The 144179-nt window shown below is 45.6% G+C and overlaps 1 protein-coding gene across 1 annotated transcript; it reads left to right on the forward strand.

Annotated features, from left to right (window-relative positions):
* Positions 1-6216: 6216 nt before the first annotated feature.
* On the forward strand, positions 6217-78023 carry MRM1 (mitochondrial rRNA methyltransferase 1). Its single transcript, XM_085649467.1, has 6 exons — positions 6217-6401; positions 48627-49985; positions 52483-52576; positions 73876-73996; positions 76766-76885; positions 76988-78023. The coding sequence occupies exons 2-6, from the start codon at positions 48661-48663 to the stop codon at positions 77023-77025; spliced, it is 1698 nt and encodes a 565-aa protein (XP_085505593.1). The 5' UTR covers positions 6217-6401; positions 48627-48660; the 3' UTR covers positions 77026-78023.
* The last annotated feature ends 66156 nt before the right edge of the window (positions 78024-144179 follow it).

Here is a 144179-nt window from a genome sequence, read left to right on the forward strand (position 1 = left end):
TGTATTTTACAAGAACAAACGCTACTGTGGAAGGTTATAGCGGTCCTTTGAGTACAAAAGTGAGAGACCCCTCAAACCTCTCCCCAAGACCATGTGATTCATTAAATAATGAATGCAGAGATTGTAGATTAGATATGTATTTGTCAGGAAAACTGTAGGCATCGTCTCCCTGTGTCTGACGTGAAGTTGGATTGTCCTTTAAAAACAAGCCTATGACAGGGAGATACACACATTCTATTGAGAAACAGGACATTTTTAGTAAAATGACAAGAAATTATAGAGGTCGGAGTATGATAATAACAACACTGGAAACAGTAGGGTCCCGAGAAGAATGTGAAGTGCATCGAAGGAGCCCACAGGGCAGCGTGATGAGCGCTGCTGGGGATGATGTCACACTGAAAAACCAAGCTTGGATTTAATCAGATCAAACTTGACTAGGTTACGAGTAGATTAACTGAAGCCTCGTTGACCCAAGGCACTGGTGTTTCTCGTGTGGCCTTAGGCCTAGTCACTGGCTCGCTCAAGCGGAGAAGCTTGTGGAATCCATGGTCACATATTGCCTAGCAGAGGCTTGGTGGGGAGTGAAGCGAGGAGAGGCTCCCCAAACCGCAATGGCGAGGGTGCTGAACTACCAGGATCTCTGAGAAGCGGCAAGCCATAAAAAACAAGTACATAAATTGAAAAAAATGTGGGCGGCTGCCATGTAATACCCCAAATAAAAAGGCCGGCAGCTGCCATGTTTATTAAATCTAAAGCCAGTAATGATATCAAGGCGGCCGCCTGCCTTTCTTTTCTATTTATTTATTTTTGTAGCACTCACGGTACGCCACGCTTTAGCTTCACGTTTAAAGCTAAAGCCCAGGGTGCCACGAATGCTACAAAAGTAAATAAATAGGAAAGAAAGGCAGGCAGCCACCATGTTTAAAACGCAATGGAACCTTCAGATCAAACAAAAAACATACAAGTTGCAACCAAAAAAAGAGTGTGCAAACACAAAGGAAAAAACCTTTAGATAAAGGATACCTGTAATAGGCCAATACTCCAGGGGACGAGTAAGACACGAGATGGTGGGAAATATAACCACAAGAAACCATAGAGAAGAAAGCTTTTCGTAATGACACACACTTTAACCTATGGGCAGCGAGGGCGTGGCCAAAGCCCGTAGAAGAGATTAAAGCATGTCTCGAAGACAGCGCATGTGTTGTCAAGAATCGACCTAAAAATTGGCCGAAAAGGAGAGTGGAGCCCAACACCTACAAGGGCCGAGTTTCCACAGTGTTCTTGGCACTGATTTTGCCACCTCTGAGGCCACGGATTGCAAAAGGAGTGCCAGGGGTCACAGTTGCTGCCCTTGGTAACTCCTAAATGATGTCCATGTGTGGGTGTACAAAGCCCATCACTATTCTTCAGAATGGGAACTACATTCCCTTGAGCCCCAGCACTTAATCTGCTTCCATTTGGAAACTGCTTGTGTGTAATCTCGCCTCAGAATGTTTGTAACCCCCAGTCTTACCTGCAGCCATGGGCGTAGGAAGTGTGGGGGACGCGGGGGATATATCCCCCCCAGATTTTGGAGTGGGGGGGACACGGGGGACAAGGGTGGGGGGGATGAGGGGACAAAGGAATTTCCCCTCTCCCTTCTGTTATCGCAGGGCCATTAGCACGCGAAAGCGCTACCTAATGGCCCTGCACTTGACCTGCCTGCAGTCAGAGGCCACCCACCCTCTGCCTTTTGTTATGCTGCAGGAAGGCTCAGCCGTTCTGGGAAGGGCAGAGAACGGAGAAAAAATAAACGCTGTCTCTTTTCCTTCATGGCAAGGACCGTGTCCACTACTCCTGATCTGCCTCTGGCGGCTGCCCTCCTCTCTTTATTCCTCCATCTCTTTCTGTCTCGCTCCTGCTTACCTGCTGATTTCAAGAGGCAGCTCTTAAGGTACTCTCTCTTGCCTCTCCTTTTCTTTATTTGTTCCCCTGTGAAATTGATCCAAAAAAGGCTGAACACTTTGGCTGTAAATGTTCTCATTTTCTGACCGTTTTCTATTGACAAGAAAAACCTCGGAATTGAGAGAAAAAATAGTTAAATACCTAAATAAAGCAATACAGAGTGGACAGCAGACAGGCCAGACTGTTATTTACACCCACACACATTAGCGCCACTTTACAGAGTTTGCCAGTGAAAGCGCTACTTTCTTTTTATCTTCTTTCTTTGAACAACATTGTTTTCCCAGGGTGGGTAAGTGCGCCATTCCTAAAGGGACTGCAATACCTGGTTGATGGGTAGAGTGGAAACGTTTAATATGATCGTTTTCAACTTTTTAATTATTTTAGCTTATAAAATGCGGCTCAGTGTTTGGGGATGTGGTCTTTTTTAAACCAAACTGCATACATTTTGAAAGGATATAAGCAATGGACATTGAAAGGGGTCCCTTCCTGGTCCTGTAGCCATGTCTTGAACTTTGCAGGCAAAATCACTTACTGATTTCTGAATAATGAGTTTAAAACTGTTAAGGTAAACATGTTTTTTTCTGATTACAGTTCACATGCTTTGCTTATTCTTGCATTCCCTATGAGTGTTTGCTTTTTCCAGGGTGTTATTAATTTTTTTTCAGGCAGCATTTTACTGTTGTCTAGTGCATAATTTGAATTTAGTCGCAGCACAATTGAGTTGTGCTGAAGGCAGTGCGAGTTTCTCTCAGTGGGGCAGTATGGTGTTCAGTGTGGGAGAGAATGTGGCACTCTGGCCAGAGCTGCTGAATTTGGAACTGGAGAACCATGTTCAGACCTTCATGACCAGTTCAGCATACCACACTCCTGACAGAGCTTATTCCGATGCTACACCTTAGAAGGCCCGATAGACCTTAGAATGCCAGGTGTCTTAGCACCCGCAGGTGGACCTGTCCACCACAGTCCATACTGCAGTTCACTTCCAGTCTTACGGGCAGGCATATGAAGAAGCACATCCTAGATCGACAGTGAATCTGTCACTGAGGTCACAATACCCTTGAGGCCTGTCCACCTCACCCATTGGTACCTCCATTGGCCTTTTTCCAGCACTAGCAGTGCAACTTGCCAGGGGTTGGCAATGTAGGATTTACATGCACACCAAACTTAGGGGGTTATTATAATGGCAGGGTGACCACCACGTCACCCCGTCGGTGGCGGTCCCACCGCCATTGGTTGGTCATATTACAATGGCGGGTGGTTACCTGGCGGTCGGAAAGACCAACCACCACGCACCCGACGGGCTTCTTGAGCCCGCCGGTGTGGTGGAGGGGCTCGTGGTTCCTACAATGCTGGTGGTGCCTACCATGCACCGCAGCAGGGATTACGATGTCCCTTACCCGCCAGCTTATCAATGGCGGTTCACCTGCCATGGAAATGCTGGCGAAAGGGACATTGGGGGTCCGTAGCAGGCCCCTTTACCCCTGGCCCTCAGACATGGGTCCTGGGGGGCATCTATGATGCCCCACAACATATCACTGCACCATGTGGCAGGCACCGATATATTTAACATGTTCCTTTTTTTTTTACTTTGCGTCAGATGATGCAGCCAGCAGCACCTGCTGCAATGTAAAAGATAGGCACTGCGAACACCGTAGTGGCAGTCACATTGTAATGCCTATCGTGGTGCCTCCACCTTGAAGGCCAGCGGTCCCATTCCCCGATTCGATGGCGGCGGTACTGAAGTCCGCCTGCCATCGTAGTCAGCCCCTAAGTTTGCATTTTATGAATATGATTCAGCGGGAAATAAATTGATGTTTGCAATTTAATTTACTTTGGTTGGCCTCTTATCTATGAGATTTCCCTGTTGAATGTGCCTTTACATTATACATTTTTGGTTGTATGAATTGATTGCATACTACACTCTCCTACAGGTATTAATTTGAGTGTCATTAGGAGTGTCTGGGACCAATTGTTTTCTTAGGAATTGTTTTCTTTACTAACCTTTGCAAAGGGACCTAAACTTCACAGCAACACAAGTCACATTTCTTTTAGTAATTTGGGATCCGTTTGAGCTACAAAATTCTTTTGGAGGAAATCGTTAGATTATGCAGCAGATGATGTATTATGTGGCAAATATGATACAGCCATAGTTAAGTGGAAAACATTTTTCCACTTAATTTTGCCCCAACATTGTAGTTGATCAATTTGTAAGTTCCCCAAACCCAAAAGTCGAGTTTGGGCACAATTTGCATTTTAAAAGCAGCCCTATAACACAGGGCTACTTTTAAACTGACCTCAGGCTTCAGCAGTGCACACATGCAAGCGCAGAAAGGGCTGCTGGCCTCTAAACTGCCATGCCTTATTATATTCTAGGGACTTAAAAGTAGTTCTAATCCCCCTGCCCTATTATGTACTAGGGCCTTATAGGAGAGGTCATGCCAATCATAGGGGCACCCTAACCCATAGTGCACCCTAGTGTATGTAGGCGTTTTCACTGTATTTTTAAGTGCCTCTTTCAGAATAGCACTGGCTGTTTAGGCAGAGGCCAGGGTCAGTCAGTCAGGTACCATCAGTACCAGTCAGCAAAAAGTTGGGGAGTGCCCAGGGCGGCTTTGCAACACTAGAGAAACACAAACTCAGAATGTAAAACATAACACCATGGTTGGGGGTTCTCTTCAATAATCAGAATTGATTTCTATCCTAATGAACCCATTTTCCAACATTAGGATAGGGAAAGACTGGGGAAAAATCATAACGTTCTAATCTATACATTGAAGTTTTTATGCAGCTCTTTGATGACGGTTAATAGCTCACTGTTCAATGTTAGGATTTTAACTTATAAACTTCAAATACCAAAAGAATATCTCAGACAAAAGCAGTAACTCACTGACCTATTGAATTAAAACTTTCACTAGACAAGCCTTCGATCTCTCTCAAAAAAAGAACATTAATCACCAAAGTTATCTTCACATTTTTATTGTTACCTGAAAATTGCTGGAGACCAGGAATGCAGCAGCAGGTACTTTTCAAACCCTAATGCACTTGCAAACACGACGCCCCCACCCTAAGTCAGCAGCCTTTGTTTGCTTTGTGCATTAAGATGCAAGATTTATATATATGTTTTTTTTAAACATTTGGTCTCATTACTATATGAATGTAAATAACAATAAAGCATACATGCAAACTGTGACTACATGCCTGCTTTTCTCAATATTTCACTTCGAAAGTATGCGATTGTATTTGTTTAACGAGCGGTGATTTGTATAGGGTCACTGGAAAGTGCACAAGGTTGTCCCTGTCCCCCCCCCAGAATTTTAGTGTCTCCTACGCCCCTGCCTGCAGCAACCACTTTATTTGTGGAACTGTCCAATTGTGGGGTTATTTTCTAATGTCGTATCCGGGGAAAATATAATCAGACACCATTAAACGTTTTATTGTTTAACAAACTGCAAATGTGATGCACGTTTGTGCTTTGGAGCTAGATAAAGAAAAGCTGCAGGAAACTAACACTTGTCAGTTTCAGCCAGTGCTGAGCTCAGTAACATCTTTGATATGTGGTAAGAATACATGTGATTTAGAAAAAGTAAAACCCCCAAAAATTATTTTCAATTTTTTGTTTGTAATTCTGTTAAATTGTTGTGTCTATAAAATAGGTCCTTGCCCTTTTACGTGACGATTATTCCAGGAGCATGACATCCCTACTGGTGACGTAGCCTCTTGTGTAATTTGTTAAGTGTATATGATAATTAGTCCGCCCCACCACTATTTTTCTTAGGACTTGTGCCCTATGAATAGCTGTCTAGATCAAGAGGTAGGGCACATTGGTTGTATTTTGAGCAGTCCACCGGCGGTAAACGTGTGGACAATGTTAGTAACCGACCAGGCCAGAACCCCAGAAATATATTCAGCAATACAAGCCACAACCAACAGGGCTTGGTGTCACTCGATAATGGATTAGTCCGCTATCCAAACAGCCACCGCATGGACCCTGTGAGTCATTTTCAACACCAAGTGCTCAACCCTGCTCCAAACTGACACTTGCAGCTAAGCTGCCTCTCCCCATTGCAACCGTCGGCTCCCGTTTACTGCACCGGTCGTAAACTGTAAATGAATAGTTAAGTTCACGGCGCCCCAAGTTACCAAGCGCTCACCCCGGAAGAAGGCTCAGAATATATTTACATAATGCAGCGGCAAATGCAGACTCCACAGCCAACGAGCGCTTCTGAATTCTAGACAGCGCTCTAGGATTCGCCGAGGTGCTGAAAGGGCTCCAATCCTAGGTCACTTTACACATTACTAGTCCCACCCACCCCCATGGTGACTACCAGAATATGTTCAGCCGTGGGGCTGGTTGTCCTGCGACCTGGAAGCAGTTAAGTTAAGAGTAAATGTCATGTGTAAGAAGTAAAACATCAGTAACGGGCTTCAATCAGGCTGAGGTCACGCACGTGGTTCATGTAAGTAGTAGACAGGTGGTTTTAACGCCGTCTTCCCATTTATTAAATAATGTTGGTTTCATTTCGTTGGCTGTAGTGTAGCATTATTTGTTACGATTGTGATTATAGGACCCGCTCAGAATTATTAGTGCAACGCATTGGGTAATTTGAGAGATGTTTCAAGCACTCTTTGGCAAAGTAAGAATACGAGATAAACTCAACTACTTCCTGCCTTGATGCTCATTTCGTATAATATTCCACTAATGCTTTTTCCCTACTGGTGATGCCATTTAAAAAAAAAAATCTTTAAAACCTCGTCCAGTGGCACGTAGTAAAGCTTACAAGCTATGTGACAATATAAAGTGTAACGGAGTTACTAGAAGATGCTGCTATGTATCACTGTATTTAAAAGTTTGAGTGATCAGGGTCGTGCGTCTGACCTCCATCATGGGACATAAATACAAACTTTATAAGAGAAGCAATGCAGGGACTATTTGTAGCTATGTGTTGTAATTCTTCAAACAGGTCGTACTGAAGCCCTGTCCGGGGTCAGGTATATATCGCGGCCCCCCTGCCCGTGCGTGGTATCATAAGTTAGATCCACTCTTTTCAGGGAGTGCGGATCATAATGCATTGCAGACAGATGGTAAGGCGTCATGTGCTCCTCCTAGAAGCCACTGTGTGCTGAGGGGTCGGGTGCATCGGGCACAGATATCCATACTACACATCTCTTCCATACTTGTGCCAATGTCCATGGAAGCTGCCGGGGTCCATCCAGCAGGGATCACACCATATTTCCTCACCTGGCACAACTGAAAGCAGAAGCATCAGGGCGACATAGCCCCAGTTGACGTTTCAACTTCAGCAGAAAGCCCACAAGCTCGCAATGTCCCTAGGGTGACCAACCGTCCGGAAATTTCACGGACAGTCCGTAATTTCGGCCGTCTGTCCGTTGTCCGTGAAGGATTCTTTAACGGACGCCATTTGTCAGTAATTTTACCCGGGCACCGGTCGCACCACCCTAAAGCCAGCACAGCTTCCACCCACCTCCCTTCTTGACTCCGATGCTGTTGAGGTCGGGTGTAACAGACTCCGATGCAGTACCAAAGCTCAGATACCCAGCAGCATTGGAGAGGCGCAGCGGGATGGCAGCCCTCACACCTTCAGCCATTGATGAGCTGTTAAGAGGTGCTTGAAGGTGACTGAGAGGGAGGGGCTGCAGCTTCAGGAGCAGGGGCATCTATTCAGATGCAAACAGCCCTGAATGCGTCATGTGCCAAGTCTCTGCAATTTAGAGGGGCCTCACACATTCCCTTTCTGCCCAGGGCCCCAAACATCCTAGAACCCGCCCTGATTACCCCGAGGCAGCACGTGGTTCTCTTCACAGAGCTTAATTACTGTCACTAAATTGTAAGTAAACCTCGGTTCTTCAAACATGCAGTCTATAATGTAATAAAATAAAGAAACGACACAATCACACCCACACTGATTAACAAAGTATGGAGGCCAATCAGTTAAATCAGTTCTCTTGGAGTATCTCCTTTAAGTACTGTACATCACAGTGGGGGATGGCAAAACTAACATTTTGGAAAGAGAGACTGTCTTCTCGTTGTCTTATCCAGGAGGGGGTGAGGAGCCCTACCCCACCCTTGAAGAGACCAAGATGATACTAAAATACTGCATGGTCACCCCTGTGCCCACCCTGGTGGATCCTGTGATGGCTCCTCCCACCCCCTGTGATGGCTCCTCCCACCCCCTGTGATGGCTCCTCCCACCCCCTGTGATGGCTCCTCCCACCCCCTGTGATGGCTCCTCCCACCCCCTGTGATGGCTCCTCCCACCCCCTGTGATGGCTCCTCCCACCCCCTGTGATGGCTCCTGTCCCCCCATGTGGTGGCTCCTGTCCCCCCATGTGGTGGCTCCTGTCCCCCCTGCCTGTGAGGTCTCCTGTCCCCCCTGTGGTGGATCCTGTCTCCGCCCTGGGTGGCTTCTGTCCCAGTCCTGGAATGGCTCCTGCAGCGAGGGTGAAGTTCTTGATGGGCCTCTTCTCAAAAAGGCTCAGCTCAAAATTAATATGAAAAGGTGGGCGAGTGAGTAAGTGAAGGGATGGGTGGATGGCTGGATGAATTCGTGAAAGGGTGAATGGATGAATAAACAATTGAATAGATGGATAATGAGAGGATGGATGGATGGATGGATTGAGTGAGTGGAAGGATGGATGAGAAAAAAGGTAAATAGCTGGATGTATGGGTGGAAGGGTAGCTCGATGGGTAAAAGGGTGGATGGAGGAGTGAAAAGGTGGATGATGAGTCAGTGGGTGGATGGATGAGTGAAATGATGGATGGATCAATGAATTGATAAGTGCAAGGGTGAATTGATGGACGGATGAGTGAAAGAGTGGATGTAAGGATGGATGAGTGAGTGAAAGGGAGGGTAGATGGACAAAAGGAAGAATAGCTGAGTGAAGGAGTGAAAGATTAAATGGATGAGAGAAAGGATGGATGAGTGATAGGGTCAATGGATGGATTCATGAGTGGATGAGTAGATGGATGGGTGGGTGGATGGAAGGAAGGATGGCTAAGTGAAAGGGTCGATGGATGGCTGACTGAAAGGGTGGATGGGTGGAAGGATGAGTGACTGGCTGGATGGATGGATGAGTAAGTGAAAGGATGGCTGGATGGGTGAAAGGGTAAATGGCTGGATGGATGAGTGAATGGATGGATGGGTAGAAGAGTGGATGGATGAGTGTACAGATGGATAGGGTGAAAGGGTGGATGGATGGATAATGGATAGATGAGTGAAAAGATGGATGAAGGGATGGATGAGTGAAATGATAGATGGAAGGATACATGATGGATAGGTTTGCAAATGGTTGAATATGTTTGGATATGGGTGGGTTTACTTATATACTATTGCGCGACCTCCTCTGATGTGTCTGTAAAACTTACCTATTGTCCTGAAGTTTTGTCCTGAATTTTGACCTCCTGTCCTGAATTTTGACCTCCTGTCCTGAATTTTGACCCTTTGTCCTGAATTTTTACAATCACCGTCCTGAATTTGCACCAATGCCAGTTGTTCACCCTAAATGTCCCACCGGCGCCGAGAAGGAGCTGCTGGTAGGAGCTTGCAGATTGCCAGTGCAAGCGAACCTCCCTCCCCCCCCCCCCCCCCCCCCCTTTAAGTGAAAAGGACAGCCTGTAGGCAAAAAGCCCATAATTGAGGTTTAGGAGCCTGAGGGGCTAAGAAATGCAGCGGGGGCGCCCAGACACGATCTGCCTGACTTAAACATGGCGCCCGCCACTTACAATGCCCATACGCGGTTTTGGTGCGCTGGGCCTGGCGGGGGACTCATTGCTGGTGCTTGAGCCAGGCGGGAGACCTGACTTTGTGGCACAGATCCGCCTGCCCTTGAGCGCTCTCCTCTATTCACAAGATGGAGCCCAGCATGACCTCAAGATCAGCCCGGGGATCCAGCATGCTGCTTCCCCCGCCACCATCAGACCTTCTACCCCTATGGATATCTCCAACTCGGGGATCCCTCCAAACCCAAGACCACCACTCTTGAGTGCAACAACACCTGGCTGAACAATGGCAAGAATTTTCTGCCCTGTAAATATGTAATCTATAATTGTCCAAGCCTAATCGCTGTTAAAATGTAATCCTGAGTGAATTTGCATTTTGTATATGTGTGTGTGTGTGTGTGTGTGTGTATATATATATATATATATATATATATATATATATATATATATATATATATATAATCTCCAACCACTAGTATATGTAGTAGACCTTCGTACTTAATACCGTTTCTATGTGATTTTAGAGTTTATCTATTTGTATCTCTTCCTTGACTGACTTTACAACTTGTACATTTGAAATTTTTTCTGTTTGTATCTCTTATGTAACTCATGTAATCCAAAGTCCTATGTAACGCAACTGGTTCTTTTGTAAAGAGCTCTGACACCTTCGGGTAATGTTTGTGCTCTATAAAATCACAATAAATAAAATTGCTGCAGCCTGCCATTGACCATTTCATGCTGCTTTTGTTCCACTTCATGATGCAGTGGGCACAGTCGTACCATGGTTCAATCCCAGGTCTGTGATTTATATCATATCAGTTTCACGTTGATATGTATTTTATGCACACCAGCATTCAATCCTACACATGATTTAGGAATGACCAGTCTTCTTCCTATTTTATCATTTTTTTGTTGTTGCGATGAACAGACAATCAATCGGCTCTATCATTGGCATTTTTCTGTAGTTTGTGTTTCTACAGCGTGCCCTCTTTTAACAGAACGATGCAAAACTTCGGTCAGGCTTTCTGAAAAAGATGTTATTATTAAATTTGTAGACCATTTACTGCAGCTTCACAAATGATTCTTTAGCATTGGTGTCATTGCATCAAAAGTCGATGGCTAGCGGAATTACGTTCTAGGGTTGATTGCCTCTCTCGCCCTTAACATCCTCGTTTGCTGTTGAGAAGCTAAGGTCAGAGCAGTGCAGGCTATTCTGGCAGTTTCGCAGTGTGCTGCAGGGTTGTCCCTACTCAATTATGCTCTTGATACAGATCAGGGTACCTAAAATATGCCCACTACCACGGATAGAGTAATCACACAGTTACACGCACATATATTCATCATACGCTAGGGCCCATTTCACTAACATACACTCAAATACTCTACCAGCAGCAAACCTGTGGGAAGAAAACTTCTAAAACACCCTGCATCTATATCTAGGCGATAGGACCAGTTTAGTGGTTATCTAACATAATATAAACAATCTATAAACAATGATCAGAAATACTCAATAATTGACAAGGAAAGAAATATTCAACACCATGTTTAAAAGTTATATTGCTTTATCTGAAATTAGTCAAAGTAGATCCGAATAAATCATTTCCCATAGTTACCTATTCTAACTAAGTGTCAGAACGGGTCAGGACCAGTCTCTCAGTAAAGTCTTTCAGGACCAGGTCCTCAGCATCAGTCCTCAGCAACGCAAGTTCACGCGGCAAAGGCGACGGAAAAGAGTGGGGTAGAGCCCTCCCTAAGCTAGCAATTTTATAATGCAAAATACAATGAAAACACACATGAATTCGACAAGTAAAACTGTATCACTGAGCAGCATGAGAAGGAAGGGATGTAACTTTGCAACATCTTGAAATCTCCGCTCAGGAAAAGTCATAATACATAAACCACGGAACAGGAACCAAGAATTTGAAACTATTAAAGTATCCATCTTGTTCACTTCCCTCGGCAAACCGGCTTTAGCACAATGTTCTTTCAGAAGCCCTTTGTTCACCAAGGACAACTCATTTCTTTTGGAGATCCTCCAAACTTGCTGATGTCCTCCCGGAAATTTCCATATAAGGACTACGGTCAGTTGTCTGTAACCGAATTCCAGCAGGGGTCTCCCTTGTCGCATCACAGATTTCGCCTGTACCAGAGCTCAGCCAGGCTTCAAATTATTCTCAGTTATTTTCATGAAGGCCTCCATAGGCCACAATAGACCATCTTTAATTAAAGAGACAAAATAAAGATTACTACATCATAATGATTAAACAGTGTTAACCCCACTAACACCCTTATGTGTATGCATTTATCTAGCTTTGCGACATATAGAGCATTAATTCAGACAGCGTTTTGTGCTCAAAATAAATAGCACACAGCAACATTTAAACATGAAAACTTGCACGTTATTGTGAATACATAAACAGCACACGCATGCTGACCCTCGTGTAACCTTCTCTTGTGTTAGGACAAACAGGTTGATTAGTGAAACACACTTGCACAAAACTAATAATTAGTTGTTAATTATTAATAATTAATAAAACGCATAGACATGCCAGAGCTTCAAAAACCCCAGAATTTTCTAACAAAAAACTCTGCTCCAGCAATCCCCCCTTTGGTGATTTTATCACCAAATAAACCCAAAAAAAAAATTTGTGAAAATTTAGTCCCATTTTAGGAGATATCAGAAATGTCTTTTCCCCTTAGACAACATTACACACCAGTCACTCTTTCATCATCTCTCTTTGTCTCTAGATAAACACTCTCCCTTAATTCTTCTAATTCAATCTCTTCTGGTTCTCTTTTCGAATTTTTCGAATTCTTACTTTTCTTTTCATTTTTCAATTTCTCTTTCCCTCTCCTGTTTTTACAACACACACACACACTAATCTCAGTATCAGCAAAGCAACAATTATACAAGACAAGGGAAACAATATTCTACCTATAATAGTACTACCTATTTTTGCAATAAAATCCTTAACAGCTATCATTTTATTAGCTAGTTTAGTCCATAAACTCCCAGTTTCAAGTGGTACTAAATCTTCATGCAAATCAGTAATATTTTTGATATAGACCTTCAGGTCTTTACTTTCATCAGGAATGTAAGTGCAACAATGTTGAACTTTCAAAATTCCACAAACTCCACCCTCCTTAGCCAAAAGAATATCAAGGGCAAGTCGATTTTGCATAGACATGGCACGTACGGCACTTAACTCCGTATTTACCAAAAGAAATCCTCCTGCGGTATTTGTCGATAAACGATCAACCACTGTGGACAATTTCCGAATTCCATAAGCATTTAATGAAATTCCCACTGCTGGAATCAAAACCCCAAAAATATCACCCACAATTTCAGACCAAGTTTCTCTCTTAAAACGTTTTAATAGGTTAATATCTTCTACATCACTTATTTTATCTGTATGAAAAATTTTAGGAAAAACCAAACCCACATAACATGTGCCATACCAATGGTCAGGCAACTTGTAATAAGCCTTGTTCCCACACACATAGTACACTCCTGGAAAAATTGTATCTTCTCCACCTCTGAAACCCCAACCAGTCGCAACGAAGTATGTATCATGGCACTCACTAGTCCCCACAAAATATGTATCATATTGGGATTTCCTTCTGGTAATGCATAGTTTACCCTTCTGCGGTGCATCTAGAGCCAAAGTTGGACTAGCCCCATTTCTCAACTCTTTTCCCATTTCAATGTCCCAAATTGTCTCACTCACTTCATATTTCCCTGCTTTCTCATGCATGTTCACTCTCCTTTCCTCTACCATATCCAGGAAAGCTTTCTCTTCTTCTTTCAAACTGCAAGTTAAATTATTCTTAAAAATGTAATCTAATGTTAGTCCTTTTTCTTCAATAAAAATCTCACCAAAAGTGTTAGCTTCTTTAGCTGGATTCAGTTCTTTGTTCATTGGCAAATGCCCAAAAATACTATCTCTGTTAGACATCTTATAATCTATTTTCCCTAACAAATAAAAAACACTACTTAAAATACTACAAGAAATACCATATGTAGCTGGTAAATGGTGATAAGTAACACCCTCTGAAACGGATGCAGGTAACTGCATGCAGACATAGCAATCCCTCACTTCCATTGTCTTCACATATTCATATAACAGTCTAGAAAAAACATTACTAGAAAAATTGTTAATTGACCTATCTTTGTGTATGTAACTATTTCTAATTGGAATTTCTTTTTGTGAATTCTTCTCTATATTAGTCATATTTTCTGTGTCCATCCCAAATTCAACCTTAAAAGTAACTAATAAAACTAAAACACCCCATAGAAGCATTAATATTCCAGTACAACAGCAGCACATCTTGCACCACCTTTTTAAGAAGGCACATCTATTTTGATTATCCTCTATGTTAGCCATTCTGCTTTAACTTCTACTACTCCACTACTGAAATTAGAACTCTTCAAATCTCCAACGTTTATTCCAAACTCTTCAGCTTCTTCAAAGATCTTTCTGTTCACTCAGTCCAAGTGAATCCTTCTTCTACTCAGTTTGGATACTCATCGTTTTTCACTCCAATTTCTTCAACATCAAATTGTATCAGATCTCCAACACTCGAATCCTCAGTATCTGACTCTTCTCTGATGTCAGTCAAGAGTACTTTCAGAATTTCACCAGTATTTTCCTCAACCACTTCTCTCAAGACCACTTCCGGATTATCTTGAGTCACTGTTTCTTCTTTTCCTTCTTCAGACAGTGTCACATAAGACCATTCCGGTGATCTGTACTTTTGGTTGGGTCTTTTAACTCTTTTTATTTCTACTGGTTCTTTTGTTCTTCTTGATTCTTCTTCTTCAGCCTTTGAAGTTTGACTGGATACCTCATTCACTTGTTCAGCTCCCGATGTATTTGCTCTTATTATCCTGTATCTCAGTCTTTTCACTCTGTTGTTAGGCCAACGATCTCCTTTCACAACCTTTTTCGGCTTTTCCTTAACATTCCTTTCTCCAATCGAAGTTCTCTTTCTCAGAACTCGACCTTCTGTTTGTTCATTCTCATCATCCGATTCTGTTTCAATTGCCCTTTGCTTTCGTTTCTTAGCAGTTTTCTTTTCTTTCACAGATTCTTTCACCACTATTTGAGACTTCCCTACTTCTGTCCCTCCTCGGGTCTCCGACACGCAATCTTCTTGCTGTCTATTTGTCCCTTTACCTAGCTCCTCATCAATGTTCCCTACACCTCCTCGGGGGTCTTCCGCAATCTGTCCCTCTCTATCTTCTTCTGACCCTGTTTCTTCACGAATAATCTCAAGTGGTTCTTCAATTTCCTCCTCTTCCGATTCAGGAGTAGTCTCTGTGTGTTTTCTCTTTTCTTTTCTTTTTCCTCCACTGCTACTCGAAACTTCAGGCTCTTTCACAGAATCAGAATCTGATCTTCCTTCTGATACTCGCAGTGAATCTCTTGAAGCTCTCTCTGCTTCTTTTCTCACTGATTCCGTATCTTCAGGATCTTCACCATCACTGGAATCTGACTCTTCATAATACTCTTCACCAGTTCCCTCTCTCGGACTTGGAATTCTCAGAGTATGACTTGCATGTACCCAGTGTCTTACTCCAGCACACTTTACTGCAGTCGTTGTAGTCAGAATAACTTGTCTCGGCCTTCCCCACCTTGGAATCAAGCAATTTCTTCTTCTGTGGACCTTAATCCTCACCCAGTCTCCTGGACTTAGATCATGGGCTTGCTTCTTCTCAAGTGTGGTAGCTTCTTCTCCAACCTGGTGAAACACAGAATGAACTGCGTCAGCCAGGCCTTTGCAGTAATCCAAAATCATGTCATCAGTTATTGTCATCAATTTATTCACAGGCACGAATGCATGGCGCATTGCACGTCCCATAATGATTTCATGCGGACTCAATCCTGTAGTTCTGTCTGGAGTAGATCTCATAGTCATCAAGACTAGAGGCAGAACATCTGGCCATTTCATGCCAGTGGCTAAGCACATTTTTCCAATTCTGTTTTTGATTGTGCCATTAATCTGCTCAACCACACCAGAAGCCTCTGGTCGGTATGCACAATGTAGCTTCTGCTGTATTTTTAATGCTTCACAAATCAAACTAATGAGTTCATTTTGAAAGTGTCTACCTCTGTCAGATTCAACTGTAACTGGAAACCCAAACCTAGGAATCAACTCCCTCAACAGTAATTTTGCCACTGTTAATCCATCATTCCTCCTTGTCGGGTAAGCTTCCACCCACCTTGAAAACAAACAGACTACCACTAGGACATACTTCAGTCTATTCACTTGGGGCATTTCAATGAAATCAATCTGCATCCTTGTGAAAGGACCTCCTTCTCTGCCAATTGTCCCTAAACTCACCACTGTCTTTTTCCCAGTGTTAAATTGCTGACAAATTAAACACCTTTGACAGATGCTTTCCGCAATTGTTCTAAACTTTGCATTGTACCAGGTCTGTTTAAAGGACCTAATCATCGCGTCTCTTCCCAGATGTCCCTGACCATGATACATCCTTGCCATTGACGACAAAATTGAGTTTGGCATCACTGGTCTGCCATCTCTGTAGACCCAAACATGGTCTGTTTCTCTTGGAGCACATCCTGCCTTAACCCAATCTTGTTTCTCTTCTTCTCCTGCCTCATCTTGTAACTGTTTCACTTCATCCCACGTTTCTAGGACATTAGTAAACATCACAGAAGGGAAAGACATTTCTTTCTTTTCTCTTTCCCTGTTAATTGATTGATTTAATTTCGCGCAATACTGTGCCACATCGTTAGCATACCTGTTGCCAACAGTGATAAAATCTTCTCCTGTAACATGTGCTGCACATTTTACAACTGCTAACTCCTTAGGCAGCTGTATCGCCTCAAGCAATTTTCCAATCAGCTCAGCATTCTTTATCGGAGTTCCACTCGATGTCAAGAAACCTCTTTGTAGCCACAGTTGGCCAAAATCATGCACCACTCCAAATCCATACTGACTATCAGTCAACACAGTTGTTCTCAAATCTTTCCCAATCTCACAAGCTCTTGTCAATGCCACTAATTCAGCAACTTGCGCAGATTTTACTCCTTTCAATGGTGATGCTTCCATAACTTCTGAAACTTTGCACACTGCATATGCTGCACATAGCACACCATTATCATTTCTCAGGCATGATCCATCCACAAACAACACATGATCATTCTCAGGCAAGGGAACATCCTTGATATCTGGTCTTGGTTTCGTACAGTACTCAAGCACATCCAAACAATCATGATCATTTTCCATCTTTATACCCACATTCTCAATATCCGGCAAAAGTGTCGCTGGATTCACATTCGTACATCTTTCAAGAGTCACATTTGATGCTCCCAAAATCACTTTCTCATACTTAGTCAACCGACTATTTGACATATGCTGAGTTCTGCTTCTTGTCAAAAGAATTGCCACATTGTGAGGTACGAATACCCTTACAGGATATCCCATTATGATTCCTTCACTCTGTTCCAGGCTTCTGCATGTTGCAGCCACAGATTTTAGACAACCTGGTAAACCCTCAGCTACAGGGTCAAGTGTCGATGAGAAGTACGCAATAGGCCTTCTCAATTGTCCATGTTTCTGGATTAACACTGAAAGTGCACATCCATTTCTCTCACTGCAGTACAGTTCAAACTCTTTTTCATAGTCTGGCATACCCAGAGCTGGAGCTTCACACATTTTTGTTTTAAGCTCTTCAAATGCTGCCAATTGTTCTGCATCTAGATCCAATGGATCTGTCATGTCACTTTTTGTCAATTTAATCAATGGCTTTGCTATCAGGGAAAAATTAATTATCCACTGACGACAATATCCCACCATACCCAGGAACATTCTCACTTCTCTCTGGGTTTTTGGAGCTTTCATTTCTCTGATTATTTTGATCCTGTCAGTAGTCACTTTTCTCAGACCTTTCTCAATATTATGTCCAAGATAATGCACCTCTTTCTTGCAAAATTGTAATTTGGCTGGGGATACCTTTAACCCTCCATCTGCCAGATGATTCAGTAAAGCTATGGTATCCACTTCACAAGCTTCACGTGTCTTTGATGCCACCAGTAGGTCATCAATGTATTGTACTAGCACTGAGCTTTCAGGCATGATCAGACTTTCCAACGACCTTTTCAATAACTGATTGAATATCGAAGGACTCTCCGTATACCCCTGTGGGATACGACACCATGCTAAAATACGCTGGCCAAACCTAAATGCAAAAATTGGCTGGCTGTCATGATGCAATGGAATTGAAAAGAATGCATGACACAAATCAATCACTGTATACCACTCAGCATCATGTGGAATTTGATACAGAATCACCGATGGATTCGGCACGATAGGACAACATGCCACCACAATCTGATTAACCTTTCTCAGGTCCTGCACGATCCTGAACTTGCCATTAGGCTTTTTCAGTCCCATTATCGGCGAATTACACGGGCTACTCAATAGTTCTTTCAGGACTCCTTGCTGAATCATTTTCTCAATTATAGGAGTTATCCCTTCAATTATCTCTGGTGTCATTTTGTACTGAGGAATGTTAGGATATGCAATTCCCTCTTTCACTGCAATTTTCACTGGATCTACATTATTCATCAATCCCACATCCTCTCCTGTAAAATCCCAAACTGCTCTTTTCACTGTGTTTCTCAGCACTTGAGGCAGATCCTCCGGATTGAACACTGGAAATGTACCAATTAATTCACTTTCTCTATTTTCTAAAGTCATCCGGTAGAAAACATCATCATCTGGTGTCTCAAAAGCTATTCCATCTGGTGTACAGAAAATTGTGCAGTTCATCTTGCATAATAAATCCCTACCTAACAGGTTCACTGGGCTTGTGTCACAGACAATAAATCTGTGCATGTCTGAAAATTTCCCTATCTGTACTTTCACTGGTTCAGTAAGACGTGTTCTGATTTGTGTATTGGCTACACCAACTACTTGGATTGCTTCATCCGAGAGAGGAAGATTTCTAACATCTGTTGACCTGACAGTTGATCTTGTCGCACCTGTGTCTACTAAAAAAGTAACACCTTCTTCATTTATTTTCCCATCCACAAATGGTCCTGCCTGGTCTATTTCTAGAGTTGCACCAAGTATGCACTCCTCTTCCTCTCCTCGACACCGTCAATAATCACCTTCAGACTCACTCCCTTCACTCTTTAACAAGTACTGTTGTACCTTGTTAGTACGTCTTGGTTTGTTTACCTGCTCATCATTGAAGAATCCTGACTGTACTTTTGTACCCCTCTATTCTGCGGTAAAGGTGGTTTTGGCTCTTGACTCTGCTGCTGTCTCACAACTTTCTGCTGTTGTTGCTGTTGCTGCTGGTTATTCCCTTCATTCTGCACCTGTTGATTTAAGGATTTACCCTCATTTAATGGTGGATTAGGACATTCCGACCTCCAATGTCCCAGTTGGCCACAGTTGTGACACGGGAACTTTTGCTTTGCTTCCTCAAGACTTCCTCTTCCTTTACCTGCAAATCTTGGTCTATTTCCTGGATTATTTGCCTGTTCCACCAACTGTGCTTCCTGTCTTTCTGCAACTTTCACCTGTGCCCACATTGCTTTTTCCTTCAGCTTTCTTTGTTTTGCTTCAATTTCATCACTGAAATATTTTGCATGTCTCAGAATCTCATCTACTTTCTTACTCTGCCAATCCACTGTGTGTTCACGAATTCTCTCACTAATTTCAGGTCTAAGACCATATACAAATCTGTATACAAAATGACTCAAATCTTTGTCACCCAGATGTTCATCTCCACTGAATTGTTTAAAAGCCAGTATCAGCCTTTCGTAAAAAGCATGAACTGATTCTTTTGCTTCCTGTTGTGTTCGATCTATCTTAACCCAGTCTGTCTCTTTTGGAGGAACTTTACTCTTCAGGTATACCATCACCTGATCGTACTTCCTCATTACTTCCGGATCTGGTGCCCCTGTTCTTGGATCTCTTGGATATTCCTCACTAGGCCAACTCACAACTATTTTACACTCAGTCCACAAGTCTGCTGGAACAATTATATCAAACAGACTATTCAGGTCAACCCACAGCACTTTTGACAATTTCACAAACCTGTCTACCTGCCTATACCACTCGACGGGCTTTTCTCTCAATCGAGGGAAATCATTCGTAAATGATAAAATATCCTGTCTGGTCCATGGAACGTGTACATATCCTCCTCCAGGTATTTCTCTCATGGGAAACTGCTCCACTGGTTTCTCTTTTTCTCTCACTGGAAATGCTGAGTAAGTTGTTCTATCTTCACATTCATCCCTTTTTCTTATACCACCTATCCTTCCACTTTTCCACATCACCCCATCTACGCAATAATGCCACCATTTCTTTAATTTGTCCTGTTCTACCAGAATTATTCAAATTCTCTATGTCCTTCTCTGTGAAATCCATCCTGTACGTTTTCTGTAAAGCCTTTACGTTATCAATGTCAACACCTTGCTCATTTGCTATCGCTCTCAGTCTATCATGTGTATTTCTTGCCCTCCATGTTATGCTCTTGCACATGAACAATAATTCACCATCATGATGACTTTTCAGGATTTCTGTCGGAACTGTTCCTGCACAAGCTCTTCTAATTCTATACGTAATTTAACCACATCAACAACTTGTGAATCTTTATCCTTTTTCTGAAGAACCTTCATCCAGTCATTTAGGTCATCAACTGTTATTTCCGCAGTTTTTCTTGCTGAAACTATTTTTTTCTGCGGTTCTAAAATTGGCATCCCTAAACTACTAGAATCACTAATATCCATGAATTCATTACCTGTGTCATGTCTTGTTTGTCTCAGGTCATTTCTCCCTGTTTTTTTACCTGAATCTCCTGAAGGACCAGCTGAATTATTTGCAACATATGGAACTACCAGCCCATTTTCACCTGCTCTCTGTCCGTCAAGTATAGGAATTACCGGACCTATAGTAACAGGCACTGTAACAGCTTCCATATTCATCGTTAACTCTCTAATTTTCTCAGTCAGTTCTGTTGTCGTCTTCGCTAATTGTCTGGCATTTCTGGCATTTTCCTCTCTGAAAGAACTATTATTTCTTGATTCAGGTGTCATTTTTTCTTTCTCAACTGTATCTCTTATCGGAGAAACAACTGGTGTACTTTCTTCCGATTCTGATCTATACGGAGGTGGTCTCTTGTACATCATATCATTCAAGACCTCATCTTCATACTCTCCATATCTTCTCTTATCTGTCTCAGAAACCCTTTCTTCTGAAGGAGCCGAAGCTTCAACTGTTCTCATAGGATATAATCCTTCTGACATGGTAGCATCTCGCCATCTTTTCATTCGATCCTGATGTGTCTCACGATCATGTCTCCTCCCAAACATATACCTGTAGTACCCTCCAGACCTTTGCTTTTCTCGGTCATGTACTTCCTCTTCCCATTCCACTAAAGCCTCAAACTGTGTAGGTCTCGGCTTCGGATCTAAGCATAACATCTTTTCCCGTAAATTTCTCAACACGGCCAGATTAAATGAACCATGTTCTGGGAATGCTAAAACACCATCTTCTTTAGTATACCTGACCCAATTCTGCAACCATATACAGGTATGTAATCCATATTTCGCAACCATGAAGGATGCAGGTGTCTTCGCTGGAGGTAGCAACTCACCCTCTCTTGTCTTAACCTCTTTATCCTTGCTAAACCACTTCTTAACCTTTCCAAAGAAGGTTTTCTTCTTTTTCTCTTCTTGGTAATACATTTTAACGCTTACCAAACTCTCTACTCTTTCCGTATGGAGCGTCTACGTTACTAAACAGTTCTTCCAATCCCTGCGCGACTCACACTAACGCACCAATCTTAGCGCGAACCCTATTCTGAGTCACTATCCAATCAGTGCGCGAACCTTTTGATGTCAGTAACCGCTGCAGTCTCTGTCTCCTGTCTCCTGTCTTTGTCACTCGTCTACCCCTCCTTTACAAAAACTCTCAGACTTCGTGTGTCAAAATTTCTACAAATCTATTAGTTACAACATGAAAACATCTCCATTGTCTGCTTCGCTAACCACAGAATAGTAAAAAAGAGAGTCTATTTCTCAAGAGTCAACAACTTTACATACATCTCATAACTGTTTCCTCTAGGACGTATCCAAAAGAGTCTTACAATCAATAAATGTATATGCATTCACGCACATTCATACGAGAAAAATATAGTACATACACACAGAATCCTGCTTCTCGAGAACAGCACAACCTGTCTCTGTACAGAATTATAACTCACAACAACTAAGCAGCTTACCTCTGCCCAATTCTGCTAACAAGCTCAGAGAATACCTACTACTCCTCCCGCAATAAGCTTTAACGGCAATCCTTACGGATCCCTGGGACTTAAGACCAGAGTTTCACAGATAACCTTTACTATGATTCACACTCCTTATATACTAGAAATGTCTAATAGTAACATACAACAATGTCACCGATTCCGAACCCAGACAATGTGAACGCGCAACTTCTATTGTTACACGTAATTCCTTACAATCCCGTCTTTCCCGAGAGCAGCATATACACCTTCCTCTGCCCTACTACGGAACTGCTTCCAGCTTCCAAATTCCAGAAGCACTACATATAACTCAACATTATGACTCCAACATATAATATTAGTACATATACCAACAACATCAATAAGCCAATATACAAGCAATCTTATCTTATCTTGATCAAGACAACCATCTAAACCATCCTCTGCTACCAGAGAAATTGATACAGATCAGGGTACCTAAAATATGCCCACTACCACGGATAGAGTAATCACACAGTTACACGCACATATATTCATCATACGCTAGGGCCCATTTCGCTAACATACACTCAAATACTCTACCAGCAGCAAACCTGTGGGAAGAAAACTTCTAAAACACCCTGCATCTATATCTAGGCGATAGGACCAGTTTAGTGGTTATCTAACATAATATAAACAATCTATAAACAATGATCAGAAATACTCAATAATTGACAAGGAAAGAAATATTCAACACCATGTTTAAAAGTTATATTGCTTTATCTGAAATTAGTCAAAGTAGATCCGAATAAATCATTTCTCATAGTTACCTATTCTAACTAAGTGTCAGAACGGGTCAGGACCAGTCTCTCAGTAAAGTCTTTCAGGACCAGGTCCTCAGCATCAGTCCTCAGCAACGCAAGTTCACGCGGCAAAGGCGACGGAAAAGAGTGGGGTAGAGCCCTCCCTAAGCTAGCAATTTTATAATGCAAAATACAATGAAAACACACATGAATTCGACAAGTAAAACTGTATCACTGAGCAGAATGAGAAGGAAGGGATGTAACTTTGCAACATCTTGAAATCTCCGCTCAGGAAAAGTCCTAATACATAAACCACGGAACAGGAACCAAGAATTTGAAACTATTAAAGTATCCATCTTGTTCACTTCCCTCGGCAAACCGGCTTTAGCACAATGTTCTTTCAGAAGCCCTTTGTTCACCAAGGACAACTCATTTCTTTTGGAGATCCTCCAAACTTGCTGATGTCCTCCCGGAAATTTCCATATAAGGACTACGGTCAGTTGTCTGTAACCGAATTCCAGCAGGGGTCTCCCTTGTCACATCACAGATTTCGCCTGTACCAGAGCTCAGCCAGGCTTCAAATTATTCTCAGTTATTTTCATGAAGGCCTCCATAGGCCACAATAGACCATCTTTAATTAAAGAGACAAAATAAAGATTACTACATCATAATGATTAAACAGTGTTAACCCCACTAACACCCTTATGTGTATGCATTTATCTAGCTTTGCGACATATAGAGCATTAATTCAGACAGCGTTTTGTGCTCAAAATAAATAGCACACAGCAACATTTAAACATGAAAACTTGCACGTTATTGTGAATACATAAACAGCACACGCATGCTGACCCTCGTGTAACCTTCTCTTGTGTTAGGACAAACAGGTTGATTAGTGAAACACACTTGCACAAAACTAATAATTAGTTGTTAATTATTAATAATTAATAAAACGCATAGACATGCCAGAGCTTCAAAAACCCCAGAATTTTCTAACAAAAAACTCTGCTCCAGCACTCTCATACTCCCATTCATGTGTTGCATTCCGCAGTGTAGCACTGGTTTGAAAAGGTTTTCCAGGGACGCTTTTGATTTCCCCACCGTCTGTGGTTAAGGTAACGACAAATAGTGGAAACTTTAGATAGTCAACGGAAAACACAGACAAACAATCACTCCTTCAAGTACTACTACTGTCCACAAATATGTAAATCTGATTAGCAAGCTCTCCTCATTTCCACAAACAATCTAACATATGTCTTTGTCCATGTAAGTTGTCAAAGGTTGACCACTTCCTAGACAGGGTATCATTTACTTATTTAAAATCATACATAACCCTTCTAGCCCTTGGTAATATAATAACACTCCGCATCTGTGCAGTTGATTGTGGTTCAAATGGACTACATATTCGCTTGGCCTTCTTACACTCACATACAACATAACCGCTACAGATCATGTCTAACACCCAATAGTCTATCGGTCCACAACAAAATAACCACCTATCACCAAATGAACAGGCTTCGAATAATTGAAGAGATCTGCCACATGCCAATAGCCACTGGGGGACTCCAATCTATCTCACTACTCTGGGACTCTAATCTAGTCCACTACTGCTTGCACAAATTAATTTCATGCTACAACTGTTTATTGACATCTTTATATTGTAATAAAAAGTCCATCTCACAAGAGCTCCTGACCATCTCTCCCTCCGAGTCTATGCCTTCTCAGGACCATAATCCTAATAAAAAAATCTCAAAATGGGCAACTCTGTACGATAACCTATTTAGTGGACTGTGACCAAAAGAAACACCACGAAGGGACCTGCAGAGCTTATTAAAGCTGCCAGCTTATAGAGAATCATAAACTGTGTGCCTGTCTCTCATACTCCCTTATCCATTGCACTGATAATCGCGGTGTCCAATAACTCCATTACCGCATTGCACACAGTGAGGGAATGCTTCCCACTTCGGTTCAAATCAAAGACAACACCCTTCTAGCCACATACCCTACATGGTGTAGCATGCTACTCCATATAGGCAAGCAAGCACCTTAGTGACCCAGATTGGGGTAATAAGTGCTATAGGAACAATACTATGCATTACAACTGTTCAGTGAGATGTTTATGCCACAGTATGTGACGATCCATAATTCCGTGTTGAAATGTACAAGACAAGTGCTTCCTAAACTCTTTTGAATCGCAACCCAATATTTAGAGCAACAAACCTTCACGACCCACTTAGCTTTAAGCAGGAGGCTGATGATTATTTTAATGTAACTAATGCATTGTGCGGTATTGCACTGTCATTTACAGGCAGCACATTTTTGATTGAAATGGCCATACATTTTGCACATATATACAGTTTTACTGATAAAACTAAACTTTATGCAAATAATGATGTGTGGGATTAGAGTTTCAGTTAATATGTATTATTTGTGCTTCACCAAGTAAAGATTTACAGGTATTTAGATGTTATGTGTTAAAAAAAATGGTATCCTACAGCCTTTCTTTTCACACTCTTCAGCAAGATTGTCGCATAATTCAGTTAACTGTTCTTTTCTGACTGCAAAGCCAGAGCAGTTAGTAAACACCAAAAAATAAGCAGAAATTTGTCAGAAGACATAGCTTGACATTTGACCTTTGTCTGTGAAGCGCAGGAAACGTGACACGGTAACTACACAATTTAAAGGTATCTTTGTGTATAGCTCGCTTTTCGGTACCCACAAAAACCTGGCTCAGGACCCACCAGTGGGTTGCGACCCACAGTTTGGGAAACACCGTTCTAGTCGCAATTAGTAACCTTTTTAAATTACCTATTGAACTTCATGGAGGGCCCTTAGTAAATTTCCATCAAAACACATTTGGAATCTTGGGTCCCTGCTCTGTGACCCATTTTAAACAACTAAGAAAACCTTTTTCTTTTTGGTGGGGTGGATTTTTGTTCCCGCTCAAAGTAATGGAACTGGTACTATAATGAAGGGAAAGAGCTAGTAAGAGAGAAGAATCTTAACATATTCTGGCTGTACACAATAGTGTTTTTGGTGTGTTTTTTTGCTGTTTATAATGCTGTAGTGAGCATTTGTGCAAGTTTGATATGCTACTTTTTATGTAAATCCGTGCTTGGCATGAAGTTAGATTTTCTGTAATACACCATTCCCAATGCTTAACGGGCTGGGAGCATAAATTGAATGCCCTTCATAGCCTTTAATCAGTAATTATTTCAAAGTGCTGCTTCTTTTGCATGGGATGTGTTTTTCCCCATATCATTAAACACTCATTATATACAAAAAGCAATGTATGGAGTGTTTGAATTCATGTCAGCCACAGGTCATTACTCAGGGCTGCATCCCAGTCCTTTACGCATTTGCCCACCGTGCCACCTCTGATTAGACCCGGCCAGATTCAAATCAGCCTTGGTCTGCTCCAGTAGGAACAATTCAGCTTGACCTGCCAAGGCACGTCCTCTTTTAACTGGAGCAAAAGGAACACATGATGTACGGAATGCTGAACAATGCAAAGATTCACCCCCAGTCACAAAGATCTGGGTTTAATCCATCGTTCTTTTGCTCACCACACCACCCCAGTTTGGACCCAGCCATATGGTAATCTGTCTTGACCCTGTTCCTCATGGGAACAGTCCAGTCTGAACTGCCTTGCCAGATCCTCCCTGTTCTGGAAACAAGCATCCTGAGACTGTTTTCGGGGCATCACCCCTCATCAGCCAGGCTAGCTTGAATCCAGTGGCGCGGTGAGCACGCGACCCACGTCTGGGCATACCCTTCCCACTTAGGGCGACTTAAGCAAAAGGAACAAGTGATGGACCAAATGCTGAACAACTTATTTGCATATGGCTGGGTCCAATCTGGGGTGGCACAGTGAGCAAAAGAACAACTGTTTAAACCCAGATCTCTTGACTGGGTGTGAGTGGTTGAAAAGTTTCAGCACTCCATCAATCCTCTTGTTGTGTTTTCAGTGTTTGCCCTAAATGGCCAAGGGTATGCCTAGCCGTGGGTCCCTTGCTCACTGTGCCACTGGATTCAAGCTAGCTTGGCTGATGAGGGGTGAATCTCCGAAACTATTCCCAGGATGCTTGTTTCCGGTCCAGGGAGGAGCAGGCCTGGCAGTTCGGGCTCGACTGTTCCCATGAGGAATAGGGTCAAGACTGATTTGCATATGGCTGGGTCCATCCTGGGTTGGCGTAGTGAGCAAACGATTGATGAATTAAACCTAGATCTCTTGACTGGGTGTGTGTGGCTGATACTTTTCAGCACTCCTTCCATCATCTTGTTGTGTTTCTTCTTTTAACTAGAACACCAACCACCCAAGACCTGTTTCAGCTTATTTGGGCCTCTTTAGTTGGGTGCAGCTTTGTTTAAGTGGCACAGTGAGTACAGAACTCATGTCCAGGCTTCACGTCACACTGAGGGCATTTCCTCAGGGGGAAGAATGGTTATTGGTCTTCGGCAGCTTGACATAGAGGTGGGACGAGTATACATAAAAAACAAAACCCTCTTTTTGTAAGGATTCCTCTGTAGGGATTAGCGTCCTCTCTTTGGAGGATCAGCCTGCTGCTCCAGTATTCTTTTATCTGCTGATCAGCTTAAGTTGCTTATCAAAGCTACGACTGAAGTTGCTTTAAGCAGGAGATTCCCTGTAACAGAAGTTCCTATGCATGAGATTTGTGCTGCTCTGGTGCCAGGTTCTGTGTTGCCTGCTAATTCCTGGGGTGCTTACGTCGATGATGACTGCCATGTAGTGTCTCTTCTAACAGTGGTTCCAGAGTGGGTGATTCCTCTTGGCCCTCCTCACTCGAGGTGGCCAACAAGGTCTCATGTTCAGGTAGCCAGAGTAAGACTGATGGCATGGAGGCTGAATGCTTAAGTCTGATTTGTGTTGGGTTATCCGCTAAGGTGGCAGATGCTCTTCAGCTGTCATAGAAACCATCCACCATTAAGTCCTACTGTCCGGACTGGAGGAAATGTTTTACTTTGTAAGGGTCTGATGAGTTTTTCTCGTGACCTGTGATCCTTTTATCCATTTTAGATTGTCTACTCGAATGGTTCCAATTAGGTTTAGCTCCTTCATTCCTTCAATCTCACTTTGTTCTAATTAGAGTATTCTGGGGTCTTTGGGGGTGGCCTTTCTACTATGAAAGACAATGCTTCCCGGCTTTTGCAGAGTTTTGATTTGGTGAGATTGAGGGTCAGACATATTGTCCCTTAATGAGCTATTCCCTTTGTTGTACATGGACAGCAGGGTGAACCCTTTGAGTCCTCAAAGGAGGTAGCAATGATGTTTCTTACATCTAACATATATATTTTTTTATTGATCACTACTGCAAAATGGTTGGAGGCATTAGGAGCTCTCATTTGTAAATCGCCCTATTTGAGGTTTGTTAGCAGTGAAGGTTCTGAGAACATTTTTTAAGCCTAAAGGTTTGTCTAAGTTTCACACCTCTCAGGACATTATGCTTACACTGTTATGGTATGGGGTCCTTCAGAAAGACTGATTTGTTTCCTTTGGCCTGGGGATGAAACAAGCAGTGCTACTTGGTGGATTCGTCCAGCTGCTGGTCTTCTACTGGGGCCCATCTTCCATTTTCTATTTAGAGCCAGTCCTGTATAAGTGTGGTGGCTTCTTGATCAGAATGTAATGGGATTGCCTTTATTGATATTTACAGTGTAGGTAGATGGGCTATGCCTAATACTTTCATTTCACATTATTGTTTTGAATGTGTCTGCAGCTAAGGTTGGTGAAGCTGTTCTGAGTGTTGCAGTTAAAGATTGTGGCTGATCATTTTTATTGGCATGTTGATTCACAAGTCTGTGTGCGATGTACCCTGTCAGGCATCTGCTCGATACTCGCTACATTCCTATAAGTTTTTACTGTAACAAGGATGATTGGGCAAGAGGGTTACTTGCTGGTGATCTTCATTACACTGCATCCTTCTCTTTCTTTCAAACCTTCCCTCCTGCCCTTGGGTATCTGTATGCAGAGACTCTGATATTAGTTTGACCCTGTTTGATCTCCAGTTGTCCGTGCCATCTACAGGGAAATTAAAGTAGTTACCAGCTACAAGACTAGCTCTTAAGTGTGAGCAGCTTCTATAGTGGCATGTGGCCCTGCACCTGCACACTACTGTTGCACCTGTGCCACAGCTGCCACTGAGAACAAACGGCTGGCACTTTTTCTTGTGCTCCGATCTGCAAAGTCCATTGGTTTTAATACTGGGGGGGAAAACTGATACTGTTTGCAAATGTGGGGCAGAGAGAACACTCACCACTGTCTACTTTGTTAGGCTACTCTGTGCTTTCAGATCCAGTTTCACTCATGGAACAGAAAGGGTTATAATGTTCTGAAGAAAGGGAATTCCTCAGTCTGCTGATGGAGAGTAAGAGAGTGGGAAGGGGAACAGAAAAATTGCCAGAAGAATAATGGACAGACGGTAAACAAGAGCCCCCCCCACCCCCCCGCCCCCCTTCCTCAGGCTCCTTTAATGACTCATTCAAGGTTGCATGACACCTGAATTCTCCCCTACTATTCCCGTCGTGAGACAAAATGCAACTCTGGTTGCGTATCTCAGATTTGAGCTGAACCCAGTGCAGCCACTTCATTAGTGCTTTCTCACACAGCTCTATTAATGTGCCACATGACCACCATCTGGTAGCTTTCAACACAAAACACCACCAATCACCACACAGATGTCCACTTTACATGCAACCACATATCGCCCATGGAAGAAACTCATTTTTAAATATTCAAAAACACAACTAACACCCAATACACGATCTAAACACAATAAATTCAGTTCCGAAATTCTATCAGTGACTCCAGGAAACTTTTGATATTCTAATACCGCTAAAAACATCAAAACATGACAATAGAAAATGAGCACTTGATGTAAAAAAGATAAAACTACAAATTGCAAAGCTGCAATGCACTTGGCTCAAAACAAATAACAATCGTGTAAAACATCACCTAAACAAACTTAGTAGAATATACAAGTCAACAATCTAAAATGCTGAAAAAAGGGTACTATTCAAACAGAATTAAAAACACTAAATGTGCATATAATTTTTTAAATAAAACTCTCACTGAATTTCGTAAACCTAGATGCACAGAAGGAACTCACCCAGTTTCTCAAGAATTTACTGTCAAACTGGCAGATCATTACACAACCAAAGCAGACATGGTAGACTCCTATTTCAAACAAAGGAACTCCACCAGCATCAACCCATTCCCAACAATCCCCTCCAAGAGTAGGCTAACCCAGCCTCTATATTCCTACAAACAATTATGAGGAAGTGAATTTATGGATCTTGTCAAAGCAAGCAGGCCAGCCGACTGCCCTTCTGACCCTTGTCCACCACAAATCATCAAGAACATTCTTTTAAATACCTCTGCTGCCACACCAGTCAGGACAATCATCAATAATTCTTTAACTACAGGGGTCTTTCCAGAAGCCTTAAAAAAGACATGCATATGCCCATTATTAAAGGAGACAAACCTGGACCAAGATGACCCAAACAACTACAGGCTGATTACAAATGGACCTTTCCTTGACAAACTAATGAACAAGTTACTTACCTTCGGTAACACTTTTTCTGGTGGATACAGTATCTGCCTGTGGATTCCTCACCTTGTGAATATCCCCTGCGCCAGCATTCCACAGATTTTTCTTCCCCAGCACTCCACGTCGACGACGTCACAATACATCGGCTCCGCTCGCGACTCCGTATGACGTCACCGGAGCCATAAGAGGCCCACGTCGGCGTGATGACGTCAGTTCCACCCATTTTTTCCATGCCTTCGAGGCGAACAGGTGAACCAACGTCAAACTCATCAAAGTATAGAGTATACCAACACATATACACAGTATACAAAGGAAAAGGATGCTAAATAAACAAGCATTTCCAACAAATGTACAAGCATTTCAAACAAGACCTATCTCATGGTATACAAAGGTGGACAACGGGGAGGCGGGTGGGCCAGTGAGGAATCCACAGGCAGATACTGTATCCACCAGAAAAAGCATTACCGAAGGTAAGTAACTTGCTCTTCTGATGGATACATCTGCCAGTGGATTGCTCACCTTGTGAATAGATTCCCACAGCAGTCCCCACCCCCGGAGGAGGGTGTCCACCTTCCTATACCAGAAAGTCTTGCAACACAGAGCGCGCGAAGTGGCCCTCCCTCCTCCTCTCGGAGTCCAAGCAATAATGCTTTGCGAAAGTATGGAGGGAGGCCCAAGTCGCGGCTTTACAAATATCTGCCACAGGAACACCCCGGGCCAAAGCAGATGTAGATGATTTCGCTCTGGTAGAATGAGCTCTAATGCCCTCAGGTGGAGTCTTACCAGCCAGGGCGTAGCAGATCTTGATGGCAAGGATGATCCATCTCGATAGTGTGCGCTTGTGCACCGCTCTACCCTTGGAATGACCAACATAGCCAATGAAGAGTTGATCATCTAGACGAAAGTCTTTAGTCCTGTCCAGAAAAAACTCACAGCCCTCTTCGGGTCCAGGCGATGGAGTCTTTCCTCCTCTTTGGAAGGATGTGGAGGAGGATAAAAAACAGGGAGAGTAATAGACTGCCCCAAATGGAACGGAGTAACAAATTTTGGCAGGAAGGCAGCCCTGGTCCTAAGAACCATCCTTTCAGCATGTAATGTAAGAAAAGGGGGTTTAGAACTAAGAGCTTGGAGCTCACTCACCCTCCTTGCCGAGGTTATGGCTACAAGAAAGACCACCTTAAAGGACAACAGCCTCAAAGGACAGCTATGTAGAGGCTCAAATGGGGACCCCATCAGAAAGGTTAAAACAAGATTAAGGTCCCACAGTGGCATTACAAAAGGAGTGGGAGGAAACATGTTTGTAAGGCCCTTGATAAACCTCAGAACAACCGGAGATTTAAACAGTGAAGGTTGATCCGGAAGGCAAAGAAAAGCCGATAAGGCCGAAAGATAGCCCTTGACTGTGCCACAGCACAGCCCTGCTGAGCCAAGGAAAGAGCAAACTGAAGTACATTAGACAGATGGGCCTTTAAAGGGTCAATGGACCTCTCTCCACACCATTTTACAAATTTAGACCACCTGTAGGAGTAAATGGACTTGGTGGAGTGTCGCCTGGCCGATAAAATAGCGTCCACCACATCAGGCGGGAGAGAGAAAGAACTCAGGTTGCCCCGTTCCATCTCCAGGCATGAAGGTGTAAGCTCTGGAGGTGGGGGTGTAGAACCTGCCCCTCCGACTGCGAGAGGACGTCTGCCCTCAGAGGGAGACGGAGCGGAGGGCACGAGGAGAGGTGGAGAAGATCTGTATACCACACCCTTCTTGGCCAATCCAGGGCGACCAATATGACTTGGGCCCGGTGTTGGCGAAACTTCCTCAGAACCCGAGGAATCAAGGGTATGGGAGGAAATGCGTAAAGCAGTTGTGAGCCCCAATGCAACTGAAACGTGCCCCCCCCCCCCCCCAACGCCCCCTGCATCGGAAACTGGAGACTGCAGAATGACGGGCAGTGCGTGTTCTTGTGGGTGGCAAACAGGTCCACCCGAGGTGTCCCCCACGTCCGAAAGACGTGACGAACCACCTCCGGATGGAGCCTCCACTCGTGGTCGGCAGAGAACTGCCGACTGAGACTGTCCGCACGAACGTTCAGCACCCCAGCCAGATGATTTGCCATCAGACAAATCCGATGGACCTGAGCCCAGGTCCACAGACGTAGGGCCTCTCTGCAGAGACAAAGAGACCCCACCCCTCCCTGTTTGTTTATATACCACATCGCGGTAGTGTTGTCCGTCAGGACTTGAACAGACTGACCGCGAAGGGAAGGGAGGAAGGCCTTGAGCGCCAAACGTATTGTCCGCAATTCCAGAAGGTTGATGTGAAGCAACCTTTCCTCTGGAGACCAAAGACCCTTGATCTCCAGATCCCCCAGATGAGCACCCCACTCTAAAGTGGAGGCATCCGTTATCACTGTGGCCACCGATGGAGGTAGATGAAAGGGCTTCCCTTGGGACAGGTTGCCCTCCACGCTCCACCAAGATAGATCCGCTGCAGCTTCTCTGGAGATCCTGATCGACTCCCTGAGATCTCGGTTGTGCTGATACCACTGCTTGCGGAGACACCACTGGAGCGCCCTCATATGTCAGCGTGCATGGCCGACCAACAGAATGCAGGAAGCGAACAGACCGAGCAGGCGAAGGACCTTCAGAACTGGAACAACCGCTCCATTGTGGAATAAAGGGACCATCTCCTGAATGTCGAGAATCCTTTGAGGAGGAGGGAATGCTCGACACACAGTAGTGTCCAGTACTGCCCCTATAAACAGGTTGCGTTGAGAGGGCACCAGGTGAGATTTGGGCACATTGATCGAAAAACCCAAGTCGAATAACAGCTGAGACGTTACCTGCAGATGATGCTGAACCATCACTGGGGACTCTGCCTTCAGAAGCCAGTCGTCCAGCTAGGGGAAAACTGGAATCCCCGACCTCCTGAGATGAGCAGCCACCACTGCCATCACCTTTGTGAAGACTCGAGATGCGGTAGTAAGACCAAACGGAAGGACCGCAAACTGGTAATGTTTCGACCCAACCGTAAAACGGAGATACTTCCTGTGCGACTTCAGGATTGGCACATGGAAGTATGCGTCCTGCAAGTCGAGCGACACCATCCAGTCTCCTTGCTGCAACGCTTGAAGAACCTGCGCAAGGGACAGCATCTTGAATTTCTCCTGTTTCAGGTAAAAGTTCAAGATTCTGAGGTCCAATATCGGACGCAATCTGCCGTCCTTCTTGGGAATCAGAAAATAACGGGAGTAGCATCACTGACCCCTTTCGTGCTCCGGAACCACCTCTATTGCACCCTTTTGGAGCAAAGCTAGAACCTCTTTCTGCAGGAGAAGCAGATGGTCCTCTGAGCAGTAACCTTGGCAAGGAGGGTAAGGGGGAGGAAACTCCCGAAAGGGAAGGGCGTACCCAGTCTCTACGAGGTTCAAAACCCAAAGGTCTGTCGTAACAGATTTCCAACCCCTCTCCCCCCCCCCCCCCCCACCGGGGGTCTTACATGATCCGGGATGGGGGATCTAGGGCTGCTTCCCTGAAGCCTCATTGGGAGCAGAGGAGGAGGAGGAGGAGGAAGAAGAGGGGTTGCGTCCAGAACCTCTCCGACCCCTTTGCCTCCCTCTATAGGATTTATAGAGGGGATTCTGCTGTTGCTGTTGCTGCTGTTGTTGCTGAGGCTGTCGGTAGGAGCGAAAAGACGATCTTCCAAAGCCCCTAAATTTTCTAAAAGTAGAACCCTTTGCAGGAGCCTGCAGACCCAGAGACTTTGCTGTTAATCTGCTGTCTTTAAACCTCTGCAGTGCAGAGTCTGCCTTCTCACCAAACAACTTCTGCCCATCAAATGGCAAATCCACTAATGTGGCTTGAACATCTGCGGAGAATCCCGACGAACGGAGCCATGCCTGCCTTCTTGCAGCTATGGAGGAACCCATAATCCTCGCCACCGAATCCGCCGTATCCAATCCTGACTGGATCACCTGTGTGGCAGCGGCCTGAGTGTCCGTAACCACCTCCTAGAAGGACGCCCTATCACCCTCAGGCAGCTTAGGGGCCAAAGTCTTCATTGAGTCCATCAATGCATGTATGTAACACCCCAGCAAGCACGTGGCATTAGATGACTTTAATGCCATACTCCCTGAAGAGAAGGTCTTTTTAGCAGCCTGGTTCACCTTCTTAGACTCCCTATCTGCGGGAGACTGAGGGAAAGCACCCGAAGCATGCTTTGAGCAGGATGCCTGCACAACTAGGCTCTCTGGAGACGGGTGTATCGATAGAAAATCTGGATCCCCAGGCGCCACCCTATACCTTCTTGCCACCTGTCTGGAAACCGCCGGAGAAGAAAGTGGTTTCTGCCATACATCCAAAACAGGCTCCAAGATGCCCTCATTAAAGGGCAGTAAAGGCTCCGAAGTGGACGTAGGAGAGTGCAGAACCTCCGTCAACAAGTTCGATTTATACTCTGCCGTGGGCAACTGTAAATCTAACAGCTCTGCAGCCTTTTTGATCACAGTATGGTATGGAGCAAATTCTTAAGGCGGAGAGGATCTTGCTGATGTGTGCTCCCACTCTGGGGTAGTGTCCAGGCCACTAGCCTCTTGTATGCCCTCAAAATCATCAGACGATGTGTCCACCTCACCTTTCTCTACCTCTGCTCTATAACTTCCTTCTTCTAATACTCTCTGGGCCTCCCTTCTCGATCGCATCCGAGGAGCCGGCGTCGTCTACGTCGTACGCGGCGTCTGTGGAGCCAGAGGTGTTGGAGTCGGCGGCGCCATAGATGGAGTCGGCGCCGGACGCGGCGCCAATGGAGTCGGCAGCGGCGTCGAAGAAGGCTCTGAAGTCTGATGGTCCATCCGAAGTCGTGTCTGATCCCCAGACGGCGCCGGAAACTGCCACGAAGGCGCCATCGGCAGAAAGGGCATGAAGGGGGCCTGTGCATAATGCTGCGGCACCCCCAATGAATACGCTATAGGACCCACGGGACCAGTTGGTGCTCCGGATGGGAAGGCCGCCCTATTGAAAATACCATACATGGCATTCAAGAACTGAGAAGAATCAGTACCTGGAGCAGGAAACTGAGGATCAGGCACTGACCCTGTATCCCTCTGCGGAGTACTTGGCTGTGGCGCCGTAGTGTCCTCCACCGGAGCCATAGATTCTTCCAGCGCCGGAGTCGGTTCTTCCTCCTGATCCGAAACAGGCACCTGATCCGGAGATGGCGCAGGTGAATGCGCCGGAACCCGCTTCGGCGACGGAGAACCTCCCGGAGTCTTAGAAGGTGAAATGTCCGTACTCCGATGACGCCGAGGTGAAGTCGACCTCGACTTCCTGTTCTTCAAGGACCGACGTCGTGAAGAGTGTTTCCTCCTCTTATGATGTCTTCTTGACTTCGACGACCTCTAAGTTGATGACCCCTGCCTCGACTTCTTTTTCTTTCTCCTTACCGATCTTCGCCATAAACAATTTGGCCTTTCTTTCCTTTAAAGCTTTAGGTTTCATCCTCCTACAACATTCACAGTCTTCGACATCGTGGTCCGAAGAAAGACACCACAAACAGTCCTCATGTGGATCAGTCATAGACATATGTCCGCCACATTCCCTACAGGGCTTAACGCCCGACTTCCTCGTCGAAGACCTCAACGATTTTTGTAACAGAAACACCTTAACACTACAAAGTAGCAGAAGTACTGGAAAAAACCGCTGCGCGTCGACGGCGCGGAAAAAAGGGAACTGACGTCATCACGCCGACGTGGGCCTCTTATGTCTCCGGTGACGTCATACGGAGTCGCGAGCGGAGCCGATGTATTGTGACGTCGACGTGGAGTGCTGGGGAAGAAAAATTCTGTGGAATGCTGGCGCAGGGGATATTTACAAGGTGAGGAAGGTGAGGAATCCACTGGCAGATGTATCCATCAGAAAGAAAGAGCAGCATTCACCCATATATCATACTTCATTGAAGATAATTCCATACTTTCCGCCTTCCAAACAGGATTCCAGATAGGAAGATCGAACACAACAAGGTGAAGGATAGAACAAATGAATTAATCCCAGCACTGGCAATCGCTCGGAGATTCAACCCAATCCTTCCATCGGAGGGGCACAGAATCTGCTCTTATTGCCATCTGGGATAAGATTAAATACACAAGAGACCGGAACGGGTCGCTGTATTACTTCTATTTAACCTTTCAGCTGCCTTCGAAACAGTTCATCATGGCACTAATCCAAAGACTTTACCTAGCCGGCATAGAGGGTACTGCTCCTTGAATGGTCTCCTCTTGTATTAAAAAAGTAAATGTCATCCATACTTACCCCCCCTTCTCATCCAAAACGTACTTTACAAATGCAGGGGTCCCTCAAGGGTTGTATGATGGAACCCCACATGCATTTACCTTGCATGCCATTACAATGCAGTCACTACCACGACTGCGATGTTACCATGCATTACTTTACCATGCAAGTCGTTACAAGGACTTGCTTTAGAGGGTGCTGTATTTTGGAATAGTATATATTACTATTGCATCTCCAGTCCATGCTACAGTAGGGAAGGTGTTGGACATAGAAATCCAACAACGTGCCCCCTACAGCAAGTCGTTGTTATGACTTGCTGGTTAAAGTAACACTTGGTAACGTCGCAGTCCGGGTAGTGACTGCGTTGTAAAGGCTGGTTATTGTTGACACTGCGGGGTAAAGTATGTTTCCCTCCCTCAAGATCTATCATCTCGCCCATGCTTTTCAACATCTACATGAAGTCATTACCTGAAATGATCAATGGATTCGAGCTCACAAGCTATAACTACGCAGATCACAAATACTTCTTAAACTGGAAAGCCCCAAGGACATTGGAAACTCAAAAATCTACAGTTGCCTCCGAGCCATTTATCAGTGGATAATATGGAGCTATCTCAAATTGAATGTGTCCAAGACTGAAATACTCACATGTGGCGATTGAAAAAAGTACGACTCACTCTGCGCCTGGGCTGATAATTTGGGACCACCTCTTAAATTATCCAATGACGTAAGAAACATTGAAATTACCATGGACTCCAAGCGATCAATGAATGCCCAAGTGGATAAGTTACCAAGATCATTGCTATGGAAACTATGCATTGCATCTTACCCCACCTAGGATTTCCACACAAGGTCCAAGCTACTATCTCCTATGTGCTGCCTAAATGGCCTCTATCACGGATCATCTTTATCAACTATGTAAACACTACAACAAATTCAGAACAATGATGCCATACTACTCCTACATGTAAAGCCACAAGCCCACATATTCCCTTCCTTAGGGCCCTACATTGTTTACTGGTTGCTGGAAGATCAACCTTCAAGCTGCTTTGTATCACCCACAAAGGAATACATGGAAAAACACCACTTTTCATCATAAATAAGATCACAAAATACATACAACAATGGAATCTTCGCTCCAGATTGGCAATTCACATCAAAACGCCAACATACAAGAAAGAAAACATGGGTGGTATGTCTCTCTCTCTCTGTGTTCAAGCAGTTAAACTATGTAAATGTGTGTGTACTTGTAAAGCGCACTATCACTCCTGTCGGAGTATCCTGGCGCTGAAGACCGCTGGGGAATCCGTCCTGGTTTTCCCTGTGAGATGGTCCCTTACTGGGTATCTCCAAGGTGAAACCAGGCATCCCCGGCGTCTGTGGGGGGCCGTTGTAGAGATGAGGCAAGCTTAATGCCCAGAGTTGCCGAGTGTGTTCCTGGTTAGAGTAGGTACCGAGGCGAGAATTATCGAGTCCGTTTTGACCCTGGTCCACGACCCTGCCGCGTCGGGAATTGTACCCTGGTCCCTGGCCGATTCACTGCTTACGGGTCTGCCGCCTCTAACCAGTGAGCCACACCTCTCCACTCCACTATGGAATTCACTAACCCCAAACATAAGATCCACGGATAATTATCTTGTATTCATATGACTACTCAATATTTGGTTCTTTCCTACATGACACAAATGTAAAGCATATGCCTGTGTGTGTAAACCAGTATTGTGTTTAGATAAGTGCATCTCTTTCTACAAAATATATAACAAAAAACAAACTATTTATATATATATTTTATGGTTTACAATTGGATGTTACTTATGGTTTAAAAAAAGATATATATATATACATGTTAAGCATAATATATGTACATAGGTCACTGCATAGCTTGCATATGTTATTTAATTGTATGCATATGGATCTGTTTATTTTATCTTTCACGATGTGTAAATATGATCAGAACAATTGTATCTATAAGTGCTTCCCTATGGAAATATTGGTGAAAATCTAAAATAAATAAACAAACATAACATTTCCCGTAAAATAATAAAAATACATAAAGCCAATTCATTTATGTACAGCAACACTTGAAAGTCTGTGTTTCTAACTTTTAACCATACATGTACGCCTACTGTATGGAAAAAAAACCGAATTCAATTCTCTCCAGTTCACTACTCTGTCTCATCGTATACCCTTTTCAATATATACTCTACCTCCACTTCCTAATAAACATTTCTAGGCTCTTCCTTCTTCTGTTCCTCCTTTGACTCATCCCAAACCTCATTTTGTTTCTAAGATCTAATAACCCTTACTAGACTCTTCCCTCCTCTAGCCCTCTTTTATCCTATTCAATCCAACTAACAGCCTGAATTAACAACTTATATTTCCCTATAATAATCTACTTTCGGTTCCGGAGTTGGCGTGCTACATGCCGAAAGCGCTTCAACACCTTGTCAGGGGTAGTATGTACACTATGAATACAAATACATTGCTACCTGCAATTCTAATAGTGAGACTTAACAGACCTAGTAGCAAAGCCATTACAAGTACGTTCCATGTCCTTCTCCCAGTTAGTACTTTTTAGGTGGCTTCCAACTCTGAAACCGGCACAAACGAGGCGTGCTGAAAATGCAAGCCACACCCAGTGTTGCAGGGTTCCATTAACCCCTTCGCTGCAGCGGGAATTCCGCCGCAGCGCTGGAGGGTGCGGGGGGGGGCAGCGCGGTGGCGCTGTGCTCATGACGGAGCCACGGTTGAGCTGTGCTCATGACGGAGTGGTTCCGTCATGACTCCGCCCAGTTGCGTTGTCCCCCTGCACAGGCGGGGAAACAGCGCCGCGTGGGCGGAGCGGCCGCCAACGGTCGTGGCATGACGGAACCGCTCCGTCATGAGCACACGGCAACCGTGGCTCATGACAGAGCGGTTCCGTCATGAGCGGGGAAGGGGTTAAGGGACTGAAATCGCAAATGTCCTTCTGTTTTTGTTTCTTGGGACAAGGAACAAGGTCTGTTCCAGCTTAGTCCTTGTTTGAGGATTTTCCTGGTTCAACCGGTAATCTTAATTACCCTTGGTCCTACTATTCCCTGTCTACGAGTAAATCCATATAGGCCAAATTTCTAGAGATTTCTGAAAAGGAAGCCATGTTCTCTATGGCCAAATGGGACAACCAACATTATCTCTATTCCCTCCAACTTAACCTTGGAATGAACTTTTGGAATTAAGTGGTAAGGGAAGGAAGGCATACTACCTTTTGGATCAAGACATTGAAATAACATCTACCTGCAAAAGCTTTCTTTTTGGGATTGTGAGTAAAATATTGGAAGTTGCTCTGAGAGGGTAAGAGGTGTAGTAGTGGGAAGCCAAACGTACTGTACAGCTTTTGGAAAACTATTGGCGACAGTTAGGTTTTGGGAACACTTTGCTCAATTGATCTGCTTGGGTATTGTCCTGATCCTTTATGTGAGAGCCTGACTGGGACAATAGATGATTCACAGACAATGCCAGCAGCTATTTTGCTGCTGCATTTAGGGATCTGGAGCAGATCTCCCCCTGATGATTTATGTTTGCCATTCTCACTGTATTGTCCGCCATTACCAGTATATTGTGAGTTGGGAACGTGCTTGAAAATGTTACAGCTAACTAAATACTGCAGACCATTCTCTTCAATTTAATGACCTGTGGCTTTACAGAAGATGCCTTCGGGCTTGAAATGTCTGCCCTACCAGAACCCCCATAACCTAATGTACTGGCATCTTTAGTTCAAATCCAGTGAAGCACTGGATGAATCCAAAGCTCCCACCCCAGAAAGAGATGCTGGATTTAGCCACCACTGCAGTGCTCACTTTTATACTATTGAAACCATAGTCCCTGATGATTGAAAGGCTGGATGCTAATAGTTCTGAAGATCAGACAGAGGATAAAGATGAAGTTGCGTAGTGATGATGCATGAAACCATGTGCCCTTGAATCTCTAGCCACTTTCTTGCTAGAGCCTCCTGCATTTGTAACCAGGAGGATAACCGCCTTTGTAGGAGTGCTCCATTTTAGTTGGGAGAAACACCATATCTAAATCCATTCTGAACCTTTCTCTATGAAGCTCTTAAGAATTTCATCCATTCAACACCAATTCCCTTGTTATACGGTTCCTACGAATGTAGTAGGATTGTGTATATAAAATAACAAAACTTCATAATTCAGAGACTGAGCCTTCTTATGTAATCTGAGATTATTGGTCTATTTGGCTAGTTTACAGAACCACAACTCCTAAACCTACTGAGTTATAGATGTTGCATTAACCTATAACATGACTCATGGATTCCCAAGGAAATTGTGGAAACAGATAAAACCTTTTAGTTTGTCACTTTTGCATGCTCAAAGTGTCACAAAGAAAAGGTACAATGCTGCCTTTTCGAATGTTTATTGAAAATCTCTAAACTTTGTAAATAAAACATGACCTGCCTTTATGGGAATGATGAGACGACACATTGTTGTAAGCATTATTAGAATGATGAAAACACAAATAATTCAACCCTATTATTCATAATGCTACTAAGGTTACTGCTATCTAGCACTAACTTCCCTATACTAAAGGGAGCATATCCGGATGTACTCGTCTACTAGATCTATTGGAATTACCTAACCCCATTCATTGTATGTCAGGAAGCCGGCCTCAATGCATTAACAAATGCATGCGTCTGAATCTGCAGACTTGCACACTCCTTTTGCACAGTTCTCTTACCACTCAGGATGAAGGTCCTGAACAGTGGAACTGCATCTTAGTCACATCTCAGCAGCAGTGTTCTATGATGATGATTCCGCCAGGAAGCGAACTTCTCACCGACTTCAGCATGGCCGCTGTTTAAAAATTAAAACCGCAAGCTTATCATACTATGCCAAAGGTGTAGTACTGCTTCTTTGTCTGAGGAGAAATGGTCCTCTCCAACAAACAAAAAATAAAACTAGGCATGTTTACAGTTTTGCAAACCACCATTCTAAAATGATGCTAAGTTGAAATGAAAAACTAAAATGGAGACTAAATGTAAGCCACATAACACCCTAAAATAGATGCAAGAGGTTAAAGAGTTGTGGAGAAGGTTTTTGTTCGGCTTGGAACGCGTATGAAAATGCGAATGTCCAGATCATGACATGCACTGCAGGTGGGAGCGAATGGTCATCGATTTATATCCTTGTAAGGTTTGAGGACTGGAACAGATTTGAAATCCTAAGAATCCTATGGAAAGTTGAGTGACTACAGCGCCTTATCGTTCGACATCAAAGGAAATATATTAGAGGGCCCTAATGGGAGCCAAGACCTGATTAATGAATGGTAATTCGATGGACAAGTAAAGACAAGTTGGAATGAGGATATGGAGTCCAACATTAAGGAATGGCAAAATAGTTCAGATACAGAAGATCTGATCGGCAAATTGAAACACAAAATAAATAATAAAGGGAACATGGGGATCATGTTAACAGGAACTTAAGATGTCCATATTACCTCCAGTGTCAAGACGGTTTTCTAAAACCACCAAGACTCAAAGAAAAACAAAGCAAACACAAGGAGATGATAGACGGAGTGCTGAAACTTTTCAGACACTCGCCTCCAGTCACAGATCTGAGTTGAATCCATCATCGTTCTTTACCTCACTTCACCACCTCAGCTTGGACCCAGCTATATGCAAATCAGTCTTGACCCTGTGCCTCATGGGAACAGTCCAGCCCGAACTGCCAAGCCAGGTCTTCTGAAAAGTTTCAGCGCTCTGTCCATCATCTCCTTGTGTTTGCTTTGTTCGCCCTAAGTTGGCAGGATATACCCACTTGGCAGTTCGGGCTGGACTATTCCCATGAAGCACGGCTTCAAGACTGATTTGCATATAGCTGGGTATGAACTGAGGTGGCGAAGTGAGCTAAAGAACGATGATAGATTCAACCCAGATCTGTGACTGGGGGTGAGTGTCTCAAAGGTTTCAGTGCTCTGTCCATCATCTCCTTGTGTTTGCTGCAAAGAAAAACAAAACCGGTTAGTATGGTGAGGAATTAAAGATTAGTGAAAGAAGGACTAACATTTCTTGTACAGACAAAAGGAGTACAGGACTAAAACAAGAAGGGCTTACACATTGTTGATTAGACAAAAAGGAGGCCCTACTGAATAAATGGCTCTCACTGGAATAAACCACCATCGAAAAAGATCTGCAGAGTTACTGGCAAAATATTGGTGAGATTCTTGGAAAAGAAATAAATGCGCTTTAGGCCATCATCGCAGAAATCTGGATATGAATCTTCCAAATATTCTAACCGACTGACCATAATCATATTAAAATGCTGAACTATTTCCTTCTAAGGAAATGACTAAAGAAATAGACATTACAGAGAGCAGAAATCTGTTTGAAAAAGCAACCTTCACAGAGGAGAGCCTAACATTAGCAATTAACAGTCTAGCAAAAGGAAAGGTACTGGGCTCAGACATGATACCAGCAGAGTCCATCAAGGAAAAAATTCTTAATGATGGCAACGTATTCTAACTAAAACCTTCATCAAGATTGCTATAACAAACATGCGCCCTGAATCTTGGTGGAATGGCATCTTTGTACCCTTATATGAAAAGAGACCCCAAGTCTTATCGACCAATTAGTCTGATAGACATTTGACTGTAAACCCTTCTTCAAAGTAATACTTAAGGCCTTAGAAAAGTGATTCTGAACCTGTGGTCCGTGGACCCACAGGGGGTCTGCGACACCTATAAGATGGTCCACGACTGCCTAGAAAATAATTAACATTAGTAGGTTGCTATAGCATATCGACGTTACAGAGCAAACTTGAAAAGTTTAAAATGCTTGGTAAACTTGAAGGAGTTTATAATTGGAGGCTAAAACATAAGTTGGTATCCTTAGCTTAATTCATAGGAATAGCGCTGGCACAGCAAACAGTAGTCTGGATGAATTTTGGCATCCATTGAATCACTGGCATGCTCTGACAAAAAGAGAGGATGCATTAAAAGCAAAACAAACCTTTTGAGGTTTACATCTTAGAAATTATTTAGACATGGGTCCCCAGCTTTCAGTAATGATTCAGTAGGGATCCACGGAAGTCTGAAGGTTAATAACTGTTGCCTGAGATGAATGGGTTCAAAAAGATAAACTAACGCCAATTCAAGGGAGTTTTAGAGAAGGCCTGTCTATGATTGACCAACTATTCCTCTATATCCTCTACAAGTACAGCACAGCAACAAAATGCCACTCTATGTAGCCTGCTTGGATTTTACTGCAGTCTTTGATGTAATACTGAAGCACAGTTTTTGAACTGCTTGGGCTTGGATCCTAATCCAGTCGGACGCAACATACCAGGTCAGGCTAAACCAAAAAGGCTAAATTAGCAAAGAAAATTGGCACCATAAACCGAGCGAAATGGATGCCTGCTTTTGATCCTACTATTTTCACTATTTGCAAACCATCCGTAAATTGAAGGTTTGAAGGCAAACATAGATGTCCGTGGAGTTGAAGGCTTCCATGGCCCTGTCCTCCTGTATGCTGATGATTCCATTCTTAATTGCAAGAACCCTAAAGGGTCTTCAAGCACAGCAGTAGAGAAGTACTGTCAGGAAAATGGGCTAAAAATAAAAACTGATCTTTATTAAAAATAGAACATCTAGTAATATCTTTGCAGTGAACAGCAAACAACTGGAAGACGTAAAAACCTTTACATACCTGGGTATCGTCGCTTTCCTATAACCTCAAATGGAGTGCACACATTCAGACAGTTATTGCAAAACCAGGGCCTTCTCTAAATGCCATCTGCAAAATAGGGCGATCCCATGGAAATTACTTCTTACACAATATTGATTGTGGTGTTCATGCAAAGGCATTAAGCCAAATAGCCTATGGTGCTTTAGTCTAGAGGATGGACAAGCGGGGCGGCGGGGGGGGGGGGGGGGGGAAAGAGACTAAGAAAAAAGTTCTGGAAGTCTTTGTTGATGTTACCAACAGGCTTTCCTATGGTGGCCCTGTAATCAGATGTCCACTTTTCCTCAATTCAGAGAAGATGCGGAATCGCTACAATAAAATAGGCCATCAAGAGACTAAAAGTGACAGGCAAAAATCTAGTTGATAAAGCCTGGAGAGAACACTTTGAGCTTAGTAACAAATCAAACTTTGCAACTCGTTGGCCCAAAGAAGCCAAGAGGCTAGGATTTGACAAAACATCATGGCTATAGAAATGTCAACAAAAGAAACTTGAAAGATAATCAACAAAAAGCTCACCATATACCATATGTTTTTGATGTATATTTTGTATCATCTGATCAGTTACAATTATGAATTCTCCCAAAACTTTGGGAGCATTCTTCATTGCTTCCCTCTTGATCAGTTCTTTTGGCAAAGAAAAATGAATGTTCCCCAGGTGTATAGGAGGGAATCCGAGCTCTCTTTTGTAGTCTGTCTGAACTGTCTTAGGACCTTTGGTGTCTGAATTAGGTTTCTATTTCTTCTGAAGTCATCCTCCAATCAGAAACTTGAGACCACTTGCTGACAAATGATCGGCATTGACCGGAACATGGAGTTTTGCCTGAAGAACCCATTTTCTGATTCTGAGAGAATTTGCTAGGAAAATTCTATTCACATTTCCAAATTTCTCTGTGGTTGTTGCTTCATGAAAAGTTGAATAAATGAACTTTTCCTCTAGAAATCTGAAGACTTGGACTTATGAAGTCTAATGCAGGAAGAGTGCTTCTTTTCTTTAAATAACCAGTGCATCTTCTCTTTTGAATCTGGACCAAAAAGACAGTTTCCTTTAAACGGCAACCACAATACAGTCCCGATATAGGCTACATCCATGTTCCAGTCCATCAGCAGAAAATTACATCGGATAGCTGCAGGTGTTTCTTCGGCAATGCTGACACTTATTATATCAAAAGAAATGTATGAGAAAAATCCAGTCTGACGCTCCATCCCTTCTAATAAGACTGAGCATTCTGTTCCTTCCTCCCCAGCCTTGAAAAGTTTCTCAAAATCTGAAATCAATGACTAGGTGACATATGCACCCTATATTCTCGTCCTTTTTAATTGCTGATGAATCCTCCCCACCGACATTGTTGCATTTTGGGATTTTTTTTTTTTAATTGCAAATGTTATAAATCCTTTACACTTAGCTATTTAATTTCTGTTCTTTAATGGTATAGATTTCATAAATGCAAACCAGCGCTTTATTTCCCACAGCTATTGGGTAACTCTATAGGATGTACATTTTATGCTGTTTTTTTAAAGTCAGCAATGTGCTATTATAAATTAATGCTTTTTAAGGAAAGGATGTTGTAACTTGGTTGAGATTGACCTTATATGGATACTGTTGATACCCGCATCTTATTCCCACAAGATGTAGTATAAGCCTACAGGATACAAATCCTAATATTTTTTTTAAAGTTTATTTATTATCGAGGCAATTGAATACATATAAGGCACAAGGTCATTACCAGTTTAGCATTCGAGTCATAGAAACTCATATGGCTGGTCCTCCAAACAAGTAATACCAGTGGCGGGCCCAGCTGCCAAATTGGGCCAACTCCTCGATAATGGGGCAAATATTATCTTCAGGATCCTGCACCATCAGGAGAGCATTATCTGCATATATAGAGAGTAAACTGTAGCGATATCCCAAAGTAATCCCGCACTGGTAATGACATTCTCGAAGTATACAGGCAAGGAGCTCCACAGTAAAGGCTAAAAGCAAGGGAGGAGAGGGGACAGCTTTGTCATTGAAAAAAGCTGCAGACATTCCATTATTGACCCTAACACAAGCAAGGGGGTCCATGTAGAGCAGTCAAATCCATCTAGTCACAGCGCCGCCCAGCCCTATTCTAGACAGCACTACCATTAAAAAAGACCATTCATCAGTTTTAAATGCCCTAGCATTATCTAGCAACACTGCCGCAACTTTCTTGCTAGGGTCTAGTTGATGTGTAAGAGCAAACGGAGAGCGGAGGTTGACGGCTGTGGAACACCCTGGAATAAAATGAGATTGTTCCAGTCATACCAGAAGGGGCATGAGATTTAATATTATATTCGCCAGCAGTTTAGTTAAAGTTTTACTGTTCACATTTATAAGGGACGAAGGGCTAAAAGAATCCCAACGCTCCGGAGGCTTATCCAGCTTAAGGCGGGTGATAATAAGTGCCTCCCACATGGTGTGTGGAAGCGCATGTACCGCATAAGCCTCCTCATAAACTTCTAATAGTGAAGGCGCAAGCTCGTCAGCATATGTCTTTTATAAAATTCAGCAGGGAAGCCATCATTGCCCAAGCACTACCCATTTTTAAGCTGCCGAATTACTGTTTTGATATCCTCTAATGTGATGAGCTGCTTCAGTGTAGCTCATTATTCAGGCCCCACCAAGCCAACGTCAGATTCTTTGTTTGATTGGAAATATTTATATATTTTTTTATTTTATGATGGGTTTTTATTTTTTTGACAACCAATTTTATTGAGTTTTGGATGTAACCACAAACAGCACCATTCAGAGCTACATGTGCATTATCAGAATAGGGAGAAAAACACATCGCAGCGACATCAAGGCTACAGAAGGAAATCACTAAGAGCATATCCACATGTACCTGAAGAGAGGACCACTCCATCTCAATCATCGAGTACCCTGATCCATTTGCCCCACATACGCGCAATTTCTCAGGACACCCCCTGGCTACATATAGAGGCCGCTCCTGTGCAGCGCACCAATCCACCCCCCCGGTGCCAGCGCCCTAGAGTGGGAGGAGCAGTGCCCAGCCAATGCGCAGCATTGTCCCTCTTGGCGACCACCAGTGCTGTGTTAAGGAAGAGCTTCTCAGTCCTGGAGACGTCCAATCCATCAGTGACTCCCAGCAGAACATGTATGGGATCGAGAGGCACCTCCCACCCCAGGACCCCTGTCAGATCTTGTGTTAAAAATTCCCAATATCTCTGAATCGCAGAGCACGACCAAACCATATGGTAGAAATCAGCGTGGGGGTGGGCACAGCGGTAGCAGTGGGCGTCAGGCTAAAAAACGGTGATGGATTAAAACCATGATCTCTTGACTTGGTAAGAGTATTCTGCATCATTCAGAAACTCTGTCCATCACCACCCCCTTTTCCAAAATTGATTTTATCCACACTCAGTGTGGGAGGGTATACTCAGACGTGAGTCCCTTGCTCATTGCACCATCAGGATTCAAGCAAGCCGGGCTGACGAAGGCTGTGATGCCAGAAACCGGTCCCCGGAAGCTTGTTTCCTTCCCAGTATAAGAATTGGCTTGGTAGTTTGGTTTGCCCTGTTCCCATCATGCACTGGGACAGGAACAGACTAATTTGCATGTAGCCAGGTTCTGAGCTGGGATGGTGCAGTGAGCTAAAAAACGGTGATGGATTAAAACCATGATCTCTTGACTTGGTAAGAGTATTCTGCATCATTCAGAAACTCTGTCCATCACCACCCCCTTTTCCAAAATTGATTTTCTTTAAATTCAGGCAGGTCAAACCTGCCGAAATTAAAGGGGGGGGGGGGGGGCGTACTATATGAATTTTGGTGTGTTAAACACCAATATCCGTATGTTATTCCCCACAAACTGATGATGGGTGGTATTCATCTCACCCAATAAATACTGCACGTGGTATCGTTATTTATCAAGCGCGATAAATAGCACCTATACCTGTAATCCGGCCCAAACAGTCTTTTGTGACCAGTAATTTCTGGAAAGCCGCCACGACGGACAGCCTTCCTCTACATTATGTAAGCCGTCCGCAGTGTAGGATTTGGGTGTCTGTGTCTGCAGAAGCTGTAAAAGGCAACCTCACTTTTTATGTTCAGACAATTAAATGTCGTATATGGGGCTTGTCAATATATTGTTTTGTACAGAATAATACTTTCTGGTTGGTGTAGTGTCCCATATTGATAGTTAAATTTTTCTTTTTATTGTCAATTGTGTATATTGTCTGTTTTCTTATACTGTATATGTTTCGAATGTTTGTCTAAAATTAAACTTTCATGATGATGATTAACCTAAATTGCTTGTTCAGTACTAATAATACTTATTCGTGTAGATTTACAGTGCTCGAGTGGAAGACTGAAAAAACGATGGCCTCTGTACTAGTCAAGATGTGTGCTTTTGGCTCTGTTCCTTGGAGGATGGCCAGAACTTCGCTTGCATCTCACTCCAGAATCCATTATGATGCTGTCCGGTGTTTTTCTATGAAAGTGAGACCTTCAGCCCCACCCTGGTCATCTGGTGGTAAAAGGATTGAGAGGGTTTCCAGCAGAAATAGTTATGAGAGCCCTCTTCCACATGAACCTCGACATCACCCGATGGTGGAAGATGGTGAAGTAGAGGATGAAATGGAGCACTTTTCACCCAGGGAGAATAAAAGGAAGCAAAGACCTGGAAAGGGGTCATTTCAGGTGGACCGAGGGAATGCTTCAGAACAGAAGTATCTGAGAGATGAAGACTCTGTGAAAAAACCCTGGTCATCTGGTGGTAAAAGGATTGAGAGGGTTTCCAGCAGAAATAGTTATGAGAGTCCTCTGTCCCATGAACCTCGACATCACCCAAATGTGCTAGATGGTGAAGTAGAGGATGAAATGGAGGACTTTTCGCCCAGGGAGAGTAAAAGGATGCAAAGACCTGGAAAGGGGTCATTTCAGGTGGACAGAGGGAATGCTTCAGAACGGAAGTATCTGAGAGATGAAGACTCTGTGAAAAAAGCCTGGTCATCTGGTGGTAAAAGGATTGAGAGGGTTTCTAGCCGAAATAGTTATGAGAGTCCTCTGTCCCATGAACCTCGACATCACCCGAATGTGGAAGATGGTGAAGTAGAGGATGAAATGGAGGACTTTTCGTCTAGGGAGAATAAAAGGATGCAAAGACCTGGAAAGGGGTCATTTCAGGTGGACAGAGGTAATGCTTCAGAACTGAAGTATCTGAGAGATGATGACTCTGTGAAAAAAACTAACAGACCACAAAAGCTAGCTCCTTTCGAGCTAAGTGAAGGCTCGGAGATCTTGTTTGGTGTGGCTCCTTGTCACCTAGCCCTCTCCCAGTCCAGACGAAATTTCTTGAACTTGTTCCTCAAATCAACCCTGAAACCACAGAGGCCTGAAATCCAAGAGATATGTGCGCAGGCTGAGGCCCGCGGGGTTCCTGTGCACCATGTGAAAAGGCATATACTGGATTCTCTTTGCAAGGACCGAGTCCACCAGGGTGTGTGCATGGAGGTGACTCCTCTCCGCTACGAACGGTTGGATGGAGAACAGCACGGTGTGGCGGAGAGTGAGCTTGTCGGCCCTGAGAAGCAGGTCTTGTGGCTGGTGCTGGAGGGCATGCAGGATCCGATGAACGTGGGGGCCGTTCTCCGCACTGCCTACTTTCTGGGAGTGACTAGAGTACTCTCAAGCCAAACAAACAGGTATGTTTATCTTTTCTAAATATAAATATCTCTTTCCCTAGCAGTACTGAAGTGGGCAGATGAAGAGCTTGAACAATCCAATCCAAGTGATGATCTATGTATTGATTATAGTGATGAACCAGAAATGGTGAATATTTCCGGGACACTTTTAGCAAAGATCCTGTGAGTAATTCTGTTAGTTGAAAAAACAGATACAACTGTCTTCCAGGTGCCAGCATGCAACCTATTGTTCAGTAGAGAATGATAGGAATGCATTAAAAATTAGTTGCATAATTTGGTAGTCTTATTCTATATGATGGAGGCCAGCGTTCTTTCCTGCCTCCAAATATAATGCCTATTATTCTTCCCAGGTGTAACGTCCTAGTAAGATAAGGCTCTTGTGATGTGTTAATTAAAACAAGCTAAATTATTTTCTAAACCCTGAAAAAGGAACAGTGCATTGTATGCCAATTCAGAACTGCAGTGGTCGAAGCTTACCATAGGTCATGGCCTATGGTAGGTGCTTTTTAGCTCTCAAGAGCATCAATGTTTCTCATGGTGCGGAGAGATATGGAGATCCATGTGCTTTAGGTGATGCGACCCGACGAAAAGTGAATCGGCATTGAGGTGGTTGTCTCCTTAAGTATAAAGTCCTATGATTTAGGTGATGCAATCCGACGAGAGAGGAATCGGCATGAGAGATGGTAGTGTCTGGTTGTTGGCTGGGTGCGACATGAAAGATTTTATGTACGAATGAACTTGGATGTCCAAGGTGGTTTCTGTCAGTCTTCAACTGATGAGATCATTCTGACAAGAATGACTGAGGAAGCTTCATCCTGGGGCTCTCGGTTTTATGAGGTACTAGTGCCTGGGCCGTCTTGGAGATAGACAATTAGTACTAAAACATCTGCCTGATTGTATAAGAGGCGTGTATTGTAAATATCCAGGAGTGTGGGTGTCTCATTACGCCTGTACAGCTAGGGTTTTATTTTAACGTTCTTATTGTGAAGGAGATTTTCTTCTGGTGTTCAGTGTCAACACCGAACTCCTAGATTGTCGTTGGCCCTATGGTTTTTAAAAATGATTTATATTGCGAGGAAAGATGAGTGCTATCTCGGGCAAAATGTGGGAGTTTAAATCTAGCTAAGATAATTGGGCTTGTTTATTATGTTGGCATTTTTAGAAATTTGGGAGGATCTGGTCGACCAATAAAAGCTTGTGATCGCAGAATCTGAATGATAAATTAATTGTCAATCTGTTTTATTTTCTGTATTGAAGTATTTGGTGGTGGTTTGTGACTGAATTGTGTGCCTTGTGGGTTTCTCTAAATTCTCCTTACATTTTAGGGAAAAGGCATGTTGACACAGTAGGTCCTTACAACCCTAGGGAGCACAAGCTTTTAAACTAAGAAAAAACGGTCTCAGGATGTGTTTCTACTTTTGAGAAGTGAGTGTATGACTTCTTGTATCACAGAGTTGAGCTACTGGTAGATTATCAGACTCCCTCTATGAAAGAATGCTATCGTTCATTCTGCCTTAGTGAATCTCTGAGTACAAGTACTATAGACACAGAATGGGTAAAAACCCTTTGATATATTGGGTCCATAGCACTCTGTGCCAAGCCTCTCTTTGGAAACTCCTCCATCCTGGCCTTCAGAACATTTATAAACGTGTAAGACCAGCCATCAAAGGCCATGGCATGACCTGTTTGCACTGTAAAAAGTAATCCCAGCCTTGACTTTCAGTTTTGGCTGCTAATGCTGGCCAGAGCGCAAAGCTACCAGTGCTGTAGGGTGCTTTTGCACAGAAATCCATGATGTTACTGCAGTCAGTGAATTTCCTGTTGTAGGCAGCCATGACACCATGGGCCAATAGCCAAGCACCCGCTTTGAAACTCTGAAAGAGAACATTAGTAGCAGAGGCTGATGAGATTGTCGGAGATTAAACAAATACCATACAATCGGTTTATGTATTAAAGTAGCACTTTTGATATGATCATCAGCTATATGTTTCCCTGTGGCCTATGGCAATATTTTAGCAGGAGTGTCTCCTCATGTGTCTGGTCTGCTTTGACGCAGAGTTCCTCCCAACACAGTGGGTAGGACATGGGGACCGGTAAGATCTGGAAACATAATGTAACGCTTGATTGCAGGGTTTTCCCTTGGGCGATGTGTGTGACTTAGGTAGAATGCAGTAGTTTGCCTCAGGTGCCCTGGTGCCCTGCAGCAGCGTGTTGTCGGGTATATTGTTTATTGTATTGTGACACGTTTCCACAAATTAATTCTGCGAGGAAATTGCAGTAGTTAAATTTCATTTGACAGTTGCAGTCCAATAACCACAATTTGCTCTGTAGGACACTGACTACTGTGGATTCATTCCCGTCTCCCCCCCCCCCCCCCCCCCCCCCAGTAAATGCTGATCTATTTCCCTTATTTGCTTTTTGATGTTGCGGGTTTAACAGCCGATTGACCATCCGGTTTTGAATAATTCTAATGCAGTGTATTTTTACTCCCTTATAGCTGCTCCCTGACTCCAACAGTAAGCAAAGCAAGTGCAGGCACAATGGAACTTCTGGAGGTGTTTGGTGTAGATAATCTCCCTGAGGTCTTGCAGGTACTGATTTTACTTGGTTCCTTCCTACTCCACTTGATCTTGAGGAGGGTTTTTGCAAGGGCACTGGTTTCTTTTTAACCATGAATCCTCTGTTTGCAAGGCATTGTCCTTCTTGATCACCACATTGCTTTATGCAAGTCATGTCCAGCATAGGTTCAGGAAGGCCTAATCCATGGCATGTTTTCAACTCTACTACTAGTTTTATATGGACTTTCAGAAAATCTGGCATTGATTCGGTCATCCTGGACCTCCGTTGGACACATCTGTCTTCAAGCTTCTTTTGGAAGTTTTTCCTCACTTATGCTAACTTGAACTACATCACGTTATAGTGTGCCCAAAACAATTTTGTAAGTGGCCGACTCAGTGGCTGGCTGATGATTGCAACCAGCAAAGCACTAATTCATGAGTATCCAACAGACATTAAAATGAATCGTGTGTTGTCTGCTGCCTTGTTTACTCGGTGCCACCCTAACTGGAAGAGCTAATAATTGTATGTTAGTGTGGGGAGTTAGATTTTGTCCTGGTTAATTTATATTTACTAGTTTTCCATGTTTTGCACTGATTTTACACAAACCTGTAGACTTTATTTCCTAATACCAGAAATTAGGTCTTCATTTGAGTCTCTTTGTGGCGTCCATCAGGACCTACAGACTACTAGTTCTGCATATTGACAGCGTAATGTGTCAAGAAAAGCATGCCATTTCTTAATGAATTTGAACATGTTGCATATGACAATACTACAGTAATGCGGATTTGGAGGTGGCCGACAACATAGGACATCTGTAAGTTGCTCCCTGGGCTTGGGATCACTATCCGTGCCAATCCCCTCTTGGCCCTAGCCATTTAACTCAGCAAGGCTAAGGAATTAGTAAACAAAAGTCTCTGCACAACCACCAGTGGCTTCAGTATTTGTAAGGAAGACTTGCATGACTTTCTGGATTTTGCCTGAAGAGACCAGCGGAGCCCCTGCTGTACACAGGTTCCCTGTGTCTGCTGGTCTTTGGTGACGATGAGAAGTTTTAGCTTTGAAATTCTCTCTGGTACAGACACACCCTACCCACATTGTGGCCTTGTGATGAGTTCTCCAGGCTTGATGAGCTCTCCAGAGTGCCTGGTAGAAAATGACAGATGGATCCTGGTGTGGTAAGAGGAGGCAAAATATTGTCAGATTTGTTGTGGGCATGTTCTGCCTGTGCTGCTGTATGATCCTCTTGGCGCCGCATTGAGCCATTTATCCTGAAGCCTCTTGTGAGAGGCTGCAGAAATGGCCAATGATGTCTGGTTGAGCTTTCCACTTCCCAACTCTCCTCTCAAATGCACTGACCATTAGTCAACTTGTTCTCAAACAAATTTGCTCATACTGACTACTGCTTAAAGAGCTCTGTAAGAGCTGAAATCTCAAATCCTCTGCCTTATGAACAACATGGCGTCAGCACATGTAGTGGGCCTTGTCCTGCCATTCTAGCTCTGCAGTCTCTATAGCAGGGTTCTGCCAATCAGTTTACTTGTACCAGGGCAGTCACTCCTCCGAAACTGGGCTATCTAGGCAGAGACCATGATGCTATCCCTCTCCCAGCCCTGACATTAACTACAAACCAATTTTATTGGGCCTATCTTTGAAAAGAACTGAGAGGACTATGTGCGCTTCTTTGACCTGAAAATATATAATTTGGAAGCATCTCGCTACACATTTTATCAACTGAAGTTGGATGTTGCGTAAGAATTCATTTAACATCTGGTCCAATTTTATGGACCGTTCAAAGATAGAACTACAGAACAACATCTAAAGAAAATCAAATCCCTTCCACAATGCCCTACAGGCTAACCTAGCCAAAGATTTGTGTAATGTCCTAATAGCACACTGGTCCAACCATATTAATCTCTCTACAACTCCTTGTCTGCTTACAAATTGGGCACGGCTCCCCTGTAAAAAAGAAAAAGTCCTGTTGACTTGAACAATATCACCCCGAAGTGTGTTGTCTATTTAGTTTTATCCCCCTGGATTTTTTGCTTGTGCCTCCCCAGTTTTTAGACTTTTACTGTGAGTGATCCTCACTACCTGAGTCTCACTCACGGTAAATGGTGTGGAGATGGACTGAGTGGTTTAACCTCCAGCGTCCAACTATTAATATAAGGCCTCTGTGCTCAGCTAGGGGGAGAGAGGCTCTAGTTTGATTACACATGAACATGTGAGCACACACTTGTGCGTATGTCTGCAGGCTGCACGTATAGGACTACAGTTTTTCACAATCTGTGCATTGGTTGCCTGTTACAAAAGGGACCCTTCAAGGATTGGTGCTGACTTAAGGACTTAAGGTAGGACTTATAATGTAAGTGGGCATTCATAATGTAGGTCTGTAGTGCTCACTGAAAATATATGGTGCTTAACTGAATTGCGTATTATAGAGGAAAGCTGCACCAAAGTACAATTTCCCCCCCACCCCCAAATTAGGTCTACAGGGTTTGGTGAGGTATCAATCTCAGTATAAACTTGCTTCCTGAGTCTAAAGCCACAGCCCCATACATCATATCTACATTCATTATCCACTTTAAGAATTTTCATATTTCCATTACTCAGCTCAAAAACTGATTCCAGGCCTTTGTCCCCATCCTCCCCTCACCCTCACAGGGCCAAGTTAATTACTTTTGTGGCCAGCAGGAGGATCAGAGGCCTCCAACCACAATAGAGTGATCAACAGTGCTTGACCCAGTTTCTGGAAAAAGGAAGTGGTGGGGAGGAAACCTGCATCTGTTAATTATCTTGTCACACCGCACCCACACAGGGACTTCCCAGGCCCACAGAAACCAAGGAGGAAGGCCAGACCTCTTGAGCTAAACATAGGAGGGGATTCATCTTTGATGTTTTGGGGGAGATTCATCTTTGATGTTTTGGGGGAAGGGATCAGTCAGTTGGGGAAAGAGTGAGGCTACCATTTGAAGTTGCCATCTTAAAATGGCCCAGAAGTTTGATCAGGAGGGTTGGCACAGGGGTAGAGAGAAGATGTGGCACTCTGACATTGGCCATGGGTGCCTGGCTTCTAGACCTTTCTATCCCCACTTAAAATATGTGCACAAGGGAGAGACTATTGAGAAGACACTGAACCTAGAAGCGACAATGCAAAGGAATGCTCAGCTGGAATAAGAAGGCACCTGATGCCACTGCGAAGATGAGTAAAGTACATTGACTCTAGCTGGCCCCAGGACATGGATGGCTCTCAATGGCCAGTGGTGTTGGCCACTGTAAGAAATGGGGTTATTAGTTTAGGGGGTGACTACCCACCACAGGGAATTATTACAGTCCTTGTCAGAGTGAAAGCTTAAAATCACTAAATTAACCTGACACAAAGCAGACGGGCTTTAGTTGGGCAATATGTAAAGTATTTGTGCAGTACCAAAATAGAAATAAAGTGAAAGCACAATACAATAAAAATCCCAAACTGAAGCAGAAAATAGAGTAAATCTTAATAACTAAAATGACATCAAAACAACAATTCAGTAATGAGACCCGATGATATGGATTTTGAAAATGTACACTAAAAATAGTGCCAAAACGCATTTTTCTGCAATTGTGATCGACTGATCCGAATAGTCTGGGTCCTAGGCGTGATTTGAGGCTGTCCTCCATGAGGCGTGGGTCGTTTACACAAATCGGTTTGACCCGGTCAGATGTTTCACCTTGGAACTTGGTCTCAAAAATGGTTTTATAAATCTTTGGTGAGAGAAGACGGCAGGCTGTTGCCAAAGAGTGTGCAACGAGGTCAGATAGCCATTGGATGTGGTCCCGGTGATGCTGTTGGTTTTGACAGTAAAGCTCGGAACAGGAGAAATTCCGGGAAGTCTTCTCTTCAGCCAGCTGCTTTTCACACTTTCATCTGGTCAGGATTTTTATCTTCCCACTTCGTCACTTGTATGGAGCATGTAAAGCTGCAGACTATAGCCAAAAATGGCTCCACAAGGCTGGATACCTTCTGCACAAGGTCCCACTGAATCTGATTTGCTGCTGCAGAAAAGCTTGCAGTGGGAGAAATCTGTATCTTAAGCCCAGCGGATCGAATTGGCAGGTTGGTGTGGCTCTCCGGTGGTCTTGAAGTTGAAAGTTTCTAAGTAGCAGGTTTTCATGAGTAGTAGTAGTCTGCCCGGGACAGCCGAGGGTTGTAGGACCTCATGAACAGTACTTTGGGGTCAGGACTCACTCCAGTAGAGGCCAAAGACAAGGTGCAGGGCAGGTCTAGGTGGAACTGGTTAGCGGGGTGGTTGCAGAAAACTTGTAGCTTGTTGTTTCCCTGTAGCTGGAACTGCAGGTCAGCCTTATGACCTTTGGAGTCCATTTCTTTGTCCGGTGTACAAGAGGCAGCAAAAGATCTTTGCCCGTTCCAAATTTGCTAGCAGGTCTTGTACTTTGCGTATATGATGACAATCAATGACAATATTTTTGTTGAGGGTGCGTAAGTCCACACAAAGATGAATTTCTCCTGTCTATTTATTTACAATAACCTCTGGATTAATCCCTTCAGATGAGTCAGTTGCCGGAATAACACCTTCACTGCATAGTTTGGCAAGTAGAATCTCAAGATCCGATCTAATGCTCAAGGGTACCGCTCTTACTTTATGCACTACAGGGGTGGCGCCACCCTTGAGCTTGATGAAGTGCTCAACTTTGAAATATTACCAATTTTGTCACTGAACATATTTTGAAATTTGTCCAAAGCACAATCCAAATTGATATTGTCATCTTCAATTAAACAAACTGGATGGTCAGCCAACACAATGGGATTTTATGCACCAGGTATCAACATAATACCAAGTCTGGCCAAGTCTTGCCAACCTATGATGTTCCTGCCTTATATTGCTACATACATTTTAGTGGTGATATCTCTCCGTAAGGAAGACAGAGTATCAATGAAATACCCAACATGTCAATATCTTGTTCACTGAAGGCTTTTGGGTGACTGTCCGTTTTAGTTAGTACCCTTGCACCCCATTTCTCTGTGAATAGTACATCCAAAATGATAGTGATGGGTGCACCTGAATCTGCCATCATATCAATAGTCTCTTGTGCCACAATGGCTTTGCACCAAGGACCTTTCACTGCAGGTTGAGAAACTTGATCAGTGGAAGTAGTTAAAACCACTCTGGTTAATTCTGGTGCACATAAATCGGTGTTTAGATTTACCGAACTGATTCTCATTGTATTCTTTGAACTTCTGCAAACCGACATAAAATGTCCAAGTTTACCACATTTGTTGCAGCGCTTATTGCTGGCAGGACGACTTGGATTGTTTCCAATATGCGTTTTGAACCGCATCTAAAACATATACCAGCTGTTCTTCTGAAGGAGCCTCTTGTTGATTTATTTCTTGCTTCAACTAAACCAACAACTTTATTTTCCCTAGACTTACATAATATGGGTGCGCTGGAAGTGAAAGATTCTGCAGTTATTAGCTCTGTAGAGACATTGACCTTTCTATGCGCTTCGCAATTTCAACCGTCTTTGCTAGACTAGGGTCTCTGCAGCTTACTAGTCGTTCTTACATTTTCTTGGAAATGCAGCTGTACACAAACTGATCACGTAGCGCACAACCAAAATTACATGTAGAAGCTAACAGCCTGAGTGCAGGGATGTAATCGTCTACAGACTCATCAGTACTCTGTTTTCTCCTAATGAAATTGAAACATTCCAGTAAAATACTTGGCTAATCTGAAAACTTCGAGAGCCTAGCTACAGCTTCCGCATAAACATTCCAAGCCTCTTGTGCCCCTGCTGGTGCATCAACTTGTGGTAAGTTATTAAAAACGTGTTGCCCTTTGTAACCTAGATGACTATATAAAAGTCAGAAAATTATTTTTGAATCTAATTCTACCGTATCATTGGTACCCAAATAGTTTTGCAACAATTTTAACCAGTGTTTCCATTGCGTAACTGGCTTGCCTGGGGCAGTGAGAAAATGCAAAATTTGAAGAAGTTGATTATTGGATGCCATGTTAATACAGTTTAAGAGCACAGCATATATATGACTTCAAGGTAACAACATAAATGAATAAAGTGCTGAATAATTAAACCTGAACAGCAGTGACAGTTGTAATGGTAGAAATAATGTGCGCCAAGTGCATACAATGAAATTGAGAAGTGAAGTAAATAGCAATTAAGCCAGGTGTGCCGATCACTGAGTGTGTAGGCAAAGTTGCTGGATTACTTTGATAAAGGTGTGCCCGTTACAGAGTGTGCAGGTTGAGCAATTCTTACTTTTAACAACAAGGTGTGCCTGTCAGTGACTGCCACCGAATGTGCGGGCAATAGTGACTTTTATAAATATGGTGTGTGAAGTAAGATTCCACGCTGTGGTTGAATAAGTAAGTACTTTATTCGCATTAAGGAAAAAACTGTACCCTCAGCTTGCCAGTGCGAGGCTATCTCGTCAAGAAGTGCTGCCTGTCAACATTCCACAGCAGCCTTCACCTGAGCGTTCTAAGGTGATACCAAAAGGAACAAACGAGTCGGGGGGGAATAGGAAGGTACCAAGGGTAAAGATATAACACATCTTCCCCCCCAAAAAGACCGAAGAGAGGGAAGGGGAAGAGAGGATGAAGGTGGGAACAAAGGACAGGGAACAGGGACAGTGGAACGGAAAACCAAAGAGTAAAATAAAGGTGGTCCTGCGCAGAAGACCAAAATACATTAGAATATCCATAACAGAGATGATCATACCATACAGTAATCTTTGTGCCAGTCCGGAGAGCTTTTGGATCTCATCCCTCTTCTCTCATGAACCTCCTCCGAAAGGGTACCTTGTGTGTGTGCATTAATGTCCTCCCTCTGATCCACTCTGTTCGACCCTAAGGCAACCCGGTCCATGCTCCACATTTTTACCATTTTCCAGAATAACCACATTCTTCTTTACCCCTCTGATTTTCTCTGGACCATAGTATTTGTTGCCTTTACCACTTACACCATAAGGTTTCCTGATGCAAATTCTTTGCCCTTGCTTGAATGACCTGCACTTTGTACCCCACTTCTTGTCATACCACTCCTTGTAATTCTTTTGTTTGGATTCTACCTTCTTGCTGTACTCTTCCGGATTAACCACCACCACATCCTTGGGACTCAACCAGTTGGGAGACCACTTTGAGCCAGCCCCCCTCAACAATTCAAAAGGAGTTAGACCAGTGCTAAGATTTGGTGTGGTGTGGTATGGTACGACCATAGCATGTCTCTGATAGCTGACTCCATAGGGTTACCTGATTTGACAGCTAATTGAATGCACTCTTTTAACATACGATTTGCCCTTTCAACTTTCCCATTAGCCTTGGGACAGTAAAATGGTGTACGTATGTGTGAAATGGACATGTCCTTAAGAAACTCCTTCATTTCCTCCGACACAAATTGTACCCCATTATCAGTGATAATGGTAGAGGGAATACCTTCTTTCGAAAACCTCATTTAAGAAAGTAATGAGGGACTTCGTGTTAACGCTATTCACAAATTTGTGTGATCCAATTAGAATAATAATCAATGAGAACCAACAGGTACCATTCCTGTGGTCCTCTTGCATGTATGGGACCGGCAATGTCAAGTCTCAGCTTGTCCCAAGGAACTCTGGGGACTTCAACAGGGATAAGGGGTGTGTGCCTAGTAGTTTTAGATTTGTCACTTAAGTTACACGCATAGCAGTCACGCACCTTTTCCTCCATTAACTGATCCATATAGGGAAACCAGTATCCGGATCTTAACCTTGCCTTGCTGAGAGTGCGTCCCAAATGCCCTTCATGTAAGTTCAATTATGTGGTTTCTCAGACCCTCAGGCGGAACTATCTTCCCTGATTTGAGAAGTAACACCCCTTCAACAGAGACATCATTTCTTACATTCCAATATGGTTGTATGCCCCCAGGGAGGTCCTTGCATTTGCTTGGCCAACCCTTGACAACATACCCTTTGACACACTTAATGATATTGTCTTGTTCCATGTGGGAGTCCCATTGCTCTTTTGTTATGGCAGGTAATGTTACCTCAAGAACAGTGTATTTGCATGAGCTTATAACTTCTTCACACTCAAGTGGAGCTCTTGATAACAAATCAGCTACCTTGTTCTCTTGCCCAGGAATATGAACCATCTTGAAACTGAAACCTTGCAGGCCCAGAACCCATTTAGCTATGCGTGGGGTCATGTTCTCCATGTCCTTTTTGGTGAACAAAGACCAAAGAGGTTTGTGATCAGTGCACACCTCGAAAGGCAAACCCCAAACATAGAACCTGAAGTGTTTTATTGCCCCAAAAACAGCCAACGCCTCATTTTTAACAGTAGAATAATTGGATTCTGCTGCAGTTAGAGTCCTGGAGGCAAAGGCCACCACCTTCATTTTTTTGTCAATTCTTTGTGAGAGGGTGGCTCCGATACCTCTGCTACTAGCATCAGTGGAAATTATATTGTCCACATTGAAATTTCCAATGAATGGGGCAGAAATGATAGCTTTTTCATGCACTCTAACGCTTTATCCTGTTCCTTTACCCAAACAAATGCAGTGTCCTTCTTTAGCAGATCTCTAAGAGGTTGTGATAATAACGAAAAATTCTTTCTATATTTTGCCATATATTCTGCTAAACCCAAAAATGACTGGATTTCCTCTTTGCCTGTGGGAGTGGGAGCTCTCCTCACAGCTTCAACCAAGTCAAACCTTGGTTTGATGCCCTCCTCTGAGATCGTGTGCCCTAAATAGTCACCTGAAGTAACACCTAATTTACACTTGCTTTCTTTCGTTGTGAACCCCACATCTCTTAGTTTCTTCAGAACCAAAATCGCATTTAAATTGTGTTCAGATTCGCTTGACCCATAAATTAGAATATCATCCTGAAAACACATCGTTTTTGAACAGTCCTTTAAAATGTGTTGCATTATTCTTTGGAAAGCGGAGGCAGCCGATGCCAACCCAAAAGGCATTCTCAAGAACTTGTAATTGCCAAATGGGGTGGTGAAAGCTGTCAAAAGCTGAGACTCAGGGTGAAGCTTGACCTGATGGTAGGCCGATGAAAGATCTAGCACGCTAAAAAATTAGCCCCCTGAATTGTGCTCAGCATCTCATGAATCTTAGGTAAGGGATGCCTGTCCACCAAGATGTTCGCATTTAAATCCCTCAAGTCCACACATAGGCGAATGTTCTGCCCATTGTCCTTGGTTGTGATAACAATGGGTGCCAACCATGCTGAACATTCAATTTCTTGGATGACACCTTGGTTGACACCTTGGTTGACTAGCTTTTCTAGTTCCAATCTAAGAGGTTCTCTCATAAGCAGGGGAATGGATCGAGTTTTATGCACCACTGGGACAGCATCATCTATCTTATGCATGTAATTCTTCAAAAGACCCAAATTATCATTGAAAACATCAGGAAAATCCTTGCTGAGATTAGCACCAACCAGTGGGGGTTCAACAAGTAAAACTTGCTCGGCATTATTGGGGTAAAGTTTTATACCTAATTCATTTTGATGTTTCCACCCCAACAAACGTGACCCTTGTTTGGTTATATAAACTTTTCCAACAGTGTTCCTGTCTTTAAATGAAATCCTCATTCTTGCCATTCCTTCTAAAGGGATGGGTTCTCTATTGTATCCAAAGGGACATATGTCCGCCCTTTCTACTTTGACATTGTGTTTTGCAAATCTATCATCAAACATTTTCTTCTCAACCAGGGTAAACGGAGAGCATGAATCTGCATAGACCTTAAATTTTTCACCATCTAGAAAGATCTCACAAGTGGGATAATGTATCGTTTCTTCCAAATTCGCCTCTTCTATCTGAAAAACAAATGTTTTTTCCTCATTTTTCTCTGCCTCCAGGATATTCAATTACATTGACTTTGGGAGTGAAAACCTTGCAAACCTTTGAAAAATGTCCCTTCTTACTACACTTCTTGCATACTACATTCCTTGCAGGACATTTCCAATTGTTTGCCAAGTGATTAGGACTTCCACATCTGAAACATAGAAGGCCCTCAAATTTATTACGTGTAACTTCTTTAAGCTTTTCCCCAACCTTACATACAGCTTCCTCACTACCAGTAACCTTGTTTCGTCCTTCTCTTTGGACACCACTTCTGAACTCTTGATCTCTTTCATACACTGTGCTGTGTGTTCCAACCCTTTGGCTATACTAATAGCTTCCTCAAGATCTGGATTCCTCGTAAGTAATTCTTCTTGTACTCTCATCATTTGTGCACCTAACCAGTTGATCCCTAATAAGAGAGTCTGTTAGGGCCCCGAACTCACAAGTGGCAGACATCCCCCTCAAAACTGCTATATAGGAGGACACTTTCTCATCCTTCCTTTGACCTCTTTTGTAGAATTTGTGCCTTTCTAGCACAACATTTATTCTTACCCTAAAGTGTGCATCCAATTTCCTCAAAGTATATTCATAAACGTCAACACCTTCTTCCTCCCCGTTAGGTTCATCATCAACTAGTCTTCCAGTGATGTCCTCAAATACGTTTCTCCCTTGAATGCCCAGATTGTACAGAATAATATGTTGCTTTCTAATACTTGAAAAATTACCACCACCTATTGCAATAAGGTAAGACTTAAAGATTCCTTCCCACCTTCTCCAAGGTATGTCAGGTTCTCCTACTTCATTCAAAAAGGCAGGTGGCTGACTCATGCCCGCACCTGCCATGACCACCTAAATATTTGTAAATGCTTTCTCAATAGAAAATTGTAACAATCAAATATGTTCAATGGCTTCTTCTAACCTGAAAAATAAATAATGTTATTATATATATTTATACACTCAAATGGGTGAACATGTATCCCTAACTTTTCATTGAAGTGTAGATATAAATAAACACAACTTGAAAATGAGATTAAAAACAGACTACCTAAAACAAAAATCACACCCAAAAAACAAGGTCCCCAAAGGACTTTTCAAAAGTACCAAAGTCCTCTTTTTGTTTACTTGAATACCCCCCCAAGAACATGTGATGTCCAAGGCAGGAGGTGGGAACTTCCTGTGAGGGGCCGAAATAGACGACTAGAAAACTTCCTCACTTTGCCCTGTTGAAACTCGTGACGAAATGATAACTAATACTAGAATAAATCTTCAGAATTACTCAAACGTTGCTCTCCCCAGTGCACGTACTTCCCCTGCAAAACTGCATCGTGAAGAGGATTCCGCTGTGCAGCTGATCTTCATGCGGAAAGAATGAGGAACATTAACTTCATTAGGTGCGGACTGTTGCTTATGCCCTGAGAAAAAATAAACTTCCCGTCAGCGCATACCGCACACCTCCATAGCTAAACCCGTCCGGTAAACTCTCTGTCCAGTGCCCACTAAGCGCAGTGAACAAGCTGTGACGCCACCAATCCTCACCCTTTTTAAAACTGCCACCAAATACTGTACGCAGAGCTGAAGTACATCTCTGCAACGCTGCAGCGGCTCCAATACTCCCCCCTAGAACTTTAATGGAGGGAAAATGCCTTGAAATGCCGCTTAGGGTAGGTTGGGGAATGCAATGCTTCACGGAGAAGAAATGAGGACATACGCTATGGGAAATCCCACCTTAAGCTATGAGAAGCTAGACGAGCAGCATGTCCGACTCCCACACGAAGTGTCAAAGTCCCAACCTACATTATAAATTAATCCGAAAATCCTCAATGTAGTGGCGGAAGGCTGAATAGGAAACTCACCACCAGGATGAATTATGAAATCGAAATGGTCCAATCACAAACTCCTCCGTCGGCTTGAAGGGGACCAGCTGACAAAAACCAGGCAACCGGCAAGACGAAATCCAGCAGGGGAAAGTACAGCGCTGTCCCTGCCACAGCATCCCATCCTCGTCGCCAAAATGAAGTAAGATTCCACGCTGTGGTTGAATAAGTAAGTACTTTGTTCGCATTAAGGAAAAAACTGTACCCTCAGCTTGCCAGTGCGAGGCTATCTCGTTAAGAAGTGCTGCCTGTCAACATTCCACGGCAGCCTTCACCTGAGCGTTCTAAGGTGATACCAAAAGGAACAAACAAGTAGGGGGGGAATGGGAAGGTACCAAGGGTAAAGATATAACCGTGTGCCTGTCACCGAAGGTGCAGGCAGATTAAATAAAGTACTTGCCGTGTTTAAGATAGCCGCCGGGAGCCAGTGCGTTGTGCTGACACTCTGGTTGCGTAGCAACAAGGTTTAAGATCCTGACCTGCCCCCTTGGCTCGTCAGGAATACCCCGTGACACTCTTCCCAGGAGATAGGAAGTACCCTGCTGCTGCTCTGATCCGAGGGAGCGCTCTGATTCCAGGGGGATTTGAAATCCGATCCTCTGTGAAACGGACGAAAGATATGAATTGAAAGAACAGAAGAATATATATATATATTGGAGACGGCCGGCCAGTGGACAGATTTGCGACATCCCATCCTGTCGCCAAATGTTGAGTGGTGATCAATGTATGTATGTATGTATTAAATTCTTGTTGAGCGCAACTGTCACCCCAAGGGTATCCTGGCGCTGGACCATAGGTGAGTCATCAGATCCGATACACTACATTACTTTGGAAAGAGATAGGTCTTTAGCTCCCTTTTAAAGGAGGGGAATTCTGAATGAAGAGCCAATAAGGTAATAGTAGTTGTAGACTTCTGTTTATTATGCCCCAGTGAAAGAAGCCCACGACCGCCTTTCTGCTCTCCTCTGTGCAACTGCCCAAAGTAAGGAGCTGGAGCAGAACACAGCGGAGCATCAGAATGCAGGCCACCCTTGAATGAACACAGGTGGTCCCGAGCGGGAGCACGAGACAATAACGTTGTCCTTAAAGACAAAGGACTTGTTAACATAACCGGTACATATGTTCATACTTGCCAACTCAGTCTTACCGTGTGACACAAGATATTGGCTCCCATCACACAGTCTTCTGGTCAGAGGCCGATATCCCAGTGGCAGGGAAAACTAGCTGAAAGACACTGTAAATAGTGGTTTTCCAGCTCTTCTTTGAGGCTATGAATTGCTGACGTTCATTTAGGGGTGGGAAAACACCCAAGGACATCAGCACCTTTTTGGGGGAAGGGAGGAGGGGGTTTAGGGGCATGATGGGGTTCAAAAGTGCCTCCCAGATACTTTTCGCATGAGTGCCTGTCCCTTTCAAGGCCCAGCCCCCTTCTCACATGGTGAGATTGTTCAAGTTGGCAGGTTTGTATGTTCACCCCTATTGCGATGCCTTAATGTGTTCTTACCCTTTTCTTATGGAGCCCTCTAGCTTCGCTCCTAGTCCCTCTGTGACTTCAGGTGCTGCCTTATATTAGCCCTTATTTTACTGTTCTTTATCCCCCTTACGTCATTTTGTACAGGTTACCTTCCCTTTGATCTTCTGACTTGTTTATAATCTATCTGTGTGGTTTCTGTAAAGCGTGCGTTCTGATGCTCTTGAGCATAGTATGCACTTCATAAAATGGTTAAATACAAATTCAACGTAGTATGAGTGTAATATTTGTTAAATAAACGTGTAAATATACTGTTTGCAACTTATTGCGGATTAATAGAGCGGGAATTGTACACAAACGACTACCCTAAAACTGGGCACTTTTATTATGTTGGCTGCGAGAGGAATTTGGAGGAATCCAGTATTACTCACTGCATCCCTGGATACCGTGATACCTCCATATCCTGGAAGGTTATCTTCCCAAGCTGTGCTCTTGATGAAGAGCGGGCAGCCTACTCCCTGGTTTGGACTGAGGGGACGGTTGTTTCCTACATATTGAGGGAGCTATTCAGCAGTAATCGATCCTCGATCACTGGGAGTGACAGAAGAGCTTGCTAAGGTTGTGGACAGATGGGTTTGTAGAAGCCGACTATGCTGTATTACTGCATTGCTCAGTGGAACAAATCGTGGAGTGAGGGGATTGATGCCACAGTCACTGGCCGACGGGCACTTGGGGTACAGATTCACAACCCCGTACGACCCTTGCCCAATAAAGACATTAAAATTAGCTGCAAAGACAGTGGTGGGCAAACTTGCATCTATCTTCAGCTTAATGTACAAAGAAGGATACTTCCCGAGAGACTGGAAACAGGCTTCCATTCTGCCATTATTGAAGAAACCCAACCTAGACGCCAATGATCCGAACAATTTCAGGCCCATTTCCAGATTATCCCTTCCAGCAAAAATAATAGAGAGAAATAAGAACGCCCAATTTAACTAGTTTCAAAAAATATCTCAGGCATTGGACCCGACTCAATATGGATTTAGAGAGGGTCACAGCACGGAAACGGCGCTTATCAAGTCCACGGAAGAGATCAGGTCCACTCTTGTTCAAGGAGGTAGGGCCGCCCTGATCATGCGGGACCTTTCGGCAGCATTTGATATGGTCCACCATACTTTGTTGGTGGACCACTTAGAGGAGATAGGAGTTAAGGGTATGGCCCAAAAACTCCTTGAATCCTTTCTCTCAGAAAGAACCCAAACAGTTAAACTGGACAAATTTGAGGCAGAAGCATTCTCCTTACCTTGTGGAGTCCCGCAGGGGTCCTCATTAAGTCCAACGCTTTTTAAAATTTGTGTCCTCTCTAGCCCCCCCCTTATAGTTTGACATCCTATGCTGATGACACCCAAATTGTGGTGGCAATACGACCTAAGCTGCTACAAGACCGCATCCAGACTTCAGGACTGTATGAAGGCGGTGGGAAATTAGATGGCACAGAACTGTTTAAAGCTAAACTCCAGTAAGACAGAGGTTGTGCTCTTCGGCAACAATCCTATTTTCTGGACCCCAGACTGTTGGCCGAACTCACTAGGACCACTGCCATCCCCGACCAGGAAGGTGAAGAACCTGGATTGATGATACACTTAGGTGAACTCTGTGCATCTTCTACTTCGTTCATTCTCAGATAATGTAAAAAAATAATGCCTCTTCTTCCTAAAAACGCAAAACAAACAATGGTCACTGCATTAGTAATGTCCAGATTAGATTACTGTAATAGTATTTACCTCAAGCTACAAGAAGGATCAATGAATAAATTACAAATTCTGCAGAACGCAGCTGCCAGACTCCTTACGGGAACTCCTAAGTATGCATCAATCACAGCATCACTCAAAAAACTTCACGGGCTGCCAGTCAGGAAGCGCACCCAGTTCAAGGCCTTGTGTTTGGTCTTCAAGGCTCTGCAGGGTTCAGGGCCAGACTTTCTAAAACAACACTTCCGTTGGTACTCGCCAAAAAGAGCCCTCCGGCCATCTGATGCTAAATTAGTGATTATGCCCCTGATGAAAAAAGCTAACTGGGGTGGTAGAAGTTTCATTGCCAACGCAGCCAAGGCTTTGAATACCCTCCCAGTACATCTAAGACGCATGACCAACTTGATGGCCTTTAAGAAGGCTTTAAAAACTTGGCTGTTCACAAATTAAGTTGCATAATACACAAATCATTGCTTCTCCGGTAGGTCTTCACCTCCGCGCCAGGACACCTTCGGGTGGCAGCAGCGCTTTACAAATGCAATTAACATTAACAAATGCTGCAGAGGTGATTAGTGGGGTTCAACCCTCCAACGTGCATCGGGATACCATCCACTGTTCCTAAAAGGTACACCTTACACCCCGCCGCCTGCGCAGCCATTGCCGTGGGCTGACCTGCTCATTGAAAACCTAGCAAAAACGTAACCTTTTAAACGTGCATAGTGCACACTCGGCAGGTTATGCAACCTGGTGTGATTCTCAATGAAATGTTATCAAAAAGTGTGCCTGCCACAACTGTCTATATTCTTTTTATACCCACTCGTTCCTCTGACCGGAGAAAGGGACTATGACCTCACTAGTGTGCGTGTCGCGGCGGTACGGTCTGTTTTACTAGTGAATATTGAAGCGAATTGGAACATTCTTGAGAGGCTATTTTTGTCGTCCGGTTGTTATTATTTCAAGCAGTTTGGTCATTCAGTGGTGTAGGGCTTCCTCCTCGCAGGTCACCGCATTCTGATTTCCACCATTTTTTTTTTATTCTGAGTCTTCCATGTTTTTTACTTTTCAGCGGAGCACTCATTTTACTAATTTGTCATGCAGGGGGCCGGTTTGGTAATCCCTGCCCTAAAATTAGACCGACAACAGTTTAGGACAATATTCAAGTGGCAGAAGTTCATTCACGACTGTTATGATTTAAAATCCCTTCACGGGAGTTGTTCTAGTCTCTGACGACGGATTAGTGTAAATGTGACCACATGAGGGCAGTATTGCACTGTGGGTGCGTAGCATGAATATTTTATTCGCCTCATCAAACACTGCAAACAGGTTCAGTGATTGAAATCTCTGGCACCATAGTCTCTAGAGACCAACTGAAAAGGGGGTGATTTCGGGAAGAGAGGCGTGGGTTGCAAATCATTTCTTTAGAAGCATGCCGCTATGTATCCGTTCTCGCTGTGCCCTTGATTTCCGCATTTTTCTCTTTTTAATTGTTTTTTTGTATTTAGGTTTTGATGTTCATGTGTTTGACTTTAGCATAATTGTATGAGATGTTCCCTTGGATAGCATAAATGAGGTCTGAGATAACCCCGAAAACATTTTCACATTTTACTGACAGTCTAATGTTTAGAATGTGGAAAAAGGATGATGTGTTGCTAAAACCCGCCAGCAGCTTATTTCAGCTCGCTTTTATGCTTCTTGAATTGGAAGTCCAATGCTGTTAAAAATATAATAAATGCCTTTGTTTTTCGTTGACAAATTGTTAAAAACCTTCTGATGCCTGTTTGGCGGGAACATTATTTCTGTCTAAACTCTCTAGTTACTGCTGGCAGGAGCAGAGATTCTGTGTACAAAACCTGCACCTCATTCTTGGATCTTAGTAGGGAGTATTCAGCAGTTTGGCATCGTTGTTTTAACGTAAACCTGGAGGCAGGTGTAAGACAGAGGAGGTGCCGCTGGGTAAGGGAGCATAGAGTTATATGCGTCCTCTCTAATGTCCATCAGACAGGGAAACCCAGGGCATCCACAGTCGTGGTCTGTGCAAGTTAGCAGGATTCACTTAGCCTTTCGTCCCATTGGGGTTGATAAATTATGCACAATTAAGTTAGGCATTGTTAAAACGAGTTTGTACTAGTGCTCCGAAATAACAGAAATGTGGAACTATATCACAGCACATCATACAGACTAGTTAGTGGTAAACATCCTAATGCGTAGACTAGTGGTCATGCATAGACCTGAGCAGGGTCGGATTGGGATCATAATTTGGCCCGGGCACTGCCGAAAAAAATGTCCCACATTCCAGGTGAAGATGGTGTGGGATCACATCACCTGTCCCCACGGCCAGCTTTAGAAATGGTGTCGCCCTGTGCGGCAAACACTGTTGACACCCCCTCTACCCACACATCAAACTATGCATTTTTTTTCTTTGGTGCCGTCTGTGCTTTCACAGCTGTGTACCCACATCATTTTACTAGAATCACAATTTCACTTGGTCCATATGTGACCATTATTCTGTCGCCAGAGCTGCCGGGCATGCAGTAGGCATGTGCTCCATCTGATCTCCCTAACAGGGAGGGCAGTGGACATGGGATGGCTGGTGGAGTGCGGGATAAGGAGGGAACACTCTGGAAAGGGGGTACCCACTGGCCCATATGTAACAAATTCCGTCTCTCTACTTGAAAAGAGGCCAATTAATAGATGATCATGTAATTTGGATACTTTTCTGACCTAGTGACGAGCTCTGACAAGGACATTCACTGGATTCAGTCTCCGCTCCACAGCTCTAAATCATGTCCCATCCTCCACACTCATTCACAATTTAAAGTCGCCTTTTAAAAGACTTGTATTCAGTCAGTCAGTCAGTCAAAACTTTATTTCGGCTATCAGCCCTAAAAGTTCATAAAAACACATAATACAATATTCACAGATTAAAAGAAATAATACATGGTTCTGAATAAAAATATAAGCACAAATTCATAAGAAAAAAGAAACTAGGAAAACAATTATTGCAAAAAGGTAAAACAGGAATTGCCTTAGGGAGATAGTAAGCGTCTTCCGATTAACCACATAGAGAATAAATATTTGGCTGTTACTGTGGCATATAAAGAAGAAGTATCGTACTTCAGCAACCTGAACAAATCTCTGTAATTCCTAACGCCTATGTTTTTTGCAAGTTGAATTATCCATTTTCGGCGGGGTGTTTTATAAGCTGAGCAAAAGAGTATGACATGAACCTCGGTTTCTTCTGAGGCTCCACACCCGGGGCAGGGTTGCCAGACTGAGCCAGCCCACTTATTCGTTCTCAAAGAGCGGCAGAGAACCATGCCTAAATTGTAGATATAATTTTTTTGCAATAACCGGGTGGATCAAATCTATTACAGGCTCAAAGCTATAGCTAATTTTTGCCTCAAGGAATACCGTGGTCAAATTAGCAATATTAGGAGATTGAAAGATTTTAGTCAGGTTTCGTTCCTCCAAAGCTTTTGTCAATGTTCGTTTTGGAAGAGAGGAGCATGAGTCCACGGGTGTGAGCCAAAGGTCTTCTCTCCCCATCTCCTTCAGGGATTTCTTAACCTATGCTAGCCAAGGAATGGCACCTGCCTTAGGGATCAGCAAGATAGACTTGAGTTCCTCCTGAAAGTTTGCAAGTTCAGGGGTGCCCCATAATCGACGCCAGTACATTACTGGCCTGGAAGCTACCATGTCCGCAATGGGTTGAATGCCTAGATCCATCCTAAGCGGCTGCATAGGGGTGCTCATTGGGAGTGCAAATAGTTGTCTAATTTTACTAGAATCACAATTTCACTTGGTCCATATGTGACCATTATTCTGTCGCCAGAGCTGCCGGGCATGCAGTAGGCATGTGCTCCATCCGATCTCCCTAACAGGGAGGGCAGTGGACATGGGATGGCTGGTGGAGTGCGGGATAAGGAGGAACACTCTGGAAAGGGGGTACCCACTGGCCCATATGTAACAAATTCCGTCTCTCTACTTGAAAAGAGGCCACTGAATAGATGATCATGTAATTTGGATACTTTTCTAACCTAGTGACGAGCTCTGACAAGGACATACACTGGATTCAGTCTCCGCTCCACATCATGTCCCATCCTCCACGCCCATTCACAATTTAAAGTCGCCTTTTAAAAGACTCGTATTACATGAAAACCAAAACTACAGAAACTCATCAGAGAAAAGGAAATACTGGTGCAGGTTAAGGGAGCATACTATCCAGAATGAGGGAAATGTAAGGGGACTGCGTGGCGATCTTGAATTACTTTAAGGGTTCTTACAGTTTTTGCCGAGAACCAGATCAGAGTTTTTTTATTTGCAAAGTTGAAGACTTTATCATAAGACAGCAAACTGCTGCTGCTGTCATCATCTCTCTTCTGGTGTGAGGAGTGGAGTGAGCGCTCCCACACAGCCTTGAAGCTCCGGGACAGCAAAATGGGCGAGCAGGAACACCTCGCTAGCCACAAACCATGTGTGCTTTAAGCGGCCCACCTGAACTTGGCAACCAGTGCCCCGCATGGCCCCCACAGCGAGACCATTCTTCCTCGCCCACCATGCCCTGAATGAGAAGGGCTGTGGGCGAGGTGTCCAATGCAAACCCGGTTTCTGGGCTGCCTGGGCCCCAGGGGGGCTGAGATGATCATAGCTCAATGGCCTGAGCAACACCTGGCCCCCAGGGAGGCCGATTCTGGCACACAATGACCTTCTCCCCAGCCCACCATCGGCGTGATTGCTCGGCAGGGCAGGGCGTCAAGGAGAGGCCACGGCTGAAGGGCCATATCACATGGCTGCCCAGCGAGGCTGCTTTACTCTCCCTGTCCAGTGCCCTCTGTGGACTGGGAAAGGAGAAAAAAAAAGGCTCACAGGGGGCACCGAGACACCGGCCCTTCGGCCAATGCCAGAGTGCCCGCAAGAACCAATCCGTCCTGGACCTGAGCCTAAAATGTCGGCCTTTATGCTTCGGTTCTTAAAGGCAGCGTGCCCCTCGGGCACCCAACGTTCGTTGGAGCAGTTGGGTCCCTGCACGTGTGAAGCTCTAACGCCGCTGCCTCTTTCCAAGGGCCATGTTCGGCGCTATAGAAATCGCCAGGAGCAAAAGGTGTTCTTGTTTCGGGGAGAGCGGGAAAGGCTGCGTGGCGCAGCGGCGATTGCTTGTTTCACAGAGAGCGAGGGGCGCCGTCAGCCAGCACTGCAAGTTGAGATCAGCAAGAGAGTACATCTGAAAAGGCCTTTCAAACTCAAGCAAGGCTAAATTACCTTATCTTACATGTCCTGTTTTTATTGCAGTTGGAGTTTTGAGAAATTGATAGAGGAGTAAATATTGGAGATGATATTTTATTTCAAGAGGGTCAGGACCCTCCCCTCCCTAAACATTCATTCATATGGCACCTGTAAAAGCATCCTTTCGTTTTTGTGAAAGTTACCCGTTTTAAGCAACTTGCAGGTGAAAACGTATGTTTGTAGTGTGCTCACTTGCCGGAACACTGGCAAATGTATGATTGACAGCGTTCTGTTGCAGTGGGGTGTACAGTGAAAAGTCCTGTTCGAGAGAGATGTTTCCTCTGTTCTTGTCATGTGGTGTTGTGTTACAGTGTGGTAACTGTGAATAGTCTATCCAAGAGGTGTGCCTACTCTGTTATTGTTATCATGCAAAGTCTTATTTTCCTCTGTATGATTGCCAGTATTCTGTTACAGTGGGGTGTGCAGTGAATAGTCCTCTCCAAGAGGGATGTTTCCTCTGTTCTTGTCATTATGCAGTGTGTTCTTTTCCTCTATGCGATTGACAGTGTTATGTTACAGTGGGATGTACAGTGAGTAGTCGTTTCCAAGAGAGGGGTGTCTCCTCTGTTCTGGTCGTCATACAATGTGTTATTTTCCGCTGTATGATTGACCGTGTTCTGTTACAGTGGGGTGTGCAGTGAATTGTCTTATTCGAGAGGAATATTTCCTCTGTTCTTGTTGTCATGCGATATTGTGTTACAGTGGGGTGTGCAGTGAATAGTCGTATCCAAGAGGGATGTCTCCTCTGTTCCTGTGGTTGACAGTTTGTAGACACTTTTCTTATGCACTTCTACGTCTAGCTTGAGCTGCAGCCGATAATTTCCTTTCTAGAAGGCCGTGAGTTATTAGCCGTCACTTCCTGTTAGACGTGGATTTACATTGCTCCCAGATTGAATTGTTTTCTTTTACTACAGCTTGTAAAGCATTTTTAGGTGAAACCATTATTTTCGCTGCTTCCGACTTTACACTGCTGCCTTCACCGGGTTCTCAGAGCACAGAATAGCACAGTGAGCCTGAAATCTGCCAGAATGAACAGAGGCAAACTTTTCGAAGTTTGCGAAGGCCTGAAACTGGCTGACTTTCTCCTTTGTTTCTTCTCTTCAGGAAAAGATCGAGCAAGGGTGGCAGGTGCTTGGCACGGTCGGGAAGACCGAAGCCCTCGAGGGGGTCCCGATCATCACCACATCCGAATACCAGTGGAGCCGGCCCACGATATTAGTGCTGGGTAAGTATGTCTATAGCACTGTTGTTGGGTCAGTAGGCTTAGAACTACTATAGGGAGTACCCCTTTTATTAATATTGCTGGGGCGCCAACCTGCCACAGTTGCTGTTTAGGCTGGGGTTTTTGGGGCAAGTTTGCTTCCGTAGAGATATATATATATATATGTGTGTGTGGGTTTGTGTTTGTGTGTGGTTTTGTGTTTGTGTTTTTGTGTGTGCTTTTGTGTTTGTGGTTTTGTGTGCGTTTGCTCGTTTGTTAATAGCCATGCCTTTTAGGGCGCTTCTGAGGTAGCTCGGAGTTACATTTCTGTTGTTCAGTTTCATGGTTAGGTCTATGACAGAGAATAATGTACTTTTCATAAGGTTATTGTTAAATTATCTACTGTTGTAGAAGCAGTACATTTATATAAATATGGCAATCTAATTTTTGCTAAAACCACAGCATTTAAGAGCCTTAACGCATCTGAAAACAGCTCGTTTCTGGATGCATTACATTCTGTATTTCCAACCTGATTTCTTACTTGTATGGTGTACAGTGCAGTATAATGGAAGCTTGTATGAATGCGGTGTATGTCAGTGCGCGGCTTCAGAGACCTAGTGGAGCCGGAGTGTTCTATTCAGGCAGGTTGAGTCATTCTCTGGTTGGGTTACAATAACAAATGCTACTTGTGCAGTACAAAGAAGCGAAGTGAGTAAGGCCTTCTAGGAGCTTCAGGTCGCACATGATAATATTGTTCAAGGTCTCCGATATTGATATAGATTGTGGGACATGCAAAATGCTGATGTCATAAAACCGTAATTTAAATTCCGTTATATATGTGAGATTACAAGTGCATTGATAACGTCCACAGAACTGTGCTAAACATATCTTAGAACTGGGAACAAAGGGCCAGAGGGGCTAATGCATTTTCTTGTCGCAAATTCTGCGATTCAGTAAATCGCAAGGTTTGCAACAAGAAAATGTGTTTTTCAAATGTACTGACCCCATTCAGCTGTTCGTTAACATCTTATGGAATCGCTAAATGGCCCTAGGAAATCATAAGGAACCGCTATTTGGAAGGGCGTGCTTAGGGCTTCCCTTCCAAACAGTGATTACTTATGGTAGGCTTTAATGTTATGCGACCAAAGTGCCGTAAAAAACATGAATATATTACCTACACCTCAAAGCAGGTGGTAACCCTTTTGCAAAGGGCAAGAAGTCTGCAAGGGACCGTGTCCCTATGTGATTGGTCAAAAAACATTGTTAGGAGTAGGCATTGGTCCATGGGGTTTCCTTTATTTAAAACCAATCACAGACAAGGTGGTCTGCTGACTCCAGCAGTTGACCATCCCTGGGATGGCAGCGGATCCTAGGGAGTCACAATTTGAAACCCACTTCATTAATATTCATGAGGTAGGTCGGCTTGCGACCCACTGTGATTTGGTATTTTGTAAATCAACCTATTTGTATGCAGGTCGGTTAGCAAAATACCAGTGGATTCAGTAAGTCTATACGCAAATTGCAACCACTTTTAGCGAATCCGGTGTATCGCTCAAAATATATTCTGGCTATACGGATTGATGCAGAAATAGGGTGCAAGTTCATATGGGTCTGTGCTGCCTTTCATCCTTCTGAGCTCCATTAACCTCTTCAATGCCCATGACGAGCTGGTCTCGTCATGGGCCGCGGTTGCGCTGTGCCCATGACGAGACCAGCTCGTCATAAACCCCGCCCGCTAATGCAACGGCCGGCACAGGGCGGGGAAAGGGGCGGGCACTGAAGGGGTTAAACAAGCACTGTTGAGTTGGGTAGTAATAACCCGTTTATTACAGCGCTTGGAGACCAGGTGATAAAGCATGATGTAAACAGCCAGTTAAATATCTGCACGAACAGTCGACCACTGCACAGCCATGTGTTTGGCCAGCAAACCGTGCACAGCCATCCACCATTGTTGCACAAACTCCTGGTCCTATGCGGTGCGCCTGCTATCCAGAAGACATTTCTGATGTCAGTTATGCCCTGATTTGATTTCGTCAGTAAGTGCTAAAACAATACAACTCCCAGACTTTACATGCCCTTTTCTACCAGCAATACTTAATTCATGTGTAAATAATTAAAACTATCATGTATTGCTTGCTTTTAGATTTTTAATAGATGTATAATTTTTGTCAGCCTCAGGCCTAATTAATCAATAATGATACCATCGGGGTATTAGACTTGGAAAAAAAATGTTTTTGTTAATACCATTACTTTACACACAGGTTGTACTTTCAGTTTGTTTTAGTTCATTTCTTATATACTTCTGCACTTTCTGTGTTGGTGAGTACACGCTTTACACAAATAAGACCCTATTGTGGTAAAATCTGGTACATTTTACTTCGTAGACAGACTTGCGTTAAAATAATTTGTGAAAGTATTAGTATATTGCTGCAGCCGATGAAAAGATTACGGATCCCTTTCCCTGTACATGTCACTACTCCCACTCTTTGTGTAAAGCCTGATTTTGTAGTGTCGATCTTTGCACTGCAGTTAATTTGTGTTTCTTTTGCCCAACTCAACGGTACTCATTTGAATAATTCCCACCTTACATTGTAGCCACAGAGAGCAATGTCCTTTAATCGGGATTACTCCGTGTGTCACACAGTCAGTGACTCCAAAAACAAGCTTGCAGGCCTGTCTTTGCGGGTGACCATGCACCGCCATCTTGTGCAGCGCCAGAACTGCCTTGCAGGCCAGTCTTGTGAAATGCCATTACCTATGCGGGAGCTGCCTGTAATGTATTTACCTCTGCAGGGAATGAAGGTCAAGGCCTTTCCTCTGAGATGAGAGGCCTCTGCCAGATGATGCTTACCATACCTCCTGGAAGAGTCCTGCACCCGGGCATTGAATCCCTAAATGTTTCCGTTGCTGCTGGTAAGATTACTCCAAGTAACTCATTCATCACTACCAGTTGTAAAGAAAACTATCAGTTGGAGTTCTGTTGTTGACCATAGTTTCCCCTCCTCTCTTTTGCAGGGATTCTGTTGCACGGTTTATATGGCCAGAGACCATGATGATGCTTTGGTTCGTCTTGACCCAAGAGTGGCTCCATTTTGATCACTTGTTACACTGACTGTTCTTATACATTTCCTGGTATGCTTGTCATTGATTTTGGGGGGAAAGTGGTCAGGGACTTCAGGAGTGCGTCTGAGGATACCCGACCCCATGTTCTGTGAATTGATGGCTAAAAATACACGAAGCTTTAATGGAGCAATTGGAATCCACGGTAAATAGCAAACGGACCCTGCGAACTGGAAGACACGTAAATGGCTCTTACGCAGCTCACAGAGGAATGGACAGAATCTCCATTCTGTTGGGCCAGATCTTCTTGAAAATAGTTGCATTGATGGATTTTAAGTTTGTTACCTACTGCAAAGATGATGCTACATTCTCACTGAACCAGAGGTAGGCATGAACTGTTTACAGGGGACGATGAGGAAATCCAGTAGTGCTAACCCGGTCTGTGAGATCCGGAGTAGCATCTCTGCAGTTCGCCTGTTCAGAAATTCACAGACTTGAGAAATGATGCGAGCATTACCAGTTTCATGTTACCCTACTCAGTGGTACATTTACAATCCATGTAGTAAGCTGTTGTCATACCGCTAGCGGCATTCTCACTCCAGTGATCCAGACTTGAGTTGAAATTATGAGTAGCTTGGAGGGTACTGCGCCACTATCATTTCTGCCCAGGAATTGTGTATTAATGCTCGCGTGATGACTGACCGTACAGCTACATAGATGTCCCCTCCGATAGTTTGAAGTAGCAGTGGGGCAGGTACTCAGAATGTTTGTCTGGACTCTTAGCTTTACTTAGGCCAACCTGCCACATCACGCATCCTTGCACTTCTATAAATGTATAAAAGGTAATCAAGTACCATTTTTGTATTTGCCTAATTGTGTGTCATGGACAAAGCGACCAACCTATTTCTGTGTACTGTATTATTTTGCAAATGTATGTATCTGAAAATATTACATTGAAGTTGGCAGGTACATAAAATATGCTTGCCTAATATTTTGTGCCTCTTTGAAATAAGTTATTTTGCATTTACAGTCTTACAAAGCTGTAGGGTGGAAGAGAAGTATTTCAATAAAGTTAAACCCATTCAGATCCTCGCCATGTAACCACTCCATCATCTTATGCTTCTCTTACGGTCTTGATACTATGTTCAGTACTTCTGTTACGAGGGCTAACAAGTCACATTAATGGCAACTTTTTATGGGTATGTGTGTCAAACATTGGCCAGAGCAGGTCTGGCCCATGTCATATTTTCGCCATATTCACGTCGGATATGTTTTTTTCATGCAATGAATTGAAATTGCAATGATTTACATAGATGGTTATCCTAAAAGTCTTGCATGGATAGTTTGATCATGTACCAGTACTGCTTTGTGGGCGAACTACTTAAAACAACTTAAAAGGTTCCCTATTGTAAGAATAGTTACACTGGGGCCTAGTATACATCCAAACCTCTGGTGGGTATGATATATCTGTCAGTGTCCGCAGTGGAAGCCTTCTAGCATGACAGTATGGGCACTAAACAAGGGCGGTAAGTCAAGCTGTCATCATCTGGCTTGCTTTACATATTGCCTTCATGTTAGGTAAAGAGCAAATTCTAAACAACTGAAACGTCCTTAGTGTTGGCCAGTTGTCACAAGGTAAGTGAAGCTTTGCATTAGCCTTCAGTGAGATCACAGGAACCAGAGGGATATCACAGTGGATGCAGAGAATACAGGAACAGTTAACAATCCCACTTCTGCCACACTAGAGCAAGGTGCCATCTCCATGGAGATCCTTTCCATGTTATTTAGATATAAGCAGGTAAGTTAGATAGATGAGTATCTAACCCTTGCGTTACAAAGACGCAAGCTTTAGTTGCCGATATCCAACAGGGAGATTCACAATGCCTGGTTCGCCCGTTCACACAACCTTTGCCTCCAGCAATGAGCTTTAGTACTTATCCAAGTTAGAAGATGACATAAGGGTCCTTTGCCATGCAGGGCCTGGCTATAGAACAGACTGGCATCCGTGAAGGGTCTCAATCAATGAGAAGCAAATACAAGCGCGGATGCGCCCAAATATCTTTAGGCCTAGATGCACAAGGGATACTGTTTTGACTGGTGTCCAATTGCTAAATACAATGTACCAGATCTTTCATCTAGTTCTTGGTAGTGTATTTCTGACTGCACCCGAAAATGCGGGTCATCAGCGTTTTAGCCAGCATGAGTGAAGTCGTTGGGGGTTTCCTGACCTTGGGTGAAACGCCCTTGTATCTCGGTCTAGTCTATAACTACCATAGGAAAAATGTAGCAGCAGGGACTGTGTGCAGTCCTTGCCGCAACCCTTGTTTTACACCTGACATCGGGGCAATGCACTGACTCGATTTTGAAGCGCAGTGTAAAATCCAAACTACTCTAAATCACTCACAAAACCACATGTCAGGCAACCAACTCTGCTTCGACTCCCTGACTAAAGGGGTAACAAAAGCAAAAAAAAACAGTTGATGGACAGAATGCAGAAAAATGTCCTACATTCACCCCAGTACAGAGATCTGGGCCTAAATTTATTGTTTGTTTGCTCACCATGCCATTCCAGTTTGAACCCAGCCATATGCAAATCAGTCTTGACCCTGTGCCTCATGGGAACAGTCCAGCCCGAACTGCCAAGCCAGGCCCTCCCTGGACTGGAAACGAGCATCCTAGGACCGGTTTCGGGGTTTCACCCCTGTTCAGCCAGGATAGCTTGATTCCAGTGGCATGGAGAGCACAGGACCCACGTCTGGGCATACCCGTCCCACTCGGGGTACAAATGCAAAAACAACAGTTGATGGACAGAATGCAGAACAATGTCATACATTCACCCCAGTACGGAGATCTGGGCCTAAATCCATTGTTTGTGTGTCTTTTGCTTTCTCTCCCTAAGTGCGCCAGGTATGCCCAGAAATGGGTTCTGGGCTCACTGTGCCACTGGAATCAAGTTATCCTGGCTGAAGAGGGGGAAACCCCGAAACCGGTCCTAGGATGCTTCTTTCCGGTCCAGGGACGATCTGGCTTGGCAGTTCAGGCTGGACTGTTCCCATGAGGCACAGGGTCAAGACTGATTTGCATATGGCCAGGGTCTAAACTGGGGTGGCATGGTGAGCAAAAGAATGATGGATTTAACCCAGATTTCTTGACTGGGGTGTGAATGTTTTAATTTGTTCTGCATTCCATCCATCAATTGTGTGTCTTTTGCTAAAGGGGTAAAATAAGGCAGCTGTAGTCTGTGTCCCAGTCGCTTTCTTGTCCCATCAAACATTTAGCCAAACTGTTGAAATTGTTGAATGATAAAAAGTCCAGGGGAACTTGTCTCTACCTTTGGTCCAGACAGACTGCAGATTTCAAACCTTGCCCGGCTGCCACAAATAGCTAAAACTCACCTCTTTCATCCAGCCAATAATGTAGCATCTTAGATTTTCTTCTTGGAAAAACCGAACCCTGAAGTTACATTAGAGTTACAAATTTACACAGAAGATTGTGATCAGGTCACAAGTATATTGCCAGCGCATCACTCATACCACAGTCAGTTCAAGGTCATCGGTGGACCCAATGATAACTGGAGCAGGGATGAACTCCTCCTGCCTTGGTCCTGAGTAAAAGCTGCTCTGGTTAGTCAATCAAGTTGGTCCAAAACATGAAACCGGTGAAACGGTAACACTAGAAGGCCCGGCCGACCAATGCCAGCCATTGGTGGGAACACTTGAGCCTGTATGATGATGTAACGAGGGAAGGGTATGATGAGCCCAACCGAGGCATGGTGTCGGTTTGCAAAAATATCCCAAGGGAAGAGGATCAATACTAGTTTGCCCCACTCGTTTATGCGCCCTATCAGATAACAATTTTTCTACTAAGGAGAGACCTTTGAATTTCATGATGAGACAGTCCCCAGGATGGTCTTTCCGACTCTTCACAATCCACTGCACTCTGCGAGTAAGAAGTATATTATGTGCCAAAGAAGTAGGGAAATTGATATTTTTAGAGAGTCAGTTCAGACACATATTAACCAAATAATCGTGTGATTCTTCCTGCTCTTTGCTCAATCCCAGAACTCCTGCATGAATTACCACATAGGGGTTGGTTAATAACAGAAAGATTCTCAGTCTCTTGAGGGACTGCATCAGCCCCCATGCACCCAGTGGTACTCTCCTGTTGGCAGAATTGCGTTGGTCAATGGCCCCTCGCTGAATTGTCCCCTGTTTTCATTGTATTAGTACTACTGGCTAGCCTTGGGATATTGGCAGCTACTTTCGCATTACAAATGCTCATCATATCTTTCCCAGTTTCCACAACTAAGGGAGTTGGTACAAGATCTCCTCTGTCATTAGACTAAAGTGAAGATGACGAGGGTTTTATGGTATTGTTGAGTACCTGTTTAATCACTGACTATCATGCCAGAATGGGCTAAAGTTACCTTCTTAAAATCCCTTATAGCCTACAAACTAGATCCTCTACCAAATCAACCACCCAACTTGGTTTTGTACTGCGATCCACACCACCCGCGGTGCAGTCGAGGTTTGCAGGTGACAGGGTGAAGAATGGCAAATTAATGTGAGTACTATTCTTCGGCTGTTTATTTCGGACAGATTTCCTGTCTTTTTTGGCAGCTTGCCTGGGTTCCGCATGCAGGGTCGTGGGGGAGTAGTGTCTGCTGTGAGATATCCGTAGAGTGATCATCCAACACATAAGACTCAACCTCCTGGGTACTTCCTGTTGGAGTGGCCACACGGGGGCCAGGCAGTGATTGTGCAAGATTCTTTGGGCCCATGGTAGGTCTTCTCTCAGTTAGCCCAATTTTAGAAGCTACAAACCGAATCACCCTCTGGAGCATCTGTTGCTGAACCCCCCCCGCCCCTCCCCAGTACATTTGCTTTTGCCCATGAGGTCTTTTCTAGAGGACCACCTCAAATATTGACAGGCTGTTAGCACAAAGCAAGATCTTCAAGAAACAAGGTGAGGGCGATTGTGTAGGCCTGAGTAAAGTACAAGTCCAGGACAAATTAAGTAACAATGCCAGAAATGTATTTGATGAAATAGAAATGCAGCAACTCAACACTTGTACACAGCGCAGCAGCAGCAATTAACCACTTACTTCCTCCCCTGGTCTCGATGAGCCACCGCTGCCACCACCACCCACACATAAGAGCTGTGCGAATATAACTGTGAAATATAACTGGAGGCTGCAGAGATCACTTAATGCTTGGATGACAGTTGCTTGATTAATTCTACCCAGTGCCAGCGTCCAGACAATCCAACCAGTCCACGTAGATACTGCCGTGATGCAGGGACCTCAAAGGCCAAAAGTCACATACATATAGGCTGAGGCCATGTGGAGCACAAACAAAGCAGAGGAGGCAAAGGCATACCATCCTCTAGGCACCAGATTGGATCTGAAACCTTTTCCCCAGCAATAGATGTCCAGCGCCGCCAGCTGGCACCATGCAGCTTTAGCCATTTCTTTGCTCACCTGGGACGATGCCAGAACATATAATTGTTTAGAGAAACAAGGGTCTAGGTGAGGCCTAAAGTGGTCCTCCAGTAGCTATGGCTACCAGTTATTAGATGGAGTGTGACTCTCTAGAAGTTAAATGTAAACTGAATCTGAACCGAACTCAGTAAACCATGTATGTGTGGACACACGCTTTTAGAACGACATCACATTTTATTAACATCATAAAAAGGAGTATCCTTCAATTATTTACAAGTACTTCTTGTGCTCACACATAGACGAGTGGAAGTGCATGTGCTCTTGTGACAAATAAAAACTTTACATCGCATTGAAAACACTATGCAAAACTCCTAATTAAATTAATAAAGTAAAGGAGTTTTGATTGTGAGGTCGATGGCGTTTCGATCCTATAACATTAAGATCATCATCAGGACAATTTGTGTGAGCAAGTAGAATCTAAACAAGAAAAAAAACATAATTTGAACCTGTGTCCATGTCTATCAATCCACAAGCACTTGGTCATGAAGGCAAAATTAAGGTGCGCTGTTAATAATTCTAGAAGTTGGGAGAGAGGACTGGACATATAAAGCACCAACTGGTGTGTAGGGTCAGTCTTGTTTTTTTTGCTACTGGTCGATGCAGCCCAGAGCTCTCTTTGGAGCTTCACCAATGACATTTCTGAGCATTCAACGATGACTAAGTAAAATTTCTCCTAAGGTTTTTGGGGTTTAAACCCTGTCCATATTTTCAGTAAAAAGGACGTCTTTGTTCGATTCCAATGATGTCTGCATGTGATGTCTTGGCTCTGATCCCGATCAATTGGTCAGTCTGTGAATCCTGCTCTTCAGTGCGTCCGATGGCATTACAGAACTAAAGGCCAACTTAATTTTGGCCAAGGCCTATAATAGCAAGACCCAACAGTGTGGCCCCAGCATCTTTCAAGTAAGTCTTGTAATCAGAAACAATCTCCCAGGAGATCTTCCCACATAAAATACAAAGCATGTGATTGGAAGGTAAGGACTTCTACTTCAAGGAAATGGTCCCGCTCCTACAACTGTTAGGAGACTCAGTGCCTTTCTATAGCACCAGTCGCTTTCTTGTCTTTGGAACCTATTCTGAAAGTAAAGATGTTGAAGCCCGAGTTCTATGATAGACATATTCAGGATTGTCTCTGTACAATTTGGGCTAGTCCCCAAGGTTGTGCCAGCTCCTGTGGGTCTAGCAATTATGTTTGCTCTGAACCTGACGTCTCCTGCTTCTGATTGACCACTGCCTCTGGCCTTGGCACTACTTCTGACGAAGCAAACACCTTACAAGGTTCCAAAATCCATGCCTTTGATGCTGCTTCTGGTGTAGTCTCTGTTGACATCCTGAGCAGATAAATAAAGGCTTTGTGCCTGCTTAAATGACAAATTACTACCCGAGCATCTCCCTATACCCTAGAGATTTGCTTGAATGGATAACATTTTTGGATCCCACTTCGGTGGCCTAGCAGTGCCCAACAGAGTTTATGGATTCACACAGTATGATGGATCAGAGTGTTCCTCCCCCTTACAATACTGAAGCTGGCCTTTTTCTTGAGTAGTAATGGATGAAATGCTTGCATTCATCTCAGCCACTGGTAATTACTTGGGCTACATCCCAGTACATTCCTTTTCCTGGACGTACAGAATTATACTTGCAGTATCTGCATTCAAATTTCACACTTGGTAACCAGGTATACTGATGGGTGCTCTACTCTTGTCACGGGTTAGGGTACACACATTAGTTGTATAGTTGTAATCTAAGCGGTGCTCTTAGGGGAGGAAAGATTGGTTACCAATTCAATTTTATATATACACCCTCCACTGGAGAGTAAAAAGCATTCAAAGTCTACCCCGAGCACACTGTAGGTAGTATCAACAATTTATGTTATACAAACAGTTATTGAATTATCGAATAAGTCCAATAGTTTCAGATTCAATGTCCATGAATTTATTCAATCTTTTTCAAATTAAATTTCGAATTCAGGTAGTTTTTCTAGGCACAGCTAGATAGCCATTTCACATGACAGACCGTCTTCAGTTCACAAAGAAAAAATACAGCCAACCCGTATTTCGTCATGCATTGTAGCGCTCTACTGACTTCTTTAGGGCTGCAAACCAAAGAGGAACATAATTACTCCATACGTTCTATACAAAAACATATCATTCAAGGCTGAAAACCAATCTTAAGTAAAATCCAAGGTTATAGTAAACCGTGAAAATTATCAAGGCACACCACCACTGAAATGATAAAAGAATCGTAAAAAGAAATGATGAATTATAGAAATTAGTATTTCATCATAGGTCACCGAAAATTTGAACACCCAAGAGCAAAAGAAACAAAAGAATAACAGAAATGTCTAATCACCTGGTTAAAAACAATGTATAATCCGTACTGCAAAAGGGGAGATCAGGTAGTTGATCACCCTAGATCACCTTGTATGTACAGTTTACCTAAGATTCATAAGAATAGAACTAAACCACCAGGAAGATCAATAATATCTGGGATAGGGGGACTCGCGGAGAAACTTTCTCAATTTATTGACACTTTTCTCAGACCATTTGTTCAGAATTTACCATCCTATATACAGGATACAAAACATGTTCTTAACATAATGAATGATGTGACATGGGAACCAGGAATGACCTTGGTTACATTGGATGTGGGGTCCTTCTACACCAACATACACCATCATTTAGGTTGGAAGGCTCTAGAATCATTTCTGAACAAACGTCCAGTAGAATACTATGAACATACTTTGACGTTACTAGATATGACAAAATTGGTTTTGGAAAACATGTTTTTATTTGATACAGAAAACGACTTGGAACTGCCATGGGTTCCCGGTTCGCTCCGTCTTCTGCCAACCTTTTCATGGGTTGGTTTGAGGCGGAGTGGATCTGGGGCCACAAGGTCAGAAAATGGATTGACAGTATTTATTATTGGGGACGGTTTATTGATGACGGTCTTCTAATATGGACAGGTACAACCTCTGAACTAGAAGAGTTTTTTGACTATTTAAATAACAATGACTTGAATCTGAGATTTACTACAAACTATGACACAGATAAAATTGTCTTCCTGGATGTAGACTTTGAGTATCTGTTAGCAGCTCGTTCGTTAGAGACCCCTGTACAGTATTGTTGCTGGCCCTTTTTGGGACTTACGGAATGCTGGGGACCTTGAAGCCTTATTCAAAGGAAGTCCTTTCATTGACCTCGGCTGTACACAAAGATGTACAGGCATTGGAACCATCTTTGCACACTACTGATGCGTAGTCGAACATTTAGACCAAAATCTTCCAGGCATTCTGTGTGGTATCAAAGCAGCTGCTTCCTTTCATTGAAGTGCTTGCTGAGCTGATTTTGGCGACCTAGGAGAAACCATTTTTTGGTCCAGTAGATAACAGACAAATTACACAATGACATATACTGGCATTTTCAAACCCAAACGTTTCGTCTTCTTTCCTTTCTCTGTAGAGCCATGTGGTACACACTTCTGCTGCTGAACAAATCCTGTGATCTCACCAAAGGCTAATGCTGAACTTGCTCTTTGTTTACCCAGCATGATGCCAATATGCAAATAAGCCAGATGACAATCGTTTGAATTACCTCCCTACTGTAGATTAGAAGGTTACCACTTGGGCCCTTCCAGCCCGGGGGTCTGAAGATGTTTGACTCTAGGGGCCAAAAAGACTTTGCCTCAGGCAGTTTGGCACTTTGCACAGTTAATGTCATGTGCCTTCTAGGTAGTGAAAATTATCATGATCAGGCGTGCTGACAACATGAAAATATGTTCTCAGATGGAATCAACAATGGCCTGTAAATTCAAGCAAATCTTGAAGTGGGGCTTGGACTCTACTAAAACAGCAGCTTGATCTTTGGCTGTGACAATTATGCTGCACCACCACACCTGAATTTGTTCTACATGCTTCTTAGGAAATGTCAAAGCATCTCTAATGAAATTGGGAATTTTTTTTAACAACCATAGATAAAGAATGCCAATAATTACCAGGTGTGTAACTATATAAGGTGAGTGCTTTCATTTAAACTCAATTCACAAGTGCAACGTAAACAGATTAAAGTGTTTAAAATCGTTTATTTAATACTTTTTTGGGGGGTATAGAAATATGTAGAAAATATATAATCAATGATAAATTGTCAATATACAAAATACAAAAATATTTTTTTCAGATTAAATAAACTATTTTAAACACTTTAATCTGTTTAAGTTGCACTTGTGAATTGAGTTTAATTGAAAGCACTCACCTTATATAGTTACACACCTGGTAATTATTGGCATTCTTTATCTATGGTTTTAAAAAAAAAAAATCCCAATTTTGTTAATATTCCCTACGTATAACAACCTAATTGGTTATGTAGGGGTCCCCTTCTTTTCAAATATATAAAGCATCTCTAATGTACATGCCCTTTAACGGCAAACACCTTTTTTGGTGAGAAAGCCAATTCCTGCCTGGAGCGATTCAGAAACAGTTGCGCTAGGGCGCACTTGCTAGGCCTAGCCTCCCCAATGGAAACTGTTTCACAAATAATATAGGCAGTCTTCATGTTTTTCCCAGGGTGCATCATTCTCATGAGCAACAGTCGTCTTAAATGATCCAAACACCCCAACTGATGTACCTCTCCTTTCAGGGTGGGTGTTGATCTAGGGGACACCACCAACATCAATACCACCATCCTCCACTGGCTTTACTGCCTCAAAAACTCTTTTACTCTAACCCCTCGCTTTCACATCACCAGCTTCCAGGGGAGGAGGATCTGTCATTTCTGTGTCTATTAGAATATATCATGATGGAATACTGGATAATACAACAGATCTGCATGTGTTAACCTCTACTTGTCCTATCTTTTCTGTTAAACAGCTCCCTTTCCAGTAGCATATGCCTCCGGCACTTGCCTCAGTCTAGGATCTGGAAGTTCTTGCCTTGCTTTGCAAAGGTGCCATAGAAGTGGTACCCTTGGATTGTACTCCCTTTATCTATTGCTCCTGTGCGAGATCAACACTTGGAAACACTGTCTTGGAAGCTTCTGGATTCTTCATTAGCCAAACACTTAGTGGAAATATGACCTCATATTTCCACTATCTCCTCTTAATTAAACTGTAGTGCTCTTGATCCCACATCTTCAAATATTTCGAGCACAGCCTGAAAAAGCAATATAGTGTTTCAAAGTTTCTCTTCAAACTCTTGCTTCTCCACCCTCCCACTTTCCCCATTCCCTCATAATCATTAATGCTTTTTAAATTCTTCCCTGCTCCATTGTAAAGCGCTTACCTGAAATGACAGTACAGAGTTCCAAAGTCTCCCTTTGGTCTCTTGTTTATCCATCCTTCTGTATACTTTGTGTAGAGAGCCAGCACCACCCTCTAGGACCTTTTGTGATAGGTGTTCCTGATTCTCTTTCAGTTGTACATCCTTGAGTGATCTGCTCAGCCCTAGCCCCAAGTCTTGCCAGACAAATCTCTCTGCCTCTCTTTTACTGGCACTTGGACAGTTTCTCTGCTTTTCCTTTTGGCTTCCTTACCAATTTAAATTTTCCTCCATTGATGTGTTTCCCATGGCTCACCACCCATTCCTTTTTGCCAGTAACTCCTGTCAATCAAAGGGTGGTTGGAATCTCTGAAACTACAGGACACCTACTTTCATATGTGAATTCTGCGTACTCACAGGCACTGCCTGAGGTACACTGTGGGGTTTCAGCACTATATGTTTACTGTTTTACTATTTAATCTGACGTAAAGGTCCAAACGTCCAAGTATATTTTAAGTAGGCCTGACTCAATCTTAGGTAAAGGGAGTCGCCATTTTTTCTTAATGTTGGGTAATGGGAGTCGCCATTTTTCCCCAAATCATGCAGAATCATTGTCGTGTCTGCTACTGATGCTGATTTCGTTTGACCTTATAATTCCTAGAACTGTGAGAGTGTCCAGTCATTCAGACAATGACATGGAGATCGTAGCTTTAGTGACATCAGTTGGGGACATGTGTCTGGCTATCACAATGTCAAGGTCAAATAAGAGCGAGGACAGACATATTCAAAACAGTGTAGTCTGAATTGACGTCCATTTACCTTTATTTGCATCAAGGTCTAGGTTTCAGACATATCCTGATGTTCAAGAAATTCTGACACAAATGATCTTGTGTCAGAAATTTCAATCCTTGGCAAGAGATAGTATAAAGGACTGCCACTTGATCACATTGTCAAGAGAGGTCCTCCGTCCAGATTATTGCACAAGATACTGCCCGAGGCTGTTTTGATTGCTGCAAGCAGACCAAGAAGATGCTACATAACACCTGATGCAGATAACTAGCTCAATCCAGGAGAAAAGACACAGCTTTGGCGTCTATATTCATTTCTCAGGAACACTGTCTTCACGTCTCACTGATAACCAGAGCCTTTGCGCTCAACAAGGTATGCAGTGCATTGCTTCTCCCTAAAGTCCAAATTGCAAGTTCTACATTTCATGCTCTCCAAGTGTAGCACATAGAATTAAATGTTAGGGAGTTAGCTTTTAAATGACATTTTAACTATGTTAGAAATGTTCATTGTATTCTTGGCCACAAATGCATATTTGCTGTTTTTCTGATATTCTGTGTGGTTATTTTAGATGTGCTGAGATACCTCCTCTCTCTGTTGCAATAAATGCTTTTAGTTAAGTGTCTTTTCTTCTTAGTGCCAATTGTGTGTGTGATATTGTAAAGAGCGAAAAAGGTTTGTTTCTGATACCACAGTGTTCCAGATCCAGTGTTTAGGATTGTTAGGAATCCAAAAGCAATGATTCAACTTCAACAACGTATTGGGTGGGGTTCTGTGGGCCTACATTAAGCTGTCTTTCACATTCAGCGCTGATCCGTTGAAACAAGTTCACACGTTTCGCCTGTGGGTGAGAACGCAAATCTTGCAGAGTTACACCAGAGTAGTAGTTTATGCAATAGACCTGACTACCACTCTGCTAGTATTCACCAAAGTGCTGGTGACCGCTTCCCTATAGTGGTCTGGAGTCCAGTTATTTCCGTTCATTGACAACTGGCTTGGGCAGACATAGAACATCCTCAGTGCATCATGACTTGTCGCATGGTCAAGATAGGCCCAGTAAGGAACACCACCACTTACATGCCCATGTTTCTTAAGTTTCCTTCTCTTTACACACACTGATCTTTGACATACATTTGTGTGCACTACAATGCAGGATAACATTCTCTGAATTGACATAGCTTACCTTTCCACTTCGTATGTTAGGATGAGGCCCTCCTAAGGGCAAAATCACAATGAGGGGACTCTGGTCCCCATTATAAAGGTACTTGCAAAATACTGTGCTCAAACTGCATTTGGCCTGCCTTGCCCAGAAGGACTTCCTCTCTTCGATTTTAAGGAGCACCATTCAGATTCTGTTGGACAACCTGACCACTGTCCATTATATCAACAAGCAGAGTGGAATAAGGTATTGGTCTGGTTAGGGAGGTAACATGGTTGTGGTGATGGGCTATACAGCAATGCATTTTCCTAGTTGTCGTCCACTTCACATTCACCTCAGTGTGATGGTGGATGCCGTGAGTTATCTCTACCTAAGGCACCGCAAGTGAGAGATTCACCCCGAAGTGACAGACATGATCTTCTCCAAAATGGGATATCCATGCATGGACCTTTCCGCCAAGACCTCAATTGGGTTCTGCTTCTGTTGAGAGTCAGGCGGAAGGTGCCAGAGGACTGAACACAAAAGATCCTGATATTCCAAGGTACCCCAACCTGTTGGAACCCAGCACCTTGCCCCTTGTGCCTTTCCTTTGCAGGGTGGACCTGTTTTCACAGCATGGCGGTCTGGTCCTCCACACCAATCCTTTTTGTACAGTGCCAAGTAGAGGTCTTCTCTTTACCTACGAAAGTGGTGGAGATCATTTTGGCTGCCAGGAAACCTGCTAATTATGTGGGCTGCTGGAGTAAGTTGTGTGGGTTCAAAGGCTTGAATCCATTTCGGTCCAGTTTTTCTGATGTTCTACGATTCACTCTATCTCTTCTCCAACAGGACTCTGAGTTCTAATGTTAAGCGATATTTGACTGCCCAATGAGCCCTCATGTGCCTCCCTGACCATTCTTTCCTATTTATGTTGCCAGTTGCAGCATGCTTTCTTATTGGTTTACTTTTTAGGTTTTGTCTGCTCAGCTCTTGCGCTGTGCTTGCAAAATCTCTTGTAGATTAAAAAAAAAAAGGGTCTGGAACCCACCCATTACTATCTTTACTTACAATTGGCTGGCTCCCACGTAGGTCTTGTTTGCTTCCTTCATATTGGTCAGTGCCTCCTCCTTGCCTCTGTCTTCCTCCTAGGCATCTGCGTCTTCATCCATGCCGTGGAGCTTGGACTAAGTACTGCTTCCTGTGACCAGTGTCCATCCTCTGGCTACAGGCTCCTGTCCGCAGTCACACTGTTGTGTTTTGATCCACCTTCCGCCCTCTCTCCCTTGTGTTTTCACCTCCCACCTTGCGCCTGCTCTCCTTTGTGTTTTCAGTCGCCCAACCCATCCAGCTCTCCTATGTGTTTTCAGCTCCACCACTCCCCCCCCCCTCCCGCTCTATGTTTCATTTTCAACCCACGCAACACCCCTTCCCGCGCTCCATTGTATTTTTAAACAACACCCACCCCCTCCCATTCCAATGTCGGAATCCCCTTTGATGCAGTAATTTGAAGCATCAAACTAATGTTGTATTGGCACATCAATGTGGAGCGCTCTTGCCCACCAGCCCCCTATCACTTTCTGGTCTTGCTCCATAACCCCACCTTCTCCGCTGTTCCCCCAGCCTGCTGTAGTGGCAACAAGACTACTTGTTGCTTTGTGCATCTGTTACAATTAAATCAACGCACAGAAAGACCTTTTTCTCTCTGGGGGAACCCAAGCATCCGACTAATGTTGGACCGGCACTTCATTGAGGAGCACTCGTTGCATAAAGCACTCACCTGTCATCCGCTGTTGTTGGCTGAGTGCGCTTCTGCCCTTTTTATACCACTATTTGGAGCCCTCACAAATTCTTTTGTCATTGACAGAGACTGCAGACCCATCTATCTGCAGGCACTGATGCAGCTTGTGCACAAATGTCTCTAAACAAGAGACTTGGGGCCTCATGTACGTAGCCGAATACCGGTCGGTAACGGCCGATTTTCGGTAATTATACCGTTACCGACCGGTATTTAGGCTTGTGACATGTAGGGGGCTCATTTCTGTATTCGGTAATTTACCGAATCGGTAAATTCCGAATACAGAAATGCGATGTAGGGGGAGTGTGTGGGTGTTGTTTGGAGTCGGTATTTACCACCAACTAATAGTTGGTGGTAAATAAAGAATGGATGTGTAAAAGTATTTTATAGCGCTTAGAATTGTGCAATGTGGCAGACATACATGCCCTTAGGGCATGTATGTGTGCCACATGTGCACACATGGCCGAATCAGGGGTGCAACAAGGTGTCAATGTGACACCCTGCCACCCTTGCATGTGCTCCCCCATTACCGAATCGGTATTTACCGATTCGGTAATGAGGCATACCTTTCCATCAATGGGAAGGTATGCCTCATTACCGAATCGGTAAATACCGATTCGGTAATTACCGAATTTTTCCGATTCGGTAATATTTACCGACTCATTACCAACATTGCATTTACCACTTCATAAATACCGAATCGGTATGATTCGGTATTTATGAAGTGGTAAATGCAAGCCCACCTACATGAGGCCCCGGATGTCTCAGAGCAACACCCCTAGTTTAAACGATGTGGAACAACATTTGTAGAAAAAAAAAAACATTGACAAAGCCAAGTAGATATCAGGTAGGCAAAACCTATTGGGTTTGCCAACGCTTGTTATTTATTTGCACCCATTCTGTGCATTTTTCCACTGTTGGGTTTGAATTTGCTGCTAACCTTCCGAGCCAGTGCACACTTGACTTGTTCCACAGCTGATGATGATTTCTTGGTGGCAGCAGTATCGGACCGGCGAATTTCAGGCCCTTTTGTGCAGGCCAACTTTCATAGTGCTTTACCTAGAGAAACTAGTTAATTACACCTGCATACAGTTCTGCCAAAGGTTGTCAGCCTTTCACTTAGCCAGTCTGTCACTCTTCTGACCTTTCCTTGTGTTTTTCACTCCACCAAAGCAGAGGAGTGACTACACAGATTTGAACCCCCAGATTTCTCACATTATGAGTAAGTACCAAAGAAATACTCCTGGAGCTGGAATTGAGTTAGGCTGATTATTCTAGGAAGTCATGCAACACAACCATGGCAAAGTACCCATGACTGCAAGCCTGAGTGGAGAAGCATTAATTCTCAGCCAAAGTGTGTACGGATAAGCACATGGCCACCCGGCAAATATCAACCACCAGGATGCCCCAGATGGGGCAGCAGAAATCACCATGGCTCAAGTCGAGTGGGCATGAATGCTAGCTGGATGGTCTTCCTTGGCCAAAGCATAGCAGATCTCCATGCAAAGGACAGCCGGAGATGAGAGTATGCATTTGGTTACCACTTTGCTCTTGTTGGCTTCTGTGTTGCTATCTTTCGTCCATGTTGCTTCTCTCCCACTGTGGTCCGCATTGCTCTTTAGCGTCCTTCTTCCCCTTCTCGCTGTGTTGTTCTATTCCTCATGTGCTTAGCTGCTGCCACATATTGTTCTTTCCCTTGTGCCGCCTGCACACACACTTTTTCTTTCCCCCAACACATTTCCCGTGCGCATGCCACCCTTTTTTATTAAATAAAAAATATTGCTTATTTTTTTTGAGGGCCACACAAGATCTTTTGGCCAGTGGGTTTATTTATTTATTTGAGCGATCTAACTGGTGCCCTCCATCTTTAATCGGTCAATAAAAAAAGAAAAGAAAAAGGTGCACACAACATTCTGGTGGCATGAGCATTTTTTATGATATACGTGCGTGAGCCAACAGAATGATGCGAGCACCAATAGCGGCCACCTCATCACATACATTTTTGGGGTGTGGATACTAAACAGTACAATCAAAAACCTTGCTTTTTACTGCAATGCTGTTCAGCATCGTCAAAAAGAATTTGCAAGGCCAGTGGGTCCCAAAGACGAGACACAAACTTGTTATCCTCTCTGACCATCCTGCCTGTCTTTTGCTATACAGAGTCGTTCCTTGTTCACCTGGCTTATGTCACTGCTCTGTTCAGGCTCCTGGAGGTAGTGGTTAGTTTCTGAGGTCACGCAAGTCACACAGTAATCCCTGTATTAAGGCTTTGAACCTGTTCCTTTGTTTATTTGTCCGCTCTCTCTCTTCCCTGTACCTTGCGCCTTGAAAGCATTCCTTGGTATCATTTTAACAACCCCCCCCTCACCCCCCCCCACTATGTCTTTCCCTTTCCCACTCCCACCATACCCTTTGTGGTCCTGGAATCTGGGGCTGGATGCAGAAGTATTGTGACTGTCACCTTAGGAATCCCCCTGGACAGAATTTAGGCTATCCCTTTATTTTTTTGTGTTCCTTTTACTCCCAAATTCTTCTGCTTGTTCCTTGCTCTGTGTGGACATGTTTGCTTTTCCATTTTCCCCGTCCGCCATTGCCCTTTTCTTCCACAATGCTCGTTGGGCTTTTGAAGGCCGTGATTAACTGCTGCCTAATATAATGGCCTTTGGGCTCCCTATTTGATTTAATTTGCCCATGGAAGGACTTCAGGCCAAGATTCCTTCACCTGCAGTCATCCTTCATGCTTACCTGGGATCTACCTCCAGATGATGGCGGACAAGGTGAGACGGACCACATGCACATCTGAACGGCAGGAATCTGGGGCAATACTACCCAGCAAGTTAGTGCCATATGTTGCCTTATCTGCTTGCAGTGTCTCTAAATGTCCCGCAATGCAAAAACATCAGGAGCACAGCACCCACATACAGGACCCAACCCAACCTAATGGACTAACCTACCATGATGCTCACCATACAACAACTTACTTCAGCTTATCACACCATGCGTACCCACCCTTTGTAGCATCTTATTTAACCACACCCTATAGTACACCACACCACCATTGTATTCAGGATTGTTTTCGACCTCCTCACACAATATAACTGAGGTTAGTATCTGAGATATTCTGCACGAGAGTAGCACCTGGGCTGTGGGGGTCGATGACCGTGTTAACCTCGTGTCCCAGAGACAAGATAAAAAAATTATTTCAAAAGTACAGTCAATAAGAAAGGACTGACTCAAAAAGGGATTATGAGACCAGAAATTTAGGAAAAAACATGTAGGTTTATTACAAATTTAAATGTGTGTTACAGAAACTAGAAAATTGCAGCAGTAATCTCATTGCATAAGATATTTGCCATGGAGGCTGTCCAATACAGACTAATGCAATAATGAGCAAAAACATAGAAAGGGTAAGACTCGAGAATCCAGCAAATTAATTGAAAATCGGGCAGCAGCCCTAGTAGAAATCCTAAAGATCAAACTCACTTCCAAACTCAATATCCTATGCAGCCATGTCTGATAGAAACGTCTAACCGCATATTCCTTACCTCTGAATTTCCCTAGGCATCAGATTGGATCCGGAATATTTTTTGTGAGCAGTAGCTCTGCTCACCGGTAGGTGACGTTGACTAGGTTCTACTTGGCGTTTTCTGCACTCGAAGTGACATCTGCGCCACCTATATAGCATCGTCCCAGGGGTGCTCATGTCAGATGTTTTCTTTCTGCGCCAGCCAGTACTGATCCGAAGAAGAGCTACCCCCTGTAATTTTTTGACAGAATTATTTTTACGTTTTATAACTGTTTTTGAGTGACCTCCTGGTGTGTCTAGATGTCATCTCTCTAAGAGCGGTTTTAAGCCTTATGGCACCTGTCACTGGCCGATGTCTGTGACAGACCCGCACCTCATCTGTCTGAGTTCCCTGGATAGCGACGACGACACCAAGACATGCCCCGGTTGCTGGGTTATGGCCCTGAAGACTTTGAGGGAGCGGTCCCTGTAGGTGCTATTGACCAGGCACGCGACTCTGCAGAAATTGAGATCTTGGTCAGGGGGAAGGTCCCAGGATCGTTCATGGAGTCCGAAGTCCACTTCATCCCATTTGAAGACACTCCGGTAAGAGGCCCAAGAAAAAGAGCAAGAAGTTGATGCGCCCTTTGACGTCTCCTTGCCCATTGGCTGATGAAACGAGGGCACATCAGCACCCGAGGGATGGTTCTTTGGAGCCTGCACCTAGGCTGATGTCACGGCTCCCTGACTTTCCGGTGGCCGCCCAACTCCAAGTTCTATGAAGCCATGCATCTGATTTTTGGGTGGCCCGACCCTAGTCGACGTGGCTTCTTTTCCCACAGGTGTTGTAGGCGGCCCCCATCCACTTCTGTGCCGGCGGCTCTCAAAACGGACAGCCACCAGGGATCAATTCCTGGATTCAGACCGACACCGGTCATGCCTTCTTGACCTTCCCCATCCCCAATGCCCAAACTCCCGGTTATGCCATCCCCACTGTGAGCTACGACACAGAGCCAATGGGTTTTATCCGGCACTGACTCCCAGGCCAACAGGAACCGCGCTTGTTAGATCGGAGCCTGAGTCCTACTCCCATGAGCTAGGACTCGGGTGGAATGGGAGGGGTCGCTGGATCCTGAAGAATACCAGTCCTACATAGAAGACCCTACTGTAGATAGTAGTGAGGAACTTGGTGCAGCCAGTGGACTGGATACTTCTGCAGATACTAGTATGCTTTCTCCCCCTACCATGCCTACGGAGGAGGGAGCCTTGTATGCATTGGTGGCGTGGAAGCCAGCTGAGGCCCTTGACCTTCAGTTGCCATTGGTGGCAGTCAAGAACAACATCTTCACAGAGGTGCTGCAAATGGTAGTTTCCTCATCGGAAACCCCCACCACTACCTCTGTTTAATGCTGCCCTCGCTGACGTCTTGTTGGAATTTGGTCCAAGCCGAACACACAAGCGTCTGTGAATAGGACGATCGCACACTGCCATAACCCCGCACCTGGGGACCCAAACTTCGTCACCCAACACTCTACCCCGGAGAGCTTGGTAGTCCAAGCCTCAATTCCCCAGGCCGTATTCCCTATCACTCCCCCCGGACAGTGAATCCAAAAGGCTGGACTCTTTTGGGAAGAAAATCTTTTCTTCTGCTAGCCTAGCATTGAGGTCTGTGAACACTGCTTTCCTTTTGGGCCGTTACTCCCACACTCTGTGGGACATGTTGCGGAAGTGCTGCCACAGGTCCTGGAGGAGGCCCTGTTGCAGGGATTCAGCTCAGGAAGAGAACTATGCTTGGGACCATAGAACATCAGTAGTTAGGGACTGAGTCACCAAACCACCTAAGTACCATGAGCCTGAGTTCGACTAGCTATAGTGTCTCACTTGCCCTCCTACCCATAACCAGCGGAACAAGTGAATTGACTCCCCAGAGCACAACACTCCTGATCCTCTCAGGTGTCACGGTGCAAGACACTCCCTTTCGCTCACACACTCGTTATCGTCCACAATCAGATATGAAAGAAACACGACGGAAGTTTGAAATGTTTATTTAAACTATTGTGCTCTGAAACGCAGTATACGTGCCACAATAAGAAAATAAATGCCTAGCAAAAATACCATCCTCATTGTCAATAAATCGTATATTCTGAAAAGTCCTGTCATATTATAAGATATAATAGCTTAAACCCACCATCCCTTCTACAGAAGCAAACTGATTATACAGCAAATATCTCTGGGTTTAGCAGTGCACCCCGTACCTTAGCATACAGCATTCTACATCTCAGATACAGCAGTGATCTTCCCTCAGGAAATGCGTTTCTCTCTGTCAGTTACCTTGCTGTGCATACCTATATGACGAGGTTCACATGTTCATAAACAACAGCTGCTTTTCTGTGTTGTGTCTAGGTGTGAGTGCCTGACCAGAACAAAATAACAAGGGACATTGTTGTTTGACCTTGTCTGCTGTTCAGACTAAATCCCAGGAAAGAACAGAACAAGAAAACAACTGCAGGTTCTGTGTGAAAATATAATGTAGCACAAAAGCAAACGTGTTTATGTAGTAGCGTGTGCAAAGCTATTGAGGCCTGTGATGTGCACAGATAGGCTAACATAGGAAAAACTACAATAGGTCCTGTATAGAACAGATGACGCCCTCCCCTTGGTCAGGAAGGAAGCACGCATAGGGATGACAGAAATAAGAAAATAAGCAAACTCAAACATAGCATTATGAATCAAAAATAATTTCAGGAACAGACAAATGACAATTTGAGAAGAAAAACCCCCAATTGGTGCTAGTCAGAGGAATCGACCACATACGTGGACATTGTAGAGGTGTAGGACTCCATAACGGTGTCCGTTTCCATGTAGATGGACAGGTCTGTAGCCCAGTTCACAAGCTCTTGCTCAGAGATGCTCAGTCTTGCTGTACGCCTTTCTGCCCATACCACTCCTACCCAAAATTCTCAAGAAGATCAGGAATAACCAGGCCCAAGTCATCCTTGTGGCTTTGGACTGGGTACAGAGAATCTGGTATCCCGAGCTACTGAGCATGGCCATCGATTCTCCGATCAGGGTGCCCCTTCGGGAGGATCTTCAGTTGCAGCAGCAGGGAATGGTTCACCACCTGAGCCTGTCCACTCTCCGCCTTCTTGCGTGAAGATTGAACAGTGGCAGTTGACAGCTTTCGACCTTCTCTCAAAGTCTGCATGTGATTCTGGCAGCCAGGCGTTCCTCCACCAATACAGTATACGCCTGCTGTTGGAAATAAATTGTTGCATTGTGTGCAGAAAAGTTGATTGAGCCCCTTTCTGCCCCTCTTTCCGATATGTTACTTGTTGCTTTCCCTTGCCCAGCAGGGCTCTGCACTGGGCACCATTAAGGAATGTCTTTCTGCGCTGTCTGCCTTCTTGTGGCTACCTGACGAACCCTCTTTGTTTAAATCCCCTATTGTACATAGGTTTTGAAAAGTCTTGTTCACCTCCCCCCACCCCCCTTCACCATTCATTATGCCTCAGTGGGACCTAAATTGTGTTCTTACATTTTCGATGTGTGCTCAGTTTGAGCCTTTATATAACTGATGATTTGGGCTCCTCATGCTCAAAACAGCCTTCCTGGTGGCCCTTACATCTGTCTGTAGAGTCAGTGAGCTGTAGTTATTGTCCTCCAAGCCATTGTATCTCTCTACCCACACTGATGAAGTGGTGCTTCGCACAAGGGCCTCCTTTCTGCCGAAAGTGGTCACACCTTTCCATGTAGTGTTGCTCAAATATGAATTTAACACAGTTGGTTTAATCAAACACTACAGCTGGGGGTGCAGTACACAGAAACTTGTCTGCTGACTAACTCAAAGTACAATCATTTTGAAAGTCTTTTTATACATTGTTGAAGCATGATAAAACAATTCACAGATCCTGATTTGGGAGTAGAATGGGGGTCTTGTAATGAAGCCAAAACTTACTCCCAACTGATGACAAAGGCAGGTGGGTCTCGACCTTGCATGGACACGACGGACACTGGGTAATGTCTCCAGCTGTCTGTAATGGGGAGCAAGTGATCACTGCGTGTGTAGTATGTGCTGTGTCCTGATTGGTTAAGTGTTCCTAGCTTCATGTGGCATCTAACTTTATGGTGTTTTGGGAACACACGCCACTCTGGCCATATGCGTTTTATTGGGGCCAGTCTCCCAGGACCATTGTGGTGTCACTACCTTTCTATGAGACTAATCTGGGTTTTTCATGTTCGAGCATTTGTCCTGCTGGTTACGTGTCACCCCACCTGTGATCGGTCAATTGGTAGCTTCAGGCCTAGGGCGCAGGGCCTGCCTCACCACATATTTCTGACTCTCGGTTAATAGAGAGGTCATATCGGGGGATTTCAGCAAATGATTCAATTTCATTTTTGTACATACACGTATTTTTGCGAACATCAACATCAATGTTAACAATTGGACAGTCCATCACCCGAAACTACCTTCTACGCTCCTCCACATTCCTTTAAAGAAGAGGAGCGACTCCACCGTCTGGACCCCAAAAAAGTGTTGTCATTCTACTTGTCCGCAAACTAAAGTTCTGGGTGGAGGGCCAACTCTTCGTGGGGTATGTTGGTGCTAAGGAAGATCAGACTGTGTAGAATCGCACATCTCGCTTGGTCGTGCTTTGCATCAAAATCTGCTACCCATTGGCCAAGAAGCAACCTCATGAAGCAAGCTCATTCCACTAGAGCTAAATCTGTGACCACTGCATTAATTCATGTAGCTCCAGTTCTTGATATTTGCCAGGCAGCAACGCGGGCTTTGCTGCACACGTGTACCAACATTACTGTCTGGACAGTTACATAAACAATAGAAAGCAATTGTGAATAAATGCAATATTGTGTGGAAGCAAGAAGAGCCTGGGAATGTAGCTAAAGGCTTCCTCCAGTGGGTTCTTCGATAATAATGTCATACAAAATGTACAGTGTACATTTTGCTGTAAATAGTGGCAAGCAAGAAAATAAAGTCACAGAATGATTACCGTGATGCATCCATTTTAAACAAAGATGGCAGTGAACCCTGAGTTTTAATCTAAGTAGGAAACATATTTCCAAACATGAAACCACCTGACAAATTCTAGGCGACACCTTAACCCAACCCAATGCACCACGGCACATCTCGCAACATCCTACAGAAGCACTAGTTGACATACATTATCCTAAATCGCTGCATAGCCTCGCATCATGGCGCAATGTGCAAGACCACATTGATGAGTGACATCATGAATTTCATCCAGTCCAACACCACCACAAGCCCCACAGTTGCAGCAAGTTAAAATGCACACCACTCCACATTATAGAATTCCACATCACAGCTTCCGCTTTGGCACCAATCACACAAAACTACATAGCACAAATAGTCAGACCAAGATTAACCACATAATTCCACAACACACCACATTGCTGATAAAACACTCCTAATCATAAAATATAACATTTTACTCCCACACCAAATCAATCGACACTTCTTTCCATATTGCTTCTTACAGCCAGACCACATAAACCATAAAGTCTTTCAACATGTTCCCGCACACCATACCACAGTACACTACACAGAACATAATTCGCAATGTGAAACTAATCCTAACCATATAACAGCAGTGCTCCACATTAGGTAATCAAACACCACAACCCAATGATGTGGTTTCTAAACTTCACCGCATTGCACACTTCATATCATACAAAACCACACTACAGCTCCTAAGAAAACATTAAGGACAGCGAAACTGGTCCTGTTAAGCGTTCCCCTGTTTTGGCCTTCGTGCTTTTTTCATCTTCCCCTTCCTCCTCTTTCACATATACACTCTTTCCTTTTGTTTCTGCTCTGCTCCTTTCACTGTCACTCACCCCCCCCCCTTATCCATCGCTATTTCCTCGCCTTTTCACCCTCCCCTCGTCTCCACCCTCTCTCTAAGTTTGTTTTCCACTAACTGCCCTCACCACAACACATTCTCCCAACCCTCACTCCCTTCCACCCACTTCCCCTGTTCCTTTCTTTCCCCCGGCCCCCTTTTCTTTCTGATCTTCCTCTTTCCTCACGCCTTCTCTCCGCCTCCTCCTCCTCCTCATCGCCCACTTCTTTTGCCATTTACTCCCTCATCTCTTGTCCCACACGGGAGTCGGCTGGCTCGACCATCCACCCAGTCCTGTGCCAGGTATGAAACCCCTCAGACAAGGACAGCTCCACATGAAACACTGCACAATGATTATCTTAACATTATCACTGCGCAACCACGACCTTAACACACAGCAATTACACCAAATAAAAGGCCACAAATAAAAGGTGTTCATCGTCGAAAGGACATTCAGGACCTAACGATGACAACGCTAACTTTATATAGCGGAAGGGCTCTTCCACCCCAACACACACTACAAACACCCCGAAGAAACCACACGTGACATATTCAAGATGCACTTATCATTGGTCAGAACATCTCAAGATCCGTCACTCCTGTGGAACCCCCGCTGACCCAAGCTCACTCAGGCGAGGACAGGGGCGATTAACCCTCCCAGTAACTCTAGCCCCCAAGGTCAAACCTATCGCAACCATATCTTGCCCACATAAAGAACCAAATAATTGATTAATGTTGAGTTGTACAAAACAATAACAAACGGATCTTGCAGTGTGTAGAGTATGCGCTCCCCAATGAGGTGTGTCGTGCTATTGACAGATAAGATGTGTATTGTTTCCCAGTCCAATGGTGCTAATGGTATCGACCTCAGAAGGGTCAAGGCCTGAGTGAACCTGTTGGGATTCAACCCGTGACCATGGAGTTCAGTGCAGATCCCTGGAGCGGATGGAAGATACTTGTCCCTGTGATCACATGGTAAGCGTCAACCAATCGCTGTGCTGTTTCACCTGGACAGACCGGTCTTCTCAATTTCATACTGTTATTCAATGTGTTTAGAAATGATCTGAAAGTAACAATTGTTTGTGTTTATTAGAAGGAATTAGTTCTTTCACATCAGTCTCTGTAAGTGACATTCCGATTCTTTTGGTGACCTTGAGTGGGTGAACAAGGGGGGTCCTGGACTCCTCTAAGTTTAATTCCGTTCCCGCCGCCTTCCTTCGGAGACCCTATGAGGGGGGCCTCGCGCCGCCTGGTCTAACGCCCCTCAATGGCACCTTCAAGGACATCCCTCCGTTTCCTGAATTGGATTTGGACTAAATACTTTGCACACTGTTCCTGGCACACTTTCTTTTGTAAATATTCGCCTTTGAAACTGGTGTTCTAGTAAATCTGTTTATTTTATTTTGTTCAAGTTTGAGTACTGAAATTAATATTTCTCAGGTGTTGATTAGCTTGGTTATGAGTTTTTCCGGTAGAGGGCAGCATCGAGCTTTTTCTTCTGTGTATTTTGATTGAGTTTCTGAATTCAATGAAACGTTTTTGTCAGTTTAAAACTTATTTGAATTTAAATTATTTTTGCATAAATATACACAATGCAACTTTGCCGAAAATCCTAGGATAAACGTTCTTACGTCATTGATAGTTGAGTACGGGCAGTATTGGACGAAGTACAAAACCATACTTTTATTTCAGACTCCAGTTTTCCAATAGATCGATATCACATCGAAATGATTTTTAGCCACGACAGTTTTCTTTGACCGATCGTGTTGTATTTCGACATAAAACCGGTCGTCGCCATGAAGCAACATCATCATAAAGTCCGATTTAGAGGTTCTAATCTAAATGTACTTCGCTTTTATGGTCATTAGTTACTGTTTTCACTACATCTGTGGCGTCTGTGAGGTCTGATGGTATGGAGCCTGTTAAATCCGGGCTCTTTTCAGGGCCTTAAGTGCGTCTAAAAATTAAAAAGTGAGGAGGGGGCGATCTGAAAGGGTCGTCCCGTAACCTACGTAATTGGCCTAAACATGCAAAGTCAATTTTCGTGGTTTCCTTAGTGTGCCACCGGCAGGCGTTTTGGCTCTGAGCCGCCTTTTATTACATCCAGATGTAGAACACAACAACGGACACATAACTAAAACCAGCCAGAACTACTGGCCTTATCGAAGGTTGTTAGCTGTTTAAGATCAGCTCAACAGGCTCAGCAATGATTTTGTTGTAAATAATTGATATTATAATTGTTTCAATTCTGAAATTGTGAGACTGTGAAATAAACATTACTGTGGCAGGGGTAGTGGCCTTCAGAGTGCCTCAATCACTCCCCTTGTCCAATCTGCATATCTTACACCACAACTCTTTCCCCTTCAGCGCCCTCTTTACACTTCAGCGCCCTCTTTACACTCTCTTCTAAATGCACTTCCTCACATCTCCTTCACTTCTCCACCCCAGAAACGCATAATGCACCCCTACGCCCTGTAAGCACTTAATTTCCCTTTTACCTTGACTCTTATGTACCGCCTTCACACACATTTGCACAGAATAACAATTGCATTGGAATAGGTCACCTTTGCTCTGTGCGCTCTGCAGAGAGGCCAAGGATTGGATGACCATGAATTCTGAACTCCGTTTTGCCCCACTGGCAGGCACAGGGACAACCTCGCACTGTCTTCAGCCTCCAATCCCGAGCTCTCAATCGTGGCCCTGTTATAAACACCTGCGGGCGACTCCGTTGAAAGTATACACTATACACGAATAGTATGCTGCAGAAGAGAATGCCACAGAGACAGAACATCCTGGAAATAGATATTAAACTGTGAGGGAATGTATGATTACATCTTATGAAATATGACGGTAAGTAAATCGCTCACATGGATTACCTTAACGTTTAAACCATTCTTGTTTAGAAATCAATCAGTGTTTTTACATTACAGTTAAGGACATAAATATAGGGCCTGATAAGGACCCATTTCAGTGTCCGTCTTTAATTACTTTTACGTCAAAAAACGGAGGAGGGACAAGGAGCTAATTGGAAAGAGGTCCTGAACCAATGCTCCTGAGATTAATGCAAAATCACAATGGATGGTTTCAGTTCCTTCAGAAAAGAGGGGTTTACAGCGGAAAAATAAGCTGTAAAGAAGGGGATGTCTCCATAGGATAGGTGAGTGTGCAGAGAGGAGAGAGAGTGTACTCCTTTGTGTGGTACTTGGTGCCCTCACACACCCTTGCGAGTGTATAGCATCATCATTGGGCAAGGTTGCTCCTCGTCGGGGTGGCGCTGCAGTCCCTCACGGGCCCTTGTTAGGGGCTATCTGATGGAGATCTTTTAAGGAGTTGCCGCATTTGTGTCTGAGGGTATGTGGGTAGGGAAGTGATAGTGAGTGAAAGATAAAAATGAGCCAGGGGACCTTAGTGATTTATTCAGAGGACACCTGGTTCAGAGTAAAAGATTCACGGGGATGGAGATGCACTGTAGTGTCAATTGGAGAGGGGAAACAAGACCAAATAGAATCCCACTTCTCTCAACCCGTGTAGTATGTGACTAAAGTGATTTTTTAAGCAGGGGTCAACATGTTTCGTGCTGTAGAGTGGTCCCTAGTGGATCCCAAAGTGCTTCATCAGGACCATATAAAAAACAGAGTAACGGGAATCGGGAGAAGACAACCTGTATTCCCGTGTATATCCTAATTAAGATTAGTTAGACCGATATAGTCTCTGGACACGTTATTGTACGTAAGTCCTATTCACAGCCCTCCCTGAATAGGAGAAGGGCTCCGTCGGCGATACCGCGAGTGAGGTAGAAATCCTAGCTCACGATCGGGAAACCTACCCGTCCAGCCGTACTGCCGGTAGCACGGCTGGACGGGTAGGTTTCCCGATCGTGAGCTAGGAGGTTGTCTTCTCCTGATTCCTGTTACTCTGTTTTCTATATGGTCTTGTTTCCCCTCTCCAATTGACACTACAGTGCATCTCCATCCCCGTGAATCTTTTACTCTGAACCAGGTGTCCTCTGAATAAATCACTAAGGTCCCCTGGCTCATTTTTATCTTTCACTCACTATCACTTCCCTACCCACATACCCTCAGACACAAATACGGCAACTCCTTAAAAGATCTCCATCAGAGAGCCCCTAACAAGGGCCCGTGAGGGACTGCAGCGCCACCCCCACGAGGAGCAACCTTGCCCAATGATGATGCTATACACTCGCAAGGGTGTGTGAGGGCACCAAGTACCACACAAAGGAGTACACTCTCTCTCCTCTCTGCACACTCACCTATCCTATGGAGACATCCACTTCTTTACAGCTTATTTTTCCGCTGTAAACCCCTCTTTTCTGAAGGAACTGAAACCATCCATTGTGATTTCGTCTTTAATTACTGCCAGGTCTGAGACCTGCATGGACCCGGCCCACTTAAAGCCCTGGTGCTATTCCATTCTGTCACGTTTAACATGGCCGCCCTTTCTTTGCAAGCTCCAGGCCTCACTCAGTGTTGGTTCTGACCGCTTGACCTTAATTTGTGACATGTAAGGTTATCTTGTGACTCCATGTCACTATAGACACTTGCTCCAGTCCTTGTTTTGTGTTTAGCGACCTGACGCCTTCTGGGATCCGTAATCCAGGTTTACTTCAACTGATCCACAAAGACATCTGAAAGCAATGCAGTGTAAAAGACAAGCCCAGGACTGGAGCATTGCGTTCTTGGTGGCGTGGTCCTCATGTTAGCCATACATACACATAAACCCTCTTTCTTGTGTGTGCCACTTTATTTCATTTCCTTGATAGAGGAGCGATGAGGCATTCCAGGTGCACTGGGATCCACCCTGTGCTCATCCTTGATCACCGATTTTGGAGTCAAAAACAGATGAGGGGCAAAAGGCGAGGGTACTTGGAGTGTACCTCGCTTGTCATGTTATTGTGACCTTTCTGCATGGCATGCATGATACCTGAATTGACCAAACACATACAAAATATTTGTGACACCCACACTTCTGATGATTCTACTTAAGCAAATGGGTGATGCTATGTTTTATGTTCCGTCATGTTACGCCGAGTTGCAGAGTGCACTATCGCCGGGAGGGTATCCTGGCGCTGACCAGGGTGAGCCTGGCCACACTGAGGGCCTAGTGGGACGACTTGAAAAGCCAGGTCTTCAGCTTCTTGTGGAATTAAAGAAGTAAAGAGGAGGCTCATCTGTCTAGTGCCAGGTCGTTCCATGCTTTAGGAGCAATGTAGGAGAAGGCTCGGCCATCGGATCTGGGCTTCCATACATGTGGGATGTGTGTAAGTAGGAGTCCGGGTGAGTGGGGATGTTTAGAAGGTTTGTGAAAACAGATATGATTGTTGTGGTATGTTGGGTTAGTGTTATGTAGTTTCTTGAAAGTGGGGGTGAGGTGTTTGAATTGTGCTAGTTTGTGTGTGGGGAGCCAGTGGAGCTCTTTCAGGTGTGGTGTGATGTGAGTAGATTGAGTCAAGGCCAGGATGCAAAGGTCCTCATACCTGATAGCACTGCACGGCTGTACTAAAAGTAGTACCGCGCTATACAGTTCTTTGGTTACATAACGGTGTGCTTCAGTCATCCGAGTTGTTCATAACAATCCATAGAGAGGAACAAGCTCAGCAGCAATTTATTTTCCCTTTCAATGCCTTCTTAACCATTTTGGTTGGTAATGGGCTACTGCGGTGCAATTCGAGAGGCCTTGTTTGTAAGACCCGGCCCTCCATTTGAAAAGCCTGAATAGATTTCTCAGAAGTGCCAGAAAGATCCTATTTGGAGTCTTAATGTGAACCACTGTTTCCAGTCAGCAGCCCACTATGCCATGCAGTTGAAGCAAGATGTCTCCTGTCTCTACATTTAGTGATATTATACATCAGAGGCTTCCATCTTGATGTACAGTCGTTTGAGTAGCCATTGTGGAGCTAGTAATAGCCACTGGGGGACTACGTCCTTGTGCATGCTGCATGTACATACACGATCATCTGATCACTGCAGCATATATGATTTCTTGCATATGATATCTGGGATGCCACTGATGGTATCAATCAAGCTCATTGAGCTGTGGCGGCCGGCAAGATTAAAATCAGGTGAGGTAAAATGCAAAACAACTCACCATATACCATGGAGCCACGTCCGGTGTCACTCTCCTCTGCGGTGACTCTAGCAGACAGCAGGAAAGGGAAGGACTTCCTCCCTTGTGCAACGTGATTCCAACCAACCCTGGGGCTGCCACTCCAGGATTGGTTGGAGCTCAAGGATTGGCTGGAGCAGGCTAGCTCAGCACTCATTTTGCAGCTGGGGGCCTATGTGTGCAATCAATCACTATGGCTGTTTCTGAAGTGGCTGAAGTGTGCATGTCAGATTGGTCCGCTGTAGGCAGCGGGCCAATCTGACATGTGTACTGGCAGGGGCTGCAGTAATAGTGCAATTGCACAAATCAGCCTGCCCCCCCTGCTGTAACAGCACGAGCCTGCGACCAGGATAAAATTGTATTTATTACCGTTTTATTAATGTGTGTGCCTGCTGCGCTCGTAGCGGCTAGGGCGACGCTCCTCTGCCATAATGGAGGAGCAGCCACTGTCATTGAGTCCTTTCGGCTGTGCTTGGAGGGTATCACCAGTAGAGCTCTTTTCCCCAGCTGGATCATGCTTGGTCATCGGACAGTGTTTTTACGTCCCAGGAAAAGAGGCAAACATTTTAAAACCTTTCGTACGCGGTGGCTGGCTTGGTATCTTTTCAGGGCTTGATGCAATCACTAGGTGCAAGCACCAGAGAGGGTGTACAAGCGCCGCTACTAATTAAGTTCTGACAGGGTGATCTGAGGATCAGCGTGGAAGGATTTGAAATGGGATGTGTTTTGCTCTCCACACCTATAAATAATAGAAAACAGAATCTTAGGGGAATTCAAGTGAAAAAGAAATGTTAACTGGATTTAATAATAGAAACCATCTTACCATGCAGCGCTTGCTACCACAATCTTGCTGCTTTGTACTACAAAGACCCCCAGTGACTTTTCACTGGCCACGCTTTTGTTGAATTATCATGTTAACAATTTATTAGCTGCCTTTTCAAGTAATTGGCACGGTTCTTTTTCACAAAATGAGGAAATAGGAAATAGCAGAATAGTGGCCTTACTTTACAAATAAAAGAACAGAATTGTCTGAGGAAATTAAATTTAAATATCAATTTTATTTCCATTGAATTCACAATGTGCTATTTCGAGAACTGTCCAGTGCTTGATGGAGATATAGTAGTATTTGTACTCAAGTCTTTTGTCTTCAAATATGGTGCCTATAAAATAGAAGTACCCATCTTCTGTTCCTCTCTTGCCTCAGATGGCTTCAGTGTAAGTGTACGTCAACACCGTGGATGGTGTTCTAAACAGAAAAAGGGGTGATTTTGTGCATGGCAGTCTAAGAAATGCCTTGGTAAATATTGGTTCTTGAATACCGACTGATCATATTTTTTCCAGATGCATTTAAGTATGAATCACAGTTATCCGATGAATCTATATGTCACTACACTTGGATTCATATGGACGAACAGCTTATTTTGTTAAAGCACAGGTTCGATAAAGTTGTGAAATAAAATGTAACATGCATGCAACGATAAACAGCATTTAATGTAAAGCATTAAAAGTGGCCATATAGAGGTACTCAGTCCCAACTTCTTGGGAGTTATTATTCAGTGGCCAACCAGTGGGCCTCTTTAGGTCTGGTGTTAGCCAAGCCTTTTTAATTTTCCTAAAATTATATACATAGCCAGCCCTCATCAACCATTGGTCTGTTAATTGCATCAGTCACATTTATCTCCCGCCCAACACAGCATGGGGCAGTGGGTCAGTCAGCCCACTTCAGCCATTTTCACTATGAGGGACATCATTCTGTCCTTTCACAAGGAGCACATCCAGAGGCAAAGTAGTTTCCTTAAGTTTTGGGGACTACTATGGCAATATGAGCTTCATGTGACCAACCAAAATATTTTTGCTTTCAGCCGTTTTCGTTCTTTAGATTGGTTAGGGTCTGGTAGCTTCCACAGCCTTAATGTTTTGCCAAAACCATAACAAAAATAAAAAGCACTGAAAAAGCCAAAGAGGTGGCTACCAACTCCAGACCCTTTGGGTTTGCCAATGATTGTTTTTGTGGGAGGTACGTTTTGTGTGTGAAATTTTATGTGGATTGATATGCCTATTTTTTGTTTTACACATCACAGAAGGGTCAGCCTGAAGAAATGATAAATACACATTGTTATGGCTTTAACCAAGTTACCCCTAACTTGCTCCATGTCAATTCTCTGGAACAAACCTGTGTGTTCAAAATGTCATAAAGACTGGATCAGTTTTAACGGTAGTACATTGGGTTGTATGACGGAGTAGCGCATGCCAAAACAATGCATGCTTTTTAATGCCGTCATTACAACGCTTGCGTCTTTAGCATGCATGCCTTTACAACGAAAACTTTTACTACACACAGGCGTGCAACGCCCGTTGGGCTCAAAGGGCTTCAGATCCCCCGACCCCGTCGTGTGTGTCAGCCCGGGCTGAGACAGCTTCCCAGACAAGCACATAGACAGTTTTTGAGCTGTTATGATCTGGTGTCCGTCTTACTGCAGGCGCACCCGATTACTTCACAGGTCTTTAAAAGACAATTTACTTGTTAACGAGGCTTTGTTTTTCTTTCACCCCTTCTTAGAGCCCCTGCATCTTCACTCTGCCAATTGCTGGAAGAATTAGCCCCCCCCTCACCCCCCGAAATTTTTATTACTCCCCCCTGAAATTTTACTTTAGTTGCGCCTCTGTCCACACATTCACCTTTACCACGTCTGCGTGTACATCTAAATTTAAAATACTCCTTTGTCCAGCTCCAGCGGTGAGGGCTTAGTACCACAGCGCACTAGTTGATTTAATTGATTTAAAGATAATACGTTTGAAAACTGTTGGTGCTCACTCTTCGTGGTCCACCGCACAACTACCACCCTTATTACACAAATAATCCTCTGAGAGGAGGAGCGCCAATGTCAGTTAATAGCACAATTAATTGTTGTGATCCTTCTAATAATAAGTCCTCAAACATTGATTTCAATTGAACAAGATCCTCTTTTTTATTTGATTATCCAACAAAAGTTCATCACAAGCAAATTCCAGTAGGTTTATGTCCGCCGAGAATTATATTCCAATATTTGGATAAAAATTTTGCTTTTTATGCCAACCAATGCGTTTCGTCCTAAACGGACATCATCAGGGCTGAAATAATAAAACATACAGAAAATATATCAGAAAATGTTATCTTCCCTAATTAATAGTTACCTAAACAAATCCAATACGACCTATGAAATTTCAAAATACACCCACATTTCCTGCCTATTTCCATTCTGAGTAATCCATAATCAAGATGGAGAAAAAATGATATCAAAGCTATTTTTTTTATATTTACATGTTCAGATGATCATGCCAATTAATTTAAGCACAATATTTTTTTCTTTTAAAAAACAAAAATTCCTAATGCGATCTTCTTATTCGTAGTCATTTGAAAATGAATTAAAGTTCCTTAATGAAATTTATTTTGATAATTACTCATGATCCACACTTAATGGATTAAGTCCTTCCTGAGCCCCCAGGTCCATTTTCCAAGCAATGAAGTTACCCCAGTCAATCTAGCCCCTATATTTACAAGGCAAGTGCATATGCCAACCAGCATATGAGGTTGGTCTACTTTCATACGTAGATTTAAAAAGAAAATTGCCTCCCTCTTTAATACAGGTCCTATATATCCCTGATGTATTATAAAGCGAAACTAGGTAAGTGAAGAAACCCTATATTATTCATTGTTCCCTTATCAATATGTTGATATCCATCATTTGATGTCACTCACCAAACTTTGTATTCGTTTTATAAATCCAGCGTTCTGTTCCTTGATTATATATCTTCAAAAGAAGTATTCTGAGGAAGGCAGAACAAGAACCCATTATTACCTATATTAATACATCTAAATTTACATTGTAAAGGCATGCTTGGTACGGATGGTTAAAGTTTAATGGTAAAGCTAATCCTTATATGTAAATCAGCCTAAATGAATCCCGCAGTTTTGCAAGGCTTACAGTTCGGCAGTCTGAGCATATACAAATAATCAAAGCTGAATAGTGAAGACAGACTGATAGTGCAATATATCCCCCTGTCTGTCCCTGAAGGTAGCGGTCATCTTAGAACATGTCCCTATACATATCGTGCTCACTCATAATGCGCATTAAATGGACTGACACCAATACTTCAGATCATCACATTCAATTGAAAAAATAAATGACAGTGAAATGCACAGTCTTGAAAGCAGACCAAATGGTCTCGAGATACCCAGCATTACGAATCATACCGTCTCTGCCAAGATCACAGTTATTAACCACTTGTATATATATACGGCAGAAGGCCTGTGAATGAGAGGAAAATAGACAATTGCGCCTAAACACCCAGCAGTGTATGTGCCGGCAGTAGTGGAACGGACCGTCCACTTGTCCGGCTAACAGCATCATGGAAACGGGCCGTCTACTCATCCGGCTAACAATATCAGGGGTAACTGCAGGGCCTTGACCCTCCATGCCAGTCAATGCATTGGGTATTGGGTGACCAACTGGCATGGGTGCAAATTCAGGACAGTGAGTGCAAAAATTCAGGACAAAGGGTCAAAATTCAGGACACAAATTCAGGACAGAAGGTCAGAATTCAGGACGGAAATTCGGGACAAAAGGTACATTTTTCATACACATCACAGAAAGTTGCGCAATAGTGCATAAGTAAATAGACAACCAACACAAGCACAAGTCAAAATAAGTTTATTTTAGGTTGAGAGAACCTTGCACTCATTGCATCTGTTGTGTATGCGAGTGAAACACACTTGCGTGAAGAAAAAGATCAAAGCGGAAGGCTTCTCTGATCTTATATGCCCCCTCTGCCCCCCTGAAAAAAAACACCGTATCCTAAATGCTGTCACTGGGCAGAGAGGCCCATTATCATTCTGTATGTGATAATTAGGCCAACATACAGAATGATAATGAGCCTGATAGCAGTCTGTGCCAGGTCGGGTAGTGGCTGCTGCAGGCCACAGATCACAGCAGGAGCGTGAGTTGGCCCCTGCAGTGAGAGTTACAGGCTGCTTGCAGGGGGCAGCTCACGCCAATGTCTGAAATTACGTTATAGGACTGTTCAGAAACACTTCTGGTCTACCTACTCCCTGCCCTCTCTGAGTACTGGTGGGTGCAACCCCTCACCATCTGCAAGGTCCCCCCTCTATAAAAGCAGGCAATGTAGAAAATAGGGGCTACAACTCTTATTTTGCTGAAGGGGTTGGTAACCGTGAGTGCCACCGATTCATAAATTAAATGAACAAATACAGAAGTTACTTGTGGTTTTATTCTTTTCTTTAGTTGATTGAACTTCCTTTGCCGTCATCAAAGCAAGGGTGAGAGCTCGGACAGTCGAGACTGAAACGGCTGCTTCTGTGGAGGAGGTAGGAGTGCCCTTGGAAGCTGTTTCATTTCCCTTATGCTTCAGCTAAGAAAGAGGCAGCTCCCGCTGCACTCTCTATATTGGAGCGGGGGGTTTGCTTATGGCTTTATTGCCCCTGCTTGAAAAGCAGTAGGTTCTTAATGACCCCCACTTATGGCTTTGGCCATAACTGTCAGGAGGCTAGCTAACAGCCGTTATTGTCCGCAGGTCAGGCAAGAAATGCTTAATAAGAACATTGGAATGTTGCGAGCTCCGTTGAAAACAATGGAGTGCTCTGGGCTCCTAATGGCTGGTAGAAGCCTGGAGCTTCAATAACAAGAGTCTCACGGAGCCAAGGAGATTTCAATCCGCTAGGGCTCTTTGAAGCCTTTATTTTACAAATTAGAACATTCTGCTCTCTATGGGGGCGGAATGTTCTATTAGCCTTAGAACCCTCCGTAGCGGGCTCTACCGGCCATTAAAGGCCCACTCCCCTTTTAAAGGCCCCAGCCGAAAATGCTGGAGTGGGCCTTTCATGGCCGGTAGTGCCGGCTACAGCAGGCTCTAAGGCAGAGGTCCTCAATCTGTGGGGCGCGACCCCCAGGGGAGGCATAGAGTCATGGGAAGCGGGTCGCGCATTTCCAGGCCTAACTTCTGCCTGGAATGCAAAACATGCTTTGGACAAACACAACCGCGGTTGTTAAAATGCTTCAGCTGACAGGAATTGAGTCTCATGTGCTGTAAAACTTAGAGGCCCAGCAGACAGGTAAATCAATCCTTCAAACACGCATTCATGCCAGGGTGCCTGCTTGCCTGAATGAAGTGCAAATGTACCCTAGGAGTTAATCTGCAAATGTAAAGGATGCTTGGGAGTGGATCTGGCTTTAATTGCTCGGATCACTTCAAGCATTGTGATGGCAAAGATGTGTTTTTTTGTGTGGTGGTTAGCAACTGGGCTGTGAAGTGTGTGCTTTTAGTGATAACTGAATTTACACTGCGCTTAGTACCCCTGAAAAGGTGCTAAAGGGACAGTTATGCATTACTTACAGTCTGATAATACACTAATCTACATTTTGGAAGCAAGTATCAAATAATGACTTACACATTCACAGTGCTTTCTGTCACAGGCTGTGACCTCAAAGCACTAAAAATACCCAAGTCACTATTTTCCACTGCACCAACCAATTTTAATTCTGTGGCTCTCTGGTTACACACAGACCTATGCAGTGCATTAAATAATAGAGGTTATCTAATGTACTGTATAGTGCATTTCCCACTGAGTAACAACTTTTTAAATGTATTTTTCTTTTAAGCTACCCATTATTTTATATGTAGCTCCCTGATGGTGAAAGACCTAAAAAGTAGCAAATATTTTAGGGCTGATTTATGAGAGGCTTGCGCCACTGAAGCGTCAATTTTTTTAGCTTCGGCGGCACATTCATCTTAATCATATCTAATCATATCTATGAGGTGAGGCAAAGTCACCTTGTGTGGCTTTGCATGGCCTCATAGATATGGAGTAAGACAAAACATCTCAAGTCTATGTCTTACTCTATGTCAATTAGGCATTCCATAGGAGTTGCGGTGGGTGTTCCCACACAACGCCCATGGATTTTGACGCTGCCCCAGATTTACAAAACCATGTAAACCTGTGGCAGTGCCAAACTTTACACCTCCCCACAGGAGGCGTAACAAGGGGAAATGTTTTCATTTCTCCTCGTTTTTTCCTCTTTCCATGTGTGCTGCATTCTGCAATTTGTGTGCCAACATAGGGGGGAATTTCATAAATAAGGTGCCTTCCTGCCCTTTCACATTGGCGTAGGGCAGCGCTGCAAGGAGACTTGCGGCTCTGCCCTACGTCCGTGCCTCATAAATGAGGCCCTTTGTTTTTTAGCCACACCTTTGACCACGCCCCCAACCACTGACCTTTGGTTTGCTAAATACGGTTTAATTTATTTCCCCAATGTATAAATGATTTGCTGTGGTAATTAGAGGCGTTTATGGTTGTCGATAGTTAGCAATAATGAGGAGGCTCACGTTCTAGAGATTTTCGTCAGGAGGGGGTCCTTACGCCTAAAGGTTTTTGACAGGGGGGTCTCGGCATCAGAAAGTTTGAAGACCTCTGCTCTAAGGCTATATTAGAACATAGGAATGTTGGGTGGTTCATTAAAGCCAGATGACTGGCACAGGGCGAATAATGGCTGGTATATACATTCTGTTCCAACATTCCAATTTTTCATTTCTTCCTGAGTAAGTGGAATGTTTTTGTGGCTTTGTAGCCCTTTGGTCTCTGGCTGTACTTGTGATTAAAGGACCACTCCCCTGTTTTAGCCCTCACTTGTGGTTCAGCCCTACAACTGATGTAAATGAGCTTTAGCAGCCATTATATTCCTTGGCAGCGCGCTATAATGCTAAAAACCTGTTCTCTGTTGTAAAACAGTGCAGCTCTCTTGCCTGCACACTGCTCCGTTACTGGAAAGCATACACACGGAGCTATCGGCTAAAACCAGACACTCGTTTAGGGGCACATTTATGGTGCACAGGAACTGTAAACAAAGCCTTTGGAATAGATGCTTCTTTTAATGAGCACCACCACTTCAATGAATTATTCTCTCTGCATGTCAGAAATATCCTATGTAAGTGCTGCAGTACTGCTTTACCGCAGTGCTTGAAAACAGTACAATTACATTTCCTAGTGTACAGTTCGAGAAAAAAAAGAAATGTCTTCCAAATTCTACAAATTGACTTTTTAATACCACTACAAAAGAAAAAAATATGGAATTGTTATTTTTATTTTTTTCATGAATTACCTTTTTCATTAATCTGTTGATTTTCATTTTTTTAAAACTATATATTTTAGTTACATGTTCCTGTAATTAATATATAAAAACCGAGTTAAACTTTGGAAACCCATTCACCAGCCAGACGAGGCAATTGATTCTTTACTAGATTAAAATAGCATTCACTCCTGTACACTTGTGCATGGCTTTTTAATATTGGTTTTCTGCCTGAGATATATGTAAAGATGTGTCTGTCATTTCGTGATTTGCGGTCTGCCATGATCTTGGCACATGCTTTTAAAGTTGGTAAGGCTGATGTTTTTAGAGGGAAAAAAGCAAGAAAGAAAGCTGGCCTCTTCTTTGCCATTAGATGGCACACGTGCCATGCGCTTTTGCGTTTGTAGTCGCATAACTTTAAGGGTAATTCTTTCCTAGCAGAAAAGGCTCCGTCCTTATTAAGGCTTCCTTCCTTCAAGAATAGATAATCCATGTTGGTTACTCGGGGGCCAACGGTTTTGGGGGTGGGGGTCAAAATGTTATGGTCGCCTCAATAGGACAGGGAGCATTTGGTAGAAGGAAGGAGTGAGATTGTTCTGTCCTTTTGAAGCACCGGAAGGTGTGAGGGTGCTCAGCTTTGGTGGAGGGTGGGCTCGGATGTGGCACAGCCAGGGTCACCTTGGACCTACGGGCTGTCCACCTCCCTCGTGGGATCGCGGCGATGCAGGGCCGGCCTCGCAGGACAGCACCCCCGCTGTAGATCGCAAAGCCTATTTCACATATTGATTATTTATTTATGATACCTGGAGGCTGTACATTGGTGACAAAATGGTACAGAATGCATTAAAGCCGAGAGAGGCAGCCGTGCGCCTCGGAGGCCTCAAAGGGGATTCCGACTGCGGTGCATTTCAAAAGCCCGGCTAGAAATTGTTGTGTTTTTTTCTACTTCCATTTTCTTGAATTAACTGTTAGGCGGGGCCACCGGATTTATGCGCTTCTGCGACAGCGCCGTTTTCGGAATATGTATTACACAATGCATTTGCCATATTCCTTCTTCCGCTGCATATTTTACAGATTTTAACAACAAATATTTGTTTCTAGCTAAACGGATCAAAAGTTACGAAAAATGTGGTGCCATGGAAGGCCTTTCGCAAAGGTAGACATGTCGCAATTTAGTTGCTCATTGCTGTATTTGGATGTTAAACTGGTACTATCGAGGTGAAACATTTGCCCAGACGTTGTTTACATGTAAAAAAGACAAAATAAAGAAGTAATACCATCACAAAATAAGGTTGGATAATTTGTCTTCTCTTGCCAGATAATGCACTCAACTGTGCCACATAATTTGGTACCTAACTGTCGCATAATTCCAGTGTCCCTGCTATTAGGTGTTTCTTTGCTTATGCAACATAGTCACATAGTCCTTTCTTAAGCTGATCAGCGATTTGTTTTTCGGTTTCGCCTCAAGCGTTGTCGGCGAAAGCTATTGTTGTTTAAAGAAAAAAGCTTAAGAGGAGCTTAGAACTCACCCATTACTCACGTTTACTTACCATTGGTTGAGTCTCACGTCACTATCGTTTCCTTGCTTCCTATTGGACGGTGCCTCCGGTCTCCGTCTTCGTCCATTTGTAGAGCATGGTCCAAGTACTTCTTCTTGTGGCTAGTGTTCTACCACTGGCCACAGGCCCGTTAAATAAACATATGTAAATTCAAAAGCCTTGGCACAGAAAGAGGGGACAGAAGTACACTGTTCCCGTAACCAATGGTAAAGCTGTATACCATATGGATTGTTACAGTGAAGGCAGAGATAGGGAAGTGTCTATTCCTGGTCCGCCCAGCAGTACTAATTTGTCCTCAAAGCCTATTGTATTACTATTTATTCAAAAGAGGCGTAGACAAGGGTGTGGGTGGGGGTTGGTAAGAATTCCCCCCCAACACACTTACTTCCCCAAGGTGAGGGTGATGTGAACCTCAGTTCCCCATTTTTAATGACTCACATTGTTTGTTCATATTTTGGAAAAAATGTAATCAAATTGGTGGTAGGGGGGTTTGATATCATGTTATCACCCTTTGCCTTGCATGCCCCCACCATTGACCGGCCAGGCAGGGTATTAAATCCAACATTCCCACAAAGGGTATCTAACTTTATTTCACTGTTTTGCCCAATGATGAGGGTAGTTTGTGCATCTGTCCAGGTTTTGCTGAAGATTGTGGAGGGGCTAATCACCCTGTGACTTGCCCATCAGCGACCTTAGGGTAGTGTACAGCTTCAAGCAACATATCATGCATGCCTATGGGTATGGTTTGTTTTCATGCCTTGGCCTAGCCTTGCCCAATGACAGGAGTGGAGTTTGCCTCTGGCCAGCTTTGTGCAGCCCAATGTCAAAGCTGCCCAGCTCCTTTATGCTCCACCATGTGGGAGAAGAGCAAAAAAGTGGTGGGACATCTGTGAGATGTCTCTGTTCTCTGTGCCTTGCACCTTTTGGCGAACCTTAAAGGAGCAGGGTACCTGGACGTTTCTCATAGGTTTCACCTTACGCTTACGGAAATGGAATGTGGGACATACTGTTAAATGGTAGCGGCAGTTTCAGTCGATAACCTTTCAAGTATTGCCCGGCGGTAATCGCCTCTTATACCATTCGATGATTAACCAACAAAAGAGGCAGGCGCCGGAGACTGGAAGGCAGGAAACAAAGTTTTATTCCGTCGGAGCAGAACACATCAGATCGGACAGCAAGGTATCGTCTTGAGGTGCTCTAACCACATCTCTGAGGCCTGGCCTCTTATCCACAGGTTTATGACTTTATTGCAGGTTTATCATACATGGCACATTCTTGAGATCGCTTTGATACATGAAAGAACATCCTCAGAATCCCCGTCTCAGATCCGCTCCCACACATAGCTACAGTAGAAGTCCCCACCCCACCCACAGTAGGAGATGGCTATCACACAGCTGCACATTCCGCCAATTCCTGGGGGTGTGTGCGACTGGTCGGGTCTCAGGGGGTGGGGGGCCTTGATCTACTGTAATCCCTTTGATGTGGGGTGTTTCCCTTACAGTAGGGGCAATAAACTGCATCCGCAGTGCTAGGTGATGGCCTGGGATCGGTTCGGACAATCGGGCGCAGAGGAAGGGGGTTATCAAAGGGATTAATGACCATGTATGGGATGAAAGAAGGTGTCGGTCAGGCGTGGGATGTGGTTCCATGGCAGGGTCGCGCAGAAGGAGAGGGTTTATGGCCCATGTATGAGAGAGCGGGGGTGGCCGGCGCACGGGGGGATGTTCGCAGCGCCAGAGGGACGCGCTGGCGATCGGCAATGAGGTCATGGTGCCTAAAATGGCCGTCGCGCGTTTTCTGCGTCTGGTGCTTGGGGAGAGACAAGATGGCGCGGATAATGTTCAGTTACGAACTAAATTTCCACAGTCCTCCCTTTTAACATATCTCGCCAGCTTGTTTAGTTCGGATCTATCCCCATAATACCACGAACTTCTACCTCATTATTATTATGAAATCTGTTTATTGGCATTTGTTGATATAGACATAACATACATCATGAATGTAATAGCCCACAGGCAGTGAGTCCGGTACTCAGAGGAGTATCCGCTAATTATGAACGTGGTGATCCGCCAGATCCAGCGCCACTACGAGGCGTGGAACGAACTTCTACCTCATACAGAGCTTTCATATGTTCTGCTTCAAAGTTCAGAGTCTTAGGGCAGATGCAGTTCGTGAAAAGTGAACATAGAGGTGGCAAGCATTGAATCCCCAGGCAGCATCCACACAGTACCACAATCGGTATTAGGATAAACGTAAACAACCTCCACCCCCAACTTTTAATAGTGTCCCAAAACCAACTCCCAAGCGACCATCCTTCTTGCTCCTGATGAACCTCTGTGGAAAGTCTGTGGAGGTGTTCAATCGCCTTGTAGACTGAGGGTGAGTTATCCGGTACGTAGGTACAACAGCTGGACCCAATGATGCGGCATGCTCCTCCACGATCAGCCAGAACCACGTCTAGAACGAGGCGGTTCTGAAGAGCTACCAGGCGGACGGCCTGAAGCTCAGCGGTGTTGTTGGTGAGGATGCCGGCTGTAATGTTCATTGTGGTTTCGACTGCCTGGGTCAGGTGCCGGATGGCACGGCTGTTTGCCATTGGACCCCACAGTGGAACAAGTCCCTTTACTGCATCCATGAACTGTGCTCCAGTGGAGTCGGCTTGTACAATGTCCTTTGCCCGTTTCTGTCGGTGATGGTTTGCTGGAGCCACATATGTTGGAGGAAGGATAAAAGCGATGTAGCAGGTGCCTCCCCAACCTTTCGGAAGCCAGGTGTAGGCCTTAGTACCACAGACGAAGTACATATTTGGGGAGGTAACAAAGGAGGGTGGGTCAACTGAGTCCAATGTTCGGGTGATGAGACAGGAACTGTGGCCTACCGGCTGTGTTCCTAGGCCTTCGAGGCACACCAGACCTGTGATGTTGACGACGGATAGGGCCACTGTTAGGGTGGCGGCCGTTCGTTTCCGGAGGTAAGAGAAGGTGGGTCTGGCTGGGTTGTTGAACACCTGCATTTCAACTCGCTCCTTGGCAGGGATGTCCATATGGAAAGAGGTGGTTGATCTCAAAGGACAAAAGGGGGCAGAGGTTTTTCCAGTTTGGTTCAGCCAGAACCCATGATAGAAGTGCGACACAGTTTTGCCGAAAGTGGCATTGTCCTTGTAACTTTCTTGCAGGAGGATTAGCCAAGCGAGGCAGGAGCCATGGACAGAGAAGGGCGAAGGGATGAAAGGGATAGAATGTCCAGTGGCATGTGGTAGCAATCCACAGATCCAGCAGTTAGTGGCATTGGCGGCAAGGTTGTGTTGGTGGAGCAGTTGCTCAAAAGAGTTATTCCAGAACTCCTTACGTCTTTCTCGGAGTTGGGGTGAAAGTGAAATCAGATGGTGTTCTTTCATGGTGGTGGGTTGGGCAGTGGTCAGCAATGTCTTATGAGCGGGTGCGTTTTCTTCCAGGATCCAGAAAGTGACCATGAGAAGGAGGCAAAGGAGAAGGGTAACGAAAAGTGCAATGGTCTTTGAGCTGTGCATTTTGTCAGTCTTTGGATTTTTGTAGTGGATCTTCGGACGTCCGGTTGCTTCCATCATCTTCATGTCGGGTGCTTCCATCACCTTCAAGGGACTCGGTAGCGGGCAGAACCACAGACTTTGTTTAGTTTCTCTCCTGGAGGCCTTTGAGGTGACTAGGCAACCGCTCTGAGATTTCAACTTAGTTCGTGGTCTACCTAGCCGAAGTTCCCTCCTTGCGTCGTAGGTTATACCCTTCTTTGGATGGCACAGTGGGATCGGGATATTCAGTCAATTCAAGTGTCTCTGTATTCGGGCAGCAGCTCAGGGATGGTCGGTCTTTGTCCAGAAGTTCCTCTTGGGCGGTGATGTTGTCGGTGGTCGTCAGGGTCGATGATACCTTCTTGCAGTGGTGTGCATGCAGCCAATTACGTTTCCCCTCCACCACCCGAACAGCTCTTCGAGTGATCAGGACTTGCAGGGGGCCCGTCCACCTGGGCTCCAGACTCTTGGTGCGCTGGAAGTTGCGCACTAGGACAAAGTCGCCGGGTTGGATGTCGTGTCCGGGGCCCCTGGAAGCATCGGGAATGGCTTGCAGCACCTGCTGATGGATAACAGAAAACGTTTTAGTTAGATTGTACAGATAGTCAGACATGAGGACGTCCGGGACGTCGTGAATGGATGCTGGTTTTGGTGCTGTCCAAAGGTTCATGGGTCGCCCGAAGACGACCTCGTAGGGGGTTAAGTGGTGTTTGGTAGGAGTGGAACGCATTGATAGCAATGCTAGTGGGAGGGCGTCTGGCCATTTCAGTCCTGTCGTGGCAACTATTTTGGCTAGTTTGAGTTTCAATGTGGCATTATGTCGCTCAACCAAGCCTGCAGATTGGGGGTGGAAGACCGCATGAAATTTCTGTTTTACACCCAACCCTTTTAAGATGAGTTGGATAACTTCGGCTACGAAGTGGGGGCCGTTGTCGCTCCACAAAATTCGACAAAGGCCGTAATGGGGGAAGAATTCTTTCAGTAGTACTTTTGCGGTAGTCATAGCAGTGTTGTCGCGGGTTGGGTAGGCTTCCACCCATTTGCTGAAGGCGCACACAACGACAAGCACGTACTTCAGGGTTTGGCACCTTTCTAACTGAATGTAGTCCATCTGTAGGACCTCAAAGGGGTGACTAGGAACCCCAAACCCTCCCCGGGGCACAGCAGTTCCTTTACCAGGGTTGTGTTGGAGGCATATCAGACATTGTTGGACTAGGCGTTTAGCTGAGTCTGGGATTTTGTCGTTGTGCCAGACTTTGGAGATGAGTTCAATCATGGGGGCAGACCCTATGTGTGCGGGGGAGTGTGTCATGGTCAGCATGGGAATCAGGTATGAGTCAGGTAGCAACCATTTGTTCGTGTCTCTAGTTCGCCAGCAGCCTTCATCATCTTTCAATCCCACCCGTGCCCATTCAGTCAATTCGTGTGGTGAGCTGGCCAATTGTATGTCTCTAATGGTTTCCCTAGCATCCTGCCATTTTTCAGTTTGTGACCTGGTCACGTACATGCGTGTTGTTGACCTATTCTCGGCTGTGGTTCGGGCAGTGATGTCGGCCAGCGCATTTCCCTGTCCTATAATGTCCGTCACCTTTTTGTGTGCCTGGCATTTGATCACAGCTAGCCGTGTGGGGAGGAGGACTGCTTCGGTCAGAGCGGAGACTAGATCTCCATGTAGGATGGGTGTGCCATGGGAAGTCAGGAAACCCCTCTCCTTCCATAGGAGCCCAAAGTGGTGAACCACCCCGAAGGCGTACTGGCTGTCGGTGTAAATGTTTGCGGTTGTCCCCACTGCTAGGATTCATGCTCGTGTGAGAGCAATCAGTTCAGCCGCCTGTGCGGATCGCTGTGTGATGCGTGCTGTCTCAACAACGGTTCGGGCCGTGGTGACTGCATAGGCGGCTGAGGTGGTGCCGTCGGGGAGCTTGATGCATGAGCCATCTACCCACAGCTCTCCGTCAGGATCTGGGAAGGCAGTATCTCGGAGGTCAACCCTACTCTTGGTCTGTTCGTCGGTGAGGGTCACACAGTCATGTATAGGGGACGCATTGGGGTCATTGTTAGGGAGAGGTAGCAGAGTGGCTGGGTTCAGAGTGGTGCATCGTTTCAACGTGATGTGGGGTGCAAGCAGAGTCAGTTCATAACCAGTCAGTCGTGCGCTAGTCAGGTGTTGAGTCTTAGTCTGGTTCAGGAGGGTGTCAACTGCATGGGGTACTAGCACGGTGAGGGGGTTTGAAAGCACGATCCCCTCACTTTGTCGGATAGAGACAGCAGCGGCGGCTACCGCTCGAAGGCAGGCCGGCAAAGCTCTGGCTACAGGGTCAAGAGTGGCAGAGAAGTAGGCACAAGGGCGTTGCTTGGGACCTATGGACTGGGTTAGAACAGACAACGCGCATCCCTCCCTTTCGTGGGTGAAGAGGGAGAAAGGTTTAGTGTAGTCTGGGGTTCCTAGGATTGGTGCTGAGCAAAGGGCATCTCGTAATTCTATGAAGGAGGATTGGCATTCGGGTGTCCAGGAGAGGGGGAAGGGGACATCTTTAGCCAACAGGGAAAGCAAAGGTTTTACAATAAGACTGAAGTTTGGCAACCACTGTCGACAGAAGGAGGTGAGGCCTACCAGAGACTGCACTTGCTTCTGAGTTTTGGGAACAGGGGTTTCTAGGATGGTCTGAATTCGGTCAGGTGTAAGCTTCCTCCCATCTTTGGATAGGAGGTGGCCTAGGTATGTCACTTGGGGTTGGCAGAATTGCAACTTCTTCCTGGAGACCTTGTGACCGTTCTCCGCGAGGAAGTGGAGGAGGTGGATGGTGGCTGTGACTGCGAGCGGAGTGGTGTCGGCCGCCAAAAGGATATCATCGACATATTGTATTAACACCACTCCGTCCGGTAGTTGAACTGCATCCAGTTGTCTCTTGAGGGCCTGGCTATATATGCTGGGACTCTCAGTGTAGCCCTGTGGTGCCCTACAAAATCTGTACGAACGGGCTTTTAAGGTGAAGCCGAAAAGGTAGCGGCTGTCTGGGTGGATGGGGATGGAAAAGAATGCGTTCTTGAGATCAATAACGGTAAAAGTAGTGGCAGTGGACGGAATCAGGGTGAGGATGGTGGTGATATCTGAGACTACGGGGTACTGAGGTATGACTACTTTGTTAACTTCTCGTAAGTCGACAATGAAGCGGTATGCTTTCTCATCTCCATCGCCTTGCTTCTTAACAATGGGTAGGATAGGGCTGTTGCAAACATTACTAACTACTTCTTCTACCACTCCTGCATCGACTAGGGACTGGATGATTTCCACCAACGCCTTCTCGCCTTCGGGCGATATCCGATACTGTGGGAGCTTTGGGAGCACTGCGTCCGGTCGGACAGTTATGTGTACAGGGTCGATCACCATGCGTCCTTCGTCTGAGTCGGTTTTAGCCCATAGATGTGTGGGTAACGTGTCAAGTAGGGACAGGTCATAATCGGTTATGGAGAACATACGTCGTGCGAGACAAGGCCTGAACAGATCTGGGTTATCGTGCAGTATGACTCGTACTCCGTCTGGGGAACATCTGATGGTAGCCCGGAAATGTTTTAGTAAATCAAGACCCATAATGGCGTCGGGGGTGTTGGAGGAGAGCAGAAATGTCGTGTCAGTGGTGTTATTTTCCAAGTCAAAGGAGATTGGTGCGGACGAGGGATTAGTGGAGGGCGTTCCATCAAAGCCTATTGAGGTTACATGTGAGCCAGACAAGGGTGCCCTTGGGATCAGCCGTTTAGATAGCGCACTACGTGTCGCCCCAGTGTCTACCAAAAATGGAGACTTTGTGCCCAGAACCTTGGCAGTGACGTAAGGACCTTGCTGGTCAACACGGAGTTCGACTGGACCCCTCCCTTGCCCCTGGCGGTCCTATGCAAAGTCATGGGTGTTTTCGTAGTCGGACTGCTGGCACTGGTTCTGTCGGGGGCGGTCGAAGGTGTTTGGTCTGTATGGCCTGTCACTGGTGGTGTTGTTTGTGTACCCTCGTCCCTGTCCTCTATTTCTGGGGCTGTTTGCTATGTCTCTTGTGTCCCTATTCTTGTTCATATCCAGAAGGACCGGGCACTGGGATTTCCAGTGTCCGAACCCTTTACAGAACGCACACTGATTCTCGTCTAAGTCCCTGCGTCCAACGTAGGGTGCGGGTGCATGGTCTCTAGGGGGTAGTTTCCTAGGGGCAGTCGGTTGGTAGTTTCCCTTGGGAGGTTCCCTTCCTATGGTCACCCCTTGCAACTGTGCGATCATTACCCTTTCCTTCAGCTCCTTTTTCTTTCTCTCGGACGCCCTATCGTTCTCATTCTTTTGGTGTTCGTAGTACTGGGCCATCTGGAGGATAGCCGCGGGTTTGGAGGCTGCCCAACTACTCTCGCTGGTCTGTAACTTCTGGGAGACTTCCTGTGACAGACCCTTCACATAATTCTGGACAAAGAGGTGATGTCCGGTTGCAGTGGTCATGTCCTGGCCACTATAATCGGAAAACACTGACTCGAATCGAGAGAAGTATTCGGATACATCCTCCTGGGGTTTCTGGCGGCAAGCCGTCACTATCGACCAGTCTACTTTCCTTTCTGGGATTAGGGTCTTTAATTTCTGAACAATCTTGTCTGGTAGTTCTAATATGGCCTTTAGAGGTTTCTGTCCAGGTTCTCGCTGCTTGTCTATGGTATCGAGTTGTACTCAGGTATATCCGAACGGCTCAGCGTGGTCGACTTTCTGGATTTGCTTCCACACATCAGCCGGCAGACATAACCCGAAGAACAAATCGATATCCGCCAAGGTCATTATAGTTGAACCTATGGCCGTACCTAGTTCTGTGTAAAAGGCAGTCGGGTTCTTTCTTAAGTCGGGTAGGGTTTTTCTAAAGGTCAGGATGTCTTGTCGGTCCCATGGCTGATAGACCCAGTTATATACAACCCTTCCCTTTGCATCTTGGTGGTTGATGTCATCGTGTGTTCCCTGACCTCGTGGGGGGACCCAGTCAGGAGCGGCTTCCTTGATGGGCATCATGGTATCAGTTTTTCCTGCCTGGGGTTCAGTCGCTATGGGGGTTTCTGTCTTGGTCGTCTGTCTGTGTTCTTCCCCAATATCAACCTTTCTATACAAGGTTGCTAAGCCTTCGGGACCTCTATCCTGGTACCTATCCTCATAGGCATTCAGAGTGTGACAACAAAGTCGTACGACAAGGTGTCGTCTGTGGTTGTCGGCATATGAGTTATACATATCTGTCACATATTCCTCACTTTCCTTCCGTTCTACTAGTGTTCTCACTACCTTATCGATTCCGTCTCGTTCACCCTTTGTTAGCCGATTCATTCTGGTGGAATCTTTCTTTCTCGTCTCGGGGTCATCTAACGTTATTGCTAACGTTGTGTTCAGTACAAGAGGCTCGGCCGGTGCGGAGGCCGTGAGGATCGAGGCCCTGGTACTGCTTTCGCTTGCGTTCGGGGGTTGTGGGTGCTGCACTATAGGTTGGGAGGGGGCGTATGGAGGGGGCATGTAGATGATCGGAGGACCTAATAGCAATTCATCGTTCGCCCGTTGCTTGGAAGGCAACTCAGGGTAGAGCGTAGAGGGGGTCCTAACAGGGCACTGGCCTGACGTTTCAGATTCTTGTTTTTGTTTAGCTTCCTTTCTCTCCTTTATTTCTTCCTCTAACTTTCTAGCGACAAGATGAGCTGCCTTTCGTAGTTCCTTTTCTGCCTTTACTTCTTCTCTCTTTTTCCGTTGCGTTGCTTCTTTGCGCCACATGCCGATACTATCGAGCATAGTGGGCGTCGTTTTATTGCTACGTAGAGCTGTTTCTAGCGTTTCTATTTTATGGTCATCAAAGGATCCCATCAGTGGCCACTGACTTTCGGAGTCCTTCTTCGTATATTTATGCCATAGTTTGCTATAGGCTACAGCGACTAGTCCATATTTAGTAAACATGTCCTTATTAGGGTTTCTTCCAGTGGAGCCGGATGGTTCATCTCTAATAAGCGGTCCGGGCAGACCCAACTACCAATCAGTGGGGAGAAGATAGGCATGACGGGTTACAACGGGGACAAAAGTCTGCACTACCTATCTTTTCACTGCTTGCAAAGACTAGACAGAATATCTCTATTCCACGTTATTTGTAAGCAGAGAATACCTCCAAAGAACCAATATCGAACAACCAGTGTTAGGACAATCAATCAATCAATGGTGAGAAAGAGATAGGCACGACGGGTTACAACGGGGGACAAAAGTCCGCGTTACCTACCCTTCACTATCTGCAAAGACTAGACAGAATATTTCTATTCTACGTTATTTGCAAACAGAGAATATCTCAAAAAGCACTATTCGTCAAAAACAATCAATGTTTGGACAATCAATCAGTGGGGAGAATAATAGGCACAACGGGTTACAAAGGGGGACAAAAGTCCGCGTTACCTACCCTTCACTATCTGCAAAGGGAGAGAGAGTATTTCTACTCTTCCCCGTTTGTAGGCAGCGAATATCTCAAAAAGAACAATCAAATAAGCAATACTAGTATTTTCAATCAATCAATCAATCGTTTCGCAATTTGTCGTGTTACACGACCTTACCCGGACCGCATGGATAGTTTCTCGTCTTCCGCCTCCAGCGCCCGATCGTCCTCTACTCTCCGTATTTGCCGCGGCACTCCTGATGGTTCCCAGTCAGGATCGTAGATCACTCGAGAGAGGTCTGCTCGGAACCAGTGAAGTTCGGATGATCGGCTGCCAGACGAGGGTCTATCGGGCAGGAGCTCTTCCCGATCGTTGCAGTCGTTCACTCTGTCGTTGGGACCTCTCTCATTGGATCCACGTGTCGCTGATGGGCCCCATGTTTGGGACGCCAATTGTTAAATGGTAGCGGCAGTTTCAGTCGATAACCTTTCAAGTATTGCCCGGCGGTAATCGCCTCTTATACCATTCGATGATTAACCAACAAAAGAGGCAGGCGCCGGAGACTGGAAGGCAGGAAACAAAGTTTTATTCCGTCGGAGCAGAACACATCAGATCGGACAGCAAGGTATCGTCTCGAGGTGCTCTAACCGCATCTCAGAGGCCTGGCCTCTTATCCACAGGTTTATGACTTTATTGCAGGTTTATCATACATGGCACATTCTTGAGATCGCTTTGATACATGAAAGAACATCCTCAGAATCCCCGGCTCAGATCCGCTCCCACACATAGCTACAGTAGAAGTCCCCACCCCACCCACAGTAGGAGATGGCTATCACACAGCTGGACATTCTGCCAATTCCTGGGGGTGTGTGCGACTGGTCGGGTCTCAGGGGGTGGGGGGCCTTGATCTACTGTAATCCCTTTGATGTGGGGTGTTTCCCTTACAGTAGGGGCAATAAACTGCATCCGCAGGGCTAGGTGAGGGCCTGGGATCGGTTCGGACAATCGGGCGCAGAGGAAGGGGGTTATCAAAGGGATGTATGACCATGTATGGGATGAAAGAAGGTGTCGGTCAGGCGTGGGATGTGGTTCCATGGCAGGGTCGCGCAGAAGGAGAGGGTTTATGGCCCATGTATGAGAGAGCGGGGGTGGCCGGCGCGCGGGGGGATGTTCGCAGCACCAGAGGGACGCGCTGGCGATCGGCAATGAGGTCATGGTGCCTAAAATGGCCGTCGCGCGTTTTCTGCGTCTGGTGCTTGGGGAGAGACAAGATGGCGCGGATAATGTTCAGTTACGAACTAAATTTCCACAATACCTCACCCTGCAGTTGATAAATGCGAATTGGGCATGGCACAGGAGTAGCTAGCAGCTAGCCTGAACTGTCAAAAAAATCTTATTTTAGCCTCTGCCCCCCCCAAAAAGTAATTTTGGGCTAGGTTGAGGGGGAGTGTACAGTTCCAGCCCACTGCAGCCAGGTGGGGCAGGCAGCACCAACCCCTGCATGTCTCTAAATTTATTTATTTATTTTTTTTTTTTTTTTTTTGATAAACAAGTTTTTATTGTTTTGCGTGAAACAACAGAAAAAACATTGAGCCTGACGAACCACCAAGTTACAAGCACGTGACATAAAAGCATACCATCCGCCCGCCCCCACCCAAAGCCCCCCCGCCACCCCCCCCGACCACAGAATCAGAGCACATTGCCCAGCCATTTCCCCCAGCCCCTCCGGTATTTTTTAAGACAGCCCCTCGCCTGATAAAGGGTTCGCTCCTGTGCCGCACACCAGTCCACTCCCGTGCTCCATTTGGCCAAGCTAGGCGGTTGTGGGTGCTTCCAAGCCGCTGCTATATCCCTTTTCGCCACCATGAACGCAGTCATGAGGAAAAGCTTCTCTGCGCGCGTGCCGTCCAGGCCCTCAGTGATGCCCAGAAGGGTGTGCCGAGGGTTATGTGGCACCACCCATCCCAAGACCTCCGTAAGATCTGCCTCTATGCCCCCCCAGTAACCCCCCAAGTCCGGACAAGACCACACCATGTGAATGAAATCAGCCGGGTCAAAACCGCAGCGGGGGCAAGCTGCCACAGCGGAGAGGCTGCCCGGTGTAGACGAGCCGGTGTGAGGTAGGCTGTATGCAGGTAATAAATTTGGATAAGCCTCAATTTGGCGGAGGCAGTCACCAGCCTGGGGGCCATAAGGGCGTCCCGCCAGTCAACCTCGTCCAGGGGACCCACCCATTCCTCCCATCGTGCCTTCAAGCCCTCCCGGACCATGGGGGTATTATTAATAAGGGAACGATGTATTCGGGAGATGCCCCCCCGCCCCAGGTTACCCAGCAGGACCTGAGCCTCCGGGGGGCTGTGATCCGGCAGCCTAATGTCCAGAGGGGTGTAGAGGCGTATGGCGTGCCGCAGTTGAAGGTACCTGTAAAATTGAGAGGAGTGAAGGGAGAAGCGCGCCTGCAGTTCCGAGTAGGAGCACATGCGTCCCCCCCGCCAGATGTCCCCCAGCTGGGAGACGCCGAGCAAGTCCCAGGACCTGAAACCCTCCAGGCCCGCAACGTCCCGCATCCACGTCCCATGCCAAAGGGGAGTGGCACGAGTCAGTCTCCCGGTCCACCGGGTATGGCGAAGCGCCGCCCGCCAAGCCAGGAAGACCGCCTTAGTGATGTCTGGGCAGGAGGCAGGGACGGGGGCACTGTACAGGCGGTCCTGAATGCAGGAGAAACCCAGGTCCCCTAATTCCACCCTATAGGCCGGATCGGACCATCCCCCCCCAAACCAGTCGTGGATGACCAGAAGACGGGTGGCCAAGTAATAGAGGTAGAGATTGGTCATGCCCAGCCCCCCATCAAAGGTGGGCAGGCGACAGGTCGACAGGGCCAGCCGCGGTCTCCCACCACCCCAAAGAAACCTGGCCGCCAACCCATCCAGCTCGCGAAACCAAGGCCGTGGGAAGGACACAGGAGTGTTTTGCAGTACATAAAGAAACCGGGGGAGAATCATCATTTTGTATAGTGCTACCCTCCCCAGCGGATTGAGCGGGAGCGATTGCCATCGCGCCAGATCGACCTTGGCCTTCTTGACCAGGGGGGTCACGTTAAGAGCCCAGCTCAGCTCCGGGAGAAGGGAGACCCAAATGCCCAGATATTTGAAGGACAACCGACGGAGGGGAATCGCGTCCTGCCAATCAAAACACTCCCGGGAGGGGTGTAGGGGCACAAGAACCGACTTCCGCGGGTTTAAGTAGAGGCCGGACGCGCGGCCAAAGCGGCCTAGGAGATAGAGCGCACGGGGGCCTGAACACGCCGGGTCACTAAGGTACAGTAGAACGTCGTCCGCGTAGAGGGCTATCTTGTCCGATGGTAGACCCGGCCACTCCCAGCCCCGAAGGAGAGAATCCGTTCGGATCAAGACAGCAAGGGGTTCCATTGCGAGAGCAAAGAGGAGGGGCGACAGCGGGCACCCCTGCCGTGTTCCCCGTCCGATCCGGAATGGTCTCGACAGTGCCCCGTTGACCAACACTCTGGCGCGGGGGCACGCGTAAAGGACTCGCACCATGCCAACAAACTTGGGGCCGAAACCCATGTGGGTCAGGACCTCAAAGAGGTAGGCCCACCCGACAGAGTCAAAGGCCTTTTCAAAATCAGCGAGCAGGAGAGTGAGATATGGAGATAGGCGGTGACGGTGAGCCAAGGCCACGTGAAGGCGACGAAGGCAGTGGCGAGTGCCCCGGTCCGGCATAAAGCCGCATTGGTCCGAATGCACCAAGTCCGCCAAGAAGGGCCGGAGCCTTTGGGCCAGGACCGCCGCGTAAATTTTAATATCTGTATTAATAAGGGAGATCGGCCGGTAGGCCGACCTATCACGAGGAGGCGGCGTGGACTTGGGCAGGACCACAATTGTGGCAATGTCGGCTTCCGGCGGGAAGGAGCCTCGCTCGACCGCTTCCGCGTAGAGAGCACCCAACCGCGGCACCAGGTGTTCTTTATAGGTGGCGTAAAACTCCTGGGGAAAGCCGTCAGGTCCCGGGGTCTTCCCCGCGGACGTGCGCCCTATCGCATCGCCAATCTCCTCAGGAGAGATGGGGACCTCCAGACCCTCCCAATCACCCGACCGAAGACGGGGAAGCCGCTGGCCACTGGCGGCAAGCAATGAAGCCAGGGAGAGGTCCGCCGCTCGGGCCCGATAGAGCTGCGAGTAATATTGAGCGAAGGCATCCGCTATGGCCACGGAACTGGAGTGGACCAGGCCGTCAGAGTCGGCCACCGCCGGAATGATGCGCGATGCCCTGGGATAGGTAGCCAGCCGATGCAGGAGCGCACCATTCTTGTCGCCCCACCCATATACCCGTGCCACCGAGGATTGCCAGAGGAGCCGGGCCGCATCAAGCGAGCGTTGACGAATCTCCTCACGCAGAAGGCGCAGCTGCCGGGTTCCAGCCGGATCATCGGACCCAGAAAGAGACTGCTCCAGCCGTAGTGCACGGGCCTCACAGACAGTGAGCCGCTGGAGTTGCGTCTGGCGGTGCCGCACCACCTGTGCTTTGGCGGTCCCCCTGATGGTGGCTTTACAGGCCTCCCAAAGGGTGCCAGCCGAGGAGACCGACCCGTCGTTGTCTCCAAAGTAGTGCGCCAGAGCGGACCCCACCTCCTTGCGGAGTGTCTTATCCTGGAGGAACCAGGCGTTGAAGCGCCACACCTGGCGGGCCCCCCGAGGCGGAAGACCCAGACCCAGGAGGACCGGGGAGTGATCCGATATCCCCCTAGGGAGGATGCGGACATCCTGGATGCCTACACAGTCGGTGGGAGGAACAAAGATCGCATCGATACGGGCATGGGTGCGATGGGCGGCCGAAGTATGAGTATATTGCCGGGCGCGCGGGTGCCAGGTACGCCACGCATCGCACAAGCCCTGCGCCTCCGCCCAACCCGCCAACTGCCTCGCCCGCGCAGCGCGGGGCGCTGAAACTGGACCGGAGGAGTCGAGATGCGGAGCCGAGACAGCATTGAAGTCCCCCCCCAGAACGATAGCGCCCGGCGGAAGAGTTGCCAACAGGGACGCGACGTGAGATAAGGCTTGAGATAGCCCGGTGGGCGGCGCATAGAGCGACAGGAGGCTAAGCGGCCGACCCTCTAGCGTGCCGCAAACGGCAAGCACCATCCCCTGGGGGTCATGGATCACCCGGGTAAGCACAAACGGGAGGGAACGGCGCAGCAAAATGGCGACCCCCGCGACCCGCGCGAGAACCCCGAGTGCCACACCCGGTCGTACCCGTAGCGCGCAAGGAAGGGACATCGCTCGCCGAGCAGGTGGGTCTCCTGAAGTAGGAGCACATCGGCGTCCACGCGTTGGGCGTATTTAAGGACGGCGGTGCGCTTAAGTTTATCCAGCAAACCGTTCACGTTCCAGGACAGGATGCGCGTCTGCGCCTTAGCGGCTAGGTCGGCCATGGTAGTGACAGGAATGGGACGCGCTGGGGGCGAAGCAGCCAGGGTGAACACAGGACTATGCATCTCCCAGTAGGGGAAGCCGGCGGGCAGCGCAGGAAAGTGGGCAGCGGCAGGACGCGTGGGAGCGCAGCGCGGAGAAGCGCGTCGACACGCGGGGCGCGATGCTGCATAGGAGGCTCAGTGGATACCAGACCCAAGTCAAACAAAACATTCCCCCAAGGAAGAACAACCAACAATTACCCAACCCCAACCCCCCACCCCCCACCCTACACTTCAAGAACGGAAGCATCTGTCGCCCTAACTGAACCAACAACTACAAAGCCCCAAGCTTAGGTGCTCGGGTGTAAAGAGCGTGGTGGACCCCTCCTGAAGTACGGATTCCAGTGTCGCGTCCTAGGTTGATGTGGGAAAGCTTGAGGCTGCAGAGCCCCCCACCCCCGCCACTCGACGGGGCGCCGCCCCCCCGTGACTGCAGGAAGCAAATGTGAAGTCATATAGCAGGACTACGGGAGAGGTCCGACAAGTCAATTTGTACGTTGAGGGGGGTTTGAGAACCATCCGGTCGGGGTGACGGGCAGCGCCGGGACCCCCCAACCGCATGAGAGGAGGTTCCCGAGGAGGCCGAGGAGTCTCTCACCCCTCTCCCAGAGGCACCCGCGGACCGGGTCCGGGCCCCCGCCGCACCACGGCGCTGCAGGGAGTGCGTGCGCCTCCTGCGCTTGGGGCGCTGGGACCCAGCTCCTCCCCGGCCCCGGGGCACAGCAACGGGCGGTCCCCCTCCGGGTTGGCGCAAAGGTCTTTCCTCGGTGAGCCAGGTCCAGGCCGCCCTGGGGGTGTCAAAGAACAGTGTCTTCTCCTGGAAAACGACTCGCAAGCGGGCCGGGAACTGGAGCTGGTATTGGAGGCCCAGGGAGCGCAGCTTTTGTTTCACCTCCGTGTAGGAGCGGCGCTGCTCCTGGACCTCCCGGGTGTAGTCCGGGAAGATCATAACGGTGTGGTTGTCAAACTTCAAAGGGCCACTCACCCGCGCCTCCCGCAGGATAGCGTCTCTGTCCCTAAAGTTTAGGATCCGAAGAATAAAGGGGCGCGGGGGGGCTCCCACGGGGGGCTTGGCAGCCAGCGACCGGTGCTCCCTCTCCACCACGAACCAGGACGACAAACCAGCCGCCGGCATCCAGGATTTAAACCACGTTTCGAGGAAGTCGTCCACTCGGCCAGACTCGACCCCCTCCGGAAAGCCCACCAGGCGAAGGTTGTTGCGACGGGCACGGTTCTCGGCATCTTCCGCCCGCCTGTGCAGTTCCTTGGAGTGGGTTGTGAGTTCCCGGACCTGATCCTGTAGGAGGCGAATGTCATCCTCCGCCGTGGAGATCCTGGATTCCGTTTCCGTAATGCGAGCCGTGGCGTTGCGGAGGTCTTGCCGCAGGAGCGCAACGTCGACCTTCACCTCCCCAACCATCCCCTCCAAGGATGTGCGAGAGGCATCAATGGCCTGAAGGATGACGGCCAAGTCCTTGCTCGGGGCCGGCGCCCCACCTCCACCCACACCCGGAGGGTCCGAGTGCGCGAACTGGTCAATCCGCGTCTGGTGGGACGTCGCCGGAGGCCTGGAGCCCTTGTCCTTGCCCATGGTGGACCCGGGGGGCACGTGCCAGACGCGGGGAGGGGCACAGCAGACCAGCCGGCGGCCCGCACCCGCCAAGCGGAGCAACCCCCAGCAGCAGGTCAAGGGCGGCGGGTTCCCACAAGGAGGCAAATGATGAGTGCGTGGCCTATCTCCACCGGCAGGAGGCCTGGAGCGCGGTCAGCACGCGCCCCCCCCCCCACGGGCCCAGGTCGCGCGCCAACAGGCAAGCCCCCCCCCGAGCACGGCCACAGCGCCGGGGTGAACAGTCAAGGCGCGGCAGGGGGGGGCGGCGGAGCCGCCTCCTGATCGGCAGCGACCCCCCAGGAAGGAGAAATCCGGGCCAGCAGCTGGCACAAGGAGCGTCCCCACCCCAAACGCGGCGTCCGTCCGCTGAGTCCGGCGGGCCCACAACGCCTCCGAGGCTGCCCCCACAAGAGTCCACCAGAACCGGTCAGCGCGGGGCCTCCTCAGGCGGCGTCGGTCCAGCACCAGGGGGCAACGGGCACCAGTAGCAAGGCGGGCAGGACAGCAGGCAAGCGGCCGTGGAGTGCAGATTGGAGGCAAGCTAGAAGGTCTGAATGTTCAGGGCGCTGCAACACACTGTCCACCCGCCGCCGTCCTCACCGCAGGGAGCGGCGCGTCCAGGGCCGGAGCCCCCTCAGTCTGGGAGGGAAGAAAGAAAACGGGACAGCTGCAGGGGTGGAGGCCGGGCCGGCCAACTCGAACCACGGTGGTAGCAGGGAGCCGGCTGCCCAGCAGTCGGGATTTGGGAAGAAAGTGTCGCGGACGTGTGGGGCAGGGTCTCGCCGACACAAAGCCTCCTCACAGAGCCGCCGAGGACTCCACCAGCTGGATCCAGCCGCCCCCGCGGGCCGATCTGCCCGCCGATGCGGACCCTCTCACCAGCGGGGGGGCGCTCAGCAGCCACTGCCCCCCCCCCGCTCACCCGAGGTCCGGCGCCCGCACAAGTCCCGCTGGGGCAAGCGCCCGGTCTCCGGTCCGTCGTCAGGGGCTCAGCGGCCCGCGCCCCTCGTGGCGCGCCGGGGGCTCACGCAGCCAACATCACCGTCCGCGGGACCAGCCAGACGCGGCCCAGGCAGCGGCGGAACTCTCGGGCCGTGTATCTCCACTCAGGCTGCTGCGATGGAGACGAAACTTGCAGCGGGGGTAGAGCGGCAGCCCCTCAACACTCGGCGGTCATCTAGGGTCACCTAGGACAGCCACAACGGACGAAGTGCGGATGCGAGGGGTCAGGCACCCGGGAGCCTCACCGCAGCGCGGCCATCTTGGGTAGCGCCACCTAGCGCCCTCAAATTTATTTATTTATTTAATGCGATTTTATATAGCGTGAACATTACCCGAAGGTGTTAGAGCGCTGTACAAAAGAACCAGTTGCGTTACATAAAATTACTTTGGATTTCATGAGTTACGTAAGAGATACAAACAGAAAAAATTGCAAATGTACAAGTTGTAAAGTCACTGAAGGAAGAGATACAAACGGAAAAACTCAAAATCACATAGGAATGGTAGTAAGTACAAAGGTCTACTACATATACTAGTGGTTGGAGTTCTATATATACAAATAATACATTCACACAGGATTACATTTTAACAGCGATTAGGCTTGGGTAATTATATATTACATATTTACACATATATATATATATATTTATGAGTTACAGAAGCATGGCTCAGGCATAGGGAAAAAGCAGGCATTGGGAGAGAAATTCAGGGGAGAGAGGAAAGGAATAGGGGAGGTAGAAAGAGAGTGAGGGAGGGTAGAGGGAGGGGGTGATGAGTGATGGAATCAGGGAGCATGCTATAGCTGTAGGGTTGCCCTGGAACACTGGGGAAGGTTAATTGCAGTAGTGACTGGAGAACTTTGGAAGTGTTGGATGTAGGAAATCCAGCTTTCCTCTTTTACCCCCAAATGTTTGCCTTTTGCTGGACCCTATTTTATTGCTGGTTTTTAGACTCTGCATACTGGGGCACTGCTGCCCATTATATGTGCTCTGACCCTAAACATGGTGCAATTGGCTAATCAGTGATTGGCATTTTGAACTTTTTGTAAAGCCATAGTATTTGGTGCTGAAATACATCAATAGTTAAGAACAATGGTTCAAGTATGGCCCAAAAGGGTCCAATAGAAAAGGTGACCCAAGCAGGGTCCCTTGTTTTTTAAGAGAAGTGAAATCAATTCCGTAGGGAGCAGGAGACAAAGTACGTAAAGGGTCATGTAGGTCAAAAGATGACATGTATTTATTTAAACAAAGTCAATTTTAGAGTGCTCACATAGTAAGAAAGCGTGGTGTGAAATAGTGATAGTAGTTTTAAAAAGACATCGCATTGACAACAATATAGTAGTTGAATTCCATAATTGATCTTTACAAGTTATAAGGAATTCATGTTGTGGGGTGGTCGAATACATCAATGGCATGAAAAGTCTACTTTCACCCCTTATTGTGCCATCCACTAGTGTGGCAAAAGAAAACATGGCTTCAGGCCTAATGCCTAGTGCATAAAAGATCTAAGTGCCAACCACAGACATCTAGTTGCATGAGACTGGTTCAAAGTGGAAAAATATGGCTGGCCACGATGGATTGCAAGTCAGATACAAGAAGTGGATTGGGTCCGGTTGGCGCTTACCTTCAAATCAAATCAAATCAGGTGTTTGTTAAGCGCGACTACTCACCCGTAAGGGTCTTAAGGTGCTGGGTGGGGTGTGGGGGGGCTCGCAGGTTCCAGTCCATCAAGGAGGGGGTCTGTCGAAGAGCCATGTTTTGAGGTTTCTTGTGAAGATGGGGAGCGATGTTATCTGTCTGAGGTGGAGCGGAAGGTCGTTCCAGGCTCTGGCCGCGCGGAAGGAGAAGGAGCAGCTTCCCGATCGGGTCTTTCTGGTGCGGGGGACCACGGCGTAGGAGAGCTGGGCTGATCGTAGGGTCATTTGGGGTGCGTGGAATTTGAGTCTGCTATTCAGGTATGCTGGTCCGGTGTCGTGGAGGGTCTTGTGAGCGTGGGTCAGCATCTTGAAGGTGACTCTAGCTTTGATGGGGAGCCAGTGGAGTGTGCACAGGTGCTGGGAGATGTGGCAGTGTCTTGGCAGGTTGAGGACCAGTCTTGCGGCGGCGTTTTGGATGTTCTTTAGCTTGCGGGTGAGGTTTTTGTTTATTCCGGCATAGAGTGCGTTGCCGTAGTCGAGCCTGCTGGTGACCAGGGCGTGAGTGACGGTCTTTCTGTGTTCGATGGGGATCCATTTGAAGGTCTCACGTAGGAGGCGGAGGGTGTGGAAGCAGGAGGACGAGACGGAGTTGATCTGGTGGTCCATTTTGAGCTCTGAGTCCAGGATGATTCCCAGGTTGCGTTCGTGGTCCGTGGGGGTGGGCGGGCTTCCGAGGGCGGGGGGTCACCAGGTGTCATTCCAGGCGTCTGGGATTGGGCCCATGATGAGTACTTCCGTTTTGTTGGTGTTTTGTTGTAGGCAGCTGTTTTTCATCCATTTGGCGACGGCTTCCATTCCTTCTCGAAAGTTGTGTCTGGCGGTGTTGGGTTCGTTGGATAGGGAGAGGATGAGTTGGGTGTCGTCTGCGTGTGACACAATTTTGAGTCCATAGGTTCTGACGATGGGGGCGAGAGGAGCCATGTAGACATTAAAGAGTAGGGCTGAGGGAGGACCCCTTGGGGACTCTGCAGGTGGTAGGTGTAGGGACTGAGAGGAAAGTGGGGAGTCTGACCCGCTGCGTTCTGCCAGAGAGGAAGGAGCAGATCCAGTTGAGGGCCTTGTCTTGGATTCCTGCATCGTGGAGTCTGCGTATTAGGGTGTGGTGAGAGACTGTGTCGAACGCCGCTGAGAGGTCGAGTAGGATGAGGGCTGCTGTTTCTCTTTTGTCCAGTAAGATACGGATGTCGTCTGTTGCGGCGAGGAGGGCGGTTTCCGTACTGTGTTTTTTTCTGAAGCTGCATGGGGAGTAGTCGAGGATGTTGTGCTCTTCGATGAATGTGGCGAGTTGGCTGGTGATGGCTTTCTCGATGACTTTCGCTGGGAATGGGAGCAGGGAGATGGGTCTGTAGTTTTTTAGGTCGGTGGGGTCCGCCGAGGGTTTCTTCAGGAGGGGGTTGATCTCAGCGTGTTTCCAGTCGTTAGGGAACGAGGCGGTTGCCAGGGAGCGGTTGATGGTGTGGCAGAGCATGGGTGCTATGGTGTCAGCGGCTCTGTTGTAAATGTTGTGGGGGCAGGGGTCCGTGGGGGCCCCGGAGTGGATTGACTTCATCGTCTTCAGTGTGTCTTCGGTGGTGAGGGCTGTCCAGTTGTCGATCGCTGGCTTCAGGGTGTCGGGGTGGTTGGTGAAGGTTCAGTGTGTTGGTTGTCTTCGTCGTAGTTGTCGTAGATGATCTTGATTTTGTGGTGGAAAAAGGTGCTGAGTTTGTCGCCGAAGTCTTGTGAGGAAGGGATGTCGGTGGACTCGCTGGTGGGTTGGGCGAACTCCTTGATGATGTTGAAGAGTTCTTTGCTGTTGTGTGCATGAGTGGAGATTCTGTTTTCAATCGCTTTTTTCCTCATTTTTCTGATGCGTTGGTGGTGGGCATTGGTGGCAGCTCTGAAGTTGTTGTGGGCTTCTGTGGATTTGGTGTTCCTCCAGGCCTTTTCGAGGCGGCGGTAAGTGCATCTGGACTCTCGAAGTACAGTGGTGAACCATCTAGCTTTCTTGGCGTGAGTGTTGTTGTTTTTCTTGAGGGGGGCTATGGTGTTGGCGCTGTCGGAGATCCATCTGTGCATGGTTCGGGCTGCGGTGTTGGCGTTGTCGTTTTCCGCGATGGTTTGGGTGGAGTTGCTGAGTGATGAGGTTAGCTGGTCGTTGGTGATTCTGGTCCAGTTTCTTCGTGGGAGCAGGTGCTGGTGTCTGTGGATGGGGAGTGTTCTGAAGGTGAAGTGGACGCATTGATGGTCAGTCCATGGGAGTTCGGTGGTGTGGCTGAAGGTGATGGAGTTTCCTGTTGTGAAGAGGGGGTCGAGGGTGTGTCCTGCTGAGTGTGTGGGTTCGTTCACGATCTGGCAGAGTCCAATGTTGTTGAGGTTGTCCGGCAGGGATGTCTTGCTGGGGTCCAGTTGGTTGTAAAGGTGGAAGTTGAGGTCTCCCAGTAGGGTGTAGTTGGTGGACACGATGGCATGCGGGGAGATGATGTCCGTGATGGAGTTGGCGAAAAGTCAGCGGGGTCCAGGGGGTCGGTAGATAAGGGTTCCTCGGAGGGTGGAGGTGGGTCTGGCCAGTATCTTGAAGTGAAGGTGTTTCATCAAGTCTGTGGACTCATCGGGGAGTGTGCTCAGGCGGAGGGTGGATTTGTGGACAATGGCAATTCCTCCTCCCGGGCAGGTGGGGCGGTCCTTCCTGGAGATGTAGTATCCTTGGGGAATGGCAATGGCGATGTCTGGTCCCGAGGTGGTGTTGGTCCAGGTTTCGGTAAAGAATGCTACGTCCGGGGCAGTGCTGTCGAGGAGGTCCCAGATTTCAGTGGCGTGTTTGTGGAGGGATCGGACATTGAGGAGGATGCATTGCAGGGTTTTCGGTCCGGTTGTGTTCTTTCGACTCATTAGAAATGTTGACAAAACGTGTGGAAGTTCAACGGGGTAAGGCTAAAGGCAGTGTCTGAGGAGGAAGCGCCGTGGAGCCGCTGGGCAAAGATACAGTGACAATTTCCGCATTTGAGCTCAGTCTCTTTTTGGAAGTCTAAAATCTTCAGCTGGACGGGGAATGCACTTTTGGCAGATAGGTCAACATGTTGGTCTGAGCCTCCTCTCGGTTCTCAGAGCAGTTTTTAGCAAAAATGTTCCAAGTCCCAGATTTTTGATTCTGGCTATCTGGGCACATTTAGCACCTCTTCCAAGGGTCCAGGACTGGAATGGTGCCACTTAGAGTGTTAGGACTTACTCAGGCTGGGTCTGGGTTCAGGATGGTTGGAGCCTTTTCTGTTCCTGAGGCTCAAAGCAGGAGGCCCTTGGAGTCACTCTGAGCACAGTTCCACATCTTGAACCTGTGGTTCCGTGAATTCTGAACCCATTCAATGAAGGCTTCTCTTTAAGAGGCTGAAGTTTCCGGTTTAGACGCGCTCCTCAAGGCTATTGTGAGAGTCCATCGATCTATAGTCAAGCCTTGAAGACACAACTTGATTTGTTGGTTTTACCTGATGGTGCTGCCCTTATTTAGTATGTTGATGATCTTTTAGTTGCTGCTGACAATGAAGAGACTTGTAGAGAGGCTACGCTGTCGTTGTTACGTCACTTGTCTGATTTCCATCATAAGGTTTCTCTTTCAAAGTTGCAGTATTGCCGACAAGAAGTTAACTACTTAGGTCACCTCTTATCGAAGGAGGGAAGAAGATTGACCCCAGAAAGAATTCAAGCGATTGCGAAAATGAGTGTGCCTACGACACAGAGAGAAGTGCGTGCGTTTCTAGGTATTACATCGTACTGTAGACAGTGGATTCCTAATTTTTCGTTGCTTGCAAAACCTTTGATAGCTCTGACTGTTAAGGATACTCCGAATCCTATTCCTTGGACTGGCGAATGTCAGAAGAGTTTTTCAGAATTGCGTGATGCGCTGTGTTCGGCTCCTGTGTTGGGTACTCCTGATTACAGTAAACCCTTCACATTGTATGTCCATGAGAGAGAGGGATGTGCATTGTCAGTTTTGACTCAACAGTTTGGCGATAAGCAACGTCCATGTGCTTATTTTTTCGTCAACTTTGGATCCGGTAGCCAGAGCGTTTCAATCCGACAGTCTGCTGGTTTGGTAATGGACAATACACTGATCGTGATGGTTCCACATGCAGTGGATACCTTGTTGTACCGTACCAAGACACAGCACTTAACTAGTGCTCGGTTGTCAGGTTACGAATTGACCTTGTTAGCAAGTCATGTACATATAAAGAGATGCAACACATTGAACCCAGCCACGTTGTTGCCGATCTCAACTGAGACAGATGATACCGAACAGCATGATTGTTTTTTTAGGACTGAGGAAGAAACGAAAGGGAGGATAGACCTTAGGGACACTCCTCTTGCAGAATGTGATGGTACTTTATGGGTTGATGGTTCGTGCTTCAAGCTTCCGAACGGTGATACGACTGCGGCATATGCGGTTAAGACTTTGCATACGATTGTTGAAGCTGCCCGTATCCCACATAATTCAGCACAAGCGGCAGAGTTGATTGCATTGACAAGAGCGTGTGTGTTGTCGAAAGGGAAAAGAGTGACTGTGTACACTGACAGCCAGTATGCGTTCAGTGTTGCTCTTAGCTTTGGACGATTGTGGAGAGAACGTGGGTTTCTGACTTCGCATGGGACCAAGATCCAACATGGTCAATTGGTGAATGAACTTCTTGAATCTCTTACTCTGCCGTTGCAAGTTGCGATCGTGAAATGCAGTGCGCATAAGAAAGTCACGGATGATGTTGGTCGTGGTAATGCGTTTGCAGATGAAGTCGCGAAAGAGACTGCGAGAGATGTGATGAGTCGAATGTATGTTGCGGGTTCGGCGAGATGGATTCCAGATAGAAGTATGTGTGAAGATACGATTGAGAGTGTGAAATCCATCCAAGCTGAAGCTACAGAGAAAGAGTTGAATGAATGGAGAGAAAGCAAGGGTAAATTGGACTCGAATGGTTGTTGGGTTGAGTTGTCAGAGCATCAGCAACGGTTGTTGCCTGATGCGTATGTACTTCCAGTGGTTACGATGGCACATGGAATGGCCCATATCAGTGTGAAAGGGATTTGTAAGTTGTTGGCCCCAGTATGGCAAAATGCTGGAATTCCTAAGTGTGCAGAGAATTTGGTCAAGAACTGTATGGTTTGTTTGATGTACAATCCTGGTAAGGGAACTCCAACTCCAGCTGGTCATTTTGCTCCTCCCACGTATCCGTTTGAGGCTTTGTAGCTAGATTTCATTCACATGGAGAGGTGCAACAACCTGAAGTATGTCTTAGTGGTCGTTTGTTCTTTTTCTAGATGGGGGGAAGCCTACCCTTTGAAGGACAATACTGCCTTGTCCACAGCTAAAGCCCTTATTAAGGAATTTTTCCCTAGGTATGGGTTGCCGAGAATGGTCTGGAGTGACAATGGGAGCGAATTTGTGGGTCAAGTGATGAAGAGAGTGTGTGATGGGTTAGGAATCCGGCAGAAGTTCCACGCTGCCAATCATCCCCAGTCAGCTGGTCTAGTTGAGTGCTACAATGGCACGTTAAAATTGAAATTGGGCAAAATTCAAGTGAGCTCTGGTCTACAATGGCCTGATGCTTTGCCGTTAGCCCTTCTGTCCACAAGAATGACTGTGCATTCGCAAATGGGTCTGAGTCCTTATGAGGTTGTGTTTGGTCGCCCGGCAAATATTTGGGGAGTGCCTCGGCCGACAAAATTTAGTGAGATAGAACACCCTGTATTGCTTGACTACCTGTACGAATTGACGGCTAAATTGCGTGTTCTGCATCAACAGGTTCATGATACTTTGCCACAGGTTTCTGAAGATCCAGGGCACACCATTGAACCTGGCGCGTGGGTGCTCGTGAAGAATTTTCAGCGACCCAAGAACGAGCAGCCCCGCTGGACAGGACCTTACCTGGTGTTATTGTCTCCCCGTTCTGCGGTACGAGTGCACGTTAAAAAGAACTGGATTCACGGCGTACATTGTAAGAGGGCCCCCTTGCCTCTGCCGTATGACCGGTGGGTCCAAAAAGGATTTCCTGATTCTGAGACTGAGACCGTGCCTCGTTTTCTGCCTTTTAGCGATGCCCGTTTGATTGGAACAAACACTGAGCCAGAAAGCGATAATCTTCTTCAAGAAGCTGTGCCTCCATCGAACCGTTTGAACACTGTTAAACATGAGCTACTTTTCCGAGAACAGACATTGCCTGGCAAAGAGTGTTATAATTTGCGACCAAGAGTCGCGGGACAAATAACAAATTAAGTTCCTTCTTTGCTATTTTTTTAAGGTTAGCTCCCCTCCGAGAAACTATTTTGATTTTTGTTTTTCGAACCACCATCCGGGTTCAGCTGTAGGGTCGCGGTGCCAAGTCCTTGGAGTGCAAGCCGAAGACGTTAGGTCGACGGTTCTGGTTGGTCTAAGGGCGTTCCCTGGACCGACAGGCGCATTCCTTAGCACGGAACACCCATCCGCCGCGAGCAGCACGGTTAGAGGATGGAGTTTTTCGGGATGGAGAGACCTACTAAAAGAATGAGCTTCAAGAACGAAATGTGTATAATAATGAGTAGAAAACGTTTTTTTAATATTATGTCTGTTTATACTGTTTAGTTTAATGATGTTTTTAATTGGATATGTGACATTCTCTATTCAAGTAACATTCATGCCCACTGCACAACCCATGCCTCCTCCTACTGTTTCTTCGCATTCTTTTCACCCTCTGCCCGAACATGAGTCCATTAGGAGAATGGAATTCGCTAATAATTCCTTTGTTCAGCTTCTCCACCAACACCAGCTAGTAGTGAACACAACTAATTGTTGGGTGTGTGGCCTTATGCCCCATACTACCGATAAAGGTATTCCTTACCTGGTCCTGCCATTTAGCTACAATGGTTCTGTGTGGGCATACAGAACAATGTTCATTTATGCCCGTGAAGTCAACCCCCTACGTTCTGTGAAGGATAATCCGAAGAATAGTGCTCTGGTCAAGGGAATAGTCGACATGATTAGAGGAATAGGTTCTTATGAGACTATCCCGAGAGATGAGACGCTAGCGTATATTGGATGGAACGTTACTGGATATGGAGCTAGTCTGAGTGGGAACCAGCGAGCGAAGAGATCCTCTCCGATTTGGATAGTACCCCATCAGGGTCATTACTGTCTGCAAGGTAATGGCAAGAATCCTAGGGCTCAGTTAGGGAAGAGTGTTTGCATTGTGACATATGTTTTTGCATCCCAGACTTCCCCACCGTTTCTAGCAGCTAAGGGTACCTACTTCATTTGCCATGACAGAGCGTATACATGGTTGCCCCCTGATTTCTCGGGCACATGTTTTGTCTCGTTCTTGTTACCTCCTACATTTACAGCTGCGGCAGATTACCACAAGATGAGAGTCGTTAGAGATGTCTTCAGAAAGGAAGATACCGCAGGACAAGAATTGGGAGATTTCTCGAAGGGTTTTCTGCCGTTTTGGGGACCTATGGTTAACAGCAGGAACATACGGCAATTGACGAGAGTAGTTGAGTCCACCATAGTCGAGACTGCCGGCGCCCTTAGTAACTTGACTGCTGAGCTCCAGTCGGATCGCCTTATGACTCTTCAGAACAGCGTTGCGTTAGATGTCATACTTGCAGATAGAGGAGGGGTCTGTAAATTGATCCAATCAAGCTGTTGTGTTTTCATTCCAGACAACGCTCCGAAAGTTTTCCAAGCCATCTCCAAGCTACATAAGCTCTCTGAGTCCGTACATGTGGACAAAGGAGATTGGTC

The sequence above is a fragment of the Triturus cristatus genome, chromosome 3_2 (genome assembly GCF_964204655.1).
Source record: "Triturus cristatus chromosome 3_2, aTriCri1.1, whole genome shotgun sequence".
Classification (NCBI taxonomy): domain Eukaryota; kingdom Metazoa; phylum Chordata; class Amphibia; order Caudata; family Salamandridae; genus Triturus; species Triturus cristatus.

Coding starts and splice junctions, on each gene's coding strand:
- MRM1 (XM_085649467.1), top strand. CDS start 48,661: ATGGCCTCTGTACTAGTCAAGATGTGTGCTTTTGGCTCTGTTCCTTGG. Junction 73,997..76,765: donor GCCCACGATATTAGTGCTGG/GTAAGTATGTCT, acceptor TTACCTCTGCAG/GGAATGAAGGTCAAGGCCTT. Junction 76,886..76,987: donor AAATGTTTCCGTTGCTGCTG/GTAAGATTACTC, acceptor TCTCTTTTGCAG/GGATTCTGTTGCACGGTTTA.